We start from the raw sequence: 144,179 nt of genomic DNA on the forward strand, positions 1-144,179 counted from the left end.
ACAGTCTGTGGGGTCACAGTTGGACACAACTGAGCAACTACACTTTCACTCTCATCTCCAGTATTCATCTGTGCTGACTCTTCATGAGATTTTATGTATTTCATCTTGAAAAGCAATTTATCATACACATAGGTATGTAAAATACTATCTGTCCACGAGAATGGATTCTACTTTTTCCGTCATTTTTTTTGGATATCTAGTAACCCAGTCACTATATTAATATTTCTGTTTCAAGAACTTGGGTCCTATAGTCCATGGTGAGATTTTACCTGTCACTTCCTATATGCTGCTGTCTCTTAGCCCTGGCTTGGCATTGCTAACACCACTCCCACCTGGACAGCTTGTTCTAGATTCAGCTCCAGTTTTAGAACTCCACTTGCCAAGGGCAAGCTAGCATCTGTGCTTCCTAAACCCATTTGCCTATGTGGTTAGCCTTTTCCTGCATTTTTTAATAATAAGCCCTCCTTGAATTTGGCCACCTGCCCATCCATCCCTGCTATTATTTTATTTGAAGTCTCCCTGTCTTGATGGGAGACTTTTCCTGTTGCTGACCTGAGTCTAATATAAACCTCCCCTCCACTGCACTCAGTGTACCTAGTTTCTCTGAACCTTCCCAGTCCTGCTTGTCCAACTGCCACCCAAGCTCAGGTGGGAGAACCAGGAAGGGCAGTTGATGTTGGCAGGCCCCTGGGGCTTTCCCAACACATTGACCAGGGGGCTTACTGTGATTTTAGAAAATTCCCAGAATTCTGTGCATGCAGGGACCTTGTAAAATTTAAAAATTATTTATGATTGGTGGGGGATGTAATGGTAGCTGCCTTCTAGAGCACAAGGATTCTAAGCATTAGAACATACAGAGTGAAGTTTTCATAATCCAGAAGGTGGAGATTATTCTAAAATGAAGGGAGCAAGAATAGTGAGACTTCCAGTTCCACGGACAGAGAAGCCTGGTGGGCTACAGTCCATGGGGTGCAAAGAGTCAGATACGACTAAGCTGGCACGCCTGCACAGAAACAAGATTCAAGTAAGTTAGTGCAGGTTCAGATGACACAGGACTTTAATCTCCAGTCTAGTCCAAAGTCTAAACTGCATGGAAGATGTGGATTTGGCTGATGTCCAGTGCTTAGGAGAACTGTTAGGAAGTTTCCAGGACTTGAGAGACTCAAAAGAGGTTGGAGCTTAGGATTCAGTTAGGGGAAATGTTATAACAGAAAATATGACTAGAGGTTAGGCAATGCCAATATCTCTACTGTACACATCTGTACATGCCCCAGGTAGATTCTCTGAGGCTTACTTCCGTCAAGCTCTGAAGACCTAAGATATTTCTCCATTATAACATCTGACAGTTATTAGCATGGAGATAATCTGAGATCAACTTACAAAATGAAGAATCCAATGCTGAGTCCTTTACTTTGAAACAGACGTAAGACTTTATCAGAGGTCTCCTGGCTTCCTTGTCTGGTCTTTTCTTGTGTTCTCAAGGTTGAAGGGGCTTGGGAAATGAGAGGAAGAAGGGAGAATGGGTGTTCTGGCAGTGTGGGAGATTAAACAACTGGTTACCATAACCTAGCCAAGCTGACATACAAAGCCAACTATAACAGAGAGGAAGATAAATGTGGGAGCACTGAGAACCAGACTCAAAGAGACTAGATAGTCTTAAGTGCAAATGTGCTCAGTCACTCAGTCGTGTCCAACTCCTTGCGACACCACGGACTGCAGCCTGCCAGGTTCCTCTGTCCATGGCATTTCCCAGGCAAGAATACTTACTATGGCTTACTGTGCCCTCCTCCAGGGAATCTTCCCAACTCAGGGATCGAACTCAGGTCTCCTGCATTGCAGGCAGATTCTTTACCGATTAAGCCACCAGGGAAGCCCCAGAAACCCAGAAAAAAAACAAAGACTTATATTATTAGGTGAGTACATAAGTCCTCGGAGAAGGCGATGACACCCCACTCCAGTACTTTTGCCTAGAAAATCACATGGACGGAGGAGCCTGGAAGGCTGCAGTTCATGGGGTCGCTAGAGTCGGACACGACTGAACGACTTCACTTTCACTTTTCACTTTCATGCATTGGAGAAGGAAATGGCAACCCACTCCAGTGTTCTTGCCTGGAGAATCCCAGGGAGGGGAAGCCTGGTTGGCTGCCGTCTATGGGGTCACACAGAGTCGGACACGACTGAAGTGATGCAGCAGCAGCACATAAGTCCTAGGAATATCCTGCTTTTGAGACAAATTGTGATGTAGGCTTAATCTTTCTTTTATATAATCAGTATGTCATAGCATAACAATAACGACAAAATACCTTGCTATGGGAATCTAAGAAACCTGGCAGAATCCTACTTCTGAGAGATCACTCACCAAGGTATCTGAGCAGATGACCAAGTCCCTCAAGTCCTGTAGGGGCTTCCCAGGTGGCATCAGTTGTAAAGAACCTGCCTGCCAATGCAGGAGACATAAGAGACAGGGGTTCTACACCTGGGTCAGGAAGATCCCCTGGAGAAAGGCATGGCAACCACTCTAGTATTCTTGCCTGGAGAATCATAGGGACAGAGGAGCCTGAAGGGTTATGGTCCCTAGGGTTGCACAGAATTGGACAAAACTGAAGCGACTTAGCATGCACACATGTACAATTGGCAAGTTTGATTAGAATCCAGAGTGAATGTTTTCAGGAGAGAATTCAAAAGTGCATATAGGACTCAAAGCAAAGTGTTTAGACTAATCTTGGCTACATTAAAAAAAAAAATCACTAGGAAGGATATTTAAATACACTGCTTCCTTTGTCAAAACTCCAGAAGATTTTAATTCAATCAATGTGGAGCCTAGGCTTCATAATTTAAAAATTAAAATTAAAGAGCTACTTTGGGCAATTCTAAGTTTACCCAGTACAGAGAACCATTTGCCAAAGATATTCAAATATGGTTTTGTGCATTTCTGAATTTCTAAAGACCTGGTAGTTCATTGTGGTCCATGGAAAGAAATCTACAAGACCCTGAATTAGATTTTTTCAAAGGACAAACAGAACAGTTGTCTACAGTGTACAGGAAATGAACTGTCATCTCATGACACTATTGTTATTACAGCTTTTTTTCCCGTCTTAACTATCCAATCATTAAAGAGCTATGCTCTTTCCAAACATTTAAAAGCCAGTCACAGTGATGTAATTCGTGCAGTTTCTCTTTGCCAGACTAGAAAAAGGAAATCGGTCCACTGTCTTCTGGTAGAACAGGTTTATCTAGCTAACAGAACAATGCAATCTACACTGAATTTATCAACAGAAGAACCTGTTAAGAGAAATACTGTTAAGAAGTACAAAATAATTTGTATTGTAAGTACATTTTAATATTTTCACCTTTGTAGTTTGTGGCAAAAGGTAGGGGTATGACTCCAGGATTGTATTTGTTTGCGTTGCAATTTAAATATGAAGTTTTCAGTAACTGTTCAGTTTTATCCCTGATGACAGCTCTAACGCAAAGTGAAGGATTTAAATCACATTTTGCATATAAGAAATTTGCATAGCAACAAATTAATATTCGGTCAATCTAAAAAACTGGGATCTGTGGCAAAATACTTAGCAGCACTGATTTTACCATGATTATAATTATAATTATCTCCCAAGTCACCTTTGTGCATCAGTATGTTAAGACCAGAGGGTGAGGAATTAAAATCAGTGTCTTCTTTTTTCAATTCTTGATTTTGTGCCATTTAACTTCACTCCTAGGGATGGACTCTTTTGCCTGTTTTCTCTTCCTTGTTCTTTTGTTCCGTAAGATCTTCCCTGGCCTAAAACAAAAACATTCCTTGATTTTATTACATTTTCTTTTCCTTTTACCATCAAACTTCCGACTCTCTTCAATGCCTCAGTTTTCTCACCAGCCAACCATTTTTTATTCTCTAGGTTTGGTTTTTTTTTTTTTTGCTGCACTGAAGTTGCTTCCTCAAAAGTCAATCCTTCTCCCCTGTCCTTCTCCCTGCTAAGTTTCCATAACAACAGTACACAGATACTGTGGAGTAATTTCTCACTTTGAATTCTCTCCCCTTGCTTTCATGATGACATTGAAATTCCTGTTTTTATCACTTTTCTCCTTATCTGAATTATTTGTTTATTTATCTTTCTTCTCTTTGGGCATTTCACCAAACACTGTGTGAAGATCTTTTCTTTAAGGACTCTAACCTTATTCATGGATTTAAGAGTGTATTCTCCACCAAGAATTCCGCATAAGCCGCTAGTTCTCACCTCTGACTGAGTTTCAGTCCTAAATTAGAAAGTGCCTGCTTGCCCTTCCTCCAGCATCTACCTTATAGTCAAAATCATTTGCATGATTTTCTCACAACTATCGCGCTGCAGTTTTCTCCTAGATTCCCAACTTTACTTAATGCCATCACCATTCTCTCTTTCATGCAAACATTGTTTGGAGGTGTAAGTGAAACAATGTGTGTAAGTATTGAGCTCAATAACTATAACTAAGGGAACTCTCAAGATATTCCTTTTTTTTTTTCTTCTGGGAATTTTGACATTTGTTATTCTGGGAACTTTTAGCTCTTATGCCATTTATCATACTTATCCTATCTTATAAATTCAGGGAATTATCAGTTCCTTGAGAGCAAATCTTGTTCATCATATATTTCCCTACTTTGTATACTTTTAATGGTTTATCAGTACACATAAATAGAAGCTCAATATTTTAAAATCATAGTTCCAACCCTACTATTTCTAGATTTTAGTAAAAGTTGTATTAAGAAATTTTAAATATATCTGTGTTTTTGCTGCTGCTGCTGCTGCTGTGTCACTTCAGTTGTGTTCGACTCTGTGCGACCCCATAGACGGCAGCCCACCAGGCGCCCCCGTCCCTGGGATTCTCCAGGCAAGAACACTGGAGTGGGTTGCCATTTCCTTCTCCAGTGCATAAAAGTGAAAAGTGAAAGTGAAGTCGCTCAGTCGTGTCCGACCCTCAGCGACCCCATGGACTGCAGCCTACCAGGCTCCTCTGTCCATGGGATTTTCCAGGCAAGAGTACTGGAGTGGGGTGCCATTGCCTTTTCCGATCTGTATTTCTAGCATTCTTTATTCAGTCAAGCTAAAATCAAATGTTGGTTTCTCGGTAATTTTTGGAGTTCAGAGTACTCCCCTCTACAATTTGTAGATAGCATAAGATAGTTTAAGATATATTTGTACCTTAATATCAAGAAACTTATTCAGAGTTACGTAGTTAGAGTCATGATAATACAAGATTGAAAATGAACCTTCTTACCCTTGAGGCTTCCCAGGTGGCTCAGTGGTAAAGAATTCACCTGCCAGTACAGGAGATACAGGAGACTTGGGTTCAATCCCTGGGTCCAGAAGATCCCCTAGAAGAGGAAGTGGCAACCCATTCCAGTATTTTTGCCTGGAGAATCTCATTGACAAAGGAGCCTGGCAGGCTACAGTCCATGGGGTCACAAACAGTCAGACATGACTGATAGTCTTATAGTAACAACAAAAACAGCTAGATGTTGCTTATTTTTCTAGCAAGTTTGAATGGTGAAAGAACCAAATATAAGGTGTAAACTGAAATGTAGCTGACTCTGACTCGTGAGGTTCATCATAGGAAAGTTTCCCAGTGCATTTTTGCTTTGTAACATTTTTAGGCTTAATCTAAATCTGTGGCTTTTGAGAATGAAAATAAGGGGAAAAGTGCTAATGGTGTTATTTAATAACTGTTTATGTTCACTTTTATGCTTCAGCTTCTCTACTGAATGAACACCTGTTGGAGGTCACTGACCTTGGGCTAACTTTGAAACTTCATATGAGAATTATTTTCATAGTATTTAACACGTTTCCCCATCCTTGAATTCACTTCCATTTTAAAAGTTAGATGTGTTAATTTTTAGTTGATTTCCAGAAGGCAAACAAACAAACAAATCTATACCTTATGTAGGGTCTTTATTATCGAAAGCAAATTTTGATACTGGCTTTTTTCTTTCATTAAAGCGATTTTAAAAAAAATAACAAATTTCATTGGCATTATAAAATATTTTCCTAATTTTTTTTCCTTAAAAAATACACAACTTGAAAGTTGCAAGGTAAGTTTTATTTGGTACAAAATGAGGGATGCAGCCCAGTAGAAAGAACCTCAGATAGCTCTGAGAGATAGCTCCAAAAGAGGCAGTGGGGGAAAGTCAATATAAAAGATTTTGGTGAAGGGGGTTGTTGTTATTCAGTCACTCAGTCAAGTCTAACTCTTTGCTACCCCATGTACTGCAGCACGCCAGGCTTTCTTGTCCTTCTTCATCTCTCTGAGTTTTCTCAAACTCATGTCTGAGTTTGAGTTGGTGATACCATCCACCATCTCATCTTCTGTTGCCCCCTTCTCCTGTCCTCAATCTTCTCCAGCGTCAGGGTCTTTTCCAATGAGTCTGTGCTTTGCATCAGATGGCCGAAGTATTGGAGCTTCAGCTTCAGCATCAGTCCTTCCAATGAATATTCAGGGCTGATTTTCTTAAGGATTGACTGGTTTGAGTTCCTTGCTGTCCAAGGGATTCTTCAAGGGTCTTCTCCAGCATCACTGTTTGAAAGCATCAATTTTTGAGCACTCAGCCTTCTTTATGGTCCAACTCTCACATCCATACATGACTACTGGAAAAAGCATAGCTTTGACTGTGTGGACTTTTGTCAGCAATGTAATGTCTCTGCTTTTTAATATGCTGTCTGGGTTTGTCATAGCTTTTCTTCTAAGGAGCAAACATCCTTTAATTTCATGGCTGCAGTCACCATCTGCAGTGATTTTGGAGCCCAAGAAAATAAAATCTCTCCCTGTTTCCACTTTTCCCCCATCTATTTGCCATGAAGTGATGGGGCCAGATGTCATGATCCTAGTTTTTTGAATGTTGAGTTTAAGCCAGCTTTTTCACTCTCCTCTTTCACCTTCATGAATGGAAGGAGAAGTCCAGTGCTATTAAGCACTCATTTTACAAAAGATTTTCTGTTAGTCATAAGGCACTCATCTCATCACGAAGAGATTTAGTGTTTTTCTAAATATGAAGAGATGCAGGGATTGGAATTGTGTTTCTGAAAATCAGTTTCTGAAAATATCTAGCTATCTAAAGACCTGTTCCACCAGATTCCCTGGAGCACGGAGTGCCTCACTCCGCCCTGAACTCCTTCACGGGGTGTTAAAGATCAACAGCTGCAGCAGCACAGGGTTCACCCTCCCAGAGTCAGATGGCACATGCCCTTGTCGTTTAGTCACTGGCAATACTTTTGGCAAGTGCCAGTTTGCAAAAGTATAAGTGTTAGTTGCTCAGTCTTTGTGATTCCTGTGGACTGTAGTCCATCAGGTTCCTCTGTCCATGAAATTCTCCAGGCAAGAACGCTGGAGTGGGCTGCTATTTCCTTCTCCAGGGGAATCTTCCCCAAAAAGCAGATTCTTCATTGTCTGAGCCACCAGGGATGCCATTTTGTAGTTGACATAAGTAATCTGTGTACCTAATTAATTACTTAAGTAAACAGTGTGTTCAAGCTCTATCATCCAGGATACTTATCATTGGACTTGATGGGGAAAGAGGTCAGTGAAAAGAATTCTCTTTAATTTATATCAGTTTAATTTCAGTCACAGGATAAAGTCCATTACACTGAAGAGCTTTGTCAGCATGGTGATAACGATTATATACACAATCTTTAGTCAATGACTTCCAGATTACCCTAAAACATTTTTTTGCTATGTAGATCAAAGCAGGTAACTTGGTAGTTAATTGTTTGGAGATTATATTTTTATATGTTAAATATCTTCAGAGGAGAGTAAAAAAGTTGGCTTAAAGCTCAACTTTCAGAAAACTTTTTAAGATCATGGCATCGAGTCCCATCACTTCAGTTCAGTTCAGTTCAGTTGCTCAGTCGTGTCTGACTCTTTGCGACCCCATGAATCGCAGCACACCAGGCCTCCCTGTCCATCACCAACTCCTGGAGTTCACTCAAATTCACGTCCATCAATTCGGTGATGCCATCCAGCCATCTCATCCTCCGTTGTCCCTTTCTCCTCCTGCCCCCAATCCCTCACTTCATGGGAAATAGATGGGGAAACAGGGGAAACAGTGGCTGATCTTATTTTTCTGGGCTCCAAAATCACTGCTGATGGTGACTGCAGCCATGAAATTAAAAGACGCTTACTCCTTGGAAGGAAAGTTATGACCAACCTAGATAGCATATTCAAAAGCAGAGACATTACTTTGCCAACAAAGGTCCATCTAGTCAAGGCTATGGTTTTTCCAATGGTCATGTATGGATGTGAGAGTTGGACTATAAAGAAAGCTGAGCACAGAAGAACTGATGCTTTTGAATTGTGGTGTTGGAGAAGACTCTTGAGAGTCCCTTGGACTGCAAGGAGATCCAATCAGTCCATCCTAAAGGAGATCAGTCCTGGGTGTTCATTGGAAGGACTGATGTTGAAGCTGAAACTCCAATACTGTGGCCACCTGATGCGAAGAGCTGACTCATTGGAAAAGACCCTGATGCTGGGAAAGATTGAGGGCAGGAGGAGAAGGGGACGACAGAGGATAAGATGGTTGGATGGCATCACTGACTCAATGGACATGGATTTGGGTGGACTCTGGGAGTTGGTGATGGACAGGGAGGCCTGGCATGCTGTGGTTCATGGGGTTGCAAAGAGTCGGACACGACTGAGCGACTGAACTGAACTGGACTGAAATATCTTCACTATTTTCTCACAATCAAAAACCCTGTTTCCTGGAAATGAGGTAGTTCATGATTTCAGAGTTTTGGGATACTTTTAAATAAATAAGGCTTCCTTTGTGGCTCAAAGGTAAAGAAACTACCCACAATGCAGGAGAACAGGGTTTGATTCCTGAGTTGGGAAAATCCTCTGGAGAAGGGAATGGCAACCTACTCCAATATTCTTGCTTGTAGAATTCCTTGAAAAGAGGAGCCTGGTAGGCTATAGTCCATGGGACTGCAAAGAGTTGGACAGGACTGAGTGACTAAAGTAAATGAATCATTTAAATAAATGATCTCCAAACATGTATCTAGCTCAGAAAGGAAAATGTGTAAAGATAATTGGCCCCCTTGGTTTCGTTTTTACTTTAACTCAGTTTGGGGTTAAACCAACTGGGACTAATGTATTTTAATTTAAAATCTGTAATCAATGGTATTTTAAAATTCTGGTATCATGAAAAGCTAGCATACTGTGCTCCTATAACAATCACTGGGGGAGACAGGGTATCTGGTTTTTTGTATATTTTAATGAAATTGTAAAGATCACATTTTTAAAAATTTTATAACAGGTTCTTCTCATTTTGTTGGTGGCTGTGTCACTTGCATTAGGCCTGGTGGCTGGACTCAGACAACAAGAAGAGCAAGGTACACTCCTCAGCATTTCCTCAGAATATTTTTTTCCTTCTTCTTTCTCCTCACCTTCACTGTTAGAACTTGGACTTGCCTCCTCTCTCCTGCATATAGCTCTCCCCCTGCTAGGCTCCTCTTTCTCCAACACCCCATTTTCCTGTGGTTAGCACTATCCATTGCCACTTCTGGACTTTTCCCTTTGACCTCATCTCCCTTCTTCTTTGAGGTTCATATCATTCCAGTTTTTCCCCACTTACTTTTCATCACCTTTCTAGAGGACTTTGGTAACTGGATCAAAGGTTCCTTCTCCCCCTACTCCTACTGTATCATTAATACCAGATGATAAACTCGGCCTTGAAAGTCTTAGTTGCTCCACTCCCAGGACCTCTAGCCACCACATTTGTACTTGACATCACGTTAATATTACCCTATCTTTGAAATCTCGTTATTTCTTGGTTAGGCAGTGCCACTTTCCTGAAATAGAGTGCACAGTAAGAGCTTCACAATTATTATTATTATTATTATTGTTGTTGTCATAAGAAGCAAAGAAAAAATAGGAGATTCGTGGCTCAAAATACCAAAACACCTCACACGTCTTTTGCCATATCCTATTAGTATGTAAGAGTAAATAAACCATTTATAAGTGACTCTATAAATGCACTTTATGTGCATTTACTATAATCTTGCTATGTATTGTTTAGACACTTTTATTCAGGGAAAGTATTGAAAGGTTGTTGCTGACACATGAAAAGACGTTGGGATTCTTGGCTTCCGGAGGACAATTCAATCCTGGGCCAGAGATGAGGCTTGTTCGCTCAGAGCTTTGTGCAATAAAGTTTTATTAAAGTATAAAAACTGGATGCTTGGGGCTGGTGCACTGGGACAACCCAGAGGGATGGTATGGGGAGGGAGGAGGGAGGAGGATTCAGAATGGGGAACACATGTATACCTGTGGTGGGTTAAATTTTTATTTCTTTAAAAAAAAAAGTATAAAGGAGATAGAGAAAGCTTCTGACATAGGCATCAGAAGAGGGCAGAAAGAGCACCCCCTTGCTAGTGTTAGCAATGGAATTATATACTCTCTAATTAGTTATTACAGTGAATCAAAAGAATCTCTGGAGGTTAAGACCTCACTAGACCTACTCCTATAATTTACATTTTAAGATAATAGGATTAGCCAGAAGGTTTTTTCCAGAGACTGTCCTCAAGCAGGATACATTATTGTTATATAATCCTGAGGAATGTAGAGGGGAAAGAAGTTTGTCCTTTCTTCCTCCTTGAGCACTCCAGACCCCTCTATCCTTGGGGACCCCTAGACTTTTTATCAACCTGCCTAGGAAATGAATCTCTCAGTATGAGATCCAATGTTAGATAATTTATTCTCCTTTTTTAATTTGGTTGATCAGCTTCTAATTTGACTCCAATGGAGAAAGTCTTATTGCTTCTTCATTGGGAGACCCTTGGTGATGTTAACTGGCAATTTTCCAATATGTTTTCAGTTAATTTACAGACATGCAGTTCCCCTAGTGTCACATGGGAATACAGTGGAACTGAGAGATGGGCATTGACTGGAAAATGCCTATCTTTTCTGGTCATTTTGTTGCTGTGTTTCTGAGCTGCAGTACTGGTCCTAGATTTAGCAAATGTTGGCAGGACATTTTGGTGGTATTATTCTGATGTTAGTGCATACAAGTGGGCATCAATTCTTGGTTATTTGCTCCCAAAAATCACATAACTTAATTGCAAAAGGCAATAGGAATCTCTGAACAAAATCTCCAATTAATCCAGCTCTTTCCATCCATTCTTTACAGCTATTGACAGGCTCCCCAGAGTCATTGTTCCTCATTCTCTTCCTTTCATCTCGGTCCCTCAGGGCTTATATGCCATCCTTCCCTTCACTCTCTTGCCCAGGGGATTGGCGTTTAACACTGATCCCTCTTTTCCAGCATCCTTAACATAGTCACCCCCTCATTCTTACACCACAACTCTTGATTCATAATCCCCAACTCTTGATCATTTTCACCGTTCTCTGCTCTAATTGACCTACTTTTCGTAGGCAGTATTTTTTCCAAGTGCGAGTTTTTAAACTAGTTTTTCTAGTTTGAATGACAATTTTATCTTTTGTGCACATCCTTTTTTTACTTGTTTTCAACAAATAAGCACTGACTCTGTACTCAGTGCTATTATAATTACTGGGGATATAGTGATATAAGAAACAGACTAAAATCCTTCAAAGAGTTTACATTCTAGCATGGAATACAGACAGGAAAAAATATGCAATATATATTATATATACTATGATAGAGAAAGTGCTAAGGAATAAATAAAACTGAAAAGGGGAACATGAAATATAGAGTCAGGGCAGGTAAGAAGTATATAATAACTTTTGAGTAAAGAGCTAAAGGAAGTGGGGAAGAAACAAGGATATTTTGACAAAGAACGTTTTAGGCAAGAGAAAATAGCAAGTGCTATTCTTGCTTGGCATGTTCTATTTAAAGAATAACAGGAGATCAGTGAGCTAGAACTAAGAGGACCAGAGGGAGGGTAGTCATAAAATGAGATCAACCAAAGAAAAGTCAGATCATAGAGGGGTTGGTAGGTCAAAATATGGGCTTCAGCTTTCATTGAGTGTGATGGGGATTGATTGGAGGTTTTGAGTAAAGGAATGACATGCTGTTGTTTGCTTTTCTTTTCTTTTCTTTTTTTAGTTTTAAAAGGCTTGTATTTTTTAAATTATTATTATTTATTTATTTTCATTTCACATATGATGTTATACATGTTTCAACGCCATTCTCCCAAATCATCCCACCCTCGCCCTCTCCCACAGAGTCCAAAAGACTGTTCTATACATCTGTATCTCTTTTGCTGTCTCTCATGCAGGGTTATTGTTACCATCTTTCTAAATTCCATATATATGTGTTAGTATACTGTGTTGGTGTTTTTCTTTCTGGCTTACTTCACTCTGTATAATGGGCTCCAGTTTCATCTACCTCATTAGAACTGATTCAAATGTATTCTTTTTAATGGCTGAGTAATACTCCATTGTGTATATGTACCACAGCTTTCTTATCCATTCATTTGCTGATGGACATCTAGGTTGCTTCCATGTCCTGGCTATTATAAACAGTGCTGTGATGAACATTGGGGTACACGTGTCTCTTTCAATTCTGGTTTCCTTGGTGTGTATGCCCAGCAGTGGGATTTCTGGGTCATATGGCAGTTCTATTTCCAGTTTTTTAAGGAATCTCCATACTGTTCTCCATAGTGGCTGTACTAGTTTGCATTCTCACCAACAGTGTAAGAGGGTTCCCTTTTCTCTACACCCTCTCCAGCATTTATTGCTTGTAGACTTTTGGATCGCAGCTATTCTGACTGGTGTGAAATGGTACCTCATTGTGATTTTGATTTGCATTTCTCTGATGAGTGATGTTGAGCATCTTTTCATGTGTTTTTTTAGCCATCTGTATGTCTTCTTTGGAGAAATGTCTGTTTAGTTCTTTGGCCCATTTTTTGATTGGATCGTTTATTTTTCTGGAATTGAGATGCAGGAGTTGCTTATATATTTTTGAGATTAGTTGTTTGTCAGTTGCTTCATTTGCTATTTTTTTCTCCCATTCTGAAGGCTGTCTTTTCACCTTGGTTACAGTTTCCTTTGTTGTGCAGAAGCTTTTAATTTTAATTAGGTCCCATTTGTTTATTTTTGCTTTTATTTTCAATATTCTGGGAGGCGGGTCATAGAGGATCCTGCTGTGATGTATGTCGGAGAGTGTTTTGCCTATGTTCTCCTCTAGGAGTTCTATAGTTTCTGGTCTTATGTTTAGATCTATAATCCATTTTGAGTTTATTTTTGTGTATGGTGTTAGAAAGTGTTCTAGTTTCATTCTTTTACAAGTGGTTGACCAGTTTTCCCAGCACCACTTGTTAAAGAGATTGTCTTTTCTCTATTGTATATTCTTGCTTCCTTTGTCAAAGATAAGGTGTCAATAGGTGTGTGGGTTTATCTCTGGGCTTTCTATTTTGTTCCATTGATCTATATTTCTGTCTTTGTGCCAGTACCATACCGTCTTGATGACTGTGCCTTTTTAGTAGAGCCTGAAATCAGGCAGGTTGATTCCTCCAGTTCCATTCTTCTTTCTCAAGATTGCTTTGGCTATTCGAGGCTTTTTGTATTTCCATACAAATTGTGAAATTATTTGTTCTAGCTCTGTGAAAAATACTGTTGGTAGCTTGATAGGGATTGCATTGAATCTATAGATTGCTTTGGGTAGTATGCTCATTTTCACTATACTGATTCTTCCAATCCATGAACATGGTATATTTCCCCATCTATTAGTGTCCTTTTTGATTTCTTTCACCAGTGTTTTATAGTTTTATATATATAGGTCTTTGTTTCTTTAGGTAGATATATCCCTAAGTATTTTATTCTTTTTGTTGCAATGGTGAGTGGAATTTTCCTCTTAATTTCTCTTTCTATTTTCTCATTATTAGTGTATAGGAATGCAAGGGATTTCTGTGTGTTGAGTTTATATACTGCAACTTTACTATATTCATTGATTAGCTCTAGTTATTTTCTGTGGAGTCTTTAGGGTTTTCTATGTAGAGGATCATGTCATCTGCAAACAGTGAGAGTTTTATTTCTTCTTTTCCAATTTAGATTCCTTTTATTTCTTTTTCTTCTCCTATTGCTGTGGCCAAAACTTCCAAAACTATGTTGAATAGTAGTGGTGAAAGTGGACACCCTTGTCTTGTTCCTGACTTTAGGGGAAATGCTTTCAATTTTTCACCATCAAGGACAATATGTGCTGTGGGTTTGTCACATAGAGCTTTTATTGTGTTGAGGTATGTTCCTTCTATTCCTGCTTTCTGGAGAGTTTTTATCATAAATGGATGTTGAATTTTTTCAAAGGCTTTCTCTGCATCTATTGAGATAATCATATGGCTTTTATTTTTCAATTTGTTAATGTGGTGTATTACATTGATTTGTGGATATTGAAGAATACTTGCATCCCTGGGATAAAGCCCACTTGGTCATGATGTATGATCTTTTCAATGTGTTGTTGGATTCTGATTGCTAGAATTTTGTTAAGGATTTTTACATCTATGTTCATCAGTGATATTGGCCTGTAGTTTTGTGGGGTTTTTTTGTGGCATCTTTGTCTGGTTTGGGTACTAGGGTGATGGTGGCTTCATAGAATGAGTTTGGAAGTTTACCTTCCTCTGCAATTTTCTGGAAGAGTTTGAGTAGGATAGGTGTTAGCTCTTCTCTAAATTTTTGGTAGAATTCAGCTGTGAAGCCGTCTGGACCTGGGCTTTTGTTTGCTGGAAGATTTCTGATTACAGTTTTAATTTCTGTGCTTGTGATAGGTCTGTTAAGATTTTCTATTTCTTCCTGGTTCAGTTTTGGAAAGTTGTACTTTTCTAAGAATTTGTCCATTTCTTCCAAGTTGTCCATTTTATTGACATATAATTGCTGATAGTAGTCTATTATGATCCTTTGTATTTCTGTGTTGTCTGTTGTGATCTCTCCATTTTCATTTCTAATTTTATTGATTTGATTTTTCTCCTTTTGTTTCTTGATGAGTCTTATTAATGGTTTGTCAATTTTATTTATCCTTTCAAAGAACCAGCTTTTGGCTTTGTTGATTTTTGCTATAGTCTCTTTTGTTTCTTTTGCATTTATTTCTGACCTAATTTTTAAGATTTCTTTCCTTCTACTAACCCTGGGGTTCTTCATTTCTTCCTTTTCTAGTTGCTTTAGGTGTAGAGTTAGGTTATTTATTTGACTTTTTTTCTTGTTTCTTGAGGTGTGCCTATATTGCTATGAACCTTCCCCTTAGCACTGCTTTTACAGTGTCCCACAGGTTTTGGGTTGTTGTGTTTTCATTTTCATTCATTTCTATGCATATTTTGATTTCTTCTGTGATTTGTTGGTTATTCAGCAGTGTGTTGTTCAGCCTCTATATGTTGGAATTTTTAATAGTTTTTCTCCTGTAGTTGAGATCTAATCTTACTGCATTGTGGTCAGAAAAGATGCTTGGAATGATTTCAATTTTTTTGAATTTACCAAGGCTAGATTTATGACCTAGGATGTGATCTATCCTGGAGAAGATTCTGTGTGTGCTTGAGAAAAAGGTGAAATTCATTGTTTTGGGGTGAAATGTCCTATAGATATCAATTAGGTCTAACAGGTCTATTGTATCATTTAAAGTTTGTGTTTCCTTGTTAATTTTCTGTTTAGTTGATCTATCCAGGTGTGACTGGGGCATTAAAGTCTCCCACTATTATTGTGTTATTGTTAATTTCTCCTTTCATACTTGTTAGCATTTGTCTTACATATTGAGGTGCTCCTATGCTGGGTGCATATATATTTATAATAGTTATATCTTCTTCTTGGATTGATCCTTTGATCATTATGTAGTGTCCTTCTTTGTATCTTTTAACAGCCTTTGTTTTAGTCTATTTTATCTAATATGAGTATTGCTACTTCTGCTTTCTTTTGGTCTCTATTTGCATGGAATATCTTTTTCCAGCCCTTCACTTTCAGTCTGTATGTGTCCCTTGTTTTGAGGTAGGTCTCTTGTAGACAACATATATAGGGGTCTTGTTTTTGTATCCATTCAGTCAGTCTTTGTCTTTTGGTTGGGGCATTCAACCCATTTATGTTTAAGGTAATTATTGATAAGTATGATCCCGTTGCCATTTTCTTTATTGTTTTGGGTTCAAGTTTATACACTCTTTTTGTGTTTCCTGTCTAGAGAAGATCCTTTAGCATTTGTTGGACAGCTAGTTTGGTGGTGCTGAATTCTCTCAGCTTTTGTTTGTCTGTAAAGCTTTTGATTTCTCCTTCATATTTGAATGAGATCCTTTCTTGATACAGTAATCTGGGCTGTAGGTTATTTTCTTTCATCACTTTAACTATGTCCTGCCATTGCCTCCTGGCCTGAAGAGTTTCTATTGAAAGATCAGCTGTTATCCTTATGGGAATCCCCTTGTGTGTTATTTGTTGTTTTTCCCTTGCTGCTTTTAATATTTTTTCTTTGTGTTTGTTAATTGATTAATATGTGTCTTGGGGTGTTTCACCTTGGGTTTATCCTGTTTGGGACTCTCTGGGTTTCTTGGACTTGGGTGATTATTTCCTTCCCCATTTTAGGGAAGTTTTCAACTATTATCTCCTCAAATATTTTCTCATGGTCTTTCTTTTTGTCTTCTTCTTCTGAGACTCCTATGATTCGAATGTTGGGGCGTTTCACATTGTCCCAGAGGTCTCTGAGATTGTCCTTATTTCTTTTAATTCGTTTTTCTTTTATCCTCTCTGATTCATTTATTTCTACCATTCTATCTTCTACCTCACTAATCCTATCTTCTGCCTCCGTTATTCTACTGTTGGTTCCCTTCAGTGTTTTTGATATTATTTATTGCATTATTCATTATATATTGACTCTTTTTTCTTCTTCTAGGTCCTTGTTAAACCATTCTTGTATTTTCTCAATCCTTGTTTCCAGGCTGTTTACCTGTGATTCCATTTTGGTTTCAAGATTTTGGATCATTTTTGCTATCATTATTTGGAATTCTTTATCAGGTAGATTCCCTATCTCTTCCTCTTTTGTTTGGTTTGGTGGGCATTTATCCTGTTCCTTTACCTGCTGGGTATTCCTCTGTCTCTTCATCTTGTTTATATTGCTGTGTTTGGGGTGGCCTTTCTGTATTATGGCAGTTTGTGGAGTTCTCTTTATTGTGGAGTTTCCTCGTTGTGGGTGGGGTTGTACAGGTGGCTTGTCAAGTTTTCCTGCTTAGGGAAGCTTGTGTCAGCATTCTGGTGGGTGGAGTTGGGTTTCTTCTCTTTGGAGTGCAATGAAGTGTCCAGTAATGAGTTATGAGATGTCAATGGGCTTGGAGTGACTTTGGGCAGCCTGTATATTGAAGCTCAGTGCTATGTTCCTGTGTTGCTGGAGAATTTGTGTGGTATGTCTTGCTCTGGAACTTGTTGGCCCTTGGGTGGTTCTTGGTTTCAGTGTAGGTATGGAAGCATTTGATGAGCTCCTGTCTATTAATGTTCCCTGGAGTTAGGAGTTCTCTGGTGTTCTCAGGATTTGGACTTAAGCCTCCTGCTTCTGGTTTTCAGTCTTATTTTTACAGTAGTCTCAAGATTTCTCCATCTATACAGCACCGGTGATAAAACATCAAGGTTAATGGTGATTGCATCCATGAAATTAAAAGACACTTACTCCTTGGAAGGAAAGTTATGACCAACCTAGATAGCATATTCAAAAGCAGAGACATTACTTTGCCAACAAAGATCTGTCTAGTCAAGGCTATGGTTTTTCCAGTAGTCATGTATGGATTTGAGAGTTGGACTGTGAAGAAAGCTGAGCGCCAAAGAATTGATGCTTTTGAACTGTGGTGTTGGAGAAGACTCTTGAGAGTCCCTTGGACTGCAAGGAGATCCAATCAGTCCATTCTAAAGGAGATCAGTCCTGGATGTTCTTTGGAAGGAGTGACGCTAAAGCTGAAACTCCAGTACTTTGGCCACCTCATGTGAAGACTTGACTCATTGGAAAAGACTCTGATGCTGGGAGGGATTGGGGGCAGGAGGAGAAGGGGACAACAAAGGATGAGATGGCTGGATGGCATCACCAACTTGATGGACGTGAGTTTGAGTGAACTCCGGGAGTTGTTGATGGACAGGGAGGCCTGGCGTGCTGCGATTCATGGGGTTGCAAAGAGTCAGACACGACTGAGCGACTCAACTGAGCTGAATGATGAAAAGTTTCTCCACATTAAGGGACACCAGGAGAGGTACACAGAGTTACATGGAGAAGAGAAGAGGGAGGAGGGAGATAGAGGTGATCAGGATGAGATGAGGTGGAATCAAAAGAGGAGTGAGCAAGCTAGTCAGCAATCACTTCCCTATGTGCTCTCCACAGTCTGGATCCCTCAGAGATGTTCATGGAGTTACACAGAGAAGAGAAGAGGAAGGAAGGAGACTGAGATGGCCAGGAGGATAAAAGGGGGGAAGCAAAAGGAGACAGATCCAGTCAGTAATCAGTTCCCTAAGTGTTCTCCACAGTCCGGAAGACACAAAGAGATTCACAGAGTTGGATAGAGAAGAGAAGGGGGAGGGAGGAGATAGAGGTGACCTGGTGGAGAAAAAGGAGAGTCCAAAGCGAGAGAGAGCAGTCAAGCCAGTAATCTCACTCCCAAGTAAAAATGGGTACTGAAAATTGGGTTCTTAAAGGTACAAAATTGATAACAAATACCAAAAAGCAAAGATTAAAAATCTGGAGTAGAAGTTGGATTTTCAAAAATACAATATTAAAGAAAAAAAAAAAAGAAAACAAAGTCACAAGAATTATTTTATATATATATATATATATATATATATATATATATATATGAAGTTTGCTTTAAAAAATATGGTCTCTCTCTCTCTTTTTTTTTTTTTTGCAAAGTAATGCTAAGTCGCTTCAGTCGTGTCTGACTCTGTGCAACCCCATAGATGGCAGCCCACCAGGCTCCGCCATCCCTGGGATTCTCCAGGCAAGAACACTGGAGTGGGTTGCCATTTCCTTCTCCAATGCATGAAAGTGAAAAGTGAAAGTGAAGTTGCTCAGTCGTGTCCGACTCTTAGCGACCCCATGGACTGCAGCCCACCAAGCTCCTCTGCCCAAGAGATTTTCCAGGCAAGAGTACTGGAGTGGGTTGTTGCAAAGTAATAGTAGGTTATAAAAATGAAAATTAAAGGAGTAATAGAGGACTTAAAATTTTAAAAAATTAAAGAAAAAATTAAAGAATGATAGTAAAAATAGCAAAAATATATCTAGGGCTTTCTCTGGTGTTGTTGTGGGCAGCGTGGGGTCAGTTCATTTTCGGATAGTTCTTTGGTCCGGCTTATATTTCTCAAGATCTATAGGCCCCTTCCTATGTAGTCAGTACTAACTACAGGGTTTTAATCTATTGCACCTGTCACTTCCAAGGAGGTTCCCTCTGATTTAGCTTCTTCTGGTTGCTGGTCTCTTCAGTGTCTAATTTCTGCCCTGACACAAGGGAGTGGTGGTGGACACTTTTTTAGGCTCACTTGTTCAGTCGTGCTGTGGGGAGGGAGGGACGCTGCAAATGAATAATACTAGTGTGTGCTCACAGTGTCTCTGCCACACTGGGTTTGCCCCTGCTCTCCGCATGTGTGCTTTCCCTATCTACACCGCTTAGGCTTTAGGTTTCTTGGCCTGGAACCGTCTGAGGCCGGCCCTAGGTTGTATGTGCTTCCCAGGTCTAAGCCACTCAGGTTCAGGTACTTGGGTAGTCCCCAGACGTGCAGACTCGGTTGGGTCTGCGTTTTGTGCCCTTCCCGGGTCCAAGCAGCTCAGGTGACCAGGTGTTTGGCCAGCGCGGTTGCTGCGACTTATCGCCTCCCCCATCCCTGCTGCTTGGTTTTCTGAGTGTGCAACTGGGGCACCTTCTCAACGGATGTTGACCATCCAGAATCTCAGGAAGTCTTGGTTAGCAATGAAGCCTGCTTGCAGTTTGGTAGATAATGCCTCTCTGGGGCTGCGATTGCCCTCTTCCAGCTCTGGCTGCCCTTGCCTGCCTGTCACCAGGCAGGGGGATAGGCCAGGCTAGCTCTGCTCAGTCCTTTGTTCTGTGAGTGGGCCTGACGGTGTCTTAGGTTAAGGCTTTTCACATAGCTCTGCTGCTGCTTCCAAGTTGCTTCAGTCATGTCTGACTCTGTGCGACCCCATAGACGGCAGCCCACCAGGTTCCCCCGTCCTTAGGATTCTCCAGGCAAGAGCACTGGAGTGGGTTGCCATTTCCTTCTCCAATGCATGAAAGTGAAAAGTGAAAGTGAAGTCGCTCAGTCGTGTCCGACTCAGCGACCCCATGGACTGCAGCCTACCAGGCTCCTCCGCCCATGGGATTTAAGTCAGTCCTTTGTTCTGTGAGCGGGCCTGGTGGTGTCTTAGGTTAGGGCTTTTCGCGTGGTAGTTATCCCACCATCTCGTTTGCTATCCCAAATTAGTTCTCTCAGATTGCCCTCGGGGCATTCAGGCCCAATCCTTACTCTAAGTAGTGCAGCCGTGCCTCCCTGCCCAGCCCCCACTTCCTAGTGGTGAATGCAGGCGTCTGTGCTGCTTCTCAGCTGGGGGAGTTACCGCTGGGCTCATAATCTGTGGGTTTTAATTATTTATTTATTTTCCTCCCAGTTATGTTGCCTTCTGTGGTTCCAAGGCTCGGCACAGACTCAGCAGTGAGAGTGTTTCCTGGTGTTTGGAAACTTCTCTCGTTTTTAAGACTCCCTTCCCAGGACAGAGCTCCGTCCTTACCTCTTTTGTCTCTCTTTTTATCTTTTATATTTTTTCCTACCTCCTTTTGAAGACAATGGGCTGCTTTTCTGGGTGCCTGATGTCCTTTGCTGGCATTCAGAAGTTGTTTTGTGGAATTTACTCAGTGTTCAAATGTTCTTTTGATGAATTTGTGGGGGAGAAAGTGGTCTCCCCGTCCTATTCCTCCACCATCTTAGGACCACCCCCTGTTTGCTTTTCTGTGTGATCACTCATGCTGCTGAATAAATGCCCGAGTGATACTAGAAGTAGAGAGACAAGTTAGAAAATTATTGCAATGATATAGAAGAGCCATATGTCTTGGACCAGGGTGGTAGCATTGTAAATGGGAAGAAGTATTTGGATCTGGAGATCTTTTGATGTAGTAGATATACTGTTTCAACAGGTTGAATATGGAGTAAGAAATAGAATAGTCAAGAATGACCTCAGGATTTCAGCATGAACTCCTGATATGGAATTTCCATAATTGAGATTGGATAAGACTATAGAAGGAGTTGGTTTGGGAGGAATAATCAGAAACTCAGTTTTGGATACATGAAATTTGAAGTATCTACCAGATGTCCAAGTAGAAAAGTCAAAAGGTAGTTGGATATATAAGGCTGGCATTCAGGGAAGTTCTGACTGCACATACAACACGGTGAATACCAGCATCATATGTGGGATTTAAAGCAATGTGACCAGGGTATGCCAGCCTTAAAGGATTGGAAGATGAAGGAAGAAGACTAGGAAAGAGTGGATAGGAATGTGGGAGGGAATCCAGGTGATTGCTGTGTCCTGAAAGTCAAGTGCAGAAAATGTTTCAAAGGAGCAGAATGAATGTAAAAATGTAAAGACATTTTATGTAAATGGTATATAAAAATTTCCCCTTACTTTCTCACTAACCTTTGTTGCTATCTAATTGCTATGCATGCACCTATTCTTATGCACCTATCTACTTATTGCATGTATCCAACATTGGAGTGGGGTGTCATTGGAGAAGGCAATGGCACCCCACTCCAGTACTCTTGCCTGGAAAATCCCATGGATGGAGGAGCCTGGTAGGCTGTAGTCCATGGGGTCGCTAAGAGTCAGACACAACTGAGCGACTTCGCTTTCACTTTTCACTTTCATGCATTGGAGAGGGAAATGGCAACCCACTCCAGTGTTCTTGCCTGGAGAATCCCAGGGACGGGGGAGCCTGGTGGGCTGCCGTCTATGGGGTCGCACAGAGTTGGACACAACTGAAGCGACTTAGCAGCAGCAGCAGCAACATGTCATTTGACCTATGCTTCTCCCAGTGTTGCTTTTCTGATATCATTCTGACTTAAGATCCTTTATATATTTCTCCTGCTCTTTCTCTGGGAGCTTTCCAGATCTCTCTAATCCTGTTGATCCCTTGGTATGAGTTTTGCTGCGAAAATTTGGTGAATAATTTTGATGTAATAATGTTTGCTCTTCAATTCTGGGAAATTTTACTACGATTTCTTTAACAATATCATTTTTATTTTCTTTGTTTTCACTTTTCAGTACTACCTCCCTGTTTCAGGGTCAACTAAATAGTAGCCTCAATTACATCTGCAAAGCCCCTTTACCATGTAAGGTGATATATTCATAGTCTCAAGGATTAGGGGAGGGAACCTTCCTGAGAGCCATAATCCTGCCTACCACACCCCGCCACTGAATTTTTCATTACTGCTCTCACTTTTTTTTTTTATTTCCAAGAGCACCCTGAACATGATTTGCCTTTTTAAAATTAGTTTTCTTCTTATTTAATGAATGTGATATCTTTTCTGAGCATCTCAATCAATTGTGTGTGTGTGTGTGTTTAACTCTTCTCAGAATCAGAATCAGATCAGTCGCTCAGTTGTGTCCGACTCTTTGTGACCCCATGAATTGCAGCATGCCAGGCCTCTCTGTCCATCACCAACTCCTGGAGTTCACTCAGACTCACGTCCATCGAGTCAGTGATGCCATCCAGCCATCTCTTCCTCTGTCGTCCCCTTCTCCTCCTGCCCCCAATCTCTCCCAGCATCAGAGTCTTTTCCAATGAGTCAACTCTTCGCATCAGGTGGCCAAAGTACTGGAGTTTCAACTTTAGCATCATTCCATCCAAAGAAATCCCAGGGCTGATCTCCTTCAGAATGCACTGGTTGGATCTCCTTGCAGTCCAAGGGACTCAAGAGAGTCTTCTCCAACACCACAGTTCAAAAGCATCAATTCTTCAGCGCTCAGCCTTCTTCACAGTCCAACTCTCACATCCATATATAACCACAGGAAAAACCATAGCCTTGACTAGACGAACCTTAGTTGGCAAAGTAATGTCTCTGCTTTTGAATATGCTATCTAGGTTGGTCATAACTTTCCTTCCAAGGAGTAAGCGTCTTTTAATTTCATGGCTGCAGTCACCATCTGCACTGATTTGGGAGCCCAGAAAAATAAAGTCTGACACTGTTTCCACTGTTTCCCCATCTATTTCCCATGAAGTGATGGGACCAGATGCCATGATCTTCGTTTTCTGAATGTTGAGCGTTAAGCCAACTTTTTCACTCTCCACTTTCACCTTCATCAAGAGGCTTTTTAGTTTCTCTTCACTTTCTGCCATAAGGGTGGTGTCATCTGCATATCTGAGGTTATTGATATTTCTCCTGGCAATCTTGATTCCAGCTTGTGTTTCTTCCAGTCCAGCGTTTCTCATGATGTACTCTGCATAGAAGTTAAATAAACAGGGTGACAATATACAGGGTAACAATTTACTCTTCTACTCCTTGCATTATTTCCTCTTCAAAATTTTTCCCTTTTTCTCTTGTTTGTCCTGATCCTTCATGTTGGATGCTATCTTGCTGTACTCAAAAGTCTGGTGACCATCTGTTCCATTGAAGAGTAAGACTTGTTCATCCTTTTTTTGTCATTGTGGCTATCCTCCATGTCTGCTGCCTCTGTGATGAAAGCAACTCCTCCCACTTTCTTCCAAATTATGAGCCTTCTATTCTGAAGTGGGAGATGGGGTCCAGACTTTCAACCAATTTCACTACATTTAGCCTCTGTTTGTCCCTCCTACCCTCTCCTAATGGCCCCTGGTGTCTTTGAGTCTGGGACTTCTCTGGAGTCCTGGGGAAAAGCCAATTATTATTGTATTACTCATTATTTATCGCTTTGCACTCATGAGTCAGGTAATGCAATAAAACTTATCTATTTTTCTGTCCTAATCTGTGCTGGGTACTTCTTGTGCTTCCACCATTAAACTTTGAGACTTTGGATAACTGCTGAGCACTGATTGCCTTATCCCTTCACCCTACAGGCAGCTGCAGAAAAAAATGCTTTGATGCTTCACATAGAGGACTAGAGGGCTGCCGGTGTGATTCGGGATGTAAAGGCCGAGGCGACTGCTGCTGGGACTTTGAAGACACCTGTGTGCAATCAAGTACGAACTCTGAGAGCAAGTTTATTAGCATGTTGGTTGTGTGATCATTAATGCATATGCAAATACTTGCCAGACACTTGTGTGTTAATAGTTTGCTTGGACTGACATAACAAAGTCCCACATACTGAGTGGTTTAAGCCACAGAAATTCTGGAAACTAGAAGTCCACATTCTAAGTGTTGGCAGGGTTGGTTCATTCCAAGATTGTGAGGGAGAATCTGTTCCTTGCCTCTTTCTAGGTTTTGGTAAGTTGCTGGCTATCCTCGGTGTTCCTTGGCTTGTGGCAGCAAAACTCAAAAATCTGCCCTTATCTCCAGATGACCATCTCCCCGTTTCTTCACAGTCTTCCCTCTGCATGTGTTCACGTCTAAATTTCCTCTTGTTACAAGAAGAATACCAGCCACACTGGGTTGGGACCCACGCTAATGACCTCATTTTAATTTGTCTGCAAAGAACCTTTTCTAAATAAGGTCACATTCGTAGTCATGGGGGAAGAGAGTTAAGACTTCAGCATTTTTGGGAAGGGACACAATTCAGCCCATAACACCTTGTATTCAGGATCTAGCATTAGCCTGTCCTCTTTTTAGTATTCTAAAGATAGAATTCACATTTTGTTTAGTTGAGGTTGAGGAATAACAGTCTCCAGCAGATAAAATACTGTCAAATTATACACATTTCAAAGGCAAGTTTTCCTATGGCTTGTCATCTTATTTAATTTCATTTTTAGTGGTTCTTGGAGAGCATAAGACTCCTATAGAAAGCTGGTGATTCTTGGTGATTCTGATGCCAGTGCTCCATAGAACACACCTTGAGAAACATTGTTCTTTTTTTAAAATTTATTTATTTTAATTGGGAGAAACATTGTTCTTGAGGTGGAAGAGACAGCTTAGTTTGCGATATCTAATTTTCTAGGAAGTCAAGGAAAGCGGTGGCAGTGTGTCTAGTGGTTTAATGATATTGAAGACTAGGACAGTAGAGCTTCTTACATTATTCTGAAAAGGGCTCGAGGTAGAGGATAACCCAGTATGGATAAGCTCTGTATTCCCTTTAATTCATTATTAAAAATCTTTTCTTTCTAAGTACATAATATATAATGAAGAATGAAGAACGCTGCATGACTGAAACATACAGCTGTCACCTAGCCAATGCATTTGTCTGATCATAGGGCTGACATTAATGCCAATCACCATTTCCTGGCAGGTGGCCCTTTAGGAAGCAATCTCCTCTAGATTTACTCAAACTGATCTCACATTAAGTGCCTATCTTGGAAAAATACCAGAGGCACGTTGGGGAGCTGATCTACCATTCTTTCACTGTCAGCTGGAATGTACCCTGGCTGCCTGTGTTCTTACAGACCTGACCATGTTATTGTTACTTCTGTTGTCACTGCCTCTTCCTTGATGTCGGTCCTCAGATCAGGCCAGGCAGGCTGCTCCTGGGTGGCAATGGTCACTCAAGGCTGGTAGTTCTTCTATCCTTGTGTGGGAATAAGACAGGTGTTCAGTTTCTGCAAACTCAGAAGTGTACCTGATAGGTAGGTAGATAGGTAGACCAGAACCACAGCTTGTAAAGCTACATTCCTCTCTGCCACCCATGCCAAAAGAGGAAAAGTGGTGGATTGCCCCTTATTTGTTTTATGTATTTTCATTTGTGGATGCAGATAAACTAAGAATTTGACTGTATGATAATACAAGAAGAAATGCATAAAGTTTATATTTTTGGTATTGGATGCTTAAAATAAGTTGTATGCTCAAAACTGAATTGTGTAATTCTTCAGCTCAAATATGGACATGCAATAAATTTCGCTGTGGGGAGACCAGATTGGAATCCAGCCTTTGCTCTTGCTCAGATGACTGTTTACAGAGGAAAGACTGTTGTGCTGACTATAAGAGTGTTTGCCAAGGTAAGCAGGTGTTGCCCCTTTGCTTCCATGAGTTCAGTGACCCTAGAGCTGGCCTAGGCTGCAAATATTAAAACCAGTCAAAGAATTTTTAGCCACTCTGTGTGGAATAAAAGACTCAATGTGTTTACTGTGAGAAGAAATGTGTTTTGTGTATGGTAGAGAAAGGGAGCTCATAGCATAGATATCATAGAAGAAAAAACTCAATGTTCCATGTTGTCTATAGAGCAAGCTCTTTTTCAGCCTGATGACTATGGTAGACATCCTTGTGGTTTGAAACATGGGATGGCAGATCCTAAAGTTAAAACATCGCAAACGAGATTCTCTGGCCCAAATAGTAGTTGGTTAAACCAATAGGATTGTTGAGACAACTATGTCCTAAGTCATTGGTTTAAGGGCTGATTTAGGACTGGCGAGAGGTCATGCAGAGCCAAGATGAGATTCCAGGTTTATCAATGCCTGATTTCACTTGCATTGCTACTTTAGGGGTGCAGATTAAAAAAAAAAATCACCAATCTCTCTGAATATCTGATGAGACTTAAGAAAAATGCACACATACATTTAGCAACAAAATTGCTTCAAGTTTTGCTGAAGCAAATGCTGTCAACCCTTTTCTCATAATCAACATGTGTAATATCTTTAGACAAAAAAGAGATTAAATTGAATTTTGATTTTTTTTAAATAGGAAGAAAATGTTATAGTAGAAACATTATTATCCCTTAGTAGAAAATAGGTTTTGCACTAATGGACAAATCAGTTTTTATGCAAAATATAATTGAAAATCAGCTAAGAAGGGCAATCAGAAAGGAAAGTAAAAGTGCTAAATGGTAAGTCTGTTTTTAAATAATAATTGGTACTTAACAGAGAATATTGTGTCATTAAAAATCCATCTAAATTCACAAAGCAAGTATAGTTTCCAGTTTGCTTGTTTCTCTAATAAATTCACTGACCATACTGCCTCTGACCTTTGTAGTCTCCGGCCTTCTACCCTAATTTTATAACTCTTAACTTTTTATCTCAATAATGATTCTCTGGTCATGTGGTACATTTTCTCACTGAATTCATTGCACAGTATTTCTTAAATTTAGCAAAAACAAAAGCAATTGTTACAGGCAATGGTGAAGTTTACCATTACCACTAATTAATTACTTTGATGGTGTTCCCTGAATCATTTCAGTTTATTTTTTAAACAAAAGTAAATGTTTTCTCACTCTAAGAATTCAGCACTTTACAGATGTAAATGATTCTTGCCAAAATTGTGTCTCTAGGCAGGAGCTGGAGGGAATTTGAATAATTTGTGTGCAAGAAACCAACTAGTTACTTTTATATTTTAAGTTTAGAATTTTGAAAAAAAAGATTAATTTCTAATGTGTAGATGGAAGAGAACAGTATGTTTTTCCCATAGGTCCGTCACCTTTCTTCAGCAATGATCAACTCATGACCAATCTTGTCTCATGCTGACACAGTGAAATTTTCAAAAAGATCAAAATATGACTCTACATACAATATTGTAAAGTAATTAGCCTCCAATTGAAATAAATAAATTTATTTAAAAAATAAATAAAATAAAAAAGAATGTCACAGAAAATTTAAACCATATCAAACACTTTCCAGAAATAACTTAAAAAAAAGATAAAAATATAACTCTAATAAATACAAAGCAAATATATCAAAAAGTCATTAACTCATTAAGGAGATAACCAACTGGAGTGTTAAGCTGGTTCAGAGGAGCAGAGACTAAGTATACACAGAACTGAAAGAATGTTGGAACAATATCACTAAAGATATAATGTTTGGTGGGACACAAATGGCTTGCTTTGTTACAGGACAATTTACCTGCTATCAGACAAGAATCAGTTACACTGTTATTAGTTTTCTACTGCTTAAATGAATCCTTGTGTGTGTACTCAGTCACTCAATCCTGTCCGACTCTTTGTGACCCCACAAACTTTAGCCCACCAGACTCCACTAGGCTCCGCTGTCCATAGCACACTGGAATGGGTTGCCATTTCCTCCTCCAAAATGCTATCCTTACTAAGGTATAAAATAAATAGTAAAAGATAAGCTAGATAAAGGTATATACTTTTAGGCAATCAGACAATCCAGAGCGGGGCTTTTAAGATTATAATAATTACCAGCATGACATTAAAATGAAGTCTAATTATCAGTTATCCTTTTGCTCATTTTCAAGTTTTGGAGTTTTTTCTTAATAAAATACCCCCAACCTATCTGTGAAAATTTTAGATTACATCAAAGGAAATCCTAATGTTAGTATCATTCATCTATAAATATTTTTAGCATGTATCTAAAAAAAGATGAACATTTAACAAAATTAGAGTACCATCAATATATCTAAAAATGTCTTCAGTAATTATAATATTATCAACAAATATCTAATCTGTGTTCAGATTTTTCTGTTTCATGATATTAAAAAATATTTATTTCAAGTAGGATACAAAGAGATTTCAGACATTTCAATTGGCTGATATATTTCGAGTCCTTTAAAAGTAGGTTTTCCCTTCCTTTACTTCCTCTCATGCAATTTACATGTTGGATAAATGGAGTCATTTATTCTGTAGAATTTTCCAGTCTGGGATTTGTAGATCGGATCTTCTGTGACTTAAGCATTTTGTCTTCTCCCATATTTCCTGCAAACTGGTAGTTAGAACTAGAGGACTGTTCAGATTCAAGTGTCTACCTATCTGTCTATCATGTATCCTTCACACTTAGTGGTGTTACTTCCATCAAGAGGCATATCTGTCTGTTTGGGGTTATTTTGGTCATGTTAGGCATGTATGATGATTGCACAGATTCATTGCATGTGTGCTGAGTTGCTAAGTTGTGTCCAACTCTTTGTGACCCCATGGACTATAGTCCATTAGGAGTTGCAAATGATGGCATTCATATTAGATCATTTCTACTTCATTAATGAGTTGAAATGTTCCATAAACAGAAGTATCCATGGAGTGAGAATTTTTAAGTTATGATCTTAAAAATTTGTTCAATCTTTCCCATTTAATATCAATATCAATTATTCTCCTTGGTTATTTCTCCTTTATTCATGTTTTCTTTTCATTTTTCTTTAGACTATATACCTATGTCAATTAAAGGGCCCCTGGTAGCTCAGTGCAGGAGACCCAGGTTTGATCCCTGGGTCGGGAAGATCCCCTGGAGAAGGGAGTGGTGACTCATTCCTGTATTCTTTCCTGGGAAACCCCATGGACAGAGGAACCTGGTGGACTACAGTCCATGGGGTTGCAAAGAGCCAGACACGATTGAGTGATTAACACTTTCATTTATTAAACTCATTTTCCCCTAGTGGTTGGGAAAGCATTGTCTTTCAGGGAAAAAACATTATTTGGAAAAAAAAAAAATAAAAGAAAGAAGAAATTGTCCCTTTCCAGCTAAAAGAATTCCCTTTGTTTTCTTGGTAAAGATGGGCTTCTTGATACTGTTAGTATAGATTACTGACCTGTGCAAATTGCTACAGGCACTGACCTTGCCAACATGTGAACTAGTATTTAACACGTTCTGTATGAATTTTGTCATTGGAGTAGCATGAATTAAGTCATTTGGAAAGATCATATCCATTGAGTGTTGGTTTCTCTTTTCTTGTCTAAAGATGTTGATCTTATGCTTTTCAGGAGAAACCTCATGGGTGGATGAAGATTGCAGCACAGCCCAGCAGCCTCAGTGCCCAGAAGGGTGAGACGGACATGGCCGTGTTTATCCTCCTTTAATAGATGCACATGGAAATGTAGTTAAGGCAGGATGAAATTTCCTCCACCATGTTTACATTTGAAAACAAAACAGTTAACAAAAGATTAGATTTCTTGTGGCTCCCAACTCACAACGCACTTTGGTTTGCTTTATTGTTTACAAAGCAACTTGTATTAAGTTATTATCTTACAACAATGAAGTATTTGTAGTAACATCCCAAGGTCCTATAAAAATCAGAACTAGAATTTAGATCTAAATGAGGTTAGCCCAAACTCTTTTTCCATTGTCATCCTGGCCCTTCAGATTTATTCTCACTGAGGGAAAGGGAAGAGAATTGTCCATGGAAGGCCTCACTGTGAAAGGTGGACCTTGGAGAATGGATGAGGAAAACTCTGTCAGATGGGCATGGGTGAGGAACACAGGAGACATCACACCTCACCCCACCTTCCCAGGACTTGGTCCAGCCCTGGAAGTATGCCCCATGTCCCCTCGCAGTCAAGGTGGATTTCCCCTTTGCCTCTGGTATTCCTTTCTGCCCTTCATCTGCTTCACTCTTCCCACCCAAGCAGTGGGAACATGATAGTGAGACAAAAAGAGAAAACACTATCAGGCTATAGAAAGAATTGATGGAGACATTTTTAGATAATATTACTTCATTTAAAAAAATGTGTGTGGATAATGTGTATATTTGTATATCATGTTACTTTGGTTTATACCAGATCCAGCTACCCTCTTCAGAAGTTTCTAGGTAGAAGAGTAAAGAATTTAGAATTAAAAATAAAAGACTTGAGTTGGGGTCCTTGCCTGTGACTAAACTCCAGGAGTTGGTGATGGACAGGGAGGCCTGGCATGCTGCAGTCCATGGGGTCACAAAGAGTCAGACACAACTGAGCAACTGAACTGAACTGAACACAAATTGCAATATGTCACTTAAATTCCTGGATGATTGTTTTCTACACACTGTAAACAGTCCAAATTTTCCGTTCTTATTTTTTGAGATGTAGTTCTTGTTCATTGAAGTATTCATGCTTAAGTATAATTTTTAGAAAGTCAGAAACCTGTGTAATCCACAGATATAGAATATTTCCAATATATAGAATATTTCCATGTCCCCAGAAAGATGTCTCTGTTCTGATTTTCATCACCATCAGTTCAGTTCAGTTCAGTTCAGTCACTCAGTCATGTCTGACTCTTTACGACCCCATGGACTGCAGCACACCAGGCTTCCTCGTCCATCATCAACTTCTGGAGCCTGTTCAAATTCATGTCCATCAAGTCAGTGATGCCATCCAACCATCTCACACTCTGTCGTCCCCTTCTCCTTCTGCCTTCAGTCTTTCCCAGCATCAGGGGCTTTTCCAATGAGTCAGCTCTTCACATCAGGTGGCCAAAGTATTGGAGTTTCAGCTTCAGCATCAGTCCTTCCAATGAATATTAAAGACTGATTTCCTTTACGATTGACTGTTTTGATTTCCTTACAATCCAAGGGACTCTCAAAGGTCTTCTCCAGCACTATAATTTTTGCTGATTGTATACAGCTTCTCTGTCTTTGGCTTCAAAGAATATAATCAATCTGACTTCGGTATTGACCATCTGGTGATGTCCATGTGTAGAGTCATCCCTGTGTTGTTGGAAGAGGGTGTTTTCTGTAATCAGTGCATTCTCTTGGCAAAAGTCTATTAGCCTTTGCCCTGCTTCATTTTGTACTCCAAGGTCAAACTTGCCTGTTACTCCAGGTATCTCTTGATTTCTACTTTTGCATTCCAGTCCCCTGAAATGAAAAGGATGTCTTTTTTGGGTGTTAGTTTTAGAAAGTCTTGTAAGTCTTCATAGAACCATCCAACTTCAGTTTCTTCAGCATTACTGGTCAGGGCATAGACTTGGATTACTGTGATATTGAATGATTTGCCTTGGAAACTAACAGAGATCATTCTGTTTTTTTTTTTGAGATTGCATCCAAGTACTACATTTTGGACTCTTATGTTGATTATGAGGGCTACTCCATTTCTTCTAAGGGATTCTTGCCCACAGTAGTAGATATAATGGTCATCTGAGTTAAATTAGCCCCTTCCAGTCCATTTTAGTTCACTGATTCCTAAAATGTCAATATTCACTCTTGCCATCTCCTGTTTGACCACTTTCAATTTACCTTTATTCATAGATCAGGTTCCTATGCAATATTGTTCTTTACAGCATCGGAAATCCACAGCTGGGTGTTGTTTTCACTTTAGCTCTGTCTCTTCATTCTTTCTGAAGTTATTTCTGCACTGTTCTCCAGTAGCATATTGGGCACCTACCTACCTGGGGAGTTCATCTTTCAGTGTCATATCTTTTCATATTGTTCATCACCATAGATTCATGTTTTAGAATTTTATGTAAATACACTCATACCATATATCCTTTTAAGTCTGTCTTTTGTTTTCTTTTATTGTTTGCTTAACCCAATGTTTCTGAGACTCATAAATGTTATTGTATGCATTGTTTATCTCACATGGGCTTTTGCACAGTGTATTTTATCTGAGTGAAACATTGGTCCCTTTCTCTTTTCATATCATTTCTGTTTGTTCTTTAGGGGTCAGTTCACATGTCATACCCTCTGGAGAGCCTACTCTCACCTTACCAAGACTGAACCTATGTACTTGAATAGCATCCTGTACCTAAATCTAGTCCTTGATCACTTCTGTTTACTTCTTAATTTCATCCGCTAGATAAGGGCTTCTCTGGTGGCTCAGATGATAAAGAATCTGCTTGCAATCCAGGAGACTGGATTTGATCCCTGAGTTGAGAAGATCCCCTGGAGAAGAGAATGGCAACCCATGACAGTATTCGTGCCTGGAGAAGCCAGACAGAGGAGCCTGGTGTGCTACAGTCCATGGGGTCTCAAAGAGTCAGACACAACTGAGTGACTAAACACACACACACAGTTAAAGGCTATAATTCCTTAATTCCTTTATTCTCAGTATCTAGCACAGGTGATAAGTTCCCTGGAGACTCAGATGGTAAAGCCTCTGCTTGCAATGCAGGAGACCAGGGTTCAATCCCTGGGTTGGAAAGATCCCCTGGAGAAGGAAATGGGAACCCACTCCAGTACTCCTGTCTGGAAAATCCCATGGATGGGGCAGCCTGGTGGGCTGTAGTCCATGGGGTTGCAAAAGAGTTGGACAGGACTGAGTGACTTAACTTTCACTTTCACTTTTTTAGCACAAGTGAAATGAAGTGAAAGTGGCTCAGTCGTGTCTGACTCTTTGCGACTCCATGGACTATACAGTCCTTGAATTCTCCAGTCTAGAACACTGGAGTGGGTAGCCTTTCCCTTCTCCAAGGGATCTTCTCACCCCAGGGATTGAACTCAGGTCTCCCACATGGCAGGTGGATACTTTACCAGCTGAGCTATCGGGGAAGCCCATCTAACGCAAAGCCCATCTCAGATATTTGTTAAATGGGTTACTCTTCAGTAAATGCATATTCTGGGAAACCAAATGGACATCGTCCAGACTCTCCTCACAATTTCCTTTATAATTTGCAAATAGATGGCTATGCTAATTTATTTTTTTAGCTCTACTCAAATATATTGAGAGAAACTGAAATTATTTTTGTTTTTAGCTGATAACAGCATTCAAAATTTTCTTTATGATAATACTGGGCATTTGTCAGAATTTTTAAAGACGTATTGTAACCAAATTCCTTGGAAACACATATTCTTATTCAAAAGTATAGATAAACTGCTTGAGCACAGAGTTGAAAATATCTTTGCCATTCTTATTTGCATGCACTGTGTTTAGAATTCAAAACAAAGTTACTGTGTTCATAGCTGTTATTCATAATAGCCCTAAACTGGAAAGTATTCAAATGTCCATCAACAGGATGAATCAGTTGTGGTTTATTCATTCACTGGACTTCTAGACAGCCATGAGAATGAATGATCTACAACCATAGGCAAAATTATGGATGGACCTCAAGCATAATGTTAAGTAAAAGCAGCTAGACACAGTGGAATACACACTGTATGATTCTGTTGCGTATAAATCTAAGTACGAAAATAGACACAGCTAATTTATGCTGTTAGAAGTCAAGACATTGATCATCTTAGTGAGGTGTGGTTTGCAGAAGTTTTTGACTAGATGAGAGCATGAGGGAAAGATTCTAAGTAATATTCTGTTTTGTGATCTGGGTGATGGCTACACAGTGGCGTTCAGTATGGAAAAGAATTATGAAGCTATACATCTTTAATTGTGTGTGTATAAAATACAAATACAATTTTAGAAGTGAAAAAAATATTAGATGGAAAAAAAGATAGTCACTGGCTATAACCCAAAGTTAACTTTCATTATTCTAACTTACATACTCATCTAAAATAAGATTGTAATGCTTTGGAAGTTAATACTAATATCCTGAAAGTTCAAAAATGTAGAACTTCAGAACAATAAAACATAAGTTTCAGGGTTCAAGAATTCCATATCACAATAACAATAGTTGTATCCAAAAAGTGGTAGAATAATTATAACATATAATTTTGAGTGTGAGCATTGAACTCAGGAATCATTGCTTTTGGATCTTTAGCCAAAGCCAGAATTGTGAAAGGTCTACAATATAGAATTCCATTTCTGTTGATGTTTTGTTAGTGAAGAGAATAGATTTCAAGTCTTGCTGAGGCTGAAGCCCCTGATTTTTCTTCTCCACTCATTGCCTGTTCATTGTAAATGCTCAGGGCTAGACAAATTTCTTACATGGTATACTTGGGTGTCACAGATAGCCAGTGACAAGGAGCAAATGGAAATAAAGTTAGGCAAAACTGTTTAAACTCTAGAACTCAAAAGAAGGTAGATTCCCAAGTTGAAAGGCGCAGATAATTTATGTAACACCTTAAAAAAAATATTGTACATTTTTATATGGATTAACAATGTACTGGAAACACTGATTATAAAGGGAAATAATATTTAAAAAGAAAAAGGAAAACTTAGAACTATTTCTGACGTACTTTCTTAGCATTCTCAAATTTAGAGAATTGTAAGTAGTACAGAAAAGAGTCTTTTTGAAAAAATCAAAATACTGGTCTAAATTTTTGTTTTTCATTTTCAGGTTTGACCTGCCACCTGTTATTTTGTTTTCCATGGATGGATTTAGAGCTGAATATTTACAGACATGGAGTACTCTAGTACCTAACATCAATAAACTGAGTAAGCCTCCTACAATCAGATGTGTATGGATGACAGATTAACTAGTTAGTTAATCTCTAAATAGTGCAGCTTTCTTTTTAACCTTTAATGTTAGTGATTTGTCTCAGCCCAGGTCCTCTCAAGAGTTTTGATGACTTCACTTATGATATCTATTTTACACTTGTTGGCTCCTCCTTCTTTTTTTGCAGCATGCTCACCCTTTTGTTTATTTTGGTTTGTTTTGTAATTGAATATAACTTTTGCTCTATGAAAATCTGTTCCTAGATAATGTATCAAAAATGGTGCCTGTCATATCTAGGTTCTGGGTTTTAGCAAGGTGAATATGACCAGTAAGAATAGGAACCTGAAGGAACCTGAGGAGACCAGACAGACCAGCATATACCAAGGCTCCCATAAGTGAAGGGGCTTCCCTGGTGGCTCAGTGGTAAAGAATCTGCCTGCCAATGCAAGAGATGCGAGTTTGAACCCTGGTTTGGGAAGATCCCCTGGAGAAGGCAATGGCATTCCACTCCAGTATTCTTGTTTGGGAAATCCCATAGGCAGAGGAACCTGGTGGACTACAGTCATGGGGTCACAAAGAGTTGGACACAGCAACCAAACAACAACAACCATAGGTGAAAAGTCCAGTATTTCTGTCCAGTTCTGGAATCAAGATGCCTGGAACCTGGCTCCACCTCTTACTAGCAAGCTTACTTCCCCTGTTGGTGCCCCAGTCTCTACATCTGTAAAATGTTCACTTCCCACCTAATAGAAATACCACTAGATTATATACATAGTGTACCTTGGATGGTTTTAAGTTATTACTATAATTGTCATTTTTATTGCCATCTTTATCATGATGTTGTACTTCTGTGTTAGGGCACAATTTTATAAAGTTAATAATAAAGAGGAATGGAGTAATAAACTATATATGGGAAAAAAATCTGAAAGAGAACAGATACATGTGCAACTGAGTCACTTTGCTGTACACTTGAAACTAATACAACATTGTAAATAAACTATACTCCATTATAAAATAAAAATTAAAAAAAAAAGAGGAATAGAACAACCAAGGACATAAAGCTAAGAAATATCAGAGGGTTGGCTCCAAGGCCCACACTGTTCAGTGCTCTGCAATTCTTCTCTTATTTCCTCCTTTTGTTAGGCCCTCTTTTACCTCCATGGTCCTCAAATTTTATGACAGTTTTATTTTCCTCCAAATTATTTTTTTTTTAAAGCTGTTTGACTCTAAGCTGATCACCTTTTCTGGACCTTAGATTCATCATTTGTAAAATGAGAGGATTCAATTCAGTTGCTCAGTCATGTCTGACTCTTTTCAACCCCAGGGACTGCAGCATGCCAGGCTTCCCTGTCCATCACCAACTCCCAGAGCAGTATGAAAATTTTACAGTATGAAAATGAGAGAATTAGACATAATTATTTCTACTGCTAATTCCAGCACTAACATTCCTTGACTGTAGAAAGATAAATTACTTCCCCCTGCAACACAAAGGGCTTTGTCTCTGCAGCCTCCTCCTCACTCTTTGAGGCAGATCTTAAGGTAACAGATTACGAGGTTGGGTCTCTGACAGAACTGGCTCCAAATTCAGGATTTGTCACTTGCTGCTGAGTCACTGTGTCCTGGAAAGTAATTAACAACACTCAGTTTCTATTTCCTTATCTGCATTTCCTCTAGTAGTCTAGATAGCAAAACCTGGGTCCCAAAGGGAATTTATCTAACCAGGCTGAACCAAACCTCTTTAGAAGTGGAATTATTTGATTTGTTCATCCCACAGAAAGTTGGAAAGGACACCAGTGAAATATTGGGCCATTGAGAGTCTTCCTTTTTGAAGATTTAAACTATTTTGTAATAGTTTAATAGTCTCTTTAATGTGTGAAGACATCACCAAGGCAAAATGGGCTCTTCATTTCTAGGAGGCCCAATTAAGAGTAGATGTGGTAAAAGAGGATTAGGACCTCCAGAGAATGGTAGGCTTGAGATGAGGTATGTGACAGAAGGCATCACTTTAAGGAAGTCTAGGACTTCATCTCCAGTGTCCCATCAAACTGCCTGGAGACTGAGCATGGTCTAATACCACAGTGCCATGAGCTATACCAGTGACTACCAAAGGGTCACGGACTCTAGTGAGAACATTTTCTTGTCTCATTGTGGATGAGAACAGACAAAAGAAGGTCCAGGATCAGCAAACTGTCAAGTGAGATAGAAGTAATTTGTCTTGAACTGGAAGTCAGATTTCTTGGAAAGTTAGATGTGAAACGGGTTATGAGAAGACTAGTAGTAACCATGCTTGTGTCTCAGGGATAAATCTCACTTGACTTTAGTGTATGATCCTTATAATGTGCTGTTGAATTTGTCTTACTAGTATTTTGTTGAATTTTTTTGCTCTAAATTCATGAAGGTATTGGCCTGTAATTTTCTTTTTCTTTAGTATCCTTATCTGGCTTTGGCATCAGGGTAATGTTAATCTCATAAAATGAATCTTAGCGTATTCTCTCCTCTTTGTTTGTTTGTTTTTTGGCAAAGTTTGAGAACTGGCATTAATCCTTCTTTAAAGGGCTTCCTTGACAGCTCAGCTGGTAAATAATCTGCCTGTGATGCAGGAGACCCCGGTTTTATTCCTGTGTCAGGAAGATCCCCCAAAGAAAGGATAGGCTACCCACTCTAGTATTCTTGGGCTTCCCTGGTGGCTCAGTTGGTAAAGAATCCACCCGCAATGTGGGAGACCTGGGTTTGATCCCTGGGTTGGGAAGATCCCCTGGAAAGGCTACCCTCTCCAGTATTTTGGCCTGGAGAATTCCATGGATTGTATAGCCCACGGGATGGCAAAGAGTCGGATATGACTGAGCAAATTTCACTTTCACTTTTCACTTTCCTTCTTTAAATATTGGCATTAATCCATCTTTAAAGGGCTTTCCTGATAGTTTAGTTGGTAAAGAATCTGCCTGAAATACAGGAGGCCCCAGTTCGATTCCTGGGTCAGGAAGATCCTCTGGAGAAAGGATAGGCTTCTTTAAATATTAGGTAAAATTAACTTGTGAAGCCATCTTGGGCTTTTCTGTTAGGAAGTTTTCCATTACTTGTTATTGGTCGGTTCAGATTTTCTATTTCTTCATAATTCAGACTAGAGAAGCATTGGAAGTGTTAGTCACTCAGTCGTGTCAACTCTTTGTGACCCCATCAACTGTGTAGCCCACCAGGCTCCTCTGTCCATGGAATTTTCCAGGCAAGCATACTGGAATGGGTTACCGTTTCCTTCCCGACCCAGGGATTGAACCCCAGGGCTCCTGTATTGTGGGGAGACTCTTTACATTTGTTCATAATAGTCTCTTATAATCCTTTTTATTTCTGTGGTGTTGGCTTCTGACTTTACTGGAGTCTTCTCTTTTTCCTAATGTAGCTAAAGTTTTGTCAATTTTATCTTTTCAAAAAACCTACTTTAATTTTGTTGATTTTTAAAATTGCTTTTCTCTTCTCTGTTTCACTTATTTCTGCTATAAGCATTATTTTTTTTTCTTTTTTGCTGACTTTGGAGTTTGCTTGTTCTTTTTCTAGTTCCTTAAGGTATAAAATGAGGTTGTTTGTTCGAAATTTCTTCTTTTTTCAATGTAGCTGTTTACTGCTATGGACTCCTTTCCTTGAAGTGCTTTTGCTGCATCTGTACATTCTTCAGCTCTTTTATCTCCTCATCAATTCAGTCTTCTATTCCTTTTTATAGTTTATAGTTACTATGGGTATATATTTATTCCATATATGTTTTCAAATTTTTGGTTTACTTTCTTTTTAAAAAGATGTTTTTTAAGGAACAAAATATGCAAATAATAAACTTTAAAAAATGATATTGAAAGTTGCAACAGATTCTTTCCTGATCTTCCTACTTTTTCTCTACAGAAGCAACTATTCTTATTAATTTATTGTGCGTCCTTCCAAAATTATCCTGTTCAGTCATAATTTAAATGATTAAGATCAGGAAGAAATGATGGTAGGTCTTGCTTATGATGAGCTGTTCTCTAATAGCTCTTGTTCAAAGGCAGGTGGTCAAAAATGGTAGCTTGAATCTGTAGATAGTCCACAGATCTGTAGATGTCCTGTTTAAGACTAGAAAAGTGTCATGTTTTTATATCACTGGTAACTTAGGTTGCTTTTTATTTTATGCTCTGTGCCTTTAGACACATTTAAGAATTTGAACACATTATACATGCTTCAGGGAAATAAAAGCAGAAAACTTTTATCTCTCTTTATTGTATGACTGTCTTCTCCACTTAAATTCTTCTAATTATGTCAGTAGATTAGATCTCATTTTATTTTTCTTATCATATGATTTCATAACATATTAAATATATCTTTGTGTATTTGAGGACAAGGTTTATTTGTTGGTGATATTGACTAAAAAAGAAAAATGGTTATTTTAATCTTTGATTATACATTATGACCTAGAGCAAGCTTCAGGTTCAAGTACATCAGAACCACTTGGGGCACTTGCTAGAAATGTAGTGTTTTTTTGTTTTTTTTTTTAAGCTCCTTTCCCTCCACATTTCAACCCTCACCATTCCCACCAGAGTCCTATTTAGTAGACTTAATATTGGATCCAAGAAGATTCTGAAGGAGGAAATTCCTGGATCATATTGGAAATACTGGTTTCCTGGCTGGGAAGGAGACCAACTCCAAGCCTGTTTGAGAAAAACTTTATTATTTGCAGATGCAAAGTTTGTTGCTTTCTGGACAACAATCATTTGCACCTTTTGTTTTAACCTAAATAGAATCTCTCGTGGTGAAGTTCTCTTTTAGAATTAGAGGTGATAGGATTTTGGTACAGAAAATGTCTCATACGTCACTCTTGCAGAGGAAATAGTAATGTGCCTTAGTGGTTCTGACTTTCTTGAGCAAGGTTATTGCACAGATGAAAACAACAAAATAACTGAAAGCAAAATTAATGCCATGCTTTGTGGAAAACAGAGCACAGGAAACTTCACTGATCAAATGGAAACTGTACTGAAAATAATAAGGTGGAAAGTTAATTTTGTAAACTTTACTACGTGGCATGGGCTTGTGCATTCACACAAGTCAAATTCCTTTTCAGTTATCTAGACAGTTGTATTCGCTTTTGTTATATTGGGAAGCAAATATTATATAGAAAATTTTACTTTAATGAGCCAGGTCAGAAAGAGAGGAACAGCAAACGCAAATACAACTGGCACGGTGTTAAAAGTTTAGGGTCTTTTAAGCTCAGGTGTCAGCAATCTGGGTCTGTGGGCCAAATCTGACCCACTCTGCTTATTTCCGTATGGTCTGCTAATGCTAAGAATTGTTTTCATTCTTAAATGGTTGGGAAAAAAAAAGAATGCCTTGTGCCACACAAAAGAAATTACATGAAATTTCTTTGTCTTGATGTCTACAAATACAGTTTTGTTATAACAGAGCCATGCCATTTGCTCAAAGCCTATTTATTTATTATCTGGCTCTTCACAGAAAAATTTTCCTGATCCTTGACTTAGCACTCTCCTCTCCTGAAAACTGTCATTCCTTGAGAGGAATTTTAAGCATCAGCATTTTAACCTCTTTCTATCTGCAATTCACCCCCTAGTTAGTTTTCTATTTCTCTGGGAAACTTTCATGTTCATATTTTTAGTTATTCAAACAACTTCTGAGGAAGAAACAACGTCTTAATTTCCCACTATCCTTTGTTGCAGAAACATGTGGAGTTCATTCACAATACCTGAGACCTGCCTATCCGACCAAAACCTTCCCAAATCATTATACCATTGTCACGGTAAGTGCTTCATCCAGTGGCAAGGCTGACAGACCCCCGAAGGGACTGACCACACCAGACATGCTGAGGCAGGAGCTGGCCAAGCCACAGATTCAGGATCACGTGTGGTAGCAATCACAGCTTAGTTCAGGCTGGGAAGGAATGTCTGAGTATGAGGCCAATCCAGGGCTATGAGAAGTTATCTATGAATGAGTGTCCCAGTGCTCAGCTCATTTATCTCTGTGACAGGCCAGGATAGCCTCTGGAACATGGGAAATACCCTCTACTCTGATCTTTCGATTAGCCCCCATTTATCTGAAGGTCTGTGGGAATGGTAGGCTATGTATGAAGACAGCCACTTTGATGTGGAGAATCTCTTTCCTATCTAGTTTTAAAAATTATATTTAATTTGGTGAAGTCTCTTGTTTCATAGTTGAATTCAAACTGGCTATATCTGTTTAAATAAAGCAAATAAAGCAATGAATTCTCCTCAGTGTACGAGAAGACGTACGTGAAAGAACTCAAAGGAAGATTAAGTTTTTTAATATTTATAGATTCAGGGCACATCTTAAGGAGTCCTCTGCCTCAACCTTTCTTGCCAAAGAATATTATTTTTTTTACTACTTTGCATTTAGTCTTTTATTACTGTGTGTTAGTTGCTCAATCGTGTGTGACTCTTTGCAACCCCATGGACTGTAGACCCCCTGGCTCCTCTGTCCATGGGATTTCCCAAGCAAGAATACTGGAGTGGGTTGCCATTCCCTTCTCCAGAGGATCTTCTTGACCCAGGGATCAAACCCAGGTCTCACGACTGAGCAACTGAGGGCACGCACCGTGCGCACACACACACACACACACACATAAGTCTACATACATAATATATAATACATATATGTGTGTGTGCTCATACATATATACGTATGTTGTTGTTTAGTCGCTAAGTCATGTCCAACTCTTTTGCAACACCATGGACTGCAGCCTGCCAGGCTCCTCTATCCGTGGAATTTTCCAGGCAAGAATACTAGAGTGGGTTGCCATTTTCTACTCCAGGGGATCTTCCTCACTCAAGATTGAACCCACATCTCTTATATCTTTTGCATTGGCAGGTGGAATTTTTTTTTACCACTAGTACCACCATATGTCTATATAAATAAGGGATTATGCATAAGTGCTATTAATATTCTATATATGTGCATGTATCCATATTCATATACATAGTAATGTTCTGAAATAATGACCCTAAAAGTCTATCTAAATGTAGTTATAATTGCCTATGGTATCATAGACATTCAGTGAAAATGTGTGGAATGATTGAATGAGTCTTTGTGACCAGACTAAATGAATGACTGGATTGATGGATGAATGACAGGGAGAAGCACAGAGACTTGACAGGCTTCCTTCTAGAGTGCTGATAACACATTTTAACCCATTGGACAACATCTGATACTTAATAGCTTCTATGTAACAAGTATCTTGCTCTTATTGCCAGTAAACCAGTGTCTAATCATTATTGTAATATAGAATCTATAATTAGCAGTTATTAATAACATAAGAGTGAAATTAAAACCATCAACACAAATCATCTTCCTAACATCATTCGTTTGCAGCTATAGACCATGGTGGAACTGGTGTATATGTAATAGTAATATATGTATTTGGTATTTGGGTTCAGATCTAGGGGTTTTATATTGAAAGGTATATGACTTCTTTTCCAATAAGAGTTACAGGTCTTATGCTATTTCAATTTAAATGCATGTTTTGTTAATGTATTATCTTAAATCTTTTTTTCTGAAATTATCATTTTAGGGGTTATATCCAGAATCACATGGCATCATTGACAATAATATGTATGATATAAACCTCAACAAGAATTTTTCACTTTCTTCAAAGGAGAAAGATAACCCAGCTTGGTGGCAGGGGCAACCAGTATGTGTCATTCTCCATTTCCCCACATGACAATGGATCACTCTTCTCTCTCCACTCTGAGTTTTATGTTGTCTTTTTAATTTCTCAGGGCTAAGGGTGGGAAGGTGTTTCAGCACTATTTATAATTATGATTTGAATCTTTTCAATGTATATAATTGTTCACCTAAGTTGCCTTGAGACTTGGATGTTGAATTATAAATATATCAACCTGGAAGTTACTCAGAAAGCTTATCTGTTAACTTTTTAACTCATTATATTTTATAAATCTTTAAAAAGGAGAGAAGAACTGTACAATTTTACCAATTTGAAAAATGATCTTTCTTATTGCCTTCCTATGTTTTTTGATTTTTGAAGTGGATACCTAGATAATAACTTTTTAAAACTGCTGCAAGGACAAATTCAAAACAATTTAAACACCTTTTAATAATTAAATACATTTTTCAATGGTTTAATATTGTTCAGTTTCTCATAAATAGTGCCATTTCTACTCAAACTGATTATTTTCTTGACCTCCACTTATTTGAAAATTTCTCTTCTTATAGATCTGGCTGACAGCAATGTATCAAGGTTTAAAAGTTGGTACTTACTTTTGGCCAGGATCGGATGTAGCTATAAATGGCACCTTTCCTTCCATATATAAGATTTACAACAGGTAGGAAAACACCTGCAAATGTAATCCCATCTAGGCAGGAATGATTTGAATTTTTTGTTTGTTTTTTGGTCTTGATCATAATGGTAATTTTATTTTTCCAGTTATTTGGGCCAAAAATCTTGAAATCAATGTTGATTCCTCCCTCTTACATCCCTTATCCAGTTTGTCAGTAAATGCTTGTGCCTCTAATTCAAGCTATATGCAGTCTGAGAATTTTTGATTACTTCTAGCACTAACTCTGGTTTGAGCTGTCCTCCTCTTTTGCCTGTATCACCTCAGTTGCTTTTTGACATATCTCCCTCTTTCTATGTCTGTTTCCTGTAATCTATTCTCAATTCATCAGCCAGAATAATTATTTTAAAAAAACAAGTCTGAATACGACACTGTTTTGCACCCCTCACTTTCAAGGCTCTCAGTTTCATACAGAATAAAGCCAACAAGCCCTGGTTGGTATGAGCCCTGCTATCCCCTTGCCTCTTAGACTCCTTTCCTACTATTTTCCATTCTTTCACCCTTCTCAAGCCATACTGACCTTTTTGGTGACCCCAGTACATCAGGACACCAAGCTTGCTTCCACTGCAGGGCCTCTGAGAAGGCTGTTCCTCTGCCCAATATAATCTGACTTCATTTATCTGCATAGCCTGCTCCCTCACCTCCTTCTGGCTGTTGCTCAAAAACTACCTTATCAATACTGTCTTAGCCTGATCACACTAAGATTTCAAATTCAAATCCTCCCACTTGAGTTTCTCCAGTGTCCCTTATTCTGGTTCTCGTCTTCCTTTTTTTCCCCATAGCATTTATCACCTTTTAATACACTATGTAATTTATTTATGGGCATCACTGACTCAATGGACATGAGTTTGAGCAAACTTAGGGAGATAGTGAAGGACAGGGAAGCCTGGTGTGCTTCCCTGTGTTCCTGGGGTCACGAAGCCTGGTGTTCATGGGGTCACAAAGAGTCTGACACAACTTAGCGACTGAATGACAACCAAAGGCCTATTTATTGTTTCTCTTCCTCAACTCAAATATGACCTCTAGGAAGGAAGGCATCTTTGGTTTTCTCACTGATAAGTTCCACTTAAAAGGAACAAAATTATGGCTGACAATAGATAGTACACAGAACTGCACAAATGAATGAAGTGAACAAAAATAAGCAAATTGAATGGATGAATAGTAACTAATGTAAAACAATTTTATTTTAATTGGAGTAACAGTGAAGGAGAGATGAATGAGAAGGAAAGAAAGCAATACACAATCTATATCAAGGCACAAGTATCTCTGTACAGGTGTTGAAAACAGGAATCTGTTCGAGTAATATTAAATCCCTTTCAGTGTTCTTATAGTATAAGAACACAAAAGAAGCATCCGAAAATATCAATCTGCCTTCTTGAGTAGGAATATAATGAAGTTCTCCTTGAGTCGATGAATTTTTTAAAGTTATTTTTACTTTTCATTTCAGAAGTGTCACATATGAAGAGAGGATCTTTACATTGTTAAAGTGGCTGGACCTACCCAAAGCTGAAAGGTAATACTTAGTGTCAGGGAAGTGCTGGCTCAGCAGGATATCTGTGGGAATAAAGTGAAAGTATTTCTTGACTTTAAATGACTATTTTGGGGGGGAAAAAAAAACAAAATAAAACTTGGCATTTCCTTTTTCTGGGCATTTTTCAAGAATTATTCCTATAACTAGGCATTTAAAGAAAGAACTTGTGTGGCAGAACAAAGGGTCGGTAAAAGTCATAAACCAGGAAACACAAAGGCTGAAGCACATCAAGAGAGGCCTTAACAGCAAGAACAGGACAGATTTTTCAGAACTGAGTCAGACCAGTGCTTACACCCTGGAAGGTCTTGTTTAGTTCCTGCTGGACCACTGTTCCTGCCAAGGCCAAGTGGAACCACTGGGCCTGGATGAAGAGAAGGAGGTGAAAGGGGAAGTCACCCAGTTGTGTCTGACTCTTTTGACCCCATGGACTATACGGGAATTCTCCAGGCCAGAATACTGGAGTGGGTAGCCATTGCCTTCTCCAGGAAGACAAGGCAAGACCAGAGGAAAAGAGGAGGAAGCTGCCACAAAGTTCCAGATCCACAAGTCTGCCAGATCCAACAGGTACCTCTATTCCAAATGGATAACGTCTCTCTCCGTTTCGATTTTATCCTAGACCTGATTTTTACACCATATACGTGGAAGAACCTGATTCTCAAGGACACAATTATGGACCAGTCAGTGCCGGAGTAAGTTTTTCTTTTTTAAATAAAGGTAAATTCATCTGAACTTCACCCACAACATGAAATGCTATTCTTTAATTTCCAGTGAGTACAAGTGTATGTGATATATATATGAAGACATAAAAACAGTTAAAAATATAAAAAATTATCTGCTTTATTAGCCACAAAATAGTTAAAAGTATGAAAAGAATATCTGTCTTATTAACCACATCTTGATTAATTTGATAACATTTATTGAATAGTTAGATGCTGTGTTGTTACTTCACGTAACAAGAACATCAAGGCTAGATCCTGTGTGTCAATATGTTAATGCACCCCATTTCAAGCCATGTCACCTGGAAGTCCATTGTGGACTATCCAGCTGTCAATCAAACCACAGTTCCCTAAGAATTCATATAATTAGATGATATATTACTGATCAGGAAGAGTAATTCCCTGTCTAAACCCCCATTACAATTAAAGTAGACTCTTCAATACTTGTCTCTTCATTATCTAAACCATTTTGTACTTACTACAGAAATATAGTCCTTAAGTATGATTTTTTAAACAAGCTGATTCTCTTCTAAAACCCACTCGAGCCTGCATTGTCCTAGACACAATATAAAGGGGTAAAGGTCCCGTGAGCATGGTGTCTCCCTACCCCATGGAGAATCACATCAAGGTTGTCCTTAGTTGGAATGCAAGTGTGTTTATTTCGCTAGTGTGACTTAGCTGCTGGTTAGAAATAACCCTCTTTTTCCTTCTCATTAAATCAAAGTGATTTCTAATATAAGCCGTGCTCAAGTCTGACCACTTTGAACCCATTGTTTTTCTTAGTTGCTCAGCTGTGTCTGACTCTTTTGCGACCTCATGGACTGTAGCTCACCAGGCTCCTCTGTCCATGGGATTTCCCAGGCAAGAAGAGTAGAGTGGGTTGCCATTTCCTACTCCAGGGTCTCTTCCTGACCCAGGGATTGAATCCACATTTGTTGCAGCTTCTAACTGGCCTGACAGATTCTTTACCACTGAGCCACCAGGAAAGCCCATGGAACCCATTAGTCCCCTTTTATATTTCGATGCCACCCTTGACTCACAGAATACAAAACTTAATCAGGTTATTCTAAGAGTGAATGGCTTCAGTTCAGTTCAGTTCCGTCCCTCAGTCGAGTCTGACCCTTTGTCACCCCATGAACTGTAGCACACCGGGCTTCCCTGTCCATCACAAACTCCAGGGGTTTACTCAAGCTCATGTTCATTGAATCAGTGATGCCACCCAACCATCTCATCCTCTGATGTCCCCTTCTCTTCCTGCCTTCAATCTTTCCCAGCATCAGGCTCTTTTCAAATGACTCAGTTCTTCACATCAGGTAGCCAAAGTATTGGAGTTTCAGTTTCGACATCAGTCCTTCCAAAGAATATTCAGAACTGATTTCCCTTAGGATGGATTGGTTGGATCTCCTTGAAGTCCAAGGGACTTTTAAGAGTCCTCTGCAACACCACAGCTCAAAAGCATTGATTCTTTGGCACTCAGCTTTCTTGATAGTCCAACTTTCACATCCATACAGGACTACTGGAAAAACCACAGCTTAAACTAGATAGACCTTTGTTGGCAAAGTAATGTCTCTGCTTTTTAATATGCTGTCTAGGTTAGTCATAACTTTCCTTCCAAGGAGCAAGCATCTTTTAATTTCATGGCTGCAGTACCATCTGCAGTGATCTTGGAGCCCCCCAAAATAAAGTGTGTCACTGTTTCCACTGTTTCCCCATCTATTTCCCATGAAGTGATGGGACTGGATGCCATGATCTTCGTTTTCTGAATGTTGAGTTTTAAGCCAACTTTTTCACTCTCCTCTTTCACTTTCATCAAAAGGCTTTCTAGTTCTTCCTCGCTTTCTGCCATAAGGGTGGTGTCATCTGCATATCTGAGGTTATTGATATTTCTCCTGAAATCTTGATTCCAGCTTGTGCTTTATCCAACCCAGCGTTTTTCATGATGTACTCTGCATAGAAGTTAAATAAGCAGGATGACAATATACAGCCTTGACGTACTCCTTTCCCTATTTGGAACCAGTCTGTTGTTCTATATCCACTTATAACTGTTGCTTCCTGACCTGTATACAGATTTCTCAGGAGGCAGGTCAGGTGGTCTGGTATTCCCATCTCTTTCAGAATTTTCCACAGTTTATTGTGATCCCCACAGTCAAAGGCTTTGGGGTAGTCAATAAAGCAGAAGTAGATGTTTTTCTGGAACGCTCCTGCTTTTTCAATGATCCAACAGATGTTGGCAATTTGATCTCTGGTTCTTCTGCTTTTTCTAAATCCAACTTGAACATCAGGATGTTCACAGTTCATGTACTGTTGAAGTACATTACTAGCGTGTGAGATGAGTACAATTGTGTGCTAGTTTGAGGATTATTTGGCATTGCCTTTCTTTGGGATTAAAATGAAAACTGATCTTTTCCAGTCCCGTGGCCACTGTTGAGTTTTCCACATTTGCTGGCATATTGAGTGCAGCACTTTCAAAGCATCATCTTTTAGGATTTGAAAGAGCTCAACTGGAATTCCATCACCTCCACTAGCTTTGTTTGTAGTGATGCTTCCTAAGGCCCACTTAACTTCACATTCCAGGATGTCTGGCTCTAGGTGAGTGATCACACCATCATGATTATCTGGGTTGTGAAGATCTTTTTTTGTATAGTTCTTCTGTGTATTCTTGCCACCTCTTCTTAATATCTTCTGCTTCTGTAGGTCCCTACCATTTCTGTCCTTTATTGTGCCCATCTTTGTAGGAAATGTTCCCTTGGTATCTCTAATTTTCTTAAAGAGATGTCTAGTCTTTCTCATTCTATTGTTTTCCTTTATTTCTTTGCACTGATCACTGAAGAAGGCTTTCTTATCTCTCCGTGCTATTCTTTAAAACTCTTCATTCAAATGGGTATATCTTTCCTTTTCTCCTATGCCTTTCACTTCTCTTCTTTTCACAGCTATTTGTAAGGCCTCCTCAGACAACCATTTTGCTTTTTTGCATTTCTTTTCCTTGGGGATGGTCTTGATCCCTGCCTCCTCTACACTGTTATGAACATCCGTCCATAGTTCTTCAGGTTCTCTATCAAATCTAATCCCTTGAATCTATTTCTCATTTCCACTGTATAATCATAAGGGATTTGATTTAGGTCATACCTGAATTGTCTAGTGGTTTTCCCTACTTTCTTCAATTTCAGTCTGAATTTGACAATAAGGAGTTCATGATCTGAGGCACAGTCAGCTCCCTATCTTGTTTTCACTGACTATCTAGAGCTTCTCCATCTTCGGCTGCAAAGAATATAATCAATCTGATTTCGGTATTGACCATCTGGTGATGTCCATGTGTAGAGTCTTCTCTTGTGTTGTTGGAAGAGGGTGTTTGCTATGACCAGTGCGTTCTCTTGGCAAAACTCTATTAGCCTTTGCCCTGTTTCATTCCGTACTCCAAGGCCAAATTTTCCTGTTACTCCAGGTATTCTTGACTTTGTACTTTTGCATTCCAGTCCCCTATAATGAAAAGGACATCTTTTTTGGGTGTTAGCTCTAGAAGGTCTTGCAAGTCTTCATAGAACCATTCAAATTCAGCTTCTTCATCATTACTGGTCGGGGCATAGGCTTGGATTACTGTGATATTGAATGGTTTGCCTTGGAAACTAACAGATATCATTCTGTCATTTTTGAGATTGCATCCAAGTACTGCATTTCAGACTCTTTTGTTGACTATGATGGCTACTCTGTTTCTTCTAAGGGATTCTTGCCCACAGTAGTAGATATAATGGTCATCTGAGTTAAATTAGCCCACTCCAGTCCATTTTAGTTCACTGATTCCTAAAATATTGATGTTACTTTTGCCATCTCCTGTTTGACCACTTCCAATTTGCCTTGATTCATGGACCTAACATTCCAGGTGTCTATAAAATATTGTTCTTTACAGCATCAGACTTTACTTGCATCACCAGTCACATCCACAACTCGGTGTTGTTTTCACTTTGGCTCTGTCTCTTCATTCTTTCTGGAGTTATTTCTCCACTGATCTCCAGCATATTGGGCATTTACAAACCTGGGGAGTTCATCTTTCAGTGTCCTATCTTTTTGCCTTTTCATACTATTCATGGGGTTCACAAGGCAAGAATTCTGAAGTTGTTTGCCATTCCCTTCTCCAGTGGACCATGTTTTGTCAGAACACTCCATGACCCATCTGTCTTGGGTGGCCCTACACAGCATGACTCCTAGTTTCACTGAGTTAGACAAAGCTGTGGTCCATGTGATCAGATTGCTTAGTTTTCTGTGATTGTGGTTTTCGGTCTGTCTGCCTTCTGATGGAGAAGGAAAGAGGCTTATGGAAGCTTCCTGATGGCAGAGACTGATTGAAGGGGAAATTTGTTGTTGTTCTGATGCTCAGGGCCATGCTCAGTTCAGTTCAGTTCAGTTGCTCAGTCGTGTCTCACTCTTTGCGACCCCATGAATCGCAGCACGCCAGGCCTCCCTGTCCATCACCAACTCCCGGAGTTCACCCAGATTCACGTCCATCGAGTCAGTGATGCCATCCAGCTAGCTCATCCTCTGTCGTCCCCTTCTGCTCCTGCCCCCAATACCTCCCAGCATCAGAGTCTTTTCCAATGAGTCAACTCTTCACATGAGGTGGCCAAAGTACTGGAGTTTCAGCTTTAGCATCATTCCTTCTAAAGAAATCCCAGGACTGATCTCCTTCAGAATGGACTGGTTGGATCTCCTTGCAGTCCAAGGGACTCACAAGAGTCTTCTCCAACACCACAGTTCAAAAGCATCAATTCTTCAGCGCTCAGCCTTCTTCACAGTCCAACTCTCACATCCATACATGACCACAGGAAAAACCATAGCCTTGACTTGACGAACCTTTGTTGGCAAAGTAATGTCTCTGCTTTTGAATATGCTATCTAGGTTGGTCATCACTTTCCTTTCAAGGAGTAAGCGTCTTTTAATTTCATGGCTGCAGTCACCATCTGCACTGATTTGGGAGCCCAGAAAAATAAAGTCTGACACTGTTTCCACTGTTTCCCCATCTATTTCCCATGAAGTGATGGGACCGGATGCCATGATCTTCGTTTTCTGAATGTTGAGCTTTAAGCCAACTTTTTCACTCTCCACTTTCACTTTCATCAAGAGGCTTTTGAGTTCCTCTTCACTTTCTGCCATAAGGGTGGTGTCATCTGCATATCTGAGGTTATTGATATTTCTCCCAGCAATCTTGATTCCAGCTTGTGTTTCTTCCAGTCCAGCGTTTCTCATGATGTACTCTGCATAGAAGTTAAATAAGCAGGGTGACAATATACAGCCTTGACGTACTCCTTTTCCTATTTGTAACCAGTCTGTTGTTCCATGTCCATTTCTAACTGTTGCTTGCTGACATGCATACAGATTTCTTAAGAGGCAGATCAGGTGGTCTAGTATTCCCATCTCTTTCAGAATTTTCCACAGTTGATTGTGATCCACACAGTCAAAGGCTTTGGCATAGTCAATACAGCAGAAATAGATGTTTTTCTGGAACTCTCTTGCTTTTTCGATGATCCAGCGGATGTTGGCAATTTGATCTCTGGTTCCTCTGCCTTTTCTAAAACCAGCTTGAACATCAGGAAGTTCACGGTTCACATATTGCTGAAGCCTGGCTTGGAGAATTTGGAGCATTCCTTTACTAGCATGTGAGATAACTGCAATTGTGCGGTAGTTTGAGCATTCTTTGGCATTTCCTTTCTTTGGGATTGGAATGAAAACTGACCTTTTCCAGTCCTGTGGCCACTGCTGAGTTTTCCACATTTGCTGGCATATTGAGTGCAGCACTTTCACAGCATCATCTTTCAGGATTTGGAATAGCTCAGCTGGAATTCCATCACCTCCACTAGCTTTGTTCGTAGTGATGCTTTCTAAGGCCCACTTGACTTCACATTCCAGGATATCTGGCTCTAGGTCAGTGATCACACCATCGTGATTATCTGGGTCGTGAAGATCTTTTTTGTACAGTTCTTCTGTGTATTCTTGCCATCTCTTCTTAATATCTTCTGCTTCTGTTAGGTCCATACCATTTCTGTCCTTTATCGAGCCCATCCTTGCATGAAATATTCCCTTGGTATCTCTGATTTTCTTGAAGAGATCTCTAGTCTTTCTCATTCTGTTGTTTTCCTCTGTTTCTTTGCATTGACTGGGCCATGCTCAGTAAATCTTTAATCAAATTTTCTGTTGATGGGTGGGGCTGTGTTCCCTCCCTCTTATTTACCTGGGGCCAAACTATGGTGGAGGTAATGAAGATAATGGTGACCTCTTTCAAAAGGTTGCATGCAGCACTGCTACACTCAGTGCCCCCAACCCTGCATCAGGCCACCTCCGACCCACACCTCTCCTGGAGTCTCCTGGACACTCACAGGCAAGTCTGGATCAGTCTCTTGTGGGATCACTGCTCCTTTCTCCTGGGTCCTGATGAGCACAAGGTTCTGTTTGTGCTCTCCAAGAGGCTTAGTAACTATCTAAAACACATTCACCATTTCTTCTTTTCCATTTTGATTGTTATCCATGTTTGATTTGATTTGAGAGAGATACTCTAATCTGAGGCTTCCAAGGTGGCTCAGTGGTAAAGAACCCACCTGACAATGCAAGAGACACGGATTCTATCCCTGAGTCAGGAAGATCTCCTGGAGTAGGAAATGGCAACCTATTCCAGTATTCTTGCCTGGAAAATTCCATGGACTGAGGAGCCTGGTGGGCTACAGTCCATGGGGTCACAAAGAGTCAGACACGACTTAACAACTAAACAACAGCTCTAATCTGCATTTGTCTGATCCCTATGGCTGACATTAGGCACCATACCTTTTTCTTCTATACAGCACTCTGGTTCAGTATCCAAATAAATTTTGAGTATAATTTGAACAAGTACTTCAAAGGAACAGATCAGGATTTCCTGAGAGATCTTGAGGGGTTAACGTAGTCTGGGTTAAGGCTGGTTAGAACGTTCTCTGAATAACAAAAGGGAAAAAAAGTTTACAAATGGCCTGATTAAGGGAGGAGCTGAGCACATTAGAAGAAAACATAAAATGAGCAATGGATGGACAGACAAATGGATAGGTGGCTAGACACATAGACAATATGATGATGGTAAAAATAATAATAGCAGCTACCTCCTACCATGTACTGCTCTATGCCAGGTGCTGTGTGGATGCCGAAGGAGAACCATCTCCCACTAATGTCTGGAGCACTATGAACTAGGGGAGAGGGCTAAGGGAAAACCTATAACAGGAGGCAGGCACCAAATCTTGCAAGTTCTTCTAGGCCATAAAATATGCAATGAAAATATTGAGGCATTTTAATCAGGGAAGGACCTGATCAGATCTATGTGAATTTAAATACCACTTTTACTGTGTAAGAGGAATGGGTTAGAGGAAGCAAGGGAAAGTAGGCAGAGATGAGTTAGACTTTGCAACATTTCAAGAAAGAGATGGTAGTGACTTGGACGATGATAGTGACAGCCATTGTGGATAGAAGAAGATGTGTTTGAGATTAAGAGATAGACTTCATATGACTTTGTGTGAGACAGGTGATGGGGTAGGAGAGTTTCAGATTTCTAGCATAAGCAGGCAGGTTCATTCCAGTAAGGCCACTGAAGGGGATCTTCTTAGAGGACATTATTTTGTAATTGGGATGCCTGTGATGTCTAAATGGAGATGTCCAGAAGGCAACTGCGAATGTGGATTTAGAGCTCAAAGGAGATGAAGATCAGACTGCTTAGCAGCATATAGACAGTCATAGAAGAGGAGATGTCCTAAAGAAAGAAAGAGTGAAGCAGGAGAACAGAAGGATTAAGACTAAGCCTCATGTGAAATTTAAGAAGAGGCAAAACAGATGGAGAAACATTAACTTGTTCTAGATCTTTAAGTTAAACCTCAAGTTTCCTGGTCTCTGTAACTGGAAATTCCAATAGCACCATCCATGAATATTTACTGAGAGAATTTCATTAGATAGTGCACTAATAGTAATTGGCTTGTAAAATTCTTTCTCAAAAAAAAAAAAAAAAGGTAATCAGTTTCCCAATCCATTGCTATTATACCTTCTATTTACTGAAAAAAATAATGAAGTCATGTTAGTTAAAAATTTATTCACTTAAATCTTAAGTCAATTCAATATACTGTATTTATAAAGTGTAGAAAAAATCTAAAATCATGAAAGAATACAATCAAAATAAAAATGAACTCCAATTCACTATTCAGAGACAACCACTGTTAATAGTACCTTGCTATTATGATTATACAGTGGAAGTGAGAAATAGATTTAAGGGCCTAGATCTGATAGATAGAGTGCCTGATGAACTATGGAATGAGGTTCGTGACATTGTACAGGAGACAGGGATCAAGACCATCCCCATGGAAAAGAAATGCAAAAAAGGAAAATGGCTGTCTGGGGAGGCCTTACAAATAGCTGTGAAAAGAAGAGAAGCAAAAAGCAAAGGAGAAAAGGAAAGATATAAACATCTGAATACAGAGTTCCAAAGAATAGCAAAGCCTTCTTCAGTGATCAATGCAAAGAAATAGAGGAAAACCACAGAATGGGAAAGACTAGAGATCCCTTCAAGAAAATCAGAGATGCCAAAGGAACGTTTCATGCAAAGATGGGCTCGATAAAGGACAGAAATGGTATGGACCTAACAGCAGCAGAAGATATTAAGAAGAGATGGCAAGAATACACAGAAGAACTGTACAAAAAAGATCTTCATGACCCAGATAATCACGATGGTGTGATCACTGGCCTAGAGCCAGATATCCTGGAATGTGAAGTCAAGTGGGCCTTAGAAAGCATCACTATGAACAAAGCTAGTGGAGGTGATGGAATTCCAGCTGAGCTCTTTCAAATCCTGAAAGATGATGCTGTGAAAGTGCTGCACTCAGTATGCCAGCAAATTTGGAAAACTCAGCAGTGGCCACAGGACTGGAAAAGGTCAGTTCTCATTCCAATCCCAAAGAAAGGAAATGCCAAAGAATGCTCAAACCACTGCACAATTGCAGTTATCTCACACGCTAGTAAAGGAATGCTCAAAATTCTCCAAGCCAGGCTTCAGCAATATGTGAACCGTGAACTTCCTGATGTTCAAGCTGGTTTTAGAAAAGGCAGAGGAACCAGAGATCAAATTGCCAACATCCGCTGGATCATGGAAAAAGCAAGAGAGTTCCAGAAAAACATCTATTTCTGCTGTATTGACTATGCCAAAGCCTTTGACTGTGTGGATCACAATCAACTGTGGAAAATTCTGAAAGAGATGGGAATACCAGACCACCTGATCTGCCTCTTAAGAAATGTGTATGCATGTCAGGAAGCAACAGTTAGAACTGGACATGGAACAACAGACTGGTTCCAAATAGGAAAAGGAGTACGTCAAGGCTGTATATTGTCACCCTGCTTATTTAACTTATATGCAGAGTACATCATGAGAAATGCTGGACTGGAAGAAACACAAGCTGGAATCAAGATTGCCGGGAGAAATATCAATAACCTCAGATATGCAGATGACACCACCCTTATGGCAGAAAGTGAAGAGGAACTCAAAAGCCTCTTGATGAAAGTGAAAGTGGAGAGTGCAAAAGTTGGCTTAAAGCTCAACATTCAGAAAACGAAGATCATGGCATCTGGTCCCACCACTTCATGGGAAATAGATGGGGAAATAGTGGAAACAGTGTCAGACTTTATTTTTCTGGGCTCCAAATCAGTGCAGATGGTGACTGCAGCCATGAAATTAAAAGACGCTTACTCCTTGGAAGGAAAGTGATGACCAACCTAGATAGCATATTCAAAAGCAGAGACATTACTTTGCCAACAAAGGTTCGTCAAGTCAAGGCTATGGTTTTTCCTGTGGTCATGTATGGATGTGAGAGTTGGACTGTGAAGAAGGCTGAGCGCCAAAGAATTGATGCTTTTGAACTGTGGTGTTGGAGAAGACTCTCTTGAGTCCCTTGGACTGCAAGGAGATCCAACCAGTCCATTCTGAAGGAGATCAGCCCTGGGATTTCTTTGGAAGGAATGATGCTAAAGCTGAAACTCCAGTACTTTGGCCACCTCATGTGAAGAGTTGACTCATTGGAAAAGACTCTGATGCTGGGAGGTATTGGGGGCAGGAGCAGAAGGGGACGACAGAGGATGAGATAGCTGGGTGGCATCACTGACTTGATGGACGTGAGTCTGAGTGAACTCCGGGAGTTTGTGATGGACAGGGAAGCCTGGCGTGCTGTGATTCACGGGGTCTCGAAGAGTCGGACACGATTGAGCGACTGATCTGTTCTGATCTGATATTTTATCTTGGTTTTCTGTTCGTGTGCTTTTACTATGAAACACTAAACATGTTTTAAAACAAAATTGCATTATGCAATATGTATGAGTGTGTATACAGTTTGATTTTAACATTTTCTATGTAACATTGTATTGTGATTGTCTTCCTGTTTTTTTTTTTTTTAGTGGCTATTGAGTATGCCCACTGAAGGATGTGGCATAATTTTTTTTCTTGTATTTAAATTGTAAATAAATAATGTGATGACTGGCCTTGCATGTAAATCTCCATTTGCACTCTGTTTACTTCAGATAAACACCCAGGAACAGTATTATTAGGTTACAACTTACACCCCTTTCCAACTCTCTGGCTACACATTGTCACACAGTCTTCTAGAACATGTGCAACCATTTGGGCTCCTATGGAAGTGTCTACCAACTCTACTACCCAGCATTGGACACAATCAGGAAAATATTTGCAGTTGAATAATGTTTGTTGATGTTGAATACTTTTTCTCAGATATTTATTGCCTAGTCTTCTGTCTTATGGAAAATGCCTTAATTTTTTTTTGTCTACAGGAATATAAGGAATTGGTCTTTTGTACATGTAGCATGGGTGCTGGGCTCTGATATCCTATTCAAAATCCAACAATTTCAGAGAAGGAAATGTATTTAATTTTTACTCCGTTGGAAAATAATTAATTAATTAAGCCTTAATTCATGAAGACAATCTTAACTTCAATTTTTTTTCCTTTTTAGGTAATTCAAGCCTTACAGTTGGTAGATAAAACTTTTGGATTGTTAATGGAAGGCCTAAAGCAGAGAAACTTAGTCAATTGTGTCAATATAATCCTTTTGGCTGACCATGGTATGCTTTTTTAAATCATATTTTATCATTGATTCTATCTTATCACTTTGGGGGGCACACAAATATAATAAGGAATTTTAGAGTCTGTATTTCTAGACCTAGAAGCTCTTGAATGCACTAAGAATGGTAGGCTGTGACTAGAGGACTAAAATTTATACTTTAAGTTCAATTATTCTAACAGTCATTCTGAAAACTGTATCCATACATTTCATTTTCTGTAAAGATGGAGTTAGAGCTCTATAGGGATACAGTTGGGCTGTTACTCAATCACAAAAAGTGCCTCTTTTTTCAGTAAATGATTCTTTCATATAGATTGGCTTCAATTGACTGTGTTGGCTAGCTTTACGATGTCCTGCGTATTTTTTCTGAATCACGTGAATAGACTTCTCTAAAGTCCTAGCACTCCACATTTCTCGACTTGAGGTTAGCTTCCCATTTCAGTTAACTTGAATGTGTAAGGAGGTGAGATGCTGCCACGCCCTCTGCAACCTGATTTTTAAAGTACTCATTCATTCAACAAATATTTTTAAAGTGCTAACTCAATGCCGAGAAGTTTCCTCGATATGGTGTTTGAGGAAGTACATAAGGGAGAGGTGGATCTTTTCTGGATGGGGTGGCCTAGAGGGACAAGAAGATGAAAAGGAGCATGTCTATAGAACTTCTGTTTATATCTTAGGACATCAAGATGATGTGAAACATAGTAATTAAAGAGTTTCTAATTGCTCTAAAGTTAAGGGAAATGTTTTAATACATATCTTGTTAAAAGAAATTATAAAACATACAAATAATGAAGTAAATAAAAATAATACAAGGAAAAGTATGGACTGAGTCTGAAAAATCTTCAAATAAAAAAAAGAGTTAACTACAAATCTTTTTAGGAATATATGCTGCTCATATATATTTAAATAAGACCCTTATGAAAAATAAATATTCTTTAAACTTTGTTCTCCTACTTATTTTATTGTTTTATAAAAATGTATGCTATACTTTGGATGAAAGTATTTCATCTTGCCTTATGTATGAATCAAATTTTATAAATTAGCTCTCTATAGAGAACATTCTTTTTCAAAATTAACTGATCTACATTGAACAGGTGATCTGTTTATAATTCCTATCCATTCTTTCTTATAAACCTGACTCTTCTCTTTTACTACCAAGACTTCCAAAGCCTGCCATTTAGAATGAAGTAATTGGGTAAACTGTAAAGCTTCTCAAAATCTTGGTTTGATATATGTAACATAAAATATCTGCTGTTTGACCTGATCAGAGACAATCAATTGTTACCATCTTATACAGTCAGTGGACACTTTTTTTTTTAATTCAGGAATGGATCAGACCTATTGTGACAAACTGGAATACATGGCTGATTATTTTTCCAGTATAAACTTCTACATGTTTGAAGGACCTGCCCCCCGCATCAGGACTCGTAACATACCTCAGGATTTTTTTACCTGTGAGTGTGAAGATGCCCAAATAGAAGAATAATGGTAAAACTAAAAGCAAATAATATAGGCCCCTAATTCTGAGAATTCACGTATTACCAGGCCCCCTTTTCTGACTTCTTGGGAAGACCGCACAGAAGTAAATAAGAAACTCCCATGTTTAAATACAGTCTGTTGATAAAGTCTATGGTAATATCTAACATTGTTAGGTTAAAATATATTCCACTCCATTCTTAAATACTAAAATAATTCTTTGCTTAAAATACTTTTTATTTAATTGTATCAGATCATAGTAATTAATAAGCTATGTCAATTCACCTGAATTATTTAATTTTATAGTTGTCAAGTTTCAATTGTAATATGACTTATTTGTTTTTATTTTCAAACAGTTAATTCTGAAGAAATTGTTAGGAACCTCAGTGTAAGTATACTGTCTCCTAATACATATATTTAGATTAATGCAATGTCTTTAATCTGGGTTTCAAGAAAATTGTATTCTATATTTTCTAGTCCAAACCATTTGTAATTTATTTCTTAAACCTCAGTCAACAATTTTTTATATTCCTGTCAGTTGCTTTTACTTTAGCTGTTTTTGTTTTGAAATTGACACCACTGTAGGAAATTTGTTTTGGTACCAGTTTCACTGACTTCTAAATTGAATGGGCTGATGTTTCATTCAAAGGATCTAGGCTACTGAGTTTTGGGCAACACCATTTTTCACATTTTTTGTATGATTTAATATCAGGAAATAGCAAATCATGGATTTTATAGATCTTTTTATACAGTTAAGAGCAGTCATTTCTTTAAATATAATTGAAACTGCTTTTAATTGGCTCTTGCATCTCAGGTTGTAAAAGCAGGGCAAATTCTAGATAGCTCAAAGCAATTGGGATTTTTCAAGGTGAAGTTCACCAATTCTGGAGAGTGTGTAGTGGTTTTAATAATTCTGTGTTTAAAGTATATTTGCAAATATATATCTATTTATATGGATTTATAAGTTTACCATTGCTTGGGGGTGGGGCTAGATTTATTTACATATAGGTAATATGCAATTATAGTAAAAACAGAATAAAATGCGAGTGATTGAAGATAAAGAAACACTAGGGAAAGAATAGTTACTATAACCTGGGACACACTGCAAATTTGAAGTAGGAATGACTGCTTAAGCAGAAATGCCTTTATGTTAATCACTCCTTTTTTCTCTTACACCTAATATCCTGATCTTGAATAAGCATGAGGGGTCCTCTTACCCCTGCTAGTGAGGGTTTACCTGTAGTGTAGCCATGCTGATGGAGGGGCGGTGTAGTGAATTTTTAATATACAGACTCTAAATCCACACACTGTTTTCCCTTAAGAAGTCCTGTTGGTGAGATGAGGAAGGGCAAATGCCTAATAATCCCAGAGGTGCAAAGAGATTTGGAAATCCATTACATTTATGCATAGTTTTCCCATTTTATAGGTGTCATGAAGAAATAATTTACCTCTTTTTCAGTGCCGAAAACCTGATCAGCATTTCAAGCCCTATTTGAGTCCTGATTTGCCAAAACGCCTACATTTTGCCAAAAATGTCAGAATTGACAAAGTCAATCTTTTGGTGGATCGACAGTGGCAGGCTGTGAGGTTTGTGTGTCTAATTTTTCTCATAATACTTTTAACAATCATCTTTCATAATAAATTTCCTTGACCTTATCCTGTTATTATAATCACATGAATCTTCCTGGGCATGATAATTTCTTGATCTTTTATATGCTATCTAGCACTTCTGTATATGAAATGACTGTTACTAGGTTGCCAGCCTTAGCATCCTAATCTTCACAATGTAGATAAGACTGAGGAAGAAGGCTGACTATTTATCAATTGTTCCAGAGACTATTGGTACCAGCATGTTCTCAGTCTCCACTGTGGTCTCTGTTAGGTGGCAGACAGGATATAAAAATGATATTAGTTGTCTCACAGGCTGGTAATGAGTAAATGATTAGATGGCTCTCTAAGATCTTTGTCATCTTTGTGGTTTCTCTGAAAGAGCATGCTTATGTCTGTAAGGCCAAGCTAACCAATTAGTTACAACTTTTTTTTTTCTAGTTAGAATTGTGATTCACATTGATCATTGAACATCTGCAAAATATGTCTGTTTTAAGAAAATATAAACCATAATTCCATCCCCAAATAACAAACTAATTAATTGATTCAGCAAAATTTTATTTGTGCTTTCTCTGTGTGTACCAAACCTTGTTCTAGGCTTTTGGGATACAGAAATCATTCCATCCCTCCTCGTCAAGTGGAGAAGTCTGATAATAAGCCAGTACACAAATAAATACACCCTATCTGGTAGTTTACATTCCCTATCTCACATTCCCTACTTTTTGTATTTTATTACAGCATTTTTCCCATATGTATAAGTGGATATACGTGGAATCAGGTTCATATTATGTTTTCTGGCCTATCTTATTTGTATGTTACATAATACAGAGGAAAATAAAGGAAAATACCGTAGCTGAAAGATATGTTTAATAAAGGAAGAGGAGATGAAGGAAGAGAAGAAGTTGGGCTCTAATATAAATGTGTACAGAATGAGGAACTGAAGATGTACTAGAGTCTATCCTCTGAGGTAACAGGAAAGCCAAGCAGAGCACCACTTGGCCAGAGAGAGTGCAGTTTAACATAAAGCCACTAGATGGCACTAGCCTTTCTTCTTGAAGTTGGAGCACCTTCGGCTCAGAGAGCTGTCCTGTGGCTTAGGACAGCATTCTCTAAAAAAAAAAAAAAAAGATTAAAATATATGAACATGATTAAGCTTTACTTCTGTTATATTATAAGTTTTTAGTAGTGTGGGTTTGTAATATATAAATGTGAGTTCTCCAAATATTTACTGTTAAGGATATGAGATCAAATGGTATAAGGATATGAATTAGGAGACCAATAGTCCAACATGAGAAAGTGCCCATGGGTTTGACAGCATGGACTATGGGCTCTGGGAGGAGAGTCCAGCCACGGTAATACCTCTGGCTTTCAGTCTTTATTACTCAGTCGCAAATTGTGAGCTTTGTACATTTACTAGCAAGCAGTGAGATGTAAACAGAGCAGCAGCCCCAGAGTTCAAGTTGTGAGAACTTGGACATATTAATATGCCAAGGCTTCATTTTCTCAGCTGCAACACATCATGAACCTGGTTTTGCTATTCTCTTGCTATGTGAACACAAAGTAAACTAACTTACATCAGAGGAATTGTTGACCACAGCCCTAACCAGAGCAACAGGAAAGTCTCACCTGATTAGATCTTGGGGTTATTCTATCTCCAGCTCTTAACACATGAAGCTCAGGCTACCTGTTTTCTAAGTTAAAATACGTCATCTTTAGTTATAATGTTCAATATTTGATGAGTAGATTAGATTCCATTTTTGAAAATTATAGCAAATTTCATCATTTAATATAATCTATGTTCCTCCTTCTCCTACTTGTTTTGCCCTTTTAAAAATGTTTTAGATTTTACTACTTTGGAGGAACCCAGTTATTTGAAGAAGACAACGGCAACCCACTCCAGTACTCTTGCCTGGAAAGTCCCATGGACGGAGGAGCCTGGTAGGCTGCAGTCCATGGGGTTGCTAGGAGTCGGACACGACTGAACGACTTCACTTTCACGTTTCACTTTCCTGCATTGGAGGAGGAAATGGCAACCCACTCCAGGGTTCTTGCCTGGAGAATCCCAGGAACGGCGGGTCCTGGTGGGCTGCCGTCTATGGGGTCTCACAGAGTCGGACACAACTGAAGCGACTTAGCAGTTATTTGAAACTAGTTGAAGTAATGTTAAAGTTCCCTTTTAGATAACATGAATAATAGCTTTTTATTTTATGAATGGAAACTGACAAATCATCAGTAAGTCCAGGCACCTTTCTCACAGTGGAGATAGACACAGTCCCCACTAAGGATAGTCACCCAGGCAGAGAGGATGGCAACAGTTATAATCAGGTGTAGCAACTGTTGCAATGGGATCAAGGACAAGGCACAAGGAAACAAAAAGAGTGATTTCACACTGCGGGTACAAATGCCAGAGAATGTCAGAGAACACTTTCTGGAGGGCCTGACTTCTGCTCTGGGTTTTGAAGACTCAGGATGGGTTAGGCTACATGCTGTGACATAGGCAGGTTTGCCCAGGCAGTTGTCAATCTGAGCATTTTACAGAGACACTCAGCCCAGAAGATGAGTGAGAGGGGAAATCTAACCCTTGCTCAGCTCAACAAGCCTTGACAGGCTGTGTTTACAGGAGGAGAAGGACCCAGTTTCCTTGCTGGAAGGCACTCATCTGCTTGCCAAGCCTTGAGCACTGGCAGCTTGTGACTTCTCAGAGGTGTTTCTTTCTCTGATTGCTCAGCTCAGAGGAGTGGAGTACTTTTTTTTTTTTTTAAAAGCCAGTAGGAGCTCTGGGGCAAAGGAAGGTAGAAAGATAGTGTCAGGTTTCCAGGCAGAAGGATCAGACTCCATCAGTTCAAAGTAGATCCATATTTCTAGAGCGCCTAGTGAGTAAAGCTGACCTCTGCACAAAGGGCCTTATTTGTCATGACTAAGGAATGTGACTTTGTGAAGAAAGTAGGAGACCACTCGGAGATAGAAGGTGGCTCAAGGTGAATAGATTGGGATTTGCATTTCAGAGAGCTCACTCCAGCTGCCCTATGGAGGAGGATGGTCAAGTGAGTAGCATGGAGGCCAGTTAGAAAAGTGAAAGTGTTAGTGCTCTGTCATGTCTGACTCTTTGTGACCCCATGGACTGTAGCCCACCAGGCTCCTCTGTCCATGGAATTCTCCAGGCAAGAAAACTGGAGTGGGTAGCCATTCCCTTCTCCAGAGGATCTTCCTGACCCAGAGACCCTACCAAAGTCTCTTGCATTGCAGGCAAATGCTTTACTACCTGAGCCACCACAGGTCATAACCCATTCTTCAGCATGATGACAGCCCCAAGGGAAGCTATGGAGCCATGGGGGATGGTAAAACTAGTCACTTAGCACACTATTGGGCAAATATGTATGGTGAACTTACGACTTAGATTTTCCAGGAAGTTACTGGCTCACTTTATTCTGTCTCACATTTGTACTCATTAAAACATGTGTTTCCATTTCCAGCAGGGGTATATAGTGTTAAATACATTTGGGTGTGTGTGTGTATGTGTGTGTTATATGGAAGATTCTGAAGTTCAGAGTCAGGATAACCAGTTCAGGTCAGATCCATCATAGCACAGAACAGTGAGAACAGAAAAGAAAAGCGAAGGGAAAGTGACAGATATGGCAGAGGAAGATAGGACTTGGTAACTAATTGGGTATCAGGAGAGGTCTTGCTCAGTGTCCATCTTTGTTGTTATCCAGCTGTGGCAGAGAAATGGGGCCTTGATTTTGACTTTGTTAATTAAACACAGAGAAGAGAAAAGAGAATTTGCTCCAAGAGATTTTAGATAGTACTTGGAATTTGAGCTAAATTTTGAAAGATAAAATCACCCAAGTGCCAGCTTCCGTTTTTCCATATGTAATTTCCAGAGCCAAATTAGTGTTTGGAACACTTGAACATGAGTAATTAGGAGAACAAATTTCTAAAGTTTTCATTTGGAAAACCATAGAAAATAGAGTTTTTCAAACACTATTTTTGTCTTTTGCTTCCAAATGCAGTTTTGTAATACTAATGTTTTTCTAATGGAGTTGGATTAGGAGTTGGGACTATAAAAACAAACAAACAAAAACTAGATTTTTTTTTTTTCTGAAAACAGAAAAATAAATAAAGGATCAATTTTAGAAAATTTTATCAATGACTTGGTTCAAAAGACCTTTTCTTTCTTTCATTCATGAATACTCTAACTTGCCACACAGAATTTAAAACTGAATTCACCTCAATCAAATAGTTCCAATAATCTTAGGAAAACCAAATATTTATTCAATAAGGATAAAAATATTTTTTAAAACAAGTTTTACCTTCTACCAACAATTTTATTAGAATTAGATGACATTAATTTTAATTTTTATTTCTAATTATTAGAATTAAGATGACATAATTTTAATAGAATTAGAATTAAGATTTATTTTTTATTTTGTGATTATTTTTATTTTTTATGTAAAATGAGTGAGAATCAGTTATGAATTTTTAAAAAGTTGAGTATTTTTAAGACACTAAATTAAAGCCTGTTCTTAAGGCTACAATGTAAATAACCAAAACACTGTGTATGTGAGTGAATGTGTGTGTGTGTGTTTGCCCATGGGGTTCAGTTCAGTTCAGTTCAGTCGCTCAGTCGTGTCCGACTCTTTGCATGGGGAGAAGTCTTTTAAAGCCCAAGTTTGGATACAGTTGACATTTTCCCTTGGGGGCCTACTTTGAGGGCTTTGCAGGTGGTGCTGGTAGTAAAGAACCCACCTGCCAGTGCAGGAGACATAATGAGACCAGGGTTCAATACCTGGGTCAGGAAGATCCCCTGGAGGAGGGCACGGCAACCCACTCCAGTATTCTTGCCTGGAGAAGCTCATGGAGAGAGGAGCCTGTCAGGCTACAGTCCATAGGGTCACAGAGTCAGACATGACTAAAGCAATTCAACATGCACACTTAATTTGAACCAGTATAAAATTGTTGTTGTTCAGTCGCTAAGTTGTGTCTCTTTGCAACCCCATGGACTGCAGCTCACCAGGCTTCCCTGTCCCTCGATATCTCCCAGAGTTTACCCAAGTTCATGTCCGTTAAATCGGTGATGCCATTCATCTCATTCTTTACTGCTTTAAATAATTTAGGTTCATTTATCACTATTTTATTTTCAAGTATGAAAACTGCATATAAAATTGCTGCTGCTAAGTCACTTCAGTCGTGTCCGACTCTGTGTGACCCCGTAGACCACGGCCCACCAGGCTCCCCCATCCCTGGGATTCTCCAGGCAAGAACACTGGAGTGGGTTGCCATTTCCTTCTCCAATGCATGAAAGGGAAAAGTGAAAGTGAAGTTGCTCAGTCGTGTCCGACTCTTCCCGACCCTATGGTCTGAAGCCTACCAGGCTCCTCCATCCATGGGATTTTCCAGGCAAGAGTACTAGAGTGGGGTGCCATTGCCTTTTCCAATAAAATTGCTAATATTGCTCAATTCAAAGATTAAAATGTGAAAATGTAAGCAAAATACAAATGAATTGACTTTTAAAAGTCTTTCAAGTAATAGAACAACCTCCTATGGAAGAAAATCCCAAAAGTTAAATATAAACTCTGAATTTAAAGAATATACTGGCTTTTCCTGCTCAAATGTTATAATGAACTTACCCTGAGTTTTCTCTATCCATATTTTCATATTATTTCCCTAGGCATACCAGCCATAAAATTGATATTTCCCCCCAGTTCCAAAGATATATTTTTAAAGTACTGAAATGCTTAAAGAAATATATTAATGAAATTAATCTTAATCACACAGACATGGCTGTGTAAACACTCAAGTAAGCCTGAAGACAAATTTTATAAAAATATGTGACTTTGTTTATCTTTCTCTTAATGTTTAAGAGTCAAACATTTTTAAATTCTATTTATAGATGCTGGAATTCTCCTTCCTTCTTTCCTACCATTCTCTTTGTTCCTCTGTGGCTGTGAATTTGAGCATGAAAATAAATATGTTTACGCTATTGTTGACAGAAAATTTTACTTATATAAAAGCAGAAACCACATCAAAACCTAGAAAGCTCAGTTTGCAATAAGGTCTCATATCAAAATAGACTGATCACAGTGTAATAATATATTTTTTTATAGGAATAGAGCATATTCATACTGTGGAGGAGGCAACCATGGTTATGACAATGAGTTTAAGAGCATGGAGGTAACAACTTATTGCCTTTTTTAAAACAAATATTTATTGAGCACCTACTTTGTGGCAGACAATGTTTAGGACTCTTGAATACATTTGTGAACAACACAGATAAAGACCTCTGCCCTCGTGAAGTTTTCATTCTAACAGGTGGATATAGACAATTGGCATAACAAAGCAATATGCTTTGCTGATTATCTTGGGAAAATATATATGTGTATATTTGTATTCTTGTCACCTGAAAATAATGGCTTACCCATGTTTGATTCTGTTCTCCTAGTTATTTATATTCTAAAACAATTAGATCTGTTAGACATAATGTAATTAAGTTACCTTTAATTAGAGCAGGAAATGGCAACCCATTTCCATATTCTTGCCTGGAGAATCCCATGGACAGAGGAGCCTGGCAGGCTACAATCCACGGGGTCACAAAGAGTTGGACATGACTGAGTGACTAACACACAAAATCAGCTAAACATAAATAAAAATATTTAGGTCTCTTTATCCTAAAAGTAAATGAGAGATGTATTTGAGAAATCAGTGAGCAAATATAAGTTGTACAAAAATTCAGTGCTTAGAAATTTCAACATTTTTTGTCATGTAGTAGTAATATATATGAATGATGATATGAAAGGAGTATAAAAGAATATATGATTTGGTGATAAATTTCTAATTTCTATCATCCAGATATTGTAGAACTGTGCTGGCATTAATTGTCCACTAATACTTGTATTATCCTGGTTTGTTGACATAGGAGATGCTATGGAAGTAGGTGGATTTAGAAATAAACACAGTATAGATTATACTTGATTGCACTTAGTACAATATCATAGGTAGAAATGATGCAAAAATCATTTTCAAATCTGGAAAGCAGCCAATATTTATCACAACTATAAATAGAATATTGAAAAATTGTGATCACTCCATTGTACACCTGTAACTTATATAATATTGTACAGCAACTATACTTCAATAATAAAAAAACATACAGCAAAAAAAAAGTATGGAAAGCATTCCTTACAGAGCAATAAGATATGAATAGAAGAGTTGTTAAATCATATCTCTTGTCTGTTTTTGAGTTTACATGGCATTTAATAACTGGACTTTTAATGCCTAGGCTATCTTTTTGGCACATGGACCCAGTTTTAAACAGAAGACTGAAGTTGAACCATTTGACAATATTGAAGTCTATAACCTATTATGTGGTAAGTATATCTATATAAATTCAATAATCAAATATGAATTGAGTTTCAAAAATATGAATTTTGAAGTTGGTGATATGCTGATATCACTTCTAGGTGATATCCTAGAAGTAGATGCTCTGCCTTAAGAAGACAGAAAGTAGAAAAAGACGAGGGAGAAATATTTATTAATCAGAATTATTCAGCTATAAGTGTGAGGTTTTTTTAAGTAATGATAAACACTAGACCTTGGGAGTGGAGAAGGAAATGGCAACCCGCTCCGGTATTCTTGCCTGGAGAATCCCATGGACAGAGGAGCCTGGCGGGCTACAGTCCATGAGGTCACAAGAGTCAGACACGATTGAGTGGCTAAACAACAACAGACCTTGGGAGACCAACTTTTCTGTTAGTTACTATATGAAAATTTGATAGAGATTAGATAAATAAAATTACACTTCGAACTTCTCAAAACAGAAATAGCACACCTAAAAACAGAAGTATTTTCTTGTGATTACAGACAGAAAGCTTCTGGAATAAAAGGAGGTAAAAAAAAGTCCTGGTGGATCAGCACTTATTACACTCAATGTTAAAAACCTTAAAGAACTAGAGTTTGGGGAATCTAACCCACCTTCCTGCTGGTATGCTTACCTCAGACCACGCACCACTTAGCAAGACAATGAACAAGCTGCAATTTCACCTTTCACTTTAGGAATTCGTTAACAAATTTGCTCCCAATTGTCACTCTTATTAATCTTGCCACTGGCTTGTGGTAATTGAATGTGACTTAGATACCAAAGACTATCCATTTAAAAAGAATGTGTTGTAGCCTTAACAACTTAAAGTCTTGGTTCCCAAGGCTGAGTTTGTGGTCAGGGCTGCTGGCCCTTTTTAGGGAGGGTTTAAAAGGAAAAAGAGAGGATGGCAGTTCTAGGAGAGATCTCTTTGGGGGCCTCAGCAGGAGCCATGTACAAGGGTATGTTGGTGCAAGATTTGTATGTTCTGTTTTTATAGGGAAAATTATTTTAAGCAGAGTTCACCAGTTTATTACTTTAAAAGTATCTGTACTTAGAGAACTTTCCTATAACTAAGTAAATATACTATAAGTAATATTATAAATTATTTAACTTCTTTAAACTTGTTTTTACTGAAAGGGTGGCTCAGAAGTTAAGGAATCCGCCTGCAATGAAGATTCAATCTGGGTTCAATCCCTGGGTCAGGAACATCCCCTGGAGAAGGAAATGGCAACTCACTCCAATATTCTTGCCTGGAGAATCTCATGGACAGAGGAGCCTGATGGGCTGCCGTCCATGGGGTCGCAAAGAGTTGGACCCAACTGAGCGACTAAGCACACAAAATTGTTCTTACTGAAAGTATAGCTTTTTATGCTGCTGCTGCTGCTGCTGCTAAGTTGCTTCAGTCGTGTCCGACTCTGTGCGACCCCATAGATGGCAGCCCACCAGGCTCCCCCGTCCCTGGGATTCTCCAGGCAAGAGTACTGGAGTGGGGTGCCATTGCCTTCTCAGAGCTTTTTATGCTAGAAAACCATGATATGCTTAAGGCATAAAGTGACCATTTAAGCAAAGATACTTTTCTCTGGAGGAACAGAAACAGTTAATGAATATTCCTGTGGCTCATTTAGAGCAACTGCTTCTATTTTCTAGAAAGACGAGGTAGGTAAATTGAGAAGGAAAGGGAAAGCTGGTAAACCAAATGGCATATACAGCAGAATTTATTAAAGAAATAAATAGCAGGTGTTTGCTTTCTATCATCTTCTGCATAGATGTTGCTGCCTTCTAATTTAAAACTCCTTTAATTTACTTTTTAAACAGATCTGCTACACATTCAACCAGCACCAAACAACGGTACCCATGGTAGTTTAAACCATCTTCTGAAGGTCCCTTTTTATGAACCATCCCATGCAGAGGAATTGTCAAAGTTTTCTGTTTGTGGCTTTACTGTTCCATTGCCCACAGATACTCTAGGATGTTCATGCTCCAGACTACAAACTGTAAGTAATAACTTTATGGATCCATAAGAGTGTAAAGGGCAAGCTCATCTATAACCAGGGTAGCTAACAACCAGGTTTCTAATTTAGCTCAGATATTTACTAAATGAGTATGTGGTTTCTCTGAACTTTATCTGGAAATAAGAACTACATTGCAAGATTAAGTTTTTGAGTATGTTTTGTAAACTGGAAAGCACTATTTGGCAATTGTTACTCCATGGTGGGCTATCTATCCCTGATCATTCGAAACAGTGGAATCCTGGGGCTCTCTTTGATTTCCCTCATAAACTACCTCTCCTAAAGCTTAAGAATCATATGGTCAAACTTGGTTATTTCAGAACAATAATATCTAGAGGGGCCAAGGACTGAAATCTAGCATCAGACACACCCACTAGAATAGGTGGTATGTCATCTGATCAGCAGGAAGTCTAGCGTTTTCAGTGGGAGGTATTTGATCAATGCTTGGACACTGGTTGACAGTCAGCACTGGGAAGGTCTTTTTAGAGGTTAAGTGCCAAAGTTAGTTCAGGAGTAGGATTTCAGATTCCTTGAGACCCCCATCAAGGTGAGATTCCAGTGCTAAGAGGGGTCTCCCAAAGGCTAGCAATCAGAACAGGAACTCAAAATACAAGGAGAAAACCCCTACACCTCTGTAGGAATTGGAGCACATGGGTGGGACTGGGATTTCAGAATGGAACTGGAGTGCAGTTACCAGGAGTCTATCAAGCTCAAACTAATGTCAAGGTACACTTGATGCCAAGTTCCAAGGGTGGTTGTAAAGCTAAGTAATCAGTTGCTGCCTCAGGGAAGAATTGTTTCTTACATTCAGGGGACAGGGAAGACTTTCCATTCTCTAATCCTCAAAATAACATTATATCACAGAAATAAAGGCATAAATAAATTACCAACCAAAAATGATTTAAAGGGACAAAAATCTAAGCTTCCTGCAAAAAATCTAATCTACACTGAAGATCAGAGTAGGGGTGTGGGTTTCCTACTGCTCCAGATAACCTCAGTAGAACTACTATTTAAAGTAATGATAATAAATGCTATGAAGCAGGTGTTTTATTCCCCTCTTTAGAAATAAAGAGGGCTCTGAAAAGTTAGGTGAATTGTCCAATGTCACAGAAGCTCAGTCTATCTGACTGGAAAACACAAGTTCTCTGTAAGGAAGGTCCCTTCCTGCTCAAAGTGTGGTCCCAGGATCAACATCTGCTTCACTTGCAAGCTGATTGGAGATTCAGAATCTCAGGCCCTACTGAGCTCAGGTGTACACCGAACCAAAATTTGCATTGAAGCAAGACCCTCAAGGGAGTTGCATGCACATATATTAAAACCTAAGAAGCCCTGGGATGTTGTCATCCCAGCTTAGTAGTTGATTCCAGTCATAGTCAAAATGATCAGCCTTATCAATTTTTTCTTTGCAACTTCCCACACAAAAAATATATTCTTGCAAGTAGTAATATCTCCGTATCTTTAAGTTAGTGAAAGAACTGGAATTTAAACTCAAGTTGCTGCTGCTGCTGCTAAGTCACTTCAGTCATGTCCAACTCTGTGCAACCCCACAGATGGCAGCCCACCAGGCTCCCCCGTCCCTGGGATTCTCCAGGCAAGAACACTGGAGTGGGTTGCCATTTCCTTCTCCAATGCTTGAAAGTGAAAAGTGAAAGTGAAGGCGCTCAGTCGTGTCCGAGTTTTAGCGACCCCATGGACTGCAGCCTACCAGGCTCCTCCATCCATGGGACTTTCCAGGCAAGAGTACTGGAGTGGGGTTTGACTTTTTTGTTCAGTAGTAAAACATTTATGCGATTACTACAGAAAGAGTCTTGATACCTTGTAAAACATATGTTGTTACTTTGATTCACTTCTTCCCCATCTCCCACATTATCTTGCAGAATTCTGACCTTGAACGTGTGAATCAAATGCTAGATCTCACCCAAGATGAAAGTAAGTCAGTGGAAACTATATTAAATCTTTGTTGTTTAGCCCTAACAAAACACCATGCTGTCTTTTTGGGCTTCTCTGAAATAAGCTTACAGTCTCTTTTGACCGTGAAGATTTCATTGTCAGTACACAGGAGGGAAAAATGCCACAAATCTAATCACAGCATCACAAGCATGCAGTAGTTACACTGGTTCCAAGGATGGGACAGCCTCCTTGAAATGGCTGTGCATCACCTACAGTCCTCTATTCACTTTTTTAGATGGGAAAAGACAGATTGCCTGGCTTTAAGTCCTGTGTCTACGGCTTGCCAGCTGTGTAACCTGGGCCAGATTACTTAACCTCTCTGTATCTCAGACTTCTCATCTATAAAAATAGTACTCATCTCATGTAACTGTAAGATTAAAAAAGCGGATGAGTAGAAAGAATTTAGAAGTGTCTGGTCTGAAGTAATGTAATTATTAACTGTTATCCCTTTTATTTTTTACTTAAAAAATTTTTTAATTGTGATATAATTGATATATAACATTATAGTAGTTTCAGGTATACAATATAATGATTTGATATTTGTATTTATTGTGAAATGACCATCACAATAAGTCTATTTAACATCTGTCCCCATACACAGTTATAATTGTTTTTCGTGTAATGAGGGTTTTAAAAGATTGCTTTCAGTCAGTTTCAAATGCGAAATACTGTATTATTAACTATTATCAACATGTTATCTTTTAAGTATTCTTGTACCAAACTCTCTAAGCCTGTTTTTGTCATTTGTAAAATGGAAATAGCTATTTTTAGACCTGTTACGAAGATTAAATGAGTTAACATATGTTTGTACTTAGAACAGTGCTTTTCACACAGTAAAAGTTCAGTAAATATGTTGGCTATTTTGATGATCTTCTTATAATCTACTGTTATTCCATGGCATAAATACTTTGCAGGATTTTTAGCCATCAGTGCTTGATGAAATCTAGATTATAATGGCAAACAAAAAAGAATAAATACATTAGGACATACTTTTAATAAAATTCCAATTTCTTTCCTAGGACAATAAGTACAGTAATTAATCTTTGTTATAAGTATGTGCTTTTAAGGCTTTATCTCTTCAAATATGTCTTGTGAACTGTAAGCTGTTTAGCTAAGTAATTTATCTAAGCCTTAGTTTCATAATTTGTAGAATGGAATAATAACACCTACCTCATTGGGTTGTTGTTAGATGCAAAGAGGTTAAATAAGTAAAAGAGTTACCAGCTGCTGCTGCTAAGTCACTTCAGTTGTGTCTGACTCTGTGCGACCCCATAGACGGAAGCCCACCAGGCTCCCCCATCCCTGGGATTCTCCAGGCAAGAATACTGGAGTGGGTTGCCATTTCCTTATCCAATGCATGAAAGTGAAAAGTGAGAGTGAAGTCACTTAGTCATGTCCAGAGTACCTGGAAAATAGTAATCCATCAGAGATAGGTGGTTTGTATGCATAGACCCCATAGACAGGCTCCTCTGCCCGTGGAATTCTCCAGGCAACAATTATTTACTGCATTGGGTTGCCATTCCCTTCTCCTGGGTATCTTCGATATTGAACCTGGGTTTCCTGCATTGCAGGCAGATTCTTCACCATCTAAGCCAAGAGCTCAGAGCCAGGCTGTGCAATAGAAACATTTGCTAATTTCACATTTTTATTTTATGTTATTTTTATTTTAGTAACAGCAACAGAGAAACTAAATTTGCCATTTGGGAGGCCCAGGCTTATACAGAAGAACAAGGAGCCCTGTCTCCTTTATCACAGGGAATATGTCAGTGGATTTGACAAAACTCTCAGGATGCCGCTTTGGAGCTCATATACGGTCCCTAAACCAGTAAGTCCTTGTGTCCGTTGGTCCACAGAGGCTGGAAAGAAATTGTAGTTTGTTTGGTTTTTCTTTCAGAGTGATACTATTTTTTAATTTATTTTTTATATTGGACTATAATTGCTTTACAACGTTGTGTTAGTTTCTGCTGTACCACAATGTGAATCAGCCATATGTGTACATACATCCCTTGCTTCTTGAACCTCCCGCCCAGCCCCCACATCCCACCCTTCTCGTTCATCAGAGAGCACTGGGCTGAGCTTCCTGTCTAGTTGAGCTTCCAACTAGCTGCCTGTTTTACACATGGTAGTGTATATGTGTCAGTGCTACCTTCTCAATTCATGCCACCCTCTCCTTCCCCTGCTGGGTCCACAAGCCTGTTCTCTACATCTGCGTCTCTCTCTATCCCTGCCCTGCAAACAGGTTCTTCAGTTTCATTCTTCTAGATTCCACATATGTGTTAAGATATGATATTCGTTTTTCTCTTTCTAACTTACTTTACTGTGTTTGACAGACTCTAGTTTCATCCACATCACTACAAATGACCCAATTTGTAGTTCTTTGACATTTTAAATGCTGGATTTTGATTTCCAGCAGAGAGACCTAAAGGAGTCCCCTGGGCCTGTGACTTGTAAGACAGTGTCCCAGGTTTTACTTACAAGTTCTTGCAGGTGCTACATGAGTGCAAAAGAGGGATACTTGGTGTTTTGCTTGAAGAAAGCAGAGTGTTTACAGGCCAGTTGGCCAACTGGTATGGCAGACAGAAAAAAGATTTCAAAGAAAAGCAACAGGAAGTACAGAGGCACACGTTTCACTTGGTATTTCCCAAGTATTGGTGGGTGTGCCTAAGAGGTGATGGTAATTTATTTATAAAAGGTTTTGTTATTTATTTGATGACTTTAAAATACTATACTATCTGTTGTATACCTGGGTAGGTACAATAAACATAATGTGATTAAGAGGTAATTTTCTCCTATAGGGTTTAGCACTCTAAGAAGTCAGGCTAGAGTTATATGAATATAATAGGAGTCAGACCTCTCCAGATTGAAGTTGAGAATCCAATGGTTTAAATCCTCTTTTCTTTTTTACTATTTGGCAAACTCCTTTTCAATTAATGTCACTGGGACAATTGGCTTCCATAAGAAAAAAAAAAATCTCAGCTCCTTACTTGACATCATATACAAAATTAAATTACTGGTGAAATTCTAGACCCAGATGTGAACAGCAAACCCATATTTTCTCTTGTGTATATGTCTATGGCCTTAGGATAAGGAAGGAATTCGTAGTACATAGAATAACAACAAAAACTAAAATAATTCAAAGGAAATTGATTAATTTACATTAATGTGTGGCAAAAAACTAAGTTATGGATGGATTTGCATTGCATATAAGAAACAAATGATGACCATAACAGGAGAAGGAAATGGCAACCACTCCAGTATTCTTGCCTAGGAAATCCCATGGACAGAGGAGCCTGGCAGGCTACAGTCCATGGGGTCACAAACAGTTGGACCTAACTTAGTGACTAAACCACCACCATAAGAAATAAGTGATGAGTATACAGAATAGTAATTAGGATCCAGAACAGGCAGTAAATTTCTGCCAATAAACAAGAGAATCACAAGCATTGTACTTAATAAATGGGCAAAAGATATGGACCAAGCAATTGAACTTCATTAACAATTAGGAAAAAATAAATAAAAGCAAAAATCAGTCTGCCAAAAATTAACCCAAGCACTCATTCATGGCAGAAATGGTTTTATTTAAAGCATTCCCCAGGACCATACAGCTGCCCAGTAAATGTTTACTGAGTGAATACACTGGATAAATTAATCCCAACCATTATTTTTAAAGAGCTAAAGAGAAAGCAGTATTTCCAACCAGACTCCCAACCAGAAAGATAAATAATCAGGAAGCTATTTTTGTAGAGAAAATTGGTATTTTAGATACAAAGACTCTGATGACAAACCCCTACTATTACTGTTCTTGCTAAGGGTTCAGATATTCCATCTCTTTTTATGGAAAGGAAGCGATTGGTGGTATCCAGTTTATTTACTCTTCTTGTTCCAATTCAAGATTTTTGGAGAAAAATAAGCATATTTTCCCACAACTAATTAAGGCTTTATGTGTCCTCAACGCCAACTCTCCTGCTGACAATGGTTTAATTGTGGCCAGTGGTAGACAAGCACTCATGTTGTTTTCCAATATGGGCAAATATTTCACAAAGTTGCCTGAGTTCATATGTATGGTTAATGGTGACATCAATTTCTTAATAGGCACAGTGTTCATTTATTTGTGATTTTCATACAGTGAACATACTGTGAAGCATATTATGAAACAAATATGAAGTTATTCATTCCTTAAAATAATTTCTGTTGTTTTTGATTTTGAGAGGGGCAATATGTTCATGGCCAGTTTTATTAGTCAGTTTTCTTTTGAAAAATCTAGGTACCTGGGATTATGTGGTGGTAAGGAGAATGTTTATGTTTCTAATACTTTCCCCTGCTGTCTTGCATTCCTGAATTTATATGAGCTTTAGCGAAAACCAGAGGCAGAGAGATTTTAAGTGGGCTCAGACTAGGAGTTCAGTACAATTCTTTTTTTGTTATTGTTTTAAAACGAGCGTCTTTGTTACCCAAAGTTCCTGTCCTTTCACTGGTACCACAGAACTTCTTGTGTATTTCTCCCTCCATGTGACAGGATGGAATTCTAGCAATTTTCTGCTTTCTAATTCAGAAATTACTCTGTTAGTATGTTGTGGTTCAAGATAATTACATACAAGGATGTTTTGAGATTCACATAAAAAATGTTGTAAATCAGCTCTGTGTTTTAAAAATCAGACTTTAAATAAGCACTTTTTGGAGCGTGGACCCAATTGGCTTGTGTTTTTAAGTTTTATGGAGCTTTTGTTTTTCTGTGGCTTTGGTGGGTTTTCTAATTGTTATTATTATCTCAGAAGAGTTTTGGGGAAGTAGTTGTGATTTGAAATCAAGGTCCTAGAGCAATTGTTTCAAAACTGTTAAGGTTGCTCAGACTGTATAAGGATTTTGCTTCTGTGCTTCCTCAGCAGGAAGATGTAAAGTGTTTGTTTTTCTTTGTTGCTAGGTAGAAAATTTAAAATAATAGCAAGAATTACAATTATTATTTAGCATATAGAATTCAGAAATTGAATATGAAGTCAAAAGGCTTTTTTAGAGAAGAAAATCTAGCACAGTTTGAAAGATATCTTCCCCTGCCTATATATAGGGTAAAGGAGATATATATATATATATATATATATACACACACACATATACATATATATATATATACATATACACACATACATGTGTATACATATGTATATATTTCCAATGATGGAATTTTTACAAAGCCTTTTTTGTTTCTAAAGCTTGTTAGCACTGATATTATAAATTGTGACCCAAATATGTTGTGAGTCTTTAAAAACTAGGGACATTGTTGTGTATTGCAAAAGATTTTTTTTGAACTGTAATAACTATTTTTCCCTATAGAAAAAAAAAAAACACGACCAGAAAAATAATTTTAAAATGTGTATAATTGTTATTCTTACCATAAAGCAAGACAGCAGTTCTTCCATCTTCCTAAAATATGTTTTAGCTTTGACATTCAGCCTACAGATAAGGAGAGTTTATAATTTCAATAAAAATAATTTTATCCCTTTTTAAGTTCTGCTTTGTATTCATGCCCGACTAGAAATGAAAGTATCTTACTTTCCTGTCTGTGTTCATCATCTACTTCCCTTGAAGAATTTTGAGAGCTAAAGAGTTCAGATTTCATCTCAGTGTCTGAGTTCTATTTATTGTTTTCCTGACTTTCTATCCTCTGACTTAAAAAAACTCTAAGGAACTCAGAAAAGGTGGCAGGATGAAACATCAACTCACAATATCCTGGGTGTCTATATGGTTTACTGGTTTAGCTGTAAGTCTCCCTGGTTCTCTCACTTTGTAACATCTTTTTTTTGACCATACCTAGTGGCATGCAGAACTTCCCTGACCAGAAATTGAACCTCTGCCCCCTGCAATGGAAGCATGAAGTCTTAACCATTGAACCACCAGGGAAGTCCCTACATCTTTATGTGCCCCTTTCTACCAAGTAAAGAAAACTGGTCATTCAGAATTGTTCATTATATGTTTTTGAAAGAATATGAACAAATGCTTTTAGCATTCTAGTATCCATCACCAGAAGGACAATGAAATAAATGGTGAGAGTGGATATACTGTATCTAAAACAAATACCTTCATATTTCTTAATCTGCTCCTTGTATTGGTGGTTATATCACTGAGGAGCTTCCTAATAAAGGAAGAAATATATTTGAGGCTTCATCTCAAATGTGCATCTCAAAATGTTTTTATTCTAAATAATATGCATAATTATGGAATAGCTTTAGAATTTTAGAAATATGTTTTCTTCAAAATTAATAAGATATTAGACTTCTAATGTTTTTATATGCTTCTCCCTTTCTTCTATCTCTTGTTTTTAATTCACTTTTTGAGAAATAGCTGCAATTTCATTTTCTAGAGCTTACTGAAAATTTTATTTCTGCTGTCATATTTTTAAATCCCAAGAGCTCTTTCTGTTATCTCTTTCCTTTTAAAATGCTTTCTGCTCTTTCTTTATGATAACATATATACACTCATCTATCTAAGAAGAGAGTTTTCTTCTACTCTCAGCATTGTCTGTTTTTCTTCTTGGTTTCTCTTCCCAACCCCATTGAATATATCTGATTGTCCTTGGCTGTCAGCTCACATTTTAATGGTGAGACACCAAGCTACAGGGCTGGGGCTTGCCAGCTGATAGGCTTCATTATAGATTAATTAGAAGGACCAGACATCTTGTTGGAGACTCTCAATTGTATCTAACTTTATTTTCAGGCTGGTTTGTTTTCCAAAGAAAGGACACTTCTAATCTGAATCAACATATACAGGGATGATGAGACTGGAGGGAATCTTACCGTTCAGTACATAGATTTTTAAATTTAATTCCATTGCTGTGTAGGTGTGCTTTGGCCTGGTTGTCCTTCTGGTTCAACCTCTCCAGTGAGCAAACATTCTGTCTGGCCTCTTTTACAGACTTTCAATCTATCCTCTTCTTTCCAAATTTACACACATCCCCTGTCGTTAGGAGACTCCCAAGCTCTACGCTTCTGGTGTTCTACAGTAAGAATCAGCTTCTTTGGGCTTTCCCCAACCACAGGCTCTTGGTTTTCAATGTTCACTGGTTTACCAAGTCAAGGTTACAGTAGTAAACAAATATGTTTCTTTAACTTCCTGTTTCTGAAAAGATTTTATCACCTCTTATGTGTCTTTATCATTACTGTTCTTTTAGTAGGATTTCAGAAGGAAGCAAAGATAAATGTTTGTGTACAATCGAGTTGAGAAATTACTCAGCTTCTGTATGGTTTTTTCCAACTGGAGTACTGCAGTATGTTCTCCACCTGTCCTTCCCCTCATCATCTCCTATCTGCTCTATATCTCATCTTGGGGATAGCACACAGTGTAACTTGCCTTTTCCTTTGTTAACTGATCTTGTGCATTTTATTTATTTCCCCCCAACTTTATTGAGATATAATTGACATATAACATTGTGTAAGTTTACAATGTGTACAATGTGATGATTTGATATATGCCTATATTATAAAATAATCACCACATATGTTTTAGAGGTAGTAGTGATTTAGTCACTGAGTTGTGTCCACCTCTTGCAACCCCCTCGTTAGACACCATAGCTAATTTTTGCTTTTAACACAATATAGTGAATAGAGGAAGAGCATTCTAATTTAATTTAATCTTCTCTTTTATAAATTGCAAAATAATTAAAAAAAAATAAGTATGCAGTGGGCAATAGAGAGCTTATGAATAAAAATCTCTGAAAAATTTAAATGAATAGCAAAATGTTTATATACTCATAATTTTTTGCTAATAAAAATATGATTATATAATACTATATCACCTTAAGTACTTAGGTGGCACATTTAGAGGATACCTGCTAGTAAATAAATTATTGTGTTATTCTCTAAATAAAGTTGCAAAGAAAATTTAAAAAAATTCTTATATTTCATAATCAATAAAGCATAGCTACAAATTTATTAAAGTTCCCAATTAAGTAAATTCATACAACTATAGCTTCTTTAAGTTAATCTTAGGTTAACTAGAAGTTCTTGTTCAATTGAAGAATACTATTCTTAATTCTATCTATATTTTTAAAATAAATTGTTTATATTTATTTTAAATTTTTAATTGCAAGCACAATATAAATTACCACCTAAAAGTTAGATCCCAAAAAGGATTTGGATTTTTAGCAGTAGCTCTCATTACTTCTCTGTACTCAGTTCAGGTTTTATTCTGCAAATAATCCTTTCCAAAGTGTATTTGATTTGCCCTCCCTGTGTCCCTAACCAGAAGGGAACCACAGAAGAAAACATTGCTGAAGACATCCATTTCCATCGCTTGCGTAGACCTGATTCACTAAGAAAATAGGAAAAGGTTAAATGAAAAACATTCTAGGGAAGTTACAAACCATATAAGGGGATGGGTGAGCCACACGTGGGCGTCATTTTTTTTCTTCTCTTCTCTCTTTCAACAGGGAGACACATCGCCTCTTCCTCCCACTGTCCCAGACTGTCTGCGGGCTGATGTCAGGGTGGCTCCTTCTGAGAGCCAGAATTGTTCCTTCTCTTTAGCAGACAAGAATATCACCCACGGCTTCCTCTATCCTCCTGGTTTGTATAACTCTTTTTTAGAGCAGCAGCTTAGAAAGCCCTCATCAGCTGGATGTGGGCATGTGCCTTAAACATATGCTCCCCACCAAAACTACCTGCTTGGGCTAAACTAGCTGCCCAGGAGGCTTCCAGTGGTTGTGGGTCAGCCTGGAGCTATAATAAAAACTAATAAATTTTGCAGTGGGAACCACACATCAGCTCTGATCTGGCCCAGATGTTCAGAGAGTTCGGCAGGTTTAAGTTTAATTTTAAAACTGAAGTCTCTTTGGAGAAGGACACAAGCATCTATAAAAACAATTTTTTCTCCTGATGACTGGCCAAGCTAAGGCTTGCATGGAGAATGCAGCTGTGCGTATGAAGACAAATTAGCCTGGAATTTGGGCCTTTTGCTCACGCTGTATACCCAACAGCTTTAAACTGTGGATTAAGCAGCTGAATGAACTTGAAATATTTTTTCAGAAAGCTTTTCTCTTGGGAACATGCAAAAGCTAGTGTGATTTTTATAAAACTCAAATCTCTTCTCTGTTCAGCAAGGGTTGTCATTTCCTTAATTTACTCAAGAGATTTTCAACAATTTTAACTTCTGGGAAAGGGTTTTCTCCAGATATTTGGCTTCGGTTTTCTGGAAGCCATAACCAAAGAGGTTACTTTAGAGATTTATAATTCAGAGATTCTGAAGCTTACAGTGGAGGAGAAAAGGCTCAATGAAAGCAAGTATCACATTGATGTAAAATTCCTAGCAGAAGTAGGATAATAAACTGATGTATCTTACTACAATCTCTAGAGACAATTAGAGCTTCATCAAATGTATGTAAACCCTAGGACAAATCTTAAATAGTTGCAACATTTGATCAACAAAAATTTTTAAATTCAGCCTTAAAATAGTGTCTGTTAAGCCTTAAGATACTGGTTGATTTATAAATGTTTGCCTTGATAAGGAAATAAAATTAAAAGCTAAACAGCTTGTCTCAAAAAATATTAAGGCTAGAATGAAACTCCCTTCTAATTTTCCATTACAAATTCTGTTAGCAGTTCCATTCTGGGCAAATTCTTATTTTTCTCTGAAAAGAAGATAATGTTTATTGACTTTCCAACTTTCAGAGTTTAATTTAAAAAGTAGAAAAGTCATAGAGGATCTGAGGACTGTGAACAGCATGTGAAATCTTAAAGAAAAAAGCCAAAATCTCTTGCTTCTCTTTGCCTTTTGGTGCCCATATATTGGCCTTTCAATAGAGTATTAGTTAAGGTAGCCAAGTGCAGTTTAAATGTAAATAGTGTTATAAGAAACACTCATAGGCTTGCAGGAATTTAAATCCTCTCAATATTTCAGTGAGAGATGCTATGAGACAAATGAAGCACAGAGGGACATAGCATATTGCCCAAGTGGATCAGCTGTGGGCAGCAGAGCTGGGATTCCAACCCCAGGAGTCTGGGTCCAGAGTACACACACCCAGCACACACTCTGCTAGACGTCATGTCCATGAGTCTTCAAAGCCAATCATTTGTGGTGCTGTCAGCAGTCTTCCTTGAGTTAAAACTCTCTTTCTTAAGAAAATTTTATTTTGGAATAGTTATTTATCACAGCATTATTATCTTATGTATATTCAATAATGATGCTTTCCTATCAGTATTATATTTGCTTTAGAAACTGGTGTAACAAATTATCCACAGACTCAATGGCTTAAAGCAACAGAGCTTTATTTATTCTTTCAAAGTTCTAGAGGCCAGAAGTCTGAAATCAGGGTGTCAACAGGGCCACATTCTCTTCCCGGGAGAGAATCTAGGGGAGGATCCTTCTTTAGGTCTTCCAGCGTCTGGGGGCTCCAGGTGTTACTTGGCTTGGAGCTAAATCAGTCAGTCTCTGCCTCCATCTTCACATGGCCTTCTCCTCCAAATCTCTCCTCTTTTCAACCCTCCTTTTCTTTATAAGGATACCAGTCACTAAAGGGCTTCTCTGGTGGCTCAGCTGGTAAAGAATCTGGCTGCAAGGCAGCAGACCAGGGTTCAATCCTTGGGTCGGGAAGATCCCCTGGAGAAGGAAATGCAATCTACTCCAGTACTATTGCCGGGGGAATTCCATGGACAGAGGAGCCTGGTGGGCTACAATCCGTGGGTCCCAAAGAGTTGGGCACAAGTGAGCAACTAAAATGTTCACTTTCTTTGTAAATTCAGTATAATCTTATCTTGAAGCCTTAATTTAATTACATTTGTGAAGACACTATTTTCCTACCTATCACCTTCTGAGGTGATGGGACGATAGGACATGGACATATCTTCTTGAGGGTCACCAACTGTCTGCAAGGTATCAGATGCATAAGACTGCTTGAATTATGAATGACGTCTACCAGAGAGTGCTTTGTGACTCTGTGTTTTGTGTGTTAATAAAGTTACATTAATATGTAATAATAATAGGCCTATTATATAGAATGCTATATTTTCTTTTGTAGCTGGAGTTAATAAGATTTATTTGTTTTGCAGCAAATAATAGAACTTCCAATAGTCAATATGATGCTTTAATTACAAGTAATTTGGTCCCTATGTATGAAGCATTCAAAAGTAAGTATATACTTAGATTATTAATTTTAGTGACTCTTTGAACTCTTATGAACTAGACACATCCTTAACTGAAATTTGTTTCTGTTATTAGTCATTTTGTTCTTATGTTTTAGATATAGAAACAGGAAGGATATATAACTTATATTCTTTTCACAAAAGAATTAATTAAAAGAGATAATTACAAAATAAAACCTTAAAAAATTGTACACATTTGTATTTATATATATACAATCGTATGTAATAATGCAAATGTATTATTTCTATACAAAATAAAATTTTTCTAATACTCACCATAAGTAAATGAAATGTGTTCGTCCTGAGTCATAATTAAAAAAGCAGTATATACGTTCTGACTATTGTTTAATACTGTCTCCAAAGCAATTCAGCCCTAGGAAGTCCTTTGGAGACATATTTAACTATAATTTCAAGACTGCAACTATATCAACAACAAAACCTACCATGGATGTGGCTGTTTAGTTTTTCTGCTCAGACTGTTTGCAGAATTCCTCAATGACCACTGACAAGTATTGAAGTAGAATTGGATGCTATTTAAATGTACCTGTTTATAACAGAAAATATTTCCGTGTTCAATAAAGGTAGATATTTTAAGCACTTTATTCCTTTATTTTTAGCCATGTGGAATTACTTCCATAGTGTTCTTCTTGTAAAATATGCCATGGAAAGAAATGGAGTCAATGTGGTTAGTGGACCAGTATTTGATTATGATTATGATGGCCATTTTGATGCTCCAGATGAAATTGCAGAGTAAGTAATTTGAAACCAAATGGACATTTTGATTTAGCAATAGGGTATCATAAGGGGAAACCTAAATATTTTAAATTAAAACTCAGTATTCTATTATATAACATATTTATGTAGAGATATAATTATTGACTATTTTCAACTAGTCTATCAAAGACTTCACAAAATTTTTATATGGTAAAGACTTAAACCAACAGGCAAAGAAAATAATGTCCAGGAAAGGTTTATCAAATTTTTTATTTGGAAAATTTCTAAACTAATGAGAAAGGAAAACAGTTTTGTCGCAGCTAAGGAAGTAGGGAATGCTCACTGTGCTATCAGAAAGTAGAGAACCAGTTAAGCAATAAATAAAAACAATCAAGAAGTGACTATTCAAAATATTGCCCAATAGTTCAAATAGTGGATGATTCATGAAAGTATCTCACAGGAGAGATTATAGGTGTCCTGTAGAAAACTAGTCCTGTTTATCTTTATAAACTTTATATTTACAACTATCTTTGTAAACTAAGCTGTATATTTCTGTACTAAACCTGGTCATATAGATTGCTAGGAATTACTCCTGAATCCAGGACACAGGAACAGGAGTTGAAGTGTCATCCATGATTTTTCTATTATCAAAATAGACTGTACTAAGCTATGGTAATGTCTAAGCCTAGACTATGTAAAGCAATGATCTCTACTTATACCTTCTGATAAGATAACATTTATGACCACTAATTAAGCTTGTCACCTTTTAAATTTTGTTTGCCTTGTCCTTATGTCAGTGTTTATTGATCCTGTCTTTCTCCATTTAATAATTCTAGCAAATGCTTTGATAGCACTTTACTCCATGCTAGGTATGCTTCTAAGCATTTACAGATACTTTATTTAATCTGAGAAAGATCCTCATGTTAGATCCCATTAGCTCCCATTTAGAAAAAGAAACTGAAGCACAGAGAGGTTAAGAAACTTGTGTAAGTTCCACAGCTAAGTAGTGAAGCCAGAACCCAGGCAGTCTAGCTCTGATTCTAAATCACAGTAACATAGTTATACCAGTTATACTGTACTTATACCAGTTCATTTTCCTTTTAGTGGACTCACACTAATAGCTTACCTTTATTTTGCACTTGAAACTTTTAAAGGCACTTTTATATTTATTATCTGAGACTAAAGGACTGTCAGATCAGCTGTATGAATTTATCCCTGTCTATGCTGTGAAAATGGTACCACAGGATCACCTCCGTGTTAAAGTTGAGTAAACTTAGAAAGTCATAGAATATTAGAGGATTAGTACACATCCAATGTCTAGTAGAAGTGTGCAGATAGTCTTGAAATCCCAGATCCTTCATTCCCAGCCCCTGCTGTATTAGGAAATGTCACTAGAAAGTATAAAGTCAACAAAACTAGGAGGCAGAATATCATGCTCTTGCTTTTCTTTGTGTTCTAATATTTTCCATGATAGAATGACCAAGCTTGGACTTCTGTAAATCTTGATTCTGGCTCAATAAGGCTTAAAAATGTGTGATAAGATTTTATATTTTCTATTTATTTACTTTCTTTAGCTATAATTTTACCTTGGTGTTTCTTTAAAAAAAAAAATATATATATATATATATATATAGACACATAATCTTCAGAAGCAAAAGTATAATAACATCAAATGTTTTCAATTATGCTTTTAGCTATGCAGTCAACACCAGTGTTCCCATCCCAACGCACTACTTCGTGGTGTTGACTAGTTGTAAAAACCAGAGCCAAACCCCTGATGCCTGCACTGGGTGGTTGGACGTCTTACCCTTTGTCATCCCTCATCGACCTACCAATGTGGAAAGTTGTCCTGTGAGTATGCCCCCAGAGAGGCCCTGGGCCCAGAGAAAATGATTCATCAGAGCTCACCTGGCCTTTCAGAAAGTGGTTCTGACTACAGTACATATTTTAGGTGTTTCCTAGGTTAGAGTTGTACTAAATGTGACCTCATTTTTGAACTTTCCCTTAGACTACTGATCTCTATGTAATTAACATTAATTTAAACATGAATATTTAAATATTAATGTAAACATTCATATGCTTACATGAACATGTGTTTATCTATGCTTGTCATATATATTTTGTTTAGATGTATTTTACTCACATTCACTAATAAGGGAAGGGTTGTAGCTTATTAATCTTTTATTCTGAATGCATACCTTAAGGTTCTGTCCCAATGTTGGCACGAAATTAATGCTTCTCAAGTGACTATGTAAATATAAAAATCCCATCAACTTGAAACGTGAGGTCCAAAAATATATATATATATTATGTATATATATACTTTTTCCTAAATATATACATATATTTACAAAATAAGTTGGTTCAAATGACATTCCTTGTTTAATAACATGTTTTAGGCCACTTCAAAATCTTGTGGATCAAGGCAAATTACATGTAAATATTTACTTTGACTTCATATATGTTCTTCATAGGAAAAATATCCATCCTGGTAATTGGTCTTTACTGAAGTCATTCAACAAATATATTGAATACCTTGTAACTGCACAGTATCATGACAGATACGTTTTAGAATGCACCAAGGAGGAATATATTGTCTCTGCCCTCAAGGAGTTCATATATAACTTTGATATGTAAATTATATATGTAAATGAGATGCAGACACACTAATGGGTTACTTGATCATATAAGAATTATTTTAAAAATTAGAAAGTAAGAGACACTACAAAGTTAGGATTCATTGCCAAATAGTGTTATATGTTTCAAATTTGAAACACATCTAGCTGGAATAATCAATAATGGTTACATAAACTGAGATGGAAGTAAGGCCCTAAAAGATGGGCATCATTTGAACAGAGTGAAAAGATTAGAAAGACTTTTCCATGGAGATAATTAAGGGAGGGACTTGGTAACTGCCTGGATGCAAGAGCCAAAGGAAAACGGAGAGTCAAAGCTGAATTCGAGATTTTAAATGTAGACAATTAGGAAAAAGGGAAGTTAGGAATGAGAACTATTTTGGCAGGTAGGTAGGATAATTAAGAGTAGGCACATCTGATTTGTAGAAATGGGCATTCACATGGAAAATCCCATGGGCTATTACGGATGGATTAAAGCTTAAATTCTAGGCCAGGTTGAGATTCCTCTCTATTCTTTCAGGTATTGAACACGTTAACTGCCCTCACCATGCTGTGTACTCTGGGCAATACACAAAAAAATCAGACATGAATTACAGCAAAAAAAAAAAAAAAAAAGGCTCATAGTCTAGCACTGAGAAGCCTAGTCAAACAGAGAAAAGAAAAGTAAGTGGCACAAAGAGGGACAGGTAAAATTGTTGTAGGATCTCAAAGGAAAAATACTTTCTGGTAAGGAAAGCAACATTCTAGTTGAGTCTTGAAGATAGGATTTGAACTTGAGTGTTTGATGGTTGCTTTCACTGACTAGAAATGGAGGGCAAAGGTCAGAGGCTAAGCAATGGATCACTCACAGTCCTAGAACCATGAAGAGTTTCCAAACAAGAAGCTATCAGGATATGTTGTATAGTTGAAACTCTTCCTATTTGTCTTGTCAGAAGTTTATTTAGTTGAGACAAGGGGAAGCTGCTATTATGCACTTCCTCTTCTAGTGGCAGACTTTGGTGACTGATACTCTTGGTGTGATACTCTTTTCCACTCAATCAGGAATAAATAGTTCTTTATCATAGAGGTTCTAGGTAGCCACTCATAATGGGTGTGCAAAGAAGAAATTATTTGCTATCCCTGGTTTAGGCCCTTATTACCTTCTATTAGGACCTTTTGAAAATGAATTTTAAGTAGTTTCATTGTCTCCTGTCCTTTTCACCTTTACCTCTGTATACTACGACCAAGTTCCTCATCTTAAAATTTAGCTTTTCATTACGAGTATTTTCTCATCCGCAAACTTTGCTTATCTATCTACCCTGAATAAAAGTACTGTACAAAAACAGCAAAAATCCCTCAGCCTGTACTTAAGGCTTTTCCCAATTTACCCTCAGTTGACTTTGCAGACCCAAGTTCCAGGCCAACTGAAGTTCTTGAAATTACTTGACCAGCGCTCAGGTTTCCCTACCTCCATGTCCTTGCTCATGAGCTTCTCTCTTCTAGAATGCCTTTCTTCGCTATCTGCTAAAAATTCCACCTACACTTCAAGGTGAAGCACAAATGGTACAAAGCTTTTCCTGTGCATCCACAGGGGAGACGGTCTCAAAATTAATAAGGCATCATTTCTATTGACTAAGACATGAAGACCATTAAGCGGGACATATTCCAAGATTTTAAAGAATTGACAGGATAGTAATCAGGGCATGACGTTGGATAAACAGAACTATGAGACGTAATATGATAAATATGAAACAAGCTATGATTATAAGAGAGGCTGTGACATTGATACATGTGACTGTCAATTTGATATGAAGGAGGGAAGAGACAGGACGATAAAGTCAGGTAACTGAAAATTTAGGTGTGACTGGCCAAGAAATACAGAAAATGATCAGTTGTTTTGTGAGGGATAAATTTGTTGTTTGTGGTCCTTCAATCGAGAAACTAGTTGAATACCTAAGAGGCTACAGTAGAGAATAGAATGCCAATGCCTGGGTTTTGGAGTTGAATATCTGAGTTCATTTACTGATTTGGCCTCTTTGGGGAAACAGCTGAGTGTCACTTTCCTCAAATGTATGAAACAATTCACCCCCTAATGAAGTTGTTGTGAAAATTAAATATTTCATATAGACTCCTAAAAATTCTCAATAAACAGTAAGCAAATGGGGGTCATTATAAATAAATCACATTTCATGAAGGAGTTACATTGTAAAGTCAATATAAAGTGAAATCTTGTATACAGATAAAATCACATAGAATCAAATCACCAAGAAAGTAGAGTACCTACACAAACTATGCCTTGGAAAGAAAGTTAAAGTGTTAGTCACTCAGTTATGTCTGACTGTTTGTAACCCCATAGACTGTTGCCCATCAGGCTCATCTGTCCATGGAATTCTCCAGGCAAGAATACTGGAGTGGGTTGCCATTCTCTTCTCCAGAGGATCTTCCTGACCCAGGGATAGAACCTGGATCTCCTGAATTGCAGACAGATTCTTTACTGTTTGAGTGATGTAGAACTCGCCAACACTTCCACTAGTATTAGAACAAGTAATTGTGCTTTAATTGTGCAATTGTGAAATAGTTAGCTTGCTGTAAGGGTCATACTATATGAAAATTCTGCATTTTTAAATATTCTAATCACTGAGTCTGTGGAGGTACTCACACTGCAAGAGGTTTGAGGCAACTGACACCATTTGTAGAAATGGCAGAGTCACAATTCCACCTCACACTTGATGTAGAGAACTTGATTCTTATTTCCTGTCTTCGTTTGTTTTTCCGTCATTTCTTCCCTCTTTCTTCTTTTTCTTTTTCCCCTTAACTTTGTATTATTAAATTCCTGTCAGATAAATGAGAATGTTGCTGTAAGTCCACGTGACTATCTGTGTTTTAACTTAGTATATGTCGGAAATGTAATTGTGTGTGTGCTTAGTAGTTCACGCGTGTCCAGCTCTTCGCAATCCTGTGGACTGTAGCCTGCCAGGCTTCTCTGTCCATGGACTTCTCCAGGCCAAATACTGGAGTGGGTTGCCATTCCCTTCTCTCAGGGATCTTCCCGACCCAGGGATCGAACCAAGGTCTCCTGCATTGTAGGCAGATTTTTTACCATCTGAGCTACCAGGGAAGCCTGGAAATGTAATCGGGGGTATACAATTGTACTGTAAATAGAATTGGGGATAAGACAATATAGGTATGGAACTTAGAGGAGATCAGAATTATAGAGATAGATTTTGTATTAAATCACAGGAGTGAAAGGAAATTGCCAAATAGAAGAAAGTAGAGAGAGGAGGCCCAAAGATCAGATGTCTGTTCTTCCAGGAGGGCAAACAACTGAAGTAAGCTGAGGAAACAGAAGGCGTCATTGAATAAGGGAGCGAGCTATGAAAGATAAAGAAGGGACTTTCAGAACAGCTAAGCGAAAGGGCTACAAAAATTCCACTAAATCAGGTCATCCTCATCTAGATGGTTTCATTAGTGTGATGCCAGCAATGACCAGACTATAAGTGAATAAGGAAGCAGTTAGGGGAGAAAAACACTGAAACTGATATCACCTCAAAAAACTTACAAATTAAGTTTTATTTGGGGTGTATACAATATTTCTATTTATGTAATAGGTGTAATACATACAGATTAATAAATGGATTATATAAATGATCAAAAGCATATATTTAAATATGGTTCATAGAAACTCAATATACACAAGGCTTCTATTCCTTTGGGATGCATTGGTACAGCTAGAGCAGTTGTCTATAGCTGAATTCTGTTCAGATTGGTTGGTGCTGGTCAACTATCTGATATGAAATAGCTTGAGTATTACCCCTGCCTAGATATAATTAGGTTGTTCTTTAAGATCATTTCTTTGCAGTTTTACAAAAGATTGTCACGTGTTCACTAAACATTCAGTTAGATGGATACCAAATAAGCCAGGAGAAAATAGAACAATAAAAGCCAAATGGGAGAAAACTTTATGGGAAAAGTGATCAAAACCATTCAATGTCGCTAAAATGTGAGAAAGTGAAATGAAATTCGTTCAGTCATGTCTGACTCTTTGCCACCCCATGGATTATACAGTCCATGGAATTCTCCAGGCCAGAATACTGGACTGGGTAGCCTTTCGCTTCTCCAGGGGATCTTCTTGATCTAGGAATCGAACCAGGGTCTCCTGCATTACAGACAGATTCTTTACAAATTGAGCTATGGGGGAAGCCCTAAAGAGTGAAGGCAGGAAGAAAAGACTGAATTTGATTCCCATTAGAAATATAAGTTAAAATTAGCACATCACATAATTATTTAACAAACAATAACTCATCTCATGAATCTTACCTGGAAAAATACTTTAGAGTTTTGAAACAGTGATTTCCTCTTATACTTCCTCTGGCTCAAATAGTAGCTGCCTATTTTAAACTTGCATATTTAAAAAACAAGTGAACAAGTATGCTAAAGTTAATTGAAAGTTATCCATGCAGACTCATCTAATTAGCGAACCTGTAAACTTTCTTACTTTAAAAAATAGCTAGAAATTTAGCAACTTCATATGACTGTCAGCAAAGTCAAAAATAAAGAATAAGGAATTTCATAGCAATCCATGGCTCCAAATTATTGAACTAACCCATATATATATATATATATATATATATATATATATATATATGTACAGTATTTATGGTAAAATTTTTTTACTATGCTATTTATAATTTTTTCAATATGCTATTTTTTATATGTAGTTAAAAACCTACTGAAAGTCAAATGGCCAAGAAATATCTGAAAAGACACTCAATAATACTCAGAGTAATAAACTTTAAATATGGATAAAGCACTATTTTGCAACATGGTTTGGCAAGGATATGGAGAAATGGGGATTATCCTCCCCTGTCAGTGGAAGTGTAAATTGTTATATGCACTTTGAGGAGTGTTCAGTTCAGTTCAGTTTAGTCGCTCAGTCGTGTCCGACTCTTTGAGGAGTGCTAGGTTTACTGTTTAGTAAAATTAAAGTTGCATATACTCTATGACCCAGCAATTTCATTTATATATCCTAGAAACTCATGTTCTTAAACATAGAAGACATGTGCCAATTTATTCATGACACTATTATTTATAATGCCAAAAATACTATCAATATGTCAATGAAAATATTAACTGAGCTGCCACAAACCATAGCTAAAAATAGATGATTTAACTAGATTTAGATATTTCACTATGAATAGATTACAAACATAAAATTGAATGAAAAAATATAGAATCTCATTTATATCATTTATATAAGTTTGAAAACATAAATCAATGCTATATATTTTATATTGATGTTCAGTAAAAGTTAAAAAAACACAGACTGGATTCACATTGACTCATGACAATGATTTCCTCTGAGTAAGACTTGACTTCATCTTTAATGTTTCATTTCTTTAAAAAAGTTATATCTGAAGTAAATATAAAAGTGGTTCTACTTTATGGCAGTCTGTATTTGCTATTGTATAGTTTGTACTTTCATTTTTCTTTTTATGTTAACATACACCAAAATTTAGCTCTATCAAATTAAGATTTAAGGCAATAAAAACCATAATAACAAATATCGAATCAATGAGTTGGACATTTTAAGCTAATATAATGCATGTCAATATACCTCAGAAAAAAACAAGCAAACAAAAAAACCACAGGAAAAAGGGACAACTTCTAAGTAATAAAAGAATTTTCTGTTAATGAAAATCCATGCTCCAGGGAAATAATCTTTCGCTTTTCTGTTTCAGGAAAATAAATCAGAATCTCTTTGGGTTGAAGAAAGATTCAATGTACATACCGCCCGCGTGCGTGATGTGGAACTTCTTACTGGACTTGACTTTTATCAGGAGAAAGCACAGCCTGTCTCTGAAATTTTGCAACTAAAGACGTATTTGCCCGTATTTGAAACTGTTATTTAACTTAATATATAAAACAACTTGGGCAAATTGTGAATGATTTTTTTCCCGTTGAAGACCATAAAACAAAATGTTCTATTTTCCTTAACTCTACTAAAAGCTGTATTGTGTAATTTTAATTATTCCTGTCTCTTTTTCATTTCTATAAAAATATAATGTTTTAAAGTTACACAGTTTGCACACACTGTGCTACATTATTCCTTCCTTATTATCTCATTTATAATCCTTGGCTATCTTTTTCTTCCCAACATTATCTAAATAGAAAGCAGAGTACGAGAAGTAGGTCTCACTTTCGAACCAAATCAATTCTACATCAGTTTTGTTATAAAACTTTTTACACTTAGCAATCAGGCAGTATGTATTAAAATAAAAAAATACACATTGCCTTCATTCAATAATTTCATTTGTAAAAGTGGTGCCAACAGATATGCTTTGCACAAATGCATGAAAGTATCATCTTTTACGAAGACCAAGTGGTAGTGATGGTTAAGTTGTTAAGTCATGTCCAACTCTTGTGACCTCATGGACAGTAGCCCTCCTGGCTCCTATGTCCTTGAGATTTCCCAAGCAAAAATACTGGAGTGGCTTGCCATTTCCTTCTCCATACAAAGACCAGAAAATAACCTAAAAGTCTTGTTGAGCAAATTATGTTCATGCATGCTAAGTTGCTTCAGTTGTGTCCGACTGTTTGTGACACTATAGACTAGCCCATCAGGCTCCTCTGTCCATGGGATTCTCCAGGCATGAATACTGGAATGGGTTGCCATTTGCTACTCCAGGGGATCTTCCCAACCCAGGGAGTGAACTCGCATCTCATGTTTCCTGCATTGACAGGCGAGTTCTTTATTTTACCATTAGCACCATGTGAGCTAATGGTAAGCCCAGGTGAGCAAATTATGGAGTTTATTTAAACAAACAATGGAATGTGATTCCACTGCTATAAACAAAGAAGTTGGTCTATATATTGATGATGGTATGACTGTTGTTAAATGAAGAGCAAAGAGTGGTAGAATAGTAATGTATAGTATGCTATCATTTTTAAGGGACTGGCAAAACTTCTCTTTAAGTGAAAGTGTTAGTCTCTTGGTTGTGTCCAACTCTTTGCGATCCCATGGACCATAGCCCACCAGGCTCCTCTGTCCATGGGATTCTTCAGGCAAGAATACTGGAGTGGGTTGCCATTTCCTTCTCCAGGGGATCTCCCCAACCCAGGGGTTGAACTTGTGTCTCCTGCATTGCAGGCAGATTCTTTACCGTCTAAGCCAATCTCTTTAAGAGCTGGATAATAAAAGTTTTTAGGCCATACAGAATGTTGCAACTACTCAACTCTATTAATACATCAAGGAAGTGGTCATAGATGATACATAAAAGGAATTGGAGTCACTGTGTTTCACTAAAACTTTATTTACAAAAACAGATGGGGGCTAGAGTTGGTCCATGGACTGCAATTTGTCAACCCTTGATTTATGTCTTAAGCCAGGGTGGCACAAATTAATACTGAGAGATGGAGATAAAATTTTTATTTTGTGCCCTTTGACATTGCCAAAAATTAAAAAAAAAAAACTTACTTTATACATATGTATGTCTTTAATTTTTCAAAATGTGATTTTTAAAAATTTATTTGTTTTTCATTGAAGGGGATAATTACTTTACAGAATTTTGCTGTTAAATGTGATTATTAAGCAAAGAGATCCCAGTATTCATTTGGTAAGTAATAGTATTGGTCAGATTTTAAGATTTGCAGACTGGCAATGTTCCAGACTCATTTCTGATATATATACACCAGTTCATCCAGGGGACACAGGCTTTGTTGGTGACAAAAAAATCTTGTGGCCTGAGCTTCAAAAAATCAGACTATTACTATTATAACTTCAACTGAATTAATTATAGCTAAAAGTTAAATGTTAGCTTAGGATCATTGGATTTTTATTAACACCACATAAACAGTTGGATTTAAAATGTATAATATAGAGAGGCTGAAAGACAAGACAAAAAGATGGAAATTATTCCAGCTAAGTGTCAGTCAAAAATGTTGATGCCCTGTATATACACAGAATTCCTCCAATCAATGGTCCCCTGCCCCACCGTGGCCTATAAACCAGATAAGACCACCTGGAATTTAGACCCCACTTTGCGGCAAGACAAGTGAAGGATGGTTTAGTGCTGAACTGCATTTAAACTCTGGATGCCCTCATTACTTCTGAATTTCTCTTAAAGTAACCAAATTGTTTTCGGTATCAGATTAAATGGGTACTCAACACAGAAATAAAAATTTCACAAAGAGAAACAAAATCACATATTTTTGCACAGAGATTGTGTAATGTACTTTTTTTGGTATCATTATATCATTAAAAAGATACATGTATGTGTAAAATCATTCTGACAGAAAGACAATGAGTTAACAATTTATGGAATTACAGGATATTTACAATTGCTAATTTATAACTTTCAGTGTGTAATCTAGTTTTTATAATGAACTTGTTTGTAAAAATGTAAAAAATACAGTTAGTTGCATTAAAAGAAATATTTATTTAGAAAGAATTTGAAAGACACAGAAAGGTTGTAAGAATAGCATAAAGAACTCTGTGTAACCTCCACCCATCTTTACTAATTGTTAATATTCTCACTATGTATATTTATGGATAGCTTTAATTTTTCCCCTGAACTTTCTGAGAGTATATTGGAGTATCATGCCCATTTATGCAGCAAAAGTTCAGGGTTTATCTCCTAAGATCAAGGACATTCGTACAACCAGTCAGGAAGTTTAATGATGATACAATATCATTTTTTAATTTCCAGGTCAAATCTAGTTTTTTTCTCATCTTCAGTTATGTCCTTTAAAGTATTTTATTTTCTGTGACCGCGCCCCACCCCCCTCCCCAAACAGAATCATGCATTGCATTAAGTTTTCTTTCCTCTTTGGTACAACATTTCCTCAGCCCCTACCAAGTAATGTTAACGTTTTGGAGAGTTGATTTATTTTGTAGGCTGCTCCTCAATTTGGGTGTGTCTATATTTCCTCATAATGTTTTGTATTTTTGGCAAATGCTACATCAGTGGTGGGCTTCCCTGGTAGCTCAACTGCAGGTAAAGAATCTGCCTGCAATGTGGGAGATCTGGGTCTGGGTTTGATCCCTGGATTGGGACAGTCCCATGGAAAAGGGAATGGCTACCCACTCTAGTATTCTGGCCTGGAGAATTCCATGGACTGTATGGGGTCACAGAGAGTTGGACACGACTGAGTGACTTTCACTTTTTTTACCTCAGTGATAGCGTGCTCAGTGCTTCATTTCTGGGAGCACAAGATGTTCAACTTTGCCATTACTGCTCAGGCCAAATTTGGTCCTGTGGTTACATTGGTGATCACTAGGTTTTCCTTCTGCAAAGAGAGTGTTTACTCTTTGTAAATTGGGAGTTATTTGTGGTGAGATAGTTGAGAACCAGAAGTATCCTGTTTCTCATTAAATTTTTACCTGTCTTTAGTATCCAAAAATAATTCTTCCTTGATTCAGTTTTTACTATGACAGTTCCAAAGGGTGTTTTTAAAAACTGCCATTATTCAACCTATATTTATTGGCTTTCACAACCCAGATAATCACGATGGTGTGATCATTCACCTAGAGCCAGACATCCTAGAATGTGAAGTCAAGTGGGCCTTAGAAAGCATCACTACGAACAAAGCTAGTAGAGGTGATGGAATTCCAGTTGAGCTATTCCAAATCCTGAAAGATGATGCTGTGAAAGTGCTACACTCAATATGCCAGCAAATTTGGAAAACTCAGCAGTGGCCACAGGACTGGAAAAGGCCCGTTTTCATTCCAATCCCAAAGAAAGGCAATGCCAAAGAATGCTCAGACTACGGCACAATTGCACTCATCTCACACGCTAGTAAAGTAATGCTCAAATTCTCCAAGCCAGGCTTCAGAAATACGTGAACCGTGAACTTCCTGATGTTCAAGCTGGTTTTAGAAAAGGCAGAGGAACCAGAGATCAAATTGCCAACATCCGCTGGATCATGGAAAAAGCAAAAGAGTTTCAGAAAAACATCTATTTCTGCTTTATTGACTATGCCAAAGCCTTTGTGTGGATCACAATAGACTGTGGAAAATTCTGAAAGAGATGGAAATACCAGACCACCTGATCTTCCTCTTGAGAAATTTGTATGCAGGTCAGGAAGCAACAGTTAGAACTGGACATGGAACAACAGACTGGTTCCAAATAAGAAAAGGAGTACGTCAAGGCTGTATATTGTCACCCTGCTTATTTAACTTCTATGCAGAGTACATCATGAGAAACACTGGACTGGAAGAAACACAAGCTGGAATCAAGATTGCTGGGAGAAATATCAATAACCTCAGATATGCAGATGACACCACCCTTATCGCAGAAAGTGAAGAGGAACTAAAAAGCCTCTTGATGAAAGTGAAAGAGGAGAGTGAAAAAGTTGGTTTAAAGCTCAACATTCAGAAAACGAAGATCATGGCATCTGGTCCCATCACTTCATGGGAAATAGATGGGGAAACAGTGGAAACAGTGTCAGACTTTATTTTAGGGGGCTCCAAAATCACTGCAGATGGTGACTGCAGCCATGAAATTAAAAGACGCTTACTCCTTGGAAGGAAAGTTATGACCAACCTAGATAGCATATTCAAAAGCAGAGACATTACTTTGCCAACAAATGTTCGTCTAGTCAAGGCTATGGTTTTTCCTGTGGTCATGTATGGATGTGAGAGTTGGACTGTGAAGAAGGCTGAGCGCCGAAGAATTGATACTTTTGAAATGTGGTGTTGGAGAAGACTCTTGAGAGTCCCTTGGACTGCAAGGAGATCCAACCAGTCCATTCTGAAGGAGATCAGCCCTGGGATTTCTTTGGAAGGAATGCTAAAGCTGAAACTCCAGTACTTTGGCCACCTCATGTGAAGAGTTGACTCATTGGAAAAGACTCTGATGCTGGGAGGGATTAGGGGCAAGAGGAGAAGGGGACAACAGAGGATGAGATGGCTGGATGGCATCACTGACTGGATGGAAGTGAGTCAGTGAACTCCGGGAGTTGGTGATGGACAGGGAGGCCTGGCGTGCTGCGATTCATGGGGTTGCAAAGAGTTGGACACGACTGATTGACTGATCTGATCTGATCTGACTGTAAGGAAAAGAGTTCCCTTCTTATTTTTTATTTGTTTTTTTATCTGTAGAGACTCATGGATTCTTTCTTACTCCAACTGATTAAAATACACTGAATCATTGTTTATTTTGGTGCTCAAATCGCCCTCAGACTTGACCTGTGTAAGTGCCTATAAGTAGGCTCTTATGTCCTTTTGACACGTCATTATTTTTCAAGAACTCCTTACTTTTTGGCAAAAATAAATGTTTTAGGCTCATCTTGTATGACCTGTGCTAACTCTGAAATCAGCCATTTCTCCAAGGAGCTCTGGTTCTATTTATTCAGTGCTGGTGTCTTAATTAATTTTTGAGCATCACTGTATCTAGGCTCCTTTAGTCAACAAAAGTACAATCAATCTATAGCTACATCTCTGTCTGTGTCTCTTTCTTTATGTTTATTATAATTACACATATAAAATGCAATGAGTTCAATAACCATTCAGTACTACATGGTCCTTTCTAACTCCTCATTTCATAATAGTGTCTTCCTTTTCCAACAGTGAAAAACTTGTTTCCCAACATCATCAGTATTTTTATTCATTGCTCAATCTTACGATACAAGAAATGAAGGAATTGCTAACCAATACCATTGAGAGAAAAAAATCTACTTAGTAGAATTTAAGAAATGTTTTCGGTTCTTTGTGTCTCTAGACTTAGAATTTATAATCAGATTCTGTGTCCCAAAATGACTAGGATTAATTTTTCCCCCTTCAGTATAGTTACATTATTCTTTCATGGATCACGCCTTTGGTGTTGTATCTGAACACCATACCCAAGGTCATCTAGGTTTTCTGCTATGCTCTGTGCTAGGAGTTTATAATTTTGTATTTTACATTTATGTCTATGATCTATTTGGAGCCGATTTTGTGAAAGATGTAAGGTCTCTGTCTAGATTAATTTTTTTTTTATTTGCACTTGGATGTTCACTTGTTCTAGCACCATTTGTTGAAAACACTAGCTTTGCTCCATTGTATTGCATTCACTCCTTTGTCAAAGATCAGTTGACTACCATAGTTAATTAAGTCAATCCTTAATGTGAGAGCCTTTAATTGTTTCCAATATTTTGTAGTTACAAATAGACTGCAGTGAATAACTTAATCCACACGAGTATGTGTTATATGTTAGTGTCTGACTAACAGTCAGTCAGTGTCTGACTCTTTGCGACCCTCTGGACTGTAGCTTGCCAGGTTCCTCTGTCCATGGGATTCTCCAGGCAAGAATACTGGAGTGGGTTGCCATTCCGTTCTCCAGGGGATGTTATGGACCCAGGGATTGAATCTGGGTCTCCTGCATGGCAGGCAGGTTCTTAACCACCTGAGCCACCAGGGGAGCCATTAGAGAATCCACATGTAATTTTGTTCAAAGTGTATCTTTCTGTAAAAATTTCTCGAAGTTGGTAAGCATATATATGGCAGCTTTATTTTTTTTTTAAATAGAAGTACTATATTGGCACAACTTTATTTCCTAAATTGGTACATCAAAATCTGAACTTAGAGATGTAGTTTTCCTCCATCAGAAAAGCAAAGATTTATATTTTCTAAATCATAAAAAGCACATACTCATTGTAACACTATCCAAACTACATGCATATATATATACTATTTAACTACATATATAACTATTTTGTATATAAACTATATTTACATATAAACTATATTATAAATACATTAAAATCACACATAGTCACATCAACCAATGATTATAACAAACTCTACTCATTCATGACACCTGGACATAGCTTTCCTTTGAATGTAGTATTTGAACATGGCATTTGGGGAAATGTCAATCCACATTACTTTGGTTCAGCATCAGATTTTTTTTCCTCAGGGGAATTTCAAAGCTTTCAGGTAAATACTTAGGTTTTAAAGATTTTAAAAGTTTCTACAGAAAGTTTAACTGATTGGAGTAAGTCAGGAAATAGCTACTTCGTATTTCAATAAATGCCTTGACATTTTACAGATTGATACCCACAATGTGTAGCTGAGAATTAATGGAGCCTTAGGCGGAGAAGGCAATGGCACCCCACTCCAGTACTTTTGCCTGGAAAATCCATGGACGGAGGAGCCTGGTAGGCTGCAGTCCAGGTGGTTGCTAAGAGTCAGACACGACTGAGCGACTTCACTTTCACTTTTTACTTTCATGCATTGGAGAAGGAAATGGCAACCCACTCCAGTGTTCTTGCCTGGAGAATCCCAGGGACGGGAAAGCCTGGTGGGCTGCCGTCTATGGGGTTGCACAGTCGGACATGACTGAGGCGACTTAGCAGCAGCAGCAGCAGCAGCAGCAGGGGGATATAGTCGGGATCCATGTTAGTATTCATGGCCAATTATCACCCCAAGTCTTCCAGTTATTTTTTGACTTTTGCACAATAGAACTATATCATCTCCCAGGTGATGCAATTGTCTTTCCCTTTTTATTCTACTGACATGGAAACGTGAACAACTAAATTTTTGACAAGTCCCTTGTATAAAATTGATACCTTAATACTACAGAATTGCTTGCTTTTAAATAGAGGAACCTCATATTACTGCTATTTTAAATTATATGTATTTTGGTAGACAGGCATATAAGAGGGACCTTTTTGTGAGTTCCAGTGTTACTGAATCAAGGATTGCAATTAATTCTTGTTTTCAGAAGAGAACATTCTAACTCAAGTGGGGTCAGCTAAGGTCTTGGGAGCAGACTTGGAAAGAAGGGAAATTTTAAAGTTTGGCTAATTTTCCAGATTTAGTTAAGACTCTGGAAATTTATTTTCTCAATGCCTTTCTCTCTTCCTCCTTATTTTTATTTCTTTCTTTCTCCCTTCCTCTCTCTCTCTTTCTTTCCTTCTTTGTAACCTCTCAGAGTTTTTAGTGATATAGTTTGAATTAAGGGAGCTCAGGGTCTATTCTTCCATACAACATCAGAAACAAGTGAGTTTTCTGGGCAAGTAGAAACAGAGGGGTGGAGATAAACAGGATGAGGTGGTGCACCTATGTATGTGCCAAGAATTCATCTTTAGCCATTAGTTTAGCTGGAGTTTAGTATAAGAATATCCGGTGTTTGATCATTTAGAATAAATACATGAAGTTTCTAGCAGCCTATATTTACACTTACAGATTTGACTGATCTTGATTTTTTAAATCCCATCTGGTTTTGGCACTTGAGGTTATTTCCCAACTACATATGGGTTCCTTTAAAATCTTCTTGCCCTAGGGAAATCTCTTTCCTTCCTCCACCTCCATCCCCACCCCTGCATCACCACTCTCTACCACCAGGGCTTGTCATCTGTTTACTTTGAGAGGGCTGGGCCTGGGAATGGAGACAGGACATAAACTGAAACAGTTTTCAAAAACACAAACAAGGCTGTTAGAAGAAACTACTTCCTTTTTACACAGGACTCTTGGCAGACCACAATCACTCCCTCAATCAGTGGACTCACACTCGCACAAACTTCCAGACGGGAACAAACCTCAGCCTTCCAATGACAGAAGATTCGTGTAATTCTGAATTGTCCCAAATCCACATTATAAACATAGCTGAATAACAACTAGTAAATTACCACACCAGACTTAGGCTGGTTCTGTTATTCTAGGATACTATGTTTCTCACTGTGTAAATTAAAGATGTATAGGTGTAGAAGAAATCTAAAGAGGCCAGCTAGTCCATCTTACATGGCTCACTCCACTAAAGAATGTATGTGCTTTGCTAGTGGTGTCTGACTTTTTGTGATCCCGTGGACTGTAGCCCACCAGGCTCCTCTGTCCATGGGGTTCTCCAGGCAAGAATACTTGAGTGGGTAGCCATTCCCTTCTCCAGGGATTGAACCTGAGTCTCCTGCATTGCAGGCAGATTCCTTACTGTCTGAACCATCAGGGACCCAATAAAAAATAATGTTCTATATCTCCAAGGAATAAACAAAGACCTTAAACAATTTTTCCTATTTCTAAAATTAAGATATTTTGCCTAATGATTTGCAGTGTCTTCTCTATTTAATGTGTTATTGCAAAGTTTGTTTATAATAGTCTTCCAAGGAATAATCTCTTCTCCGTTGTGTTATGAGGTGGTATTGAGTTGATAACAGACCATGCGTTCCTAATTTACAGACATCAAGGTTTAAATTTTGGTTTCCCAGTTGTGTGACCTGGAGCAGCTTTCTTAAACCTACAACTTTCTTAAACTAAGAAAAGCTTTCTTAGTTTTCTCTTCTGTAAAAGGGGAGTTTTTAGTACCTACCTCATAGAGTCATTGTAGGGGTTTAATATGTTTCCAGATCTAGAATACATGCAACTGAGGCTGTACCATGGTAGCATCACCCTCTCTCAATTGTACAGAAAACACTCTTTTTGAATGAACCAGGCAATTGCTTCTGCTTCACTTAGGGTTAGGTACAATTTCAGTGACTCAAATTTGTGAATTGGTGTCCAGATTGACCTTTGCCCTGTGATTTGGAGGGCTGACTCCTATATTTCCTGCCAGAATGAGTTAGTCACATTCATAGCATCTCCATCATGGTTTGTGGTTGCCCTGATCTTTAAATTTGGTCTGCCTCTATTACAGTCCTTATTCACCGGTTAGGCCCAAGAATATTTTTATAAGTTATGGCCACATTAGCAATTTAAGGGCAAAAGAAAAGGAAGATGGCACGGTTAATCCTGTTACTCTGGGATACAGAAAAAACCGGAAATATTGTCCACAGTGACTCCAGTCAACTGACTTTGGCAATAGATTCATATATTACCTCCTGATCTGTCTGGATCTCATCTCAGAAAATGGGCTTATTCTGATGATTTCATGATCAATTATCCCCTCAGATTGTGACTTCATGCTCTTATAGCATGTAAGCAGAGTTTTCCACAAATTAAGAACAAAAATTTAGACTCAAATCTTTATTCAATGACTTTGATACTAAATGTCTTCCTCTCTTGTTGTCTCTTGATTCTGGAAACAACTACTTTTTCCTATTCATTAACTACATGTCCTGCCTATTTCGGGTCTTCTCATCAAACCTATTTATTCAACTAATGTTAATTGAGCTCCTGCTAGATTCCAGACATTGTTCCATGGCTTTAGATAATCAGTGAACAAAATCGACAAATTCCTACTCTTGAGAAGTTTATAGAGAGGAAGAAAAACAATAAAAAATAGATACAACAAATGAGAAAATTAAATGAAAAAAAATTATATGTTAGATAAATGCTATAGATAAAAAGAAAAAAATAAAGCAGAATAAAAAAGGACCAGGACAATGTGTTGTGAAAATGTGGAGGATAGTTTGCTAAAAGTAATAAATAGGGTGGTTAGGGTAAGCCTCCTTGAGAAAGTGATATCTGATAGAGATTTGGGGGAGATGAGGTATTAGGCAGGCAGATAGATGGGGGAAGCTGTGAAGTCATGTGCCTGGTGTGTTCAAGGAGCAGTAGGTAACACAACATTGTAAAGCAACTATACTCCAATAATTTTTCTTTTTCAATTAACAATGGGAAGCCAGCATGACTATTAAGAAAGGTTTCTTGTTCCCTCAGGCCTCTCAAACTGTTTTCTGAGATAACACAAAAGAATAAAAAACTAGATAAAGGAGATTTTTTTTTTTAAGTTGCAGCCAATTCAAAAAAGTGATCAAAATTTTTTTCTTGTGGTTCTTTTTGATAATCTGAGTCATTCTGTCTCAGAACAAAACCTTCTTGTAAGCAGAGACAATAATGAATGGGGTCTATCAAGTTCCAGTTAGCAATAACAAGTCTGTGAGCCAAACGTCAAGTATAACCTGCATTTACCACCTATTCATATTACAGTATTGTGCTGTGCTATACTGAGTTGCTCAGTGGTGTCTGACTCACTGCGACGCCATGGACAGTAGCCCACCAGGCTCCTTTGTCTATGAAATTCTTCCAGGCAAGAATACTGCAGTGGGTTGCCATTTCCTCTTCCAGGGGATCTTCCCAACCCAGGAAGATGTATGTCTCTTACATTGGCAGGCAGTTCTTTGCCACTAGTGCCATCTGGGAAGCCCACCTGGGTATTAGGATAAACCAAAGGAAATTGCCATTCTTTTAACTCAAAAATTGCTAAACATTGACAATTTTATATGGTTTAACCCATACCCCTTTTTGGTAACACTAAAATAACATGAAGTGTTTCATTTTTGGCTAAAAAGCAAGATGAATAAATATTAATAACAAAAAAAAAACCCATGAAGTATATTGATTTTCAGAGATATAATTTGGTATTGTCATGTAGTTATCATTTGTCATGGAGTTTTAATTGTTTAATTTATGAAACATTTTTAAATTCATAAGTGTATGTTCCAAACCCTTTCACATATCTTTTCACAGTTATGATTACTTACAGTTCACATATAACAAGCCTGGTGGGAGCAGAAGTTGAATTGTTTCCTCAAGACCACAGTTACTAGAATGCTGAGTCAGACTGGACTCTGTGTTTTTTTATTCTAAGCACAGTGTTCATTCCGTTTACCATTATTACAATATTTTGCTATCAATTAATCAAGAAATTGAAGGTTATAAAAATTTAAAGACCCACATCTTACCTTTAAGGAGTTGATAATCCAGCCAGGACAATGTTTTCTAAAGTGACTTCTGTGGAATCCTAATCTGCAAGTGTGACAGTTAGTTTTATGCATTAGCTTTCCTGAGTCTATTCTGGGTATTTCTGTAAAGGTGTTTTTGACCCATTTAAATCAATGGACTTTGAGAAAAGCAGACTACTCTTCATAATGTGGTGGGCCTCATCCAATCAGTTGATGGACTGAATAGTACAAAAGTCTGATGTCCTCAAGCAAGAGGGAATTTAGAAGACTGCCTTAAGACTTCATCCACAATATCAGCTCTTCAGACTTGAACTGTATATTGGTTCTTCCACAGGTATTGGCTCATTCTGCAGATTTTAGACTTGCCAGCCTCTATAATTGTGTGACCCGAATCCTTAAAATCAATAAATCTTATTATATATGTTACATATATATTATATATATTTTTTATATCTCAATAGTTCTATTTCTCTAGAGAAAACTAATAGACCTGGGAAGCTCCATTGTAACATGGTCTATATGTTTAGAAAGCACTAAACACTGCTATGTCCATTGGAAATATATACAGTTCCCATTAGTACACCAAAGCTCCAAGGATTTGTTTTATTTAAAACAGAGACTTTAACTGTAATTAAAATAAAAAGTGCCAGCAGCCTATGCATATAGTTCTAGTTTTTTAAAGAACACACTTTAGTAAATGTGGAACAACAAAGACAATTTGTATTAACTGGTACTACATGGAAAGACCTGCCAAGTGCTTTAGGAAAAGAAGAGGGAAGAAAAAGTGCAGCACAGTCATTAAAAGTGGACTCTTGTATCATATTGTGAGACCTCTGTGCTTCATTTTTATTGATAACATGGGATAATTTAATGCCTGTTGTAAGGATTAAATGATATAACACATGAAATATGCTTAGAAAAGTGATTCTTTTATAGGTTGATATTTGCTCTGAAAATTATAGCAAGCCTATGGATCCCAATGTGAAAGAATTTAGTCTTAAAAATGAGACTGTAGGAAAAAAATGCATTTTAATGACCATGAAAAACAATGGCAGATTTTAAAATATAATTCTTTTAACCACTATAGATGGTAGTATTAAACACATTATTAAGATTCAGTTACACTGTCAACTAGAGTGTTGGTGAAAGACTGGCTAAAGGATCTTTGTTCCGTTCTGATGGATCTTAACTTCAAAACTTCTGTTGGCATCGTCTTTAAGGCAATTTTAGTGTATATATTTATCACAATGATTTACTTATATGCTTGTTAGCAATTTAAGAAAATGAATCTTACTCATCAAACAACCAATGTTTTATTTATAAGGACTCAATCAATGCTAAGTTAAACTTCTCTGGCCCTTTTAAGCTTGTGTTAGAAAAATGCTAAGAGCTTTGGCTACACTAAACTATGCTTAGACTTTAGAAGTAAGGGTGTAATAATATGATTTGTCCTGCCATATATTTGAATCTGAGAGAGAACAAATTCTGCTCACTTTTAATCTTTCTTCTTTTCTCTAGCTTCCCAGGTACCCTGTAAAGTGTCTGTAGTTTACAAGAGACATGGACAGTAGACTAAAAAAAATTTAACTCACAACTAACTATATTATATTCAGGTGTGCAGATGAGTCATCATATCCTGGCTGATAGGGGGAAAAAAATTAACCCAAAGTCTGCTGCTGCTGCTGCTAAGTCGCTTCAGTCGTGTCCGACTCTGTGCAACCCCATAGACGGCAGCCCACCAGGCTCGCCCGTCCCTGGAATTCTCCAGGCAAGAACACTGGAGTGGGTAACCCAAAGTCTAATCGTGTTTAAAGCCGGTGTGCTCAGTAATGTCCAGCTCTTTGCAGTCCCATGGACTGTAACCTGCCAGGCTCCTCTGTCCATGAAATTTTCCAGACAAAAATACTGGAGTGGGTAGCCTTTTCCTACTCCAGGGGATCTTCCTACCCAGAGATGGAACCTATGTCCCTTGTGTCTCCTGCATTGGCAGGCAGATTCTTCACCACTAGGCCCATCTGGGAAACACAGTGTTCAGAAACTCTAGGATGAAAATATTTAGCTCTCATATAGCATCTTCCCTCTTTTTCTCTCTTGGTTGATGTCCAGGTTTGAAAGAAGAAGTGGAGTTTGTGACCTTATGGGAAGAGATTCCTGACCTCCTATTTCTGTAAGAGTGTATGCTGCCTGGCAACTTCTGGCCTTGGCAGTAAATTCTTTTCTGCCTTTCACGAAACTGACCTATTCATCTCCAAACTTGAAATCTACCAGTGGTGAACTCAAGGTCCATTCATTTGGCTTAGCCACCTCAGCCTCTGAGTCTCTCACCACATCCTCCTTCTATCTGGCTGGCCCTGAAATCGTCTTCTACCCCATTGTGGGATTTCCTCTCCTACATGGCTAGCCCTGAGCTCAGGATTCAGGCCACGGGGAATCTGAGTAGTTCAGAAAAGCTAACTTCAGGGGTTCCATCTGCCTACCACTCTGCTCAGTGTCTATACTGAGCCCCGCATTGGCTCAGGATAGCTTCCTCCCCAAGTTCCAAATGCAAGACCATCCCCCTTTACCCCATGTTATTTCCTCATGAACCTAATACGTTTTGGGCTGTCAGAGATATAAAAACTGATACATCTGCTCCTTCCACTCTTTCTTTTTCTCCTCCTTTCTGCATTCCACTGAGACCAAGAAGGAGCATCTTCTCTCCTTTTGAAACTTCCTCAGTGAAAACTCTATGTTTTGGCAGTCAAACCAGTCCCTGAATATGTTAAAGGGGAGATCAAGGAATTTAGATAATTGTTTCCTCAAATAATAACCTGTGGTAAAAGTTTAGTTGTCTTTGTGCAAAGTCCTATATTTGAACATCGAAACATCAGTCTTTCTTTTGGTATTTGATAAAAGAATGCAAAACATTGGTTTCTCCACTTCATCTGTATCCACATTTGGGCAAATCAGGATCATGGCTTGTGCTCAGAATAAGCAAAAGAGAAAAATCACATGGTTGTTAAAAAAAAAAATTTGGGGGGAATTAAAGATATTTCTTGCTAAATGAGTTTTATGGGGGAGGTAGTTATTACTTTAAAATGATGCACACAGCACTTAGGGACATAAAAGATACTGGAAATGAGACAAGTAAAAGTTAAATATTCCTTGAATGTATTGTACCTTTCTAGGAAGACTTTAAAATCTTTTCTCACTTTTTTTCACACACAAAAAAACTAATTTTGAAATAATTATAGACTCACAAGAAGTTAAAAAAATAGTACAGGAGTCCAGTATATTCTTTACCCAGCTTCTCCCAGTGGTAACATCTTATACGACTAGGGTGAAATATCAAAACCAGGAAATGCCATTGTATGATACTGTTAACTAGCCCAATCTTATTCAGATTTCACCAGTTCTCACATGTATTCTTAAAACATTACTTATTTATGTTTACACAATCCCATTCTTCTATTTAACCCTGAGAGAAGGTGCAGATGAAGCAAGTGAGGTTCAGAGAATTTAGATGCTGCCCTCAGTCCAGTGTGATGTCCCCTCGGAAGAGCCTATGGTAGCCAACAGGATGAAACCAACTGGTTTTAAGGGCCCTGCCCGGAAATGTTTTCCTTCTGGAATCTGAACTAGTCCAATCAGAGGTTTGCTAAATTCACCTGAATCTTTGTGCCCCTTTTGAATTGTATGTATTCTTAAGAGATTAGCTCACTCAATTCTTTATTTTTTCTAGGATCTCAAGAAATGATAGATGATTGAGATGTGGGTAAAGTTTGGAGGATAAGATGTTGATGATAACAGGGATGGGGGAGGACAAGCAAAGAGGGAGTTGGGGGCTATCCAGGGCTAAGATACTCTCCTCCTTCACAGATATGTTACAGGAAAGTTATATTCATTGGGTATGTCTGGAGTAACCATGGACTGTGGCCACCACAGACAGGGTGAGTAACATAGATTTTGAGACTCAGCAGCAAATGATAAAGTCAGCTATTAAAATCTAAAATTGTAATTGTCTTTATTTGAAAATAAGAATAACTTACATAATATGTGAGCATAAAACTTGAAACCACCCAAAACAGCAAGGATCAAAGTGGAAGAATTACAAGCTTATGTTTCAAAAAGCAATTAGGGAAAAACAGCACAGCGTACCATAAGGCTGGAAACCAGTGGTCTGGAGGTTTTAGTATTGCCAACGAGTAGAAAATGTTTCCATAGAATTTCATTAACTAAGTAGAGTCAGAGTGACTCAAGACATGTCTGGAGTTTAGACTTCTTTGATGGAAACTTCGTAGGCTGTGTTTTCCTCTTTCCCCACTCTGACTTTACAAGCCAGAGCCCACATACTTGGAAACAGTAACTGGGCGATTACTAAATGGTTGCTGAGTGATGGTGTAAATAGTTGGAAAAAGTTTGAATTTGGATTTATGGCAGCTATCAAGGTACGTTGGCCTAACTTCATGTTATATATAGTTTATACACTAATAGGACACGTGGATGTCAAAGGAAAGTCAAAGTTTGCTGTGTTTTTCCAATGAAAAATGCATCTTGATTAGCCAAGTGTGTTGTACAAGTATAGACAAAAAAACTTTTTTAGGTTTCTAAGATAGTTTTCTTACAAAACACTTCACATTGGGAGACTCCATGTGTTCTCAGAAACCACTGGAATGTGCTTTCTGAGAGGGTACACAGAAGGCTCTCACGTAGAGGGAACTTAAGTCAAGGGGCCCCAGTCCTGTCACCAAGGGCTCCAGGGTTGGCTGGCTCTTTCTTGTCAGAAGCCTGACAAGGACAGACTGAGAGCAGTCAATATGAATCGACTTTCATATTGTATATTTACTCATATATGTTTATGAATATATGAAGATTTTGTATATTTATCCATCTGGTGGAAATATTCTCTTAGCTACAAAATTTCACTACCTTCATCACCACTACACATACATACCTGTTTATTGGGTGAATATTTTGATAAACTGCCTGAAATGGAACGTAAAACACTCACAAACTGGACTTAATTGGTGCTAAGTAGTTATTGTTCTGTTTTTTTATTTCAGTGGGAAGGGCTTTTGATGGTGGAGGATATTGCTTGGAACAACCCAAAAGCTGGATTTAAGACAGTAGAGTAGATTTTTTTGACTGACAGACAACCGAAGGGAGTGTTGGGGGCAAGGAATGAAGATGAAATTTTGCCAAGTTTTTTTTGATATGTGATTTCCTTTCTTCATTTCCCCTAGAAATCTTCAGTAAAATTAATATTACTTATGATTGAAATTTAGTGTTGAATTTTTGGGGGAATGCAGTAAAGAGTTGAGTTTAGTTTCAGAGTAGGCCCAGGGTAAGAACAGAAGCCACCACAGAATTTGAGGCATATCTGGGTTACTTAGACTTTCAGGCAGTGATTCATCTCTTTATTGAAAATGTTATTATGACTATTAGGTTATCTGCTATTAATACTTTTCCTTAAACTTAAAATATTGAAGCAAAGAAGGACTACTTTCTTAGGTGAGAAAGTACATTCTTTCATATATGCTTTATGAATCTATCTGCATGTTGCTAATAAAAATGTAAACACTTGTTAAACTCTGAGTGGAGAATTAGGAGCCATTTTGCAAATGGGTATTTTGGACCATCCAGTTAACAGGGAAACTTCAGGTGTAATGCTGCTGCTGCTGGTGCTAAGTCACTTCAGTCGTGTCTGACTCTGTGCGACCCCAGGTGTAAAGGGACATGAATTAATAAACACTTTCACTGAATTTAATATTATCTTAAAAACTAAAAATGACTTTAATTTTACTTGTTATAAATCTATAAATGCTATAAATGTTATGTCTAATGCTAAGTCACTTCAGTCGTGTCCGACTCTTAGCGACCCCATGGACTGCAGCCTACCAGGCTCTTCCGTCCATAGGATTTTCCAGGCAAGAGTACTGGAGTGGGGTGCCATTGCCTTCTCCTATAAGTCTATAAATCTATAAATGTAAACAAAGAAATACAGACAAGCAAAAGAAATAATGCATGATATTGCCATATTTAGAAAAGATAACCAACAAGAACCTACGTATAGCACAGGGAACTCTGCTCAGTGTTATGTGGCAGCTTGGATGCGAGGGAAGTTTGGGGGAGAGTGGATCCATGTATATGTAGGGCTGAGTCCCTTTGCTGTTCACCTGAAACTATCACAACATTGTTAATCAGCTATACTCCAATACAAAATAAACACTGTAAAAGAGATAATACATGCAATTTTACCAAGCAGAGCAAATGGCTGCTAATATCTGGTTGCATATCCTTCTAGTGCTGCTTGTATTAGGCTGTATTCTGTATATTGATTATTATTTGTCTCCTATTGTATGTGAGCTGAGTGCTCTACATACAATGTTTTATTACTTCTCTTTCTATACTATGAAATAAATGTGATTTTACACAAGTGGAAACATTTGACTCTTCTCAGGGGTAGAAAGCAACCCTTTTGGAAGTTTTCCAAAGAGCAGTCTAATTCTTTATGGTCTGCTGCTTCTGCTGTTGCTGTGTTGCTTCAGTCGTGTTCGACTCTGTGCGACCACATAGACGGCAGCCTACCAGGCTCCCCCGTCCCTGGGATTCTCCAGGCAAGAACACTGGAGTGGGTTGCCACTTCCTTCTCCAATGCATGAAAGTGAAAAGTGAAAGTGAAGTCACTCAGTCGTGTCCAACTCTTAGCGACCCCATGGACTGCAGCCTACCAGGCTCCTCCGTCATGGGATTTGCCAGGCAAGAGTACTGGAGTGGGGTGCCATTGCCTTCTCCTATTTATGGCCTATGGCACACTAAATAGGTAAGCTTACTTGTCACTTGTGTTGTAGTGCTCACCATAACCCTCGCTGCCCAGAAAATGGCCTAAGTCGAAGAATTCCACTAGGAGACTTCAGGAATACAAAGAAATTCAGACAAAACCAAACCTCCTAATTCACTGAGAATTCAGGAGTATTCAACATACAAAGAATTCTCTCTTTGTTAATTGGGACTGTAATATATGATAATATCTTCATTCAGTTCAGTCACTCAGTCGTGTCCGACTCTTTGTGACCCCATGAACTATAGCACGCCAGGTCTCCCTGTCCATCACCAACTCCCGGAGACCACCCAAACCCATGTCCATTGAGTCAGTGATGCCATCCAACCATCTCATCCTCTATCATCTCCTTCTCCTCCTGCCCTCAAACTTTCCCAGCATCAGGATCTTTTCAAATGAGTCAGCTCTTCGCATCAGGTGGCCAAAGTACTGGAGTTTCAGCTTCAACATCAGTCCTACCAATGAACACCCAGGACTGATTTCCTTTAGGATGGAATGGTTGGATCTCCTTGTAGTCCAAGGGACTCTCAAGAGTCTTCTTAAACACCACAGTTCAAAAGCATCAATTCTTTGGTGCTCAGCTTTCTTCACAGTCCAACTCTCACATCCATACATGACTACTGGAAAAACCATAGCCTTGACTAGATGGACTTTTGTTGGCAAAGTAATGTCTCTGCCTTTCAATATGCTTTCTAGGTTGGTCATAACTTTCCTTCCAAGGAGTAAGTGTCTTTCAACTTCATGTCTGCAATCACCATCTGCAGTGATTTTGGAGCCCCCCAAAATAAAGTCTGCCACTATTTCCACTGTTTCCCCACCTATTTGCCATGAAGTGATGGGACCAGTTGCCATGATCTTCGTTTTCTGACTGTTGAGTTTTAAGCCAACTTTTTCACTCTCCTCTTTCACTTTCATCAAGAGGCTCTCTAGTTCTTCTTCACTTTCTGCCATAGGGTGGTGTCATCTGCATATCTGAGGTTATTGATATTTCTCCCAGCAATCTTGATTCCAGCTTGTGCTCCCTCCAGCCCAGTGTTTCTCATGATGTACTCTGCATAGAAGTTAAATAAGCAGGGTGACAATATACAGCCTTGATGAACTCCTTTTCCTATTTGGAACCAGTCTGTTGTTCCATGTCCAGTAATAACTGTTGCTTCCTGACCTGCATACATGTTTCTCAAGAGGCAGGTCAGGTGGTCTGGTATTCCCATCTCTTCCACAATTTTCCACAGTTTATTGTGATCCACACAGTCAAAGGCTTTGGCATAGTCAATAAAGCAGAAATAGATGTTTTTCTGGAACTCTCTTGCTTTTTTCATGATCCAGCGGATGTTGGCAATTTGATCTCTGGTTCCTCTGCCTTTTCTAAAACCAGCTTGAACATCAGGAAGTTCACGGTTCACATATTGCTGAAGCCTGGCTTGGAGAATTTTGAGCATTACTTTACTAGCGCGTGAGATGAGTGCAATTGTGCGGTAGTTTGAGCATTCTTCGGCATTGCCTTTCTTTGGGATTGGAATGAAAACTGACCTTTTCCAGTCCTGTGGCCACTGCTGAGTTTTCCAAATTTGCTGGCATATTGAGTGTAGCACTTTCACGGCATCATCTTTCAGGATTTGAAATAGCTCAGCTGGAATTTCATCACCTCCACTAGCTTTGTTCATAATGATGCTTCCTAAGGCCCACTTGACTTCACATTCCAGGATGTCTGGCTCTAGGTGAATGATCACACCATTGTGATTATCTGGGTCATGAAGATCTTTTTTGTACAGTTCTTCTCTGTATTCTTGCCCCCTCTTCTTAATATCTTCTGCTTCTGTTGGGTCCCTACCATTTCTGTCCTTTATTGAGCCCATCTTTGCATGAAATGTTCCCTTGGTATCTCTAATTTTCTTGACAAGATCTCTAGTCTTTCCCATTCTATTGTTTTCCTCTATTTCTTTGCATTGAACACTGAGGAGGGCTTTTTTATATCTCCTTGCCTCATACTTGATTCATTTTCAAATATGAAAGTGTTAGAATTTCCAAAGGAGGAGCTTGCTGCTGCTGCTAAGTCACTTCAGTCGTGTCTGACTCTGTGCGACCCCACAGACGGCAGCCCACCAGGCTCCCCGGTCCCTGGGATTCTCCAGGCAAGAACACTGGAGTGGGTTGCCATTTCCTTCTCCAACACATAAAAGTGAAAAGTGAAAGTGAAGTCGCTCAGTCGTGTCCATCCCAAATACTCAAGTCTGTGTGTTTGAACCTTGTATGTTTCGAGATATTTGTTAACACAGCATTGCCATAATCAATGCTGAGATAGTTATGGTTAAGAAATGAACATAGCGACAACTTCATGATGAATATAGAGATAACATGATGATGGGAAAATATCTCATGCTACAAAAAGTATATAACACTTTTTAGCTTTAGCAAGCAATGCATTCTTTTACTATGTTTAAATTTCATAACAAACAGTCTGTACATTGGGTAAACATGAAAACTTTTTTGCAAATGAAATTGTTAAAGCAAACTCTATGAAATATGAGTCACCTTCCAGACTTCCAAGAAACTAACACTCCTGGGTTTCTATACACGTGGTGATTCACTCTTCCAGGATATTCAAGCAGATGTTCTAGAAGGTGGGTGGCAAAAAAGAGAAGCTAAGAGCAAGAATAATAATTAAAGAGTAGAATGGGTCTTATTTTACACATATGGGTTTCTCCTCTGAATGTATATTCTTGGTATCTTCACCCATTTTTAAAATATTTTGCTTTTTTTCATTTCTGCTCTATGATCTGTGATAATTTACTTTGAGATGGAGGTTATCAAAAACAGTGGGATCACTGAGGGGCTGAATCTTTTTATGTGGCTAATTTTTTCTTTTCAGGTGCCTGGAAGTTTGCCTTTAAGAAGCACTATTTAAAACCACTTAACCATACAGGATTGATGCTTTTGAACTGTGGTGTTGGAGAAGACTCTTGAGAGTCCCTTAGACTGCAAGGAGATCCAACCAGTCCATTCTGAAGGAGATCTGGGATTTCTTTGGAAGGAATGATGCTAAAGCTGAAACTCCAGTACTTTGGCCACCTCATGTGAAGAGTTGACTCATTGGAAAAGACTCTGATGCTGGGAGGGATTGGGGGCAGGAGGAGAAGAGGATGACAGAGGATGAGATGGTTGGATGGCATCACTGACTCGATGGACGTGAGTCTGAGTGAACTCCGGGAGTTGGTGATGGACAGGGAGGCCTGGCGTGCTGCGATTCATGGGGTCGCAAAGAGTTGGACACGAATGAGCAACTGAACTGAACTGAACCATACCTGAAGGGCTTCCCTGGTGCCTCAGACAGTTAAGAATCTGCCTGCAATGCAGGAGACCTGAATTGGATCCCTGGGTCAGGAAGATCCCCTGAAGAAGAAGGGAATGGCTACCCACTCCAGTTTTATGGCCTGGAGAATTCTATAGACAGAGAAGCCTGGCGGGCTACAGTCCATGGGGTGGCAAAGAGAATCGGACATGACTGAGCAACTAACACACACAATCATACTTGAAGCGTTTCTTTACAAAATGTACATGGGACATGGAATTCTATGGATAGGGAAGCCTGGCTTGCTGCAGTCCATGGGGTTGCAAAGAGTTGGACACGACTGAGTGAATGAACAAAAGCAAAACTGGATATAAAGATCTGTAACTCAAGAAGAGAACTCTAGGTTCCTGATTTGTGAGTCATCAGCCCATTGTTTTCAATTTTATCTGTGGAAATGATCACGCATTAGAGTGATAAAGGGGTCAGAATATTTAAGGGGAAGAGGAGCAGAGAGGAAGACATGCAATAGAATGTGGAGAATCAAAGAGAAGGGAACTTTAAAGAGAAAAAATGTGACTTCTCCTTTTAGGCAATAAGAAGGACAAGCTAACCAGACAACATCATTGCTAAGTAACACCTAGATATGTTGAATAAGTTACAACAAGCATGCTTTGTTTTAGTCTGTTTTTTTTTAGTCATGCCGTGAAGCTTGCATGTTCTTAGTTCCTTGACCAGTGATTGAACCTTGGCTCTAAGCAGTGAAAGCGTGGACTCCTAGCCACTGGATTGCCAGGAAATTCCCTAAACATGCTTTAAATATGTAGCCAAACTTGCAAAAATTAAGCGGTGTGTCCCTAGGGCCCAAACGTAAGAGACAACTCAACACCTGAGTGGTGAAGGTGTGAGCTGTGCTGCAGCAGCCCTGGGTGGGTTTACCCATCTTAGACTGAGGGGCTTAGCTTTCCTGAAGGAGCAGGAGATGAGATCTTGTAGTTAAAATTTTTTAAATGACATGGATATTCATAAAAAGGCAAGTATAAACAAATAGTAACGTGTGTATGATACAACAATCCTACTAAAATGCAGTTACAGTGAGCTATGACTACATGATCAGCATAGAAAAATCTCAAAAGCAATGTTGAAAGAACAAAGAATGCTTCAGAATAATACTCCAGAATTCCATTTAAAGGAAATTTTAAGAATACAAAAGATTAAAGAGCATTGATATAAGTAATAAAAGCAGTAATTCACATTTAATGTAGTCCATGTTAGTGGTTACTTCTAGTGAGGGAGAGAGAAAGGGTCAAGGAGAGGTATGTGAGAGCTTCCATGGTATTTTTAGTGTTGTATTTCTTTAATAAAGTGAAAAAAATAAGGTAAAGTTGTTAAGATTTGTGAAAGCTAGGTGGTTAGGATATGGGGCCTGGTGTATGCTTGAAATGTCTTAATATAATGTGTTAGTGAATAAGTGAAAAAATTGAGATATCCTCTGTAAGCTGGAGAAGCCAGAGGGAATGAAAACGATCTCAGAGTGCAGGTGTGTGCCTGTATGCACACGTGCACCTATGTATGTGTGTGTTTCTGCTGAGAGACTGCGGGCGTTTTGGTAAGTCATGTATAAGGCATCAAGCGGGTTCACTTACATAGGTGAATATACATATAAATGAATGAAAGGTGGCCTTAGCTTTCGCTGTCAGCTACAGAGAGAAAAGAAGCCAGAAGATTTGTGATGTGGTGAAATTTAAAAAATAGATCTGAGTGGCAGAGACCAAATAGATGGATAGATAGACACATAGGGAGGCAGGTTTTGAGTTTCAAAGGTGAGTTCACCAGATGGTTGAATTAAAAATACATTAAATATTGTGGTATGTGCCTGTGTTTGTGTGTATCTAAATGTTTATATATCTATATAACAATCTGTAACTTTTAACGTAGCAGCACACTCCCTTACATCTTCCTTAGATTCAATGTCTGCTGCCAGTGTCTGGGGGCACATGGCTAGGATGGAGGAGGAAAGTAGAAGTCATGCACTATGCCCTGCCTCTGCTGTTTATCTAGCTGAGTACCCACAAAAAGCCACTTAGCCTTTCTAAGCCTCAGCACCTTCCTAAGGGGTTGTCTTGGGACTGTGAAGTGTGAAAGTGTTAGTTGCTTAGTCACATCAGACTCTTTGCGACTCCATGGACTGTAGCCCACCAGGCTCCTCTGTCCATGGGATTCTCCAGGCAAGAATACTGGAGTATTTCCTCCTCCAGGGGTTCTTCCCAACTCAGGGATCAAACCTGTGTCTCCTGAGTCTCTTGCACTGGCAGGCAGATTCTTTACCACTGAGCCACCTGGGAAGTCTATTCAACTATATGGAGGACAGTAAAATAAGAGAAATTTTAATTTTTATATGAAATGATCTATTGCTAAATTAAAAGCAAGTTATAAAACCATGTGCAGAATTTGACGCACTTTTCTTAAAAAGTTAACTTATATATGTCTATATTGAATAGAAAAGGCTTGGAAGAATCAGCACAAAATTATTAATGATAATTATCTCTGGATAGTGGTATTTTGAGTTACTTTACTTATTTTCTTTTTGTTGACCTATATATCTAAACTTTCTTCACTGATCACAAATAGAATGCATAAAGGCAAAAAAGGATAAAAATACTTCAAAGAGGCATTTTATCACTTTGATTAGCTTATATCATCAAATTATTTGGGGGAAAATGTTTCCATGCATTCCATGAGGGCTATAGGGGAAGAAAAGCTTTATTCTATCATCCTAGGGTCTGTGGACTGAAACTGATAAAAGAGTCACAGGAGAAAAGCAGAAAAATTTTATTTAATATTTTCATGTGTTCATGAGTGTCTTCAAAAGGAAAATGACAGGGACTTCCCTGGCAGTCCAGCAGTTAAGACTCTGCACTTCTACAGCAGGAGATGCAGGTTCAATCCCTGATCAGGGAAGTAAAATGTTTCATGCTTTGGGGTATGGCCAAAAAAATAAATAAATAATGATAAATTGTGGGAATGTGATAAGACAAAGGGATTTGGGGGAGGGCATCAAATTGTGAGACCGTTAAAAAATATGGAAGTGAAAGTGTTATTCACACAGTTGTGTCTGACTCTGTGACCCTATGGACTGTAGCCCACTAGGCTCTTCTGTCCATGGGATTCCCCAGGCAATAATACTGGAGTAAAGTTGCCATTTCCTTCTTCAGGGGATCTTCCCGACCCGGAGGGCATACCCGGGTCTCCTGCACTGCAGGCAGATTCTTTGCTGTCTGAGCCACCAAGGAAGCCTGTAATAGAAAATTCAGTAGGTTTGGTTGATACATCAGTCTCTGATGATGAGCATGTTCTCCTCCTGGTGCAGGGTGGGCACCTCCATCATGGGAAATTTTATGCTGTGCTTTTAGACAGAAAGAGAAGATCAGAGGGCCTCATCTGTACCTGCTGCTTCTCTTTCAACTCAAAATCATCAGTATGTCAAAGAGGCATACCTTGAGGTGGCATATTCTGAACCCCTTCAGGGCCGTCATTGGCCTTAGGAAGGCCATGTTTTTCCCCTGATGTGACCGTTGAGCGTCACATGCCTGTGGGTTATGTGAAGGCTGATGGGGAAAACAGGAGAGCCAAGAAGTGGTACAATGGACACGCACTCCTCCCCACCTCCCTCTCATTCCTCCCCACAGTATTCTCAATGGGAAAGATGATCTCTACTGCACAAGGTCAAAAGTGCTTTACCATCCAAGGTCTCAGGAGGGAAAAAGGAAAGAACAATCTTTATCTCAACCTGTAATCAATGGTGAGCTCTCCAAGCCACAATGCCTCCCTTTTGCTAAGCTAATTATCTTGGTTGAAAGAGTATCTTTGAGCTACTCCCAATGGACAGGTCTCACTGATGAGGAGCGGATTTGGAAACTTGGCTAACAACTCCCAGGGGGAGCTGCAAACAGGTCTCCTAAGGCTGTTCACAGGCTTTTTCTGGCAGATTCCCAAAGCCTAGAAACCTAAAAAGTAAAAATAAAAATGAACAGAAGAAGATTTGATTCTTTTTCTCGGGGCTTAGGCAGCCAGCCTGGAACTCTTCTCCCAAGCCAAGGCTGGGGGTGAACCCACTGGAATGACTGATCATACATGTGATATTCTCTGGTCCTCTTGCCAAGGGGTTCTTTTTGATTCTAATGGTCAGAGATTCTAGGCTCCACTAACTCACTGCCTGGCTGGAATTTTCCTTTTCATTAGTACACTGCTGATTAGATTCAGGCGTCCAAAGACCCAGCCTACGTGGAAGAAACTAGGCAGAGAGAGGCATTTTAGGGCAACAGTCAAGGATTAGGGCTCTGAGCCTGTTACCACTGACCAGCCAGTTGTTTAAGCAGAGTTTCAAAGCCTCATTCTCTGTGAAATGGGAGTAAAAACAGAACTTATTTCAAGAGGTCACTGTGCTGTACTTAGTCACTCAGTTGGACTCTTTTCGACCTCATGCACTGTCGAACCCACCAGGCTCCTCTGTCCACGGGGATTCTCCATGCAAGAATACTGGAGTGAGTTGCCATGCCCTTCTCCAGGGGATCTTCCCAACCCAGGGATCGAACCCAGGTCTTCCACATTGCAGGCAAATTCTTTACCATCTGAACCACCAGGGAAGCCCAAGAATACTGGAGTGGGTAGCCTATCCCTTCTTCAGGGGATCTTCCTGATCCAGGAATCCTACCAGGGTCTCCTGCAATGCAGACAGATTCTTTACCATCTGAGCCACCAGGGAAGACCAAGAGGATTAAATTTAATTGTGTCCTTAAATGCCTGGCATATAATGAGGATTTAATAAACTCAGCATTAGCAAAGAATAGCTGTGAGGGAGTTCAGGATTGTCCTGATTCTGGTTTGAGAGGTGATAGAAGGTCAGACTGGAGTGAGTTTATGACCGGAATCCTTCCCACTGGGGAACGTGACCATCCCACCTCCTCCGGTGGAGCCTTCTAGGCAGTTATTTCTTCAGGTAAAAGTACTTCTTTCTATTCCCAAACCCCAAATTCCCAAAGCATCCTCTTTCAAACAGCACTACTATTGCCTGAAGGTGATGTTTTGGGTGTCTGTTTTCTTGACTAGTTCTTAAAATGTATGCTTATAAATCTATGTTCTTTAACCACAGAACTTCAGAGGTGCAGAAATCTGCTGGGAACATTACCAGAGAAAAAGAATATTTCTTCTAATGCTGTCAGTTTCCTGGTAAAGGGAATACCAGAAAGCTCAGAATATTTAGGTTATTTGAGATAGCAGGAAAAAATGAGCTATTAAATACTAAAAATAAAGAAAAACCATTGAATTTACTTAAACTGATCGCTGCAGCTGGCAGCAGTTCATTGCAAGTCAGTTTCAAAATGTGATAGCTTTCAAAGAACCTTTTCATATATTTTGAGCTTTCCCTGAAAGGATTCCTTTTTCTGTGAACATTGCTATTTAGGAGGGTTTCTATAAACAAAAATGAATTTGAAGGTAAGCAAGGTTTTTAAAGGAATAGAAGCCTGATTGAGAAATAAATATTTATTGAACTGGAGAAATTCAGCTGACTTTCCCATCCAGGCATACTGATTTTTCTCATTTTCAAAGCAGATTCCATGTTTTAAAGTCCCATTTAGGAAATCTGCCAACAGTTCCTTGGGCACAGGCTCATGGCTACCTGTCTATAGTTTTCTGTGAGATTGGGCTGCTACTGTTATGTTTTAGGCTGCACACAAAAGCTCTGTCCTTTCAGATTCCAAAGTCACTTCTGATGGCTGGAGTGGTTTCTCTACCTTTGTTGGTTTTGTTTAATAGCTCAGTCATGTCCAATTCTTTGCTACCCCATGGACTGTAGCCCACCAAGCTCCTCTGTCCATGGGATTTCCCAGGCAAAAATACTGGAGTGGGTTGCCATTACCTACTCCAGGGGATCTTCCCCACCTGGGGATCACACCTAGGTCTCCTGCTTTGGCAAGCAGATTCTTTACCACTGAGCCACCAGGGAAGCTCTTCTCGGTTAAGCATTTGCCCTTCAGGCTAAAATGCTATTTTTGTTTGCTTTTTTTCCCTGTTTAGAATCTTCACTGACTTTAGCTGCTTGGAACTTTTACAGACGATGAGAATCTGTTACTACAAAAGCAGTAACTCAAAGCCCTGGAAGATGAGACTGGATGTACAGAAGTGATGACTTTCAGTATTCCCAACATGCTTGGGAAGAGATGTTAGTTGCATGTGTGCCTCGGGGATCAGGCACTTTAATGCTAAATATGAAGATTAAGTGAATAAGGCCCCGGGGAAATGCCTGACTCAGAGATGGGCCACAAATGTTCTGCTTTTCCCCTCCAATTCCATTCACCCTGCAGCACCCTCCCTAGTATAAAGCAGCTATTATGTGTGCCTGAACACTCTTTTCTCTCAGGGCAAACACCTGAAATTTTCTTTTCAATTGCTCCTATAGATATGAGTTGCTGTGCCCTGGTAGCTCAGCTGGTAAAGAATCCACCTGCAAAGCAGGAGGCCCCGGTTGGATTCCTGGGTCAGGAAGTTCCCCTGGAGAAGGGACAGGCTAGGCACTCCAGTATTTTGGGGCTTTCCTGGTGGCTCAGACAGTAAAGAATCCGCCTGAAATGCAGGAAACCTGGGTTAGATCCCTGGCTCGAGAAGATCCCCTGGAGGAGGGCATGGCAATCCTCTCCAGTATTCTTGCCTGGAGAATCCCCAGGGACAAGGGAGCCTGGCGGGCTATAATCCATGGGGTCTCAAAGAGTTGAACGTGACTGAGTGACTAAGCACAGCACACACACCCCTGCCTCAGTATCTTTGTAGTTTCCTTGGATTAACAATTTCCTTCCATTTCAGTTGTGGTGGCTTAAAATGAACTCAGTACCCAGCTGAGGTGACCTCCACAGGAGGTGGCCTTTCTATCCTCTCTGAGCACGATTTCTCTCACAAGACAGATCAAAGTCAGTTTCCTGGTTCACTCAGGGTGCTACTGAACTGCATCATGTCACAGTCTCCCTACACACTCCACCCTTCAGTCCACTATTAGTGTCCTGTGCAAGACTTTGTCAAATGCTTTTTGGAGATCCAGCTGTGCTCTGATTATGGCATTGCCTTTACTCAGCAGCTTCCAAAAAAAGAATAGTGTTTTTTATGAGGGTGGGGATTTTTCTTTTTTTCATTCAAAAGACATTTATTCACTTATGGGTTTGGGTGCTATAGAAACGCTTCATCCCGACTTTGCCTTTAAGTTGATTTTCTGATATACACATGAACTTCCATCTCTACTCATTTCTTACAGATAGATGATCATTTAGTTCATAGATCTATGAACCAAACCCATAAGTGATTACCTAAAGTCTGTTAGTAAGTAAAATTTAACTCTTTTTCAAATAAATGAAATAACTTTTAAACCTGAAAAAAAAAAAAGACATTTATTGAGTGCCCAGACCATGATAAACACTCAGTAAGTGACTTTAGAATGAATTAATGAATTTGCACTTCGTGAATTATTTTGGCTTCTGTTACTCCTTCAGACTGATTTTTAACGTATATGTTTTCAAGTCAAACTTATGCGATTTACTCCCAGGTGGCACAGTGGTAAAGAATTTGCCTGCCAGTGCAGGAGACACGGGTTCAATTCCTGGATTGGGAAGATCCCCTGGAGAAGGAAATGGCAACCCATTCCAGTATTCTTGCCTGGAGAATCCCATGGAGAGAGGAGCCTGGCAGGCTATAGTCCAAGGGGTCACAAATTTAGACACAACAGAGCAACTGAGCATGCACACAACTAAAGCAGCTTTATTGTCCTCTTCTGTCTCTCAGAAAATATATTTCAACTTGTTTGAAGTGGCTCAGAAATCTTAAAAGCAGTTTCCCTGGAGAAACTTTACTTTGGGGATAAACTGGTTCAGGGCACCATTCCTTTTTATCTCACAATCTCACGTGTCTTAGGCGTCTATGTCTTCCCACTGTTCCACAACTTGGTCTGAATTTCATTCTTTCCCCCCGCCGGCCAAAAAAAAGCCAAAAAACAAAATCAAAAAAATTTTTGTTCCTGCTTTCTCTCTATAATTCGTTAACATTTCACTATGTGCCATGAGAAACAAGCGTGTTTTCTCTAGTTTTTTAACTTTGAATACTATTCATGAGACTATTATATTGTCCTTAGGTGCCTATGGCTTAAGAAATACTGTGTGTCTTTCTGCTGCTGTTACCTAGGTTGGGATGGAAAAAACCTTCCTCTACCCTTCTAGTTTCTTCTGGCTGCTCTAAGAATTAAATTGATATGAGACAGATTAACAGGAGAAAATCAAACAAAAGTTTAATAACATGCATATTGGGAGAGACAAAACAAAAAAAAAACCCACCAAATTTGTTTGCCAGAATGGTAAATCCCCGTAATAAATGTGTGTGTGTTAGTCACTCAGTTGTGTCCAACTCTTTGTGACCCCATGGACTGTAACCCATCAGGCTCCTCTGTCCATGGAATTCTCCAGGTAAGAATACTGAAGTGGGTTGCCACTTCCTTCTCCAAGGGATCTTCCCGACCCAGGGATTGAACCCAGGTCTTCTGCATTATAGGTAGATTCTTTGCCATCTGAGCCACCAGGAAAGCCTTCAGCTAAAGACAAAAGAGGATACTGGGATAGTGTTTTGGGGCCTTAAAGGGGAAGAAGGAAATTCACATGGAGATAGAGAAGTAAATGTTTGGTAAACAAATGTTTGCTGGGCCTACAGAGACAATAAGCCACAGAGAGAGATTTAACAAACAGGCTTCATTACATCTTCATTACATCTTCCATGTCTACCACACCTGGTTCAGACTACAGTATTACCATGGTGACAGCCCCCTTCCTGGAGTAGGTCCTCTAGCTACATTAGGCAGTTGGGGGAAAGTCAGAGTTTTTTCCTAAGTCTTTTGGGCCTTGATTGTTTTCAAATAAAAATATTGTAATCAGTCATTCATTCAGTCAGTCAGTTCAGTTACTCAGTTGTGTCCAACTCTTTGCTACCTCATGGACTGCAGCACACCAGGCCTCCCTGTGCATCACCAACTCCTGGAGTTTGCTCAAACTCATGTCCATCAAGTCAGTGATGCCATCCAACCATCTCATCCTCTGGCATCCCCTTCTCCTCTTGCCTTCAATCTTTCCCAGCATCAGGGTCTTTTCAAATGAGTCAGCTCTTCGCATCAGGTGGCAAAAGTATTGGAGTTTCAGCTTCAGCATCAGTCCTTCCAATGAATATTCAGAACTGATTTCCTTTAGGATGGACTGGTTGGATCTCCTTGCAGTGCAAGGGACTTTCAAGAGTCTTCTCCAACACCACAGTTCAAAAGCATCAATTCTTCGGCACTCAGCTTTCTTCACAGTCCAACTCTCACATCCATACATGACCACAGGAAAAACCATAGCTTTGACCATAGATGGACCTTTGTTGGCAAAGTAATGTCTCTGCTTTTTTAGTGTATTGTCTAGGTTGGTCATAACTTTTCTTCCAAGGACTAAATGTCTTTTAATTTCATGGCTGCAGTCACCATCTGCAGTGATTTTGAAGCCCCCCAAAATAAAGTCTGTCATTGTTTCTCCACTGTTTCCCCATCTATTTGCCCTGAAGAGATGGGGCCAGATGCCATGATCTTAGTTTTCTGAACGTTGAGTTTTAAGCCAACTTTTTCACTCTCCTCTTTCATCAAGAGGCTTTCTAGTTCTTCACTTTCTGATATAAGGGTGGTGTCATCTGCATGTCTGAGGTTATTGATACTTCTCCCAGCAATCTTGACTCCAGTTTGTGCTTCCTCCAGCCCAATGTTCTCATGATGTATTCTGCATAGAAGTTAAATAAGCAGGGTGACAATATACAGCCTTGACGTACTCCTTTCCCTATTTGGAACCTGTTGTCGTTGTTTGGAACCTATTGTCTGTTGTTCAACAGACTGTTGAACAGTCTGTTGTTCCATGTCCAGTTCTAACTGTTGCTTCCTGACCTGCATACAGATTTCTCAAGAGGCAGGTCAGGTGGTTTGGTATTCTCATCTCTTTAAGAATTTTCCACAGTTTATTGTGATCCACACAGTCAAAGGCTTTGGCTTAGTCAATAAAGCAGAAGTAGATATTTTTCTAGAACTCCTGCTTTTTCAATGATCCACAGATGTTGGCAATTTGATCTCTGGTTCCTCTGCCTTTTCTAAATCTAGCTTGAACATCTGGGTCATTACTATACCTATAAAACCCATGTCACACTGAGTGCCTCATACATAATTTTTATATTGACACTATTTTTACATTATTATAGTAAGAGGAACTGAAACTTCAGAGTAAGTAGTAACTCATCTAACCAGGAAATGTAGTCAGCGTTAGAACTCAGATTTGCTTCCTCAGTGCCTCCACTCTTCAACTACATGACCTTGCCTACTGACTTCCATTTATCTATTTGAAAAATATTTATTGAGTGTGTATACCAAATGCCAGGCACAGTTCTAAATGCTTAGGATATGTGTATGCTCAGTCACTCAGTCGCATCCAACTCTTTGCGACCCTATGGACTGTAGCCTGCCAGGCTCCTCCGTTCATGGGATTCTCCAGGCAAAAATACTGGAGTGAATTGCCATGCCCTCCTCCAGGGGATCTTCCTGACCCAGGATGGAACCCATGTCTCTTAAGTCTCTTGCATTAGAGGTTTCTTTACCACTGAGCTTACCTGGGAAGCCCCACTCAGGATATATCAGTGAAAAAAGACAAAACTTCCTTCCCTTTTGAGTTTTGGATTCTAATGGGAGAGACAGACAAAAGAAACAGTATTAATTTCAAATAAAGTTATATCCATGTTAACAAGTGCTAAGATCTGGGACAAAAAAAAAAAGGAGTCAGAGTCAGAGGAATCAGGAATTCCAGGCAGTGTGGGCCAGGGCAGGTTGCCATGTAAAACAGAGAGTGAATAGAGAGTGAATCTCACTGGAAAGGTTGCATTTGAGCCAAGATTTGAAGGTGAGGGATGAGGGAGCCATGCAAATCTCCAAGGAGAGGATTTCCAGGCAGAGGGAGCAGTGAGAGAAGAGGGATGAGTCTGGCCATCTGAGGACTGGCGAGGAGGTCAGGATGTTCAAGTGTAGGGAGTGAGGAACAGAGGCACAGGAGGTTAGGTCAGAGGGGAGACAAGGATCCATGTAGGGCTGTGAATTTAATGGGTGAGTAGGAGGCACTGGAATGTTTTAAGCAGAAGCAGGGTACATTCTGCCTTAACTTTGATCAGGGTCATTACATCATCCATATTGAGAATAGACTGTTTATGGGGAAAACATAGAAGGCAGGCCATTTAGGAGGTGTTGCTGGATTTACTATCACTTGTATTCTGACAGTCCAGATGTCAGTGGGATCAGTTGAGGGAATAAGTGGTCAGATTTTGCATGTATTAATATTCTGAAAATAGAGGCACAGATCTGCTAAAGGGTTAGACACAAGGATTGAAGTAGAAAGAAAAGTCAAGACGACACCAAAGTATTTGTCCCAAGCAACTGAAAGGATAAAGTTGACATTAACTAAAACAGAAAAGGTTAGGGAGTAAACAGGAGCCTAGTTTTGACCTAGAGTTTCAGACGTTGATTAGACAGCTAAACGCAGTAGTCGAGTAACTCTTTGGGTACTTCTCAGTCACTTTATACACATCACAGCACAGTTCATTGATAAAAGTTATTTACCACATAAATGATTTGAATTGTTGGTGAACTCTGGATCTTTCCCTCATAATCCTTATGTGCTTTTACTTATGCCATTGGTGTGATTAATTGATTAGCACCTTCGTTAGACTCTAAACTCCAGGAGGGCAGGGATCACCTTTGTTGATGCTCATTTAGTCATGCTATTTCCATAGCTTAGCCTAGTGCCTGGCACGTGATAGGTTTCAAGGCAAATTTCAACCACCCAGTAAGTATTTGTTGAATGAATTGATATTTGTTAAAAGAATGAATTTAGGAGAGGGATTTTGATCTGCAAATATTTGGAAATAAGAGAAAAAAAATTAAAAAAAAATTTCAAATCTTACTACTGTGCTATTTTACTAGCTGTATCTACAACTTTCATTCAAGAATAAAAAAATAATCTTATCAGAAACTGTATTTGTCTTAAATGTGAGATTTCAAACAGTTTGAGGCATCAGGCTATGTGACTATTATAGTTTATACAATAATACATGTATATTAAATGCTTACATATCTAAGTATATAATTTAAAAAATACATGTATATGATCAATTGTTCTCTTCAAGTGAGATGACATGTCTGAAATGACAGTGTATTTCAAGGAAAAACATTAATAAGATTCACAGAAATTGCAAATAAGTAAATCAGAAGTATTCTAGAATGTACAAGCTTGTAAAGATTTACTTTATGTAAATGTGATGGATTCAAGTAGTTGGCCGTGAAATAAGAGAATAGGGAAACAGTAGGGGAGAAATAGGTGGAGAATCTTTATGCAGAAACCATGGGAGTTTGGATACTTGGCACTCTGTGCTCCTGAGGGACCCAGCCATGAGGAAAGTAAACAATGTGTCCTTGGATTCACCAGTGTCCTCGGGGGAGCTTTTTCTGGAGTCTCAGAGCCACTCTTCTCTCTGTTGAGGTTGCAGAAAGGAATTTCTCCTAGTTGCCCCATCTCTTGGAGACCTTTCTGGATTTCTCATCCTTAGATGAGGAAGATGAAGTTAAATCCCAGAGGAGCAGGGCTGCGTGAGCTCCAGCAGGACAACGGGGTACCTGGGAGTATCCCAGTTCGTTTAGCTTATTTCCATGATTTTTCCTGGAGCACACCATTCTGACATTCTTGGTTGAAACTGGAGTCAGATATGGAAAAAGTGAGATAGCCTGTCTGTATCTATTTTTAAAGGATTTCAGGCCAATCAGTGGGGCTGTAAAATTTGAACAGCCCAAGATTTCCTAAGTTTTCCTGAGCTACACCCAGCTCTTAAAGGAGTATATCCCTCATCCTTCAGAGATATCTATCAGGGAATAAACTAGATTAAATATCACAGATAGATCTAATGACACTAGTCTACATATTGCTTCCTAAGATCTGAGTATATTTTACTAGTTCTCCATGCTTTCCTCTGCAGAGTGAGTGAAAATGTGTGCCTTTGGCAGTGACACATAACAACACAGTGAAACTTTCTAAGCATCAATTTTTTCATCTATAAATGGCATAATACTAGATTATATCAGACATTTTTATGGAGTAATACATATAAAGAATATATACTTGTCACAGCATCTCATTAAAGAGGAAGTATTCTAAATAGTTGCTTTTAATACAGAGAAATTGTATGCAATATTACTGTGATGGGATTTAGACACTGGGGACACCTCGCAGTGGATGAGAGCCGGTTGTGTCCTTTCAGAATTCATCATTGCCTTTCCCATATTCTGTGGGTCATTATCTCACCTCAATATTCTTAGTGACATGGCTGAAAAATGCCTCTGCCTCTGATTGTGAGCCCTCCGGTATACTTCCTTTGATCTTGAATTAATTGACTAAAAACTCCACAGCAAACAAATCCCCACCAACTTCTGTAGCCATGTGGCTTCCTGCAACAATCATCCCCAAGTATTCTTCCTCTCCTCCTTCAAGTCTTTACTGAATTGTCACCTTCTCTGTGTGGACTTTCCTGGCCACTATGGTTAAAACTTCAGCCACATCTCTCTCCTTGCTTATTTTTATCTATAGTTTTGACCACTTACTAGTATACTAGATATTGTATTTATTTTCTGTGCTGCCTGCCTCCCCCCATGAAACTGTAAGTGACAGGAAGGCAGGGATTTGTCTCACTTAAAGTCACTGCTACATTCCCAGTGCCGGCCATGTAGCAGGCCCCCAATATCTCTTATACATAGATGGGTGTCCATAAAAAAGGGTGTAAGGATCTTGATCGTGGTGGTGATGGTAAAAGTAGAGATTCAGAGAGATTCAAATAGGTAGCAAAGTGGGAAGATTGACCATGAGGTGGGAAGAATAAGGGCCTGAGATGATCTGATGGGCCTGGTGAGATTAAACACATTTCTGACCTCCTAACTCTACATTAGAAGTAGATTAGATGTCTACTGACAACTCCTGGGCCAACTTGTCACTGATATTAAGTAAGAGAACAGTTTTTTGAAAACAGAACCCTGAAAACAATCCAGGAACCCAAGGGTCATGGGGTTGGAGGATATGACAGGCTGTCAGAGTGTGGACATGATAACCTAGGATGGTAGGAGAGCAGAAGTGAAGTGAAGTCGCTCAGTCGTGTCCGACTCTTTGTGACCCCATGGACAGTAGTCTACCAGGCTCTGCCGTTCATGGGATTTTCTAGGCAAGAATACTGGAGTGGGCTGCCATTTCCTTCTTCAGGGGATCTTCCCAACCCAAGGATCGAACCCCGGTCTCCGGCATTGCAGACAGACACTTTACCATCTGAGCCACCAGGGAAGCCCTCGGGAGAGCAGAGAGAACATCAAAAGGCAGCAGAAACCAGGGCAACCTGTGTACTTTCGTATTATAATCATCATTTTAAGCCAAAGCTGTGTGTATTCTTAGAGCTTTTCCATGTGTGCACTCCGTAACACCTTTTCCAGGGGTGCCTGGCTACTTACCCTGGAGTTTTTTGTTCCTGTTGACCTAGGGATGTTTGAAATTGTTCCACTTGCCTCATCAGATGCAGGAATTTGGTTTATCTACTTACTAGTTTCTGTCTTTTTTTTATCCAGATAATATCTGGATATCTAGGATAATGCTATCCTAAAGGGAGAATGCTGGCAGGGATAGGTTCAATAGAATGAGGCTTGCAAATAAATACACACACTGATTTCAGAGGCCATAGTGCCCTCTGTGTGCACCCTCATTTGCCACAGTAATTTTAGATGCTCAGTGCCCTCATCTTGGAGAAGGCAATGGCACCCCACTCCAGTACTCTTGCCTGGAAAATCCCATGGACGGAGGAGCCTGGTAGGCTGCAGTCCATGGGGTCGCAGAGTCAGACATGACTGAAGCAACTTAGAGGCAGCAGCCCTCATCTTCTTTTGCTTCCTTTTCTATCAGAACTAGTTCCCGAAGTGTCATAGATCTTTCTCCATTAAGATATAAAAGCTAAATAAAACATATTCTTTTATCCTTCTCAATTATATTTTCATTTTGATAAATAAAGTACAGATATAGGTAAATAAGGACTTCCCGGTTCACGGGGTCACAGAGTTGGACACAACTGAGCGACTGAACTGAACTGAACTGAGCTGGAATACAGGAGACACAGGAGGTGCAGGTTCGATCCCTGGGTCAGTAAGATCCCCTGGAGGAGGGCATGGCAACACATTCCAGCATTCTTGCTTGGAAAATTCCATGGACAGACGAGCCTGACAGGCTACAGTTCATAGGGTCTCAACGAGTTGGATATGAATGAAGCGACTATGCATGCATGCATGCGCACACATAGGTAAATAAAAACCAATCAAAGGCATTCCTAACACGATATGTAATTTCAGCATTTCTGGTTGGTAGTGGATGCTGGCACCTGGAGGCTTTGGTTTCTGAAATCAGAGTCTTTGTCAGTGAACACAAAGATAAGATGCAGTCAGCCTTGCTTACACCTCCAGATCTTTGCTTCCTAAGGCTGAGGACCCTCAGGGTCCTGGAAAGATTGATCCATGTAGAGTAGGTATTACACTTTTAATTAGAGAATATAGAGACCATACAAGCTTGAGATTTCACTTTTCTGGAATTACCACTGATCAAGAAGAAATATAAATATTTAGTAAATCTTAGGTATAGAAAGCTAGCCAATTCATCATTTTGGGGGCCAGTTCCCATTGGTTACTCTGGTAAACTTTCTTTTTTTTTTTTTCTGACTTTCATCTTTATTTCTCCATAAGAAAATGTAAGCATCACAACATTTCTTGATTGTTCCAGTACGTGTGATTTCAAATTTGCTCATGGCTTTTCTGAGAACTATTAGTGCACTCTCACCAACAAAGCTGTATTCCAAGAGTTGGAGACTAACAAGCATTAATCATGAAAAATACTTTCCAGTTGTAGTAATGAAGTCTGGTTTCTTTGGTTACTTAGCAAAAAGCAATAAGCAAGCCTATATTGATAAATGTGGGGCAGGCTTCCCCTTCTCTTCTTCCACCCTACTTCTCTCCCAGGAGACTGGTGTGGAGAAAATTGCTCTACCCGGGATAGCAACCTTCCTTGTGTTCAAACTCTCACACAGAGCTCCATCAGCTCACTCTCCAGGCACACAACTCAAGCTTCATCTGTGATCCTTGGGTACTGGGTTTACAGTTTCTACAGGAAGGCTGACTGAGGAAGGTGAGGCTGAGAACAGACACAGGCATTTGTGCCTTGGGCTAGGGCAGTGGTGGAGGCTGGATTTCTCTTTTTTGCCCTCTGGGAAGCTAGTGGTCTCCTTGACACCTACTGTCAGTACAAATCTTAGCTCCGGCATGAGAGTCATGCAAGTTTTCACAAAGAGCAGAAAAGAGGAAAATGTCTGGACAGTGTTCCAACATTTTAAAATTTGTGCCCCCCTTGAAAAACAAATGAACAAAGTTGTCGTTGTTTAGTCGCTAAGTGGTCTGACTCTTTTGTGACTCCATGGACTGTAGCTTTCCAGACTTATCATGCATGGGATTTCCCAGTCAAGTATACTGGAGTGCACTGCCATTTCCTACTCCAGGGATCGAAACTGTGTCTCTTGCATTTATTGGCAGGCAGATACTTTACCACTGAGACACCAGGGAAACCCTTAAGTAAACAACTGTTGTTGTTCAGTCACTCAGTCATGTCTGACTCTTTGAGACCCCATGGACTGCAGCACACCAGGCTTCCCTGTCCATCACCATCTCCTGGAGTTTGCTCAAAGTCATGTCCATTGAGTCGGTGATGCCATCCAACCAACTCATCCTCTGTCATTCCCTTCTCCTTCTGCCTTCAATCCTTCCTAGCGTCAGGGTCTTTTCCTATGAGTCTGTTCACATCAGGTGGCCAAAGTATCGGAGCTTCAGCTTCAGCATCAGTCCTTCCAATGAATAAAATGAACAAAACATAACTTAAAATTTCAGAATAATCATTTTTATTTGATTTTCCAAGTGTAAAATTATATTTAAGTAGTCTTATATAATCCATGGAAGATTTCTGGTCTGAAGTATGGGTGATCTTGCCAGGGGTTATCCTGAGGCTTGGAGGTGGGGATTGGCAGGTAGAGACTTACTGGAATTGTCCACTTTCCTTCTCTACAGAGGGTTCAACTTTATAAAACCTCCTGACATTTTGGTTCTATTAGGAGTGTGTGAGATCCATCCAAGGGAATGAATTTGGCAGTTATCCCAATGACTTGATTAAGGGGAACAGTCAATTGGAATAATTCCATTTGATAAGCATATTTTCTTTCTTCCATTCTAGTTTGCCTGCTATTTATGGAATAAAGTGGATGGTTTCCAAATTTGAAGCTTGTGCATAGATCGGTTCTAATACTGGTGGAAAATTTAGAAACAGAACGCTTTGCAAGCCAGGTGATTATTTTTTAATGAGCTTATTTCCCATTGTAAGCTGATTATACACGTAGGAGAATCATTTCAAAATGCTGTTTCTTTAACAGGATGCTAGCTCTCAGAGACTTTTTTCTACTACTTCTTTCAGCCAAAGAATAGCTGAAAGTCAGCAAAATCTTTAGGTTTTCATGATAATAATATCTTTGTATTATTATGTCTAATTTTATATATATATATATATATATATATATATATAATTAAATAATAAAACATCCTTGGAAAGAAGGCAACAAGGGATATCAAGTTAGGGGAAAGAGGATCAGGGAATATCCACAATCTTCCTTATGAAAGGATATTTGCATGTTGCTTATTACCTGAAAACTGCTGTCATCTTGGAATTACAGACTCAAGGGAGTAAGAATAGTCCATGATGGGTCAAAAAGAAGTAATATTAACCAGCAAACAAGTCTTTAGAAGTGAAGTTCTTTATAATTGGGGGAGGGCAGAGGAAAGGCATGTCTATTTATCTCACTACAGACTTTATTTTTTTTAAATCACAGTGACTTTTACATTTAAACTCAAATTTTACTTTGAAATAAAAGGATAGTTTTTTTGCATAGAGTTCTATATATTTAGAAATTTACTTTGGATCCTCAAACATGTCTACAAATTTACACTTTATCACCTCGGGATAGAATGCCCTTTGAAACAATTAAGAAAAACCAGTTTGCCTTCTCTGGGGTTATAACCCATAGATATTTTTTCAGAGTAAAAAAAGGCTGTTTTCAAACAGTCATGGTATGAAATTAGAAATGAACATTAATTTAAAACATACAATATTTACAAGTTATGTTTGCCAATACTTATTTAGTTTGAAACTAAAAAAGTAAAATCTTAGGAATTTTAGAGGATACAAACTGCCAACCCTAAAGAGACAAATTCACCCTTTAGGAATAAATAGTTCACCTTTGGTTTGTAACTACTCCATAGTAATTACAACAGAAACAGTATCACTGGCCCTAGAGGTCCCTTAAAATTTACAAAGTGTTTCAGGTTCAGAATCTTAATTAACATTTCAAACAGCATTTTTTGAGGTTATCAGATAGTATTATTACCCTCATTCTTAAAATGTGGAAGCCAGAACAGATAGAAGTTAAATAACTTCGCTAGGGTCATCCAGTCATTAGAGAAATGAGGACTTCAACAAAGATATTCTGATTTCCAAAGCCTTTTCTCACCACGAAATGATGTTAACCACCTTTAAAAACAGCTGCAGACTCTTCAAAACAATCATATTTGAGTGCAGTCTGCTTGAGATCCATGGATATTGGGCACAACCTAATCATACATGTCCCCTTCCCTTTCTCTAGACAAAAATCTTTTAATAAAATATCTGCAACTAACAGAGGAAGTTGTATGAGTAAATATATTCAGGAAGCAGATTTTCCAAACAGGTTAAATCCTGAGAAACAATTATTTTTAATAGCTTTTGTGTCTACTCTGGGCTCCACATAAACAGATGGACAACTAAGTACTTAGCATGTCTTTAGCATATTGTAGAAATGGTATCATGAAAAAGTATGTGAAATACTGAAGCAGTAATATAGGCATGGGCTTCTCTGGTGACTCAGTGGTAAAGAGTCTGCCTGCCAATGCAGGAGACCGGTGTTCAATCTCTGGGTCAGGAAGATCCCCTGGAGAAGGAAATGGCAACCCACTTCAGTATTCTTGCCTGGAAAATTCCATGGACAGAGGAGCCTGGTGGGCTGTCCATGGGGTTGCAAAAGAGTCAGACAACAGCTAAGGAGACTTAGCAATTAGACAACAGTACAAGCATCCTGACTCAGCAATGACTTTTCCTTCTGTTTCTTCAAAATGTGATGTGTAGTTTCATCCTCTTCGCAGAGATGATCAGAATGATTAAATAACAATTTTTTGATATGATATGTCTACATTCTGCTTTGGGTCCATGCCTGCCACTCCAAAAGAATTTGTCTTTCTACCTTTCAAAACTACCTGTTCTCTGATGGAAAACAGGACTACAGAATGATCTCACTCTTCCTTTTTTTTTTGGCAAACCTTGGACTTTTTATTTTGTATTGGGGTATAGCCAGTTAACAATGTTGTGATAGTTTCAGGTGAACAGGAAAGTGACTCGACCATACATATACATGAATCCCTTCTCCCCTCAAACCTTATGTCCTTCCAGGTTGGCACATAACATTGAGTAGAGTTCCATGTGCTATCCAGTAGGTCCTTGTTAGTTATCCATTTTAAATATAGTAGTGTGCACATGACCTTCCCAAACTCCCTATCACATTCACCTTACTCTTTCTTTTTAAAGGCTAGTACTCCCACCTTGAGGATGATGCTGATCAGGGCCTTGAGAGAAAACACAAGTCCACCCCAGGAAGTCACTTCCTCTGCTATCTGCCTGCAAGACCGATAACTAGTCATGACTTGGGGACATGATATCCAGCTGGGGAGGTGCTGGACCCACTAGGGAAGGACAGGGACTGAACAGATGAAATATAGAATCTAGTCAATGTATGCAGGCAGTCTCTAGGAGAGAACTGTGGGGAGTATGCCAGATCAAGTGAAATGGAATATAATGCATGATATTTGATATAATAAAATATAAGTTTATCAATACAGGGATCCTGCTCTCTTGACACAGGATTTAATGCTGGTCCAAAATCACTGCAGATGGTGACTGCAGCCATGAAATTAAAAGACGCTTACTCCTTGGAAGGAAAGTTATGACCAACCTAGAGAGCATATTCAAAAGCAGAGACATTACTTTGCCAACAAAGGTCCGTCTAGTCAAGGCTATGGTTTTTCCTGTGGTCATGTATGGACGTGAGAGTTGGACTGTGAAGAAAGCTGAGTGCTGAAGAATTGATGCTTTTGAACTGTGGTGTTGGAGAAGACTCTTGAGAGTCCCTTGGACTGCCAGGAGATCCAACCAGTCCATCCTAAAGGAGATCAGTCCTGGGTGTTCTTTGGAAGGAATGATGCTAAAGCTGAAACTTCAGTACTTTGGCCACCTCATGCGAAGAGTTGACTCATTGGAAAAGACTCTGATGCTGGGAGGGATTGGGGGCAGGAGGAAAAGGGGATGACAGAGGATGAGATGGCTGGATGGCATCACTGACTCAATGGACATGGGTTTGGGTGGACTCCGGGAATTGGTGATGGACAGGGAGGTCTGGCGTGCTGCAATTCATGGGGTCACAAAGGGTCAGACACGACTGAGCGACTGAACTGAACTGAACTGAGGGTCCACTGAGGATGATGCTAATATATTGCTGGATTGACTTCAGAAACTTTGGGGAAATAATGGCTCACTCTTATTGAAGTAGAAATTCCAAAACTCCCTGGTAAGTGGTTGAGCAGGGGGTCAAGAGGCTCACAGAAGAGGGCATGCCAGAATGGATATGCTATATAAGGCCAGAAAGCCTACCAGCTGTGGGAGGGCCCAAAACAATGCAGTTTACCAAGCCCACAATAGGTGCACTTGATGAGGGGGCACCAGTGTTATTGTGGGGCTCAGTGATGTTGTCTTCTGAAGGCCAGGGCTAGAGGTTAGGAGTAGCTCTACAGAACTAGACTCCCTGAAAGTCATGGAGATAACAGAAGCCATGTGATGGAATTTAACCTTCCGAAGCGAAGGAGATGTGATTATCATAATGAAGAGCATTGTAGGAGTAGCAAGTAGAAGAGCCTGAACCACCAAGAGCTATGAAGAAGGTTAATGGAGCATGATGTTCCTAGGGGAAGACAGCTGGGCAGACAACAAGGGCATTGTCCGACGTAACCTACAAAAAAAATCAGGATAGATAATTAGAAGGGTGAGGGCCAACAGCCCAATAAAATGTCACAATCCTTAACCTAGTTTCTAGAACTGAGCTGGTTTTCAGACCTGTACCATACTGAGTCAAGGGCAGGCTGTGTCCCCATGAGGATGGACCATTGCCATACCAAAGCAGGTAGAGGCATTGATGATTCTTTCCAGTTCTTTTCCAAAAGGGGTCTATAGCCATTTACTAGGTAATTATACTCTTGGAAAAAGGATACACCCAGACATTCTGTGAACTGTTGAATCTAATACCTGACTTGATATTGAAGTCAAAGACCTGAGGCCTCATCCTGATCTCTCTAGTTAAATTAGGGGCACATGTTGGCTTAGCGGTAAACAGAGTTCTGGCTCATGTCTGTCTTGTGTGGACCCCATGGATTGACAAGTGCTTAGTCCCTCAGGCCCTGAAAGTATAATTGGGGTGGACAGATTTGGCATTTATCCAAATGCTCCTTTGGATTCCTTGGCCCGTTGGTAAGAGCTATCGCATAGTGGGAAGGCTCAGTCCAAGCCTCTAAAAGTGCCTCTGCTGGCCAAAACAGTGAACCTAGAACAATTTCACATCGCTAGAGAAATGGCAGAAATTTGTGTGACCCTTAAAGACGTAAAGGATTCCTAGGTAGTGGTCTCTATCATGCCTACATTTAATTTACTGACCAATTAAAAGGATGGCCCCTACATAAGCCAGAAAGAGCCTGGCAGATGAGGTTGGGCAACTGCAAACATAAACAAGTCATAACTATATAACTGCAACTGCAGCTGCTGTTTATATGTGGTAGTGAGCAGTGGGGGCTGCTTTAGGAGGTCTGCAGGGAGTTGATACACCAGAGATGTCTTCAAGTACATTGACTGATGTTAAGGATCCAGCTAAAGTTGAAGGTGGTGGATGAATAATTGTATTTTTCCTCTGATGTTGTGAGCTTTAATGCTCAGAAACCTAAATATAGGGTCTAAACTGCTGTGTTTGTTTCCTGGGCTGCTGTAACCAAGTTCCATAAACTAGATAGTTTGGGAGATTCCCAGGTGGCACTAGTGGTAAAGAATACCACCTGCCAATGCAGGAGGCATAAGAGATGTGGGTTCAATCCCTGGGTTGGAAGATCTGGAGAAGGGAATGGCAACCCACTCCAGTATTCTTTGCCTGGAGAATCCAATAGACAGAGGCACCTGACAGGTTATAGTCCATGGGGTTTCAAAGACTTGGACATGACTACTGAAGCTACTTAGCATGTAAAACAATAAGAATGTGCTGTCTTGCGGCTCTGGGAGACTATAAATCTGCAATCAGTGTCAGCAGCTCTATGCTCTCTTTGAAAGCTCTAAAGGAGGATGCTCCTTGCCTCTTCCAACCTTCTGGTGGCTCCTGGCAATTGCTGGTGTTTCTTGGCTTCCAGTTGTGTAACCCCAACCTCCATCTTTACATGATGGTCTCCCCACTGTGTCTTCTTCTCTGTTGTATGTTCATGTAGGAAAAGCCTACACTTATCCTCCTAGGGTTTTCCTCTACACTCACACTACTGCACTCACAAGACTTATGACACCAGTTGTGTATGGGGTTTTCTTGTATCATACAATTCTGTGACACCAGCTGGGTCTCCTACAATTTAACTCACTTTTGACATTATCTATTTGGAGACCATGTCAGGTCCCACAGGTTAAGGACTGAGTCCCACAAGACTCAATCCCCCCACTTTTGATGTCAATTGCAAGTAATTGGTCCCCAGGTTATCCACAAACTCTGTCTGACTTAGCTATGAACTGGAGATTCCACGGCCCCCTCCTCGGGTTAGATTAATTTGCTACATCAGTTCACAGAACTCGGGAAAATATTTACTTAGGTTTTCCAGTTAATCAAAAATAGGATAAAAGGTACAGGTAGCCAACCAGATGAAGCAATACATAAGGCAGGGTCTGAGAGGATCCTGAGCACTTCTGTCCCCACAGAGGTGGGGTGCCATCTGAAAAATGGATGAGTTCACTAACCTAGAAGCTCCCTAAACTTTGTACTATTGGGATTTTTATGGCAGCTTCCTCACATTAGGCCTGATCAATTATTAACTTCATCTCTAGCTCTTTTCCCTTCTGAAGAAGTGACGAGGGGAGGGCTGAAAATTTCGAGCTTCTAATCACAGCTTGGTCCTTCTGATGATAAGCCCCCATCCGGGAGCTCACTCAGAGTTAACTGTTTAGAACAAAAGACGCTCCTAGTATTCTTATCCCTTTGGAATTTACGAGGGTTTTAGGAACCCTGTCTCTGGCCCAGGGTCAAAGACCAAATATTAAAACAAGAGATACTCTTAGTGCTCTTATCACTAGGAACTGGGAGCAGGTGTGTTTGTGTGTGTGTGTGTGTATAATGTGACTGACACCTTACTTCTGAGGTGAAGTCTGTGTTTCTGTTCCTTGAAGCTATTTTTTTTTATTATTATTATCCATTAGATTTCATTCATTCTGCTTTGGAACACTGACAGTTTTACAAAGGTCTGTTTTTGCCACTCCCTGTTTCATTTGGGAGTTGCTTCCTCTAGGAATGCACCTTTTGTATTAGACAGAGGGGCAACTTTGTACTGACTTCTTAGGCAGTACATGGAGTAGGCTTTGTGCCTAATGTCGAAGTGACATTACATGATTTAGAAGCCAGGTCATACAATTCAGTAACTGCCAGCTGGCTTTTCCGGGAAGTTTGTTCTCAGAACTCAGACACAGTATTCTGAAGAAGCCCAGGTCCCCACGTGGACAGAGCACAAACATGCATTTTGGCCAGTAGCTCAGCTGATGTCCCAGCTAACCGCCAGCTAATAACTGATGTATGAAAGTATTTTCAGATGATTCCAGGCCCCAGCTGTCTAGTCACCCCAGCCCTCATGTCTTTCCAGCTGAGGCCTCAAACACTATGGAGCAAAGATTAGCCTTTCTTGCTCTGACATTTCTGAATTCCTAACTTAAAGAATTGTGAGCACAGTATAGCAAGCTTTTTAGTTACACTACTAATTTGGGGGCGGTTTATTAAGCAGCAATGGTACCTAGAATAGATAGGGGGAAAATAGAGTATTCAATAAATGGTTCTGGAAAAAAAGTAGGTAGACATTAGAAAAACAGAATCCATATCTCATACCAAAATAAATTTCAGATGGGTCAAAAAGTGAAATGCAAAAACTTAAATGAAAACATCACTAGGATACCATTGGAGAATTAAAAAAAGAAAGCTTAGAAGGAAGATTTGTCAAAGTGTGATATAAAATTCTGAAATTATGAAAGATTAATAAATATGACTACATAAAATAATATGTTGCTTGAGAAAAAATCATAATCAAGAGTCCTAAGTAAAGTCAAACAATCTTGACTATATGATGGGTCAGTAAGGACAACCCAGTAGAAAAGGGGACTAATGAAAAGAATGGTCAATTTGCAGAGAAAAAGAACTGCAAACTCTTATATAAAGAATGTCAATCTTACTCATTATCTAGAAATGCAAACAAACACTACAATGAGGTACACTTTTTCAAACAACAAATAGGCATAAGAAACCTGAATCACGAAATGTGGGAATTAAAAGTATGGGTCCTGGAAATCAAAGCTAACTGACTGACCTTGGGCAAATTTGTTAATTTTTGCCTGCCTCAGTTTCCTTATCTATAAAATGGTTATGATAACAATCATACTTATAACTCATGGTTTGTGAGGATTAAGTGATTTAATGTATGTAAGCCATTTATGATCTCTGTTCGTTTCCAAGGCAAACCATTCAATATCACAGTAATCCAAGTCTATGCCCCAACCGGTAATGCTGAGGAAGCTGAAGTTGAACGGTTCTATGAAAATCCATAAGACCTTGTAGAACTAACACTCAAAAAAGATGTCCTTTTCATTATAGGGGACTGGAATGCAAAAGTAGAAAGTCAAGAAACACCTGGAGTAAAGGCAAATTTGGCCTTGGAGTACGGAATGAAGCAGGGCAAAGACTAATAGAGTTTTGCCAAGAGAACACACTGGTCATAGCAAACACCCTCTTCCAACAACACAAGAGAAGACTCTACACATGGATATCACCAGATGGTCAACACCGAAATCAGATTGATTACATTCTTTGCAGCCAAAGATGGAGAAGCTCTATACAGTCAGCAAAAACAAGACCAGGAGCTGACTGTGGCTCATGTCATGAACTCCTTATTGCCAAATTCAGACTTAAATTGAAGAAAGTAGGGAAAACCACTAGATTATTCAGGTCTGACCTAAATCAAATCCCTTATGATTATACAGTGGAAGTGAGAAATAGATTTAAGGGACTAGATCTGATAGATAGAGTGCCTGATGAATTATGGAATGAGGTTCGTGACATCGTACAGGAGACAGAGATCAACACCATCCCCATGGAAAAGAAATGCAAAAAAGCAAAATGGCTGTCAGGGGAGGCCTTACAAATAGCTGTGAAAAGAAGAGAAGCAAAAAGCAAAGGAGAAAAGGAAAGATATAAGCAACTGAATGCAGAGTTTCAAAGACTAGCAAGTAGAGATAAGAAAGCCTTCCTCAGCGATCAATGCAAAGAAATAGAGGAAAATAGCAGAATGGGAAAGACGGGAGATCTCTTCAAGAAAATTGGAGATACCAAGGGAACATTTCATGCAAAGATGGGCTCGATAAAGGACAGAAATGGTATGGACCTAACAGCAGCAGAAGATATTAAGAGGTGCCAAGAATACACAGAAGAACTGTATGAAAAGATCTTCATGACCAAGATAATCACGATGGTATGATCACTCACCTAGAGCCAGACATCCTGGAATGTGAAGTCAAGTGGGCCTTAGAAAGCATCACTATGAACAAAGCTAGTGGAGGTGATGGAATTCCAGTTGAGCTATTTCAAATCCTGAAAGATGATGCTGTGAAAGTGCTGCACTCAATATGCCAGCACATTTGGAAAACTCAGCAGTGGCCACAGGACTGGAAAAGGTCAGTTCTCATTCCAATCCCAAAGAAAGGCAATGCCAAAGAATGCTCAAACTACCGCACAATTGCACTCATCTCACACGCTAGTAAAGTAATGCTCAAAATTCTCCAAGCCAGGCTTCAGCAATACGTGAACCGTGAACTTCCTGATGTTCAAGCTGGTTTTAGAAAAGGCAGAGGAACCAGAGATCAAATTGCCAACATCCGCAGGATCATGGAAAAAGCAAGAGAGTTCCAGAAAAGCATCTATTTCTGCTTTATTGACTATGCTAAAGCCTTTGATGTGTGGATCACAATAAACTGTGGAAAATTCTGAAAGAGATGGAAATACCAGACCACCTGATCTGCCTCTTGAGAAACATGTATGCAGGTCAGGAAGCAACAGTTAGAACTGGACATGGAACAACAGACTGGTTCCAAATAGGTAAAGGAGTACATCAAGGCTGTATATTGTCACCCTGCTTATTTAACTTATATGCAGAGTACATCATGAGAAACGCTGGACTGGAAGAAACACAAACTGGAATCAAGATTGCCGGGAGAAATATCAATAACCTCAGATATGCAGATGACACCACCCTTATGGCAGAAAGTGAAGAGGAACTAAATAGCCTCTTGATGAAAGTGAAAGGGGAGAGTGAAAAAGTTGGCTTAAAGCTCAACATTCAGAAAACGAAGATCATGGCATCTGGTCCCATCACTTCATGGGAAATAGATGGGGAAACAGTGGAAACAGTGTCAGACTTCATTTTTTGGGGCTCCAAAATCACTGCAGATGGTGACTGCAGCCATGAAATTAAAAGACGCTTACTCCTTGGAAGGAAGGTCATGACCAACCTAGACAGCATATTCAAAAGCAGAGACATTACTCTGCCAACAAAGGTCTGTCTAGTCAAGGCTATGGTTTTTCCAGTGGTCATGTATGGGTGCTAGAGTTGGACTGTAAAGAAAGCTGAGCACCAAAGAATTGATGTTTTTGAACTGTGGTGTTGGAGAAGACTCTTGAGAGTCCCTTGGACTTCCAGGAGATCCAACCAGTCCATTCTAAAGGAGATCAGTCCTGGGTGTTCTTTGGAAGGAATGATGCTAAAGCTGAAACTCCAGTACTTTGGCCACCTCATGCGAAATGTTGACTCATTGGAAAAGACTCTGATGCTGGGAGGGATTGGGGGCAGGAGGAAAAGGGGACGACAGAGGATGAGATGGCTGGATGGCATCACCAACTCAATGGACGTGAGTTTGAGTGAACTCCGGGAGATGGTGATGGACAGGGAGGCCTGTCGTGCTGCTATTCATAGGGTCGCAAAGAGTCGGACACGACTAAGCGACTGAACTGAACTGAAGCCATTTATGACAGTGTCCAGAATTATAGTAGGCTATTATTACTGTTAAACTGAGAGGTTAGGGTTGGGAACTGGGACACTTATGTACTGCTTAAGTCAGAGCAGATTCATTTACTCTAGGTAAAGTTCCGTTTGCCAGGATTTTTAGAAACTAAAGAGCTTCCCTGGTGTCTCAGATGGTAAAGAATCTGCCTGCAATGCAGGAGACCTTGGTTTGATCCCTGGGTTGGGAAAATCCCCTGGAGAAGGGAATGGCTACCCACTCTGGTATTCTTGCCTGGAGAATTCCATGGACAGAGGAACCTGGTGGGCTACGGTCCATGAGATTGCAAAGAGTCAGACACAACTGAGCAAATAACACTGGACTTGTATCTATGTCTATTAGAGATATCAGTAGTTTGAAGCTTTTGCTCAAACAAAGCATCTCTCAACTGTTTGCCAGACAGGTCTGTTACCAGCAGCTGTTTCCCAGCCAGTCCCAGTCATAGCTTACAGCCAGGGAGTGGGAGAGCATGCTTGAGTGAATCCTTAAAGTTCTTTTCATCTCTGCTTGCGAGTACTATCCCGTGTTTCCAGGACAGCACCTGCTAGAGCACAGGGCCATCCATTCTGCTCACCTGGCAGCCTCTGCTCCAAGCTTCCCTGTGTACAGACAGACCAAGGCTAACCTTGTGACCCACAGAGTCCTCGTACCCCATCTTGAAAGACATAACATTTACGGACATAAAATTATGATACATTTTATAATTTGTGACTTAAAAGGTTCAAATATCTCTACTCTGAAGAAAGTGTAAAAATAACCAGGATGAATATTTATGCAGTATTTTTTCGTTTTGTCAACTTGCATTCTGACAAAATGTCTTTGCAAGTGTAACTGTATATGATTGAGGAGAAAAGACATGACATTCATAAGCTATTATAGATCACTTGCTATTTACAGTGTCTCAGAAGTTAAAACAAAAAATATCCTTCCTCAGCATCATTCTGTGATTTGCTTTCTTCTTGGCTATCCTTTCAGATGTATTCCTTCATATATAATGGGATATCCCTTATTTTCAAAAAATACATTGAATCTATTTCCTAATTTACCATTTCCTATGTTCAAAATGTACATACCTGAATTACATTTCAAATGTATATTATTGTTATTATCCCTTTTAAGCTTTTTTTTTTTTAACCTTGTCAATTCCAGTGCTTCCCAAAAAGTTTCTGGCAATATTGGGGGATCTTGGTTTATTCTCATGTATAGAAGAGAATCCACAAAACTGGTGGATTAGGAACTGATGTCCAAATAGTTTCCAGTTTATGACTCATAGTCAATCTATCTCATTTTTTCCTATACACAGATCTTACACAACCAACAAAAGCCATGTTTCAAAGTCATCTAGATCTGTGGTCTCCTCTCTATTAATACCTCTTCCTTATCTTTCAAACCTTGGTGCAAGCATTTCTTCCTCAGGGAATCCTTTGCTGACTACAAGCTGCTACAGATTGATCCATTCCTACTGCAGACTGAGTCAGACATTCCAGTTATATATTCTGCCCTCTTATACTATATTTTTTTTTTTACCACAGTGTTTATTATCATTTTTTCTTCCAGTTCTCAGCACTAACTTGATTAATATCTATCTCCCTTCTCTAGACTCAAATTCTTTGAGAAGGCTGATAGACTCTTCCCCATATATCCTGAGCCTAGAATAACTCTTGACTCAGAGAGATTCAACAAATATTCTGTGGGTAAATGAATAAATAGGTAAAAAAGTGAATGAATGACTAAAGTCTCCAGAACTGTGACCAGTATGTGACAGCATTTAATAAAATGATAGTTAACATTATTATTGCTGGTTTCCATTCCAGAGCAGATCTATTTGCTGATTATTTCCAGTTTGTTGCAAACTTGATTGTGACTTAAGAAATTAAAAGTTACTTGCTCCTTCAAATATGTTCTTTCTTATAGTTGAATTCTTGCCTATAGTTGTGCAATATACAAATATGAAGATATAAAGATACATGTGTGTATGTGGACATGTGAATGTGTATCAATAAAGAATAAATCAACAAATTTTCAGATGCAAAAATATGTAAATAATCTTTCTAGTTAGTAACCATGCATATTAAACATATATTCACTTTGATTTTGTTAATAAAATTTTAGTATAAATTTTACCAATTCTTATCAGGGTTTCCAAAATTAAGAATATATGACTAGAAGTAAGCAAAGTTAATTATTCATACATTTTTGGGGAAAAGTTTGATTTTGTTCTTTTTAATTTGAACACTTTAATAGAAATTACAAGTTCAAGGCTTTCATTTTTCTTTAGAATACAGTATGATAATCTCAATAATATAGGGATCTCTGGATAATTAATTATTTTTCTGCTAGAGTAAAGTTGATTTCCATTTTGATTCTCAATTTGGTAACCGCAAGGACTCAGAATTACTTGATATTAGATCCGCATAGAAAGTTTGAGATTTGTGACTGAATACCATTCCATTGTTACATTTAATTTCTTAAAATGAATTTGGACAATGAAGATTTTGAAAGCACCCTTTCCCCATTGAAATAATTTTCTAAACACAATATTTACACACAACAATGCTTTTACAAATTTTTCTATTGGAACCATAATGTCACAGTTCATTCTGTCTTTTAATTGGCTTGTTAAACTTTCCAGTACGCTTATTTAGCATTCTTTGAGTTGCAGAAATACAGTTTGAAGATATGGCTGGACTTTTATTTCACCCCATCACTTTGTTTATTCAGTTCCTAGAAGCCAGCTGTACATCCCTGGTCTCTTTCTCTTTCGCTGCCATGGGCTTCAGTACATACTCCAGAGCTTGCATTGCAAGTACGCTTTCTTGTGCCTGTGGGTTTCATGTGGATGGTGCCTTAATCCTGAAATATCATCCTTCTCATTTTTTGTCTGACTAACTCTTTCCTTGGATGTTATAGACTAATAAAAGGAGTTTCCATGATCCCTGTTCTAGCCTTTATGTATGAGAGTAGAGGAACCCATTAAAATCAGATTATGGCCCAAATGAGGGGCATTCTTGAGAACAGAGCCACAGGTAAGATCCAAAGACAATATATAAAGTAAAGCTGGGTCACAGAGGTCATGGGAGGGGGTGCTAAAAATAAGGAAGTCACTTCATAGTTTTTCCTGACTCTGCTTCTTTCCAAGTGCCCACTCCATGCTTCCCTTTCTGTCTCTACCACAGTCCCCTGCTGACTCACCTTGCAGTGTTCAATGTGGTCGCTGTCAGCTGCTCTTTCAGCATCATGACTTTTCAGCTCTGATTGCAAAATTCTCAAGTGATAACAAACCTCAGCGCTCAAGACAGAGAAAGCCCCAGTCGCAGCAGAGTGAATGGACAGGCTGGATTTCTGTGAGGCATCTG

General features: G+C 38.9%; 1 protein-coding gene across 1 annotated transcript; it reads left to right on the top strand.

Moving 5' to 3' along the window:
• The first annotated feature begins 3,180 nt into the window (after nucleotides 1–3,180).
• ENPP3 (ectonucleotide pyrophosphatase/phosphodiesterase 3) lies at nucleotides 3,181–91,490 on the top strand. The gene is made up of 25 exons (XM_019967443.2): nucleotides 3,181–3,326; nucleotides 9,275–9,350; nucleotides 23,949–24,071; nucleotides 25,848–25,973; nucleotides 29,615–29,675; nucleotides 34,770–34,867; nucleotides 40,556–40,635; nucleotides 42,421–42,540; nucleotides 43,083–43,192; nucleotides 44,652–44,717; nucleotides 45,352–45,424; nucleotides 56,456–56,564; nucleotides 57,889–58,017; nucleotides 58,396–58,427; nucleotides 59,499–59,626; nucleotides 65,752–65,818; nucleotides 66,924–67,011; nucleotides 68,817–68,995; nucleotides 70,888–70,939; nucleotides 72,631–72,785; nucleotides 79,380–79,515; nucleotides 81,994–82,071; nucleotides 82,704–82,836; nucleotides 84,495–84,651; nucleotides 91,154–91,490. Exons 1-25 carry the CDS (start codon nucleotides 3,249–3,251, stop codon nucleotides 91,322–91,324), a joined length of 2,625 nt encoding a protein of 874 aa, XP_019823002.2. The 5' UTR covers nucleotides 3,181–3,248; the 3' UTR covers nucleotides 91,325–91,490.
• Nucleotides 91,491–144,179: the final 52,689 nt, after the last annotated feature.

Source organism: Bos indicus, chromosome 9, assembly GCF_029378745.1.
Source record: "Bos indicus isolate NIAB-ARS_2022 breed Sahiwal x Tharparkar chromosome 9, NIAB-ARS_B.indTharparkar_mat_pri_1.0, whole genome shotgun sequence".
NCBI lineage: Eukaryota > Metazoa > Chordata > Mammalia > Artiodactyla > Bovidae > Bos > Bos indicus.

Coding starts and splice junctions, on each gene's coding strand:
- ENPP3 (XM_019967443.2), top strand. CDS start 3,249: ATGCAATCTACACTGAATTTATCAACAGAAGAACCTGTTAAGAGAAAT. Junction 25,974..29,614: donor CTATAAGAGTGTTTGCCAAG/GTAAGCAGGTGT, acceptor TATGCTTTTCAG/GAGAAACCTCATGGGTGGAT. Junction 82,837..84,494: donor GCTCCAGATGAAATTGCAGA/GTAAGTAATTTG, acceptor TTATGCTTTTAG/CTATGCAGTCAACACCAGTG.